The sequence below is a fragment of the Anolis carolinensis genome, chromosome 2 (assembly GCF_035594765.1).
Source record: "Anolis carolinensis isolate JA03-04 chromosome 2, rAnoCar3.1.pri, whole genome shotgun sequence".
NCBI lineage: Eukaryota > Metazoa > Chordata > Lepidosauria > Squamata > Dactyloidae > Anolis > Anolis carolinensis.
This window is the reverse complement of record NC_085842.1, coordinates 115,928,885-116,055,449: the sequence shown is the minus strand read 5'-3', so window position 1 is coordinate 116,055,449 and position 126,565 is coordinate 115,928,885. Positions and strand designations below refer to the sequence as shown.

At 41.4% G+C, this 126,565-nt stretch overlaps 3 protein-coding genes across 4 annotated transcripts; all 3 read left to right on the top strand.

Moving 5' to 3' along the window:
• The first annotated feature begins 5,060 nt into the window (after nucleotides 1–5,060).
• On the top strand, nucleotides 5,061–28,042 carry atp6v0e1 (ATPase H+ transporting V0 subunit e1). Of its 2 annotated transcripts, XM_003217343.4 has the most exons (4): nucleotides 5,103–5,320; nucleotides 13,493–13,540; nucleotides 26,237–26,363; nucleotides 27,682–28,042. In XM_003217343.4, the coding sequence occupies exons 1-3, from the start codon at nucleotides 5,217–5,219 to the stop codon at nucleotides 26,328–26,330; spliced, it is 246 nt and encodes an 81-aa protein (XP_003217391.1). In that variant the 5' UTR covers nucleotides 5,103–5,216; the 3' UTR covers nucleotides 26,331–26,363; nucleotides 27,682–28,042. The 2 variants fall into 2 exon arrangements, with proteins under 2 accessions (XP_062826499.1, XP_003217391.1); XM_062970429.1 differs by lacking the exons at nucleotides 26,237–26,363; nucleotides 27,682–28,042 and adding an exon at nucleotides 17,960–18,103 and having other exon boundaries at nucleotides 5,061–5,320.
• Nucleotides 28,043–32,270: 4,228 nt separating this feature from the next.
• Nucleotides 32,271–76,036, top strand: crebrf (CREB3 regulatory factor). Its single transcript, XM_062970428.1, has 9 exons — nucleotides 32,271–32,447; nucleotides 49,484–49,673; nucleotides 52,542–52,667; nucleotides 60,211–61,282; nucleotides 63,188–63,382; nucleotides 64,224–64,413; nucleotides 66,845–66,918; nucleotides 67,825–67,947; nucleotides 69,763–76,036. Exons 2-9 carry the CDS (start codon nucleotides 49,560–49,562, stop codon nucleotides 69,876–69,878), a joined length of 2,010 nt encoding a protein of 669 aa, XP_062826498.1. The 5' UTR covers nucleotides 32,271–32,447; nucleotides 49,484–49,559; the 3' UTR covers nucleotides 69,879–76,036.
• A 6,614-nt stretch (nucleotides 76,037–82,650) lies between these two features.
• On the top strand, nucleotides 82,651–95,709 carry bnip1 (BCL2 interacting protein 1). Its single transcript, XM_003217345.4, has 6 exons — nucleotides 82,651–83,130; nucleotides 86,167–86,259; nucleotides 86,845–86,936; nucleotides 90,050–90,151; nucleotides 91,287–91,405; nucleotides 95,181–95,709. Exons 1-6 carry the CDS (start codon nucleotides 83,047–83,049, stop codon nucleotides 95,375–95,377), a joined length of 687 nt encoding a protein of 228 aa, XP_003217393.1. The 5' UTR covers nucleotides 82,651–83,046; the 3' UTR covers nucleotides 95,378–95,709.
• Nucleotides 95,710–126,565: the final 30,856 nt, after the last annotated feature.

Genomic DNA, 126,565 nt, shown 5'->3' with positions numbered 1-126,565 from the left:
GATAAACCGGATTAAACGGGAGTTTAATCCGGGTTAAACCAAAAATGCTTACTTCAGCCTGGCTCTTAAAGCAAACAAAAACTGGTAAACTAAGATTCAATGAAACATAAATAACTGGCAGCAGATTACTCTCTGCTACTCAACAGCTGTGGTTGATTAACTAAGTTGTTACTCCTCCGTGCAGCAAGCAAACTCCGGGTCCAAACACATCAATCAGGGCAGAAGCAGTCAGCGGGGTCCCAATCCGGTCCAAGGTCGAAGGCCAGGTACAGACGTCTTGAGTTCACCAGTTCCACCGATAATCACAGAAGGGATAGTCCAAGGTCGTAGTCAGTCAGTCAGTCCAGCGTCAATCCAGAGTAGGCAATTAATGTCCGTCAAAAAGACGACGGAGGTCCAAGCTATTAAGATTAAACACAAGTTGCACAGGAAAAGCCCACACAGTTCCTCCCGCCGTCTATGCCCAGTGTCCTTGGTAACTTACGTATTCAGCAAACGAATTACACCCGTCTTCAGGAAATTCCCAACAAGAGCCCAAGCGTTCGTCCAGATTACCTTGCCCAACGCAATTAGCCCTGGATTCTAAACCCCATTTTATGCCAGTTACAACTCCTCATCGCTGTCAGCTGTTACCCTAATTCCAGGTGCCTCATCATCATCCTCCTCATCAGAACTAAAACACCTTTGACTACGCCCCACAGCATCCCCAGCTGTGGATCCCGTCCCATCCCTCCAGCTCGTCCACGGGTCTAATCCTGCAACCCCCCAGTCGCCTCCCATACTATCATTGCCGGTGGCACCCAAATCCTCCCTCACACGAGTCCATTCCATATCATCCTCTGAGCTAACCATCTCTTCCTCCATTCCCTCGGTAAAACCCTCAAAGGAGTCTTCGTCAGTTGGTTCTGCAAATAAGTCCCGCAGCCGTTTCCTTTCTCGCTCCTCAAGAGAGTCTGACTCCCGAGGAGTCTTACGACCACGTCTCCCAGTATCGGAGCCATAAGGCTCAACCATAACATCTGCACTGCAGAAAATATTTTAAGATGTTTGTAAATCAAATGAACCGGGCATTCGTTTTAGAGCTAATTGGCAAGTAAAATTTTAAGAATTTATACAATTAGATTCATATTTATTTAGTTAAGATGTACCGTATTTTGCTAAATACAACAAAGAAATAAGCACATAAGGCCCAATGGGTCAGTCTAGGCAGGGCCTAAAAAATTGAAGGCTTAGTAACCTAAAATCTCGCACAGCATTATTTGAGATTCGCTGCATTTTTAATAAAATCCTTGCTAATGAAGGTTCAGCATGCTTCTGCAGCAGGTGGGGCCTGTAACACTCCTAGAGTTAGAGAGTTTCCATCCAACAATATCTACAGGGCCACCAAGTATTAAAATCCTCTAAATAACAGTTATGCAATAATCGCACTTTTACTGATCTGTCCTAGCAGAAAACAGCAAAGATTTGAAGTCACTATTGAGGAAACTAAGAAGGAAATACAAAAGCAGAGATTACAGTTGAATACTAATAAAATAAAAAATGACTACAAGTGGATGATACATAGAATTTTTTAGTTTCCATACCTTGGCTCAGTTGAAGCCTGTCAATAAATTAAAAGATTTGGAAAGGCAGCTATGAGGGAGATAGCTAATCCTCAGATGTAAATTTATATCACTGAATACAAGAACTGAAGTCATTTGCTGTGTAGTATTTTCAGTGTTTGTGGGTTTGAAAGCTGGACTATGAAGAAAGTGACAAAAAGACCCAATAGAAAGTTCTACAGATACTGGGAATTGCTAAAAAGACATGGGTCAGAGAGGAAATAATACCTGAACTCAACTAGAATCTAAAATATGGAGTCCAGTCTACTTTGAACATCTCATGACATGACTCAGTTAAGAAGACAATAAAGTTATATGTCAAAATTTAACTTGATGGGACATAAGAAAAGTCGTTATAAAAAGAGAACACTAATTTAAAAAACAACCAATTGTCTTCCCCTGATAATAATAATAAAACTTTATTTATACCCCGCCACCATCTCTGCGTGCGGACTTGGGGCGGCTCACAACGTTACAAAAGTAACAGCACAAATACATTAAACAATATACACAGTTTAAAACCCAAGAAGATGATAAAACAGAAGTTAAAACAAAGGTTCATATAACAGTAATAATATCAAACAACCACCAATGCAAATCCGTCAACTTCAAAGGTGGGGAGGGGGACTATAGCAGCAATATAAGATAAAATCATTAGATTAAAATACCCCGATGAAAGGAGCCTGATGGCCTTTACTGGGACTTTTTCTCAATGTGTTCATGCATGGGCTGAAGTTGGAGTGAGTTGCAAATATAGGAAAGTTTGTACAAAGATGCTAATGAGTTCAATTAATAAAATTACCTGCCTTTATATTAGAGGGGAGAACATTATTATGCTTATATGTATGCATCTAACGTAAATACCCAAGTTAGAAACTTCACTAGCGTGAGGCTGAATAATAGCGCCCATTAGCTTCTATATATTTCCTTCCTGTGTCCATATTTCAAGCTTTGAAGCACAACACATTTTTGAAATTCTTATTTATTACCTATCCACCAAAAATGTACATTTTTTCTAACTTCCAATCTCATTTTATTGGAATCTATTTCTTCTCTGTTTGCTCAGATTTGGTTATGTAGAATAGGTACTTTTCTACTGCAAGTCTTTACTTCTGACTTCTGCTTTTACATCTCTCTGCTTGTGTGTTGGGAGAGATGTAGTGAATTGATATTTTCCCCTCTCTTTTGAACCCTAGAAAGAGATGGAGTTAGAATAGCTAGGACCCAGTTCATAACTATTAAGAAATTAGTAATTATTTTTTGTAAGTAGCCCATTTATTTATTTATTACATCACTTCTACCCCGTCCTTCTCACCCATCAGGGGACTCAGGGTGGCTTACAATGTAAACATATACAAAAAAAAACAATTTATATCAAATTTAAAAATCCAATTAAGATTAAAAATTACAATAAAATTAAGAGCATACATTAAAAATATACATAATTATACATTTAAATATACACTTAAGGCGCATTTCATGTCCAGGTGGGGTCTGTCAGTGAGTCATATATTAATATCTCATTTCTGCTGCTACTCATGCTCAAATGCCTGGTCCCATAACCACATTTTCGTTCTCTTTCAGAAAGACATGAGGGAGGGAGCCTGCCTAATTTCATTTGGGAGGGCGTTCCATAGGCCGGGGGGGGGGGGCACCACTGAGAAGGCCCTGTGAGACTGATGGGACGGAGAGCAGGGCCTCCCCGGAGGATCTTAGATTCCGTGATGGGTCATAGCGGGAGACACATTCGGACAGGTAAGCTGGGCCAGAACCGTTTAGCGCTTTATAGGCTAAAGCCAGCACTTTGAATTGTGCTCGGTAGCTGATCAGCAGCCAGTGGAGCTGACGTAACAGAAGGGTAGTACGCTCCCTGTACGTTGCTCCAGTTAACAACCTTGCAGCCTCCTGTTGGACTAGTTAAAGCTTCTGAACAGTCTTCAAAGGCAGCCCCATGTAGAGTGCATTGCAGTAGTCGAAACGGGATGTAACAAGAGTGTGGACCACCGTGGCCAAGTCTGGCTTCCCAAGGTATGTTCGCAGCTGGTGCACAAGTTTAAACTGTGCGAAGGCTCCCCTAGCCACCACTGAGACCTGGGGTTCCAGGCTCAACAATGAGTCTAGGATCACCCCCAGACTGCGCACCTGCGCCTTCAGGAGGAGTGTGACCCTATCCAGCACAGGCTGTAACCCTATACCCTGTTCAGCCTTGCGACTGACCAGGAGGACATCTGTCTTGTCTGGATTCAATTTCCATTCGTTGGCTCTCATCCAGACCGACAGAGCGGCCAAGCACCGGTTCAGGACCTGGACAACCTCCTTAGTGACAGGTGGAAAGGAGTGACAGAGCTGGACATCATCTGCATAGAGATGACACCGCACCCCAAAACTCCTGATGATCTCTCCCAGCGGCTTCATGTAGATGTTAAACAACAAGAGGGACAGTATAGACCCCTGCGGGACCTCACAAAACAAAGGTTGTGAGGCCGAGCAGATGTCCCCCAGTGACACCATCTGGGACCGAACCTCCAGGAATGAGTGGAGCCACTGTAAAACAGTACCTCCCAACCTCATCCCCGCAAGGCGTCACTGAAGGATACTGTGGTCAATTTAATTGTAATTTTCAAGATTGAACTCAGGATTCTTTGCCTCCTAAAATCTAAATTATTTACAGCCACATGGCACTTCATGCTCTGCTTTCTGTGAACTGAATGCTCAACCATAAATATCCTGCTGTTTTTTTAACATATATTTTTGGATGCTCTGCTGTATTTTGGGTAGTTTTCCCTAACACTAACAGAAAATCCTAACAATTTACCCCCATGTCACTTTTCTGTAGCTCAGATTCTCTGTGGATCCCAGCAAAAGCTCCAGATTCAATGCTTGCATTTCTCAGGATTGATGAGTACATGATGTTAAGTGTAGAGCAGGCCTGGGCAAACTGTGGCTCTCCAGGTGTTTTGGACTTCAACTCCCACAATTCCTAACAGCCTCAGGCCCTTTCCTTTCTCCCCTCAGCCGCTTAAGCCAAAAAAAAAGGAGGTTGTTAGGAATTGTGGAAGTTGAAGTCCAAAACACCTGGAGGGCCCAAATTTGCTCGTGCCTGTTGTAGAGCAAGGGAATATCAGAGGCAAAAACACCAGCCCTCCTCAATTTGAGGTGAGAGAGTGTGACCTGTCCAAGGATTAGGACAGCAAGGGTTAGGCCCCTGGTCTCCAGAGTCGCAATACAAGCCCCTTTTGTTATTTCAGTGAGGTATTCTTTCCTTCTGTCCTGTTATTCTACAAGGGAGAAGGAACAGCAGAAGGGCGAAGAGAGAAAAGTCCAAGCCTCCTCTGAATAGGAAGGGGGTGACGTAAGGCGGGCGCGGCCTGTCGGGAGCCAGGCCCTGCGCAAAGAGCGAATAAGGCGGAAGGCCGCTTGTACAGACTGCGCGTGCGCACTCCCCTGCGAATTCCCCCTCGAAAAGGCTGGGCGGGAGCCATCGGCTACGCGCATCCGCGGCGAGCGCTCTGATTGGCCGTGCTTCTCCCAGAGGGCGTGGCCGAGAGAAGGTGGCACCGCAACCTGCCGCTGCTTTCCTGGCCGGCGGCCGAGTCGTGCGCGCAGCAGGGAACCATGGCGTACGGGGGCCTCGCGGTGCCAATCATCGTCATGAGCGTGTTCTGGGGGGTGGTCGGCGGCGTCCTGCCGTGGCTGGTGCCCAAGGGGCCCAACCGGGGGTAAGTCGCGGGCGAGGAAGGGAGCAGTGTGGGGGCCCGCTTGCGGGAGGGGACGCCTCGTAGGCCCCGTTTCGCTCAGCGAAAATACACAGTGGGCCCCGCAATTGCGGCCTTGTGCGAGTGGCTGCTGTGCCAGGCCTGCTTTGCGCATTTCGTGGCCTATTGTTCCTCGCACGACACTTTCTCTGTGGAGAAGGCGCTGGAGGGGGTTGTAGTGAGCCCTGAAGTACTATAGTGCGCCCATAGCATCTACTGCGACATGATTCCAGGACCCCCTCCCCGTGGATGCCGAGATCCATGGGTGCTGAAGGCCCATTATACACAATGACGTAGTAAAATGGTGCCCCTTATATAAAATGGCACAGATTTTTGAAACATTTATTTAATTGTTTCTGTGCTTATACCCTGCCCTTGTCACCCCGAAGGGAGACTTAGGGTGTCTTACAACTGTGGCAATATTTCAATGCCAGATTCAGACGATAACAATAAAACTGTAGAAACATAAACCTTTCAATTATAAATAATCTTTCATATGATTAAAACATAAAATGTTTTTGAATATTTTCAAATCGTGGATACTGAACCTGTGGGTACGGGGCCTGTGTGTATGTGTTTCTATTTGCAACAGTCTGTGCAGCGTATAGCTCCCTTAAGAAGTGGGGCCTGCTAATCCTAGGGAGCAATCCTATTAAAGGGTGGCAGCTCCCTTGGTTTTGCCAAGCAAGGCACAGCTGCAAACCTGTTTCATAATCTTGGTGATGAAGTAACCACCAGGGCTAATTGAGCTTTCAGCCTCAGCTCCAGAAACACAGGGTTTATTTATTTATTTATTTTATTTATTTTCAACATTTATATCCTGCTCTTCTCACCCGAAGGGACTCAGGGCGGCGTACAAAATTGGCAACAATTCGATGCCTACACATAATTAAAACAGCAATGAAAATCCAATTAAAAATTGTTAAATGCTCAGCATTGTGTAGGGCAGGGGTCTCCAAGGTTATTGACTTCTCCCCCACCCTACACCTGCCCTAAATCTGAATTGACTTGAAGGAACACATCAGCAACAATCCCAATTAACTTGGCTATCTCATCAGCCAAAAGCAGGCTCACACTTCCCATTGAAATACTGGTAAGTTTATGTTGATTAAAATAGTTCTGCATGTTAAATACCGTATTGTTTCATGGTTTTTCTTTTTGCACTACAAATAAGACATGTGCAGTGTGCATAGGAATTCCTTCATGGCTTTTATTTCAAACTATAGTCCTCCCCCCCCCCCCCAAAAAAAAAAACACAACAACCTTGGAGTCTGTGAACTGGCCCTCTGCTTAAATAAATAAATAAAATTTATACCCCACCACCATCTCCCAGAGAGACTTGGGGCGGCTTACAAAGCACTCAAAGGTGCAAACATACAAAATACAAAAATTGCAGAAACAATAACATAAAACAATAACAGGCAAAATAAATATCCCACTTCACAAAAACTCCTGGTTAAAATCAGTAAAATACAGCAGTAGCTGCAGGTATAAAACAACAATAATCTCAGTCAGGTAAAGTCCTTGGTAAAAGTCCGAGTGCAGGTCCTAAATCAGAAATGTTTTGTTGTTGTGTTCCTTCAAGACATTTTGAACATAAGGCTAAGATTTCCTGGAGCTAAGAGTGTATGACTTCCCCAAGATCACCTAGTGGGTTTCTATGGCTGAGCAGGGATTCATACCCAGGTTTCCAGAGTCAGTCTTAATTCTGAAACAGTTACCCCTTTCAGATATTTCCTTCCTTTTAAGACAGGATAGATGAGACCAAGTCTTGTCACAGTCTTGTGACCATTTATCTTTTCTGTCTGTTGGATGTGTAACTACTTCCTCATAATCAGAAGGCTATGACATAGATAACGTAGATTGGCCTGTAACTATAACACAGCCCAGCCAAAAAAAAACCCATTTGGTCTCAGCATTTTAGGCCTGTTCATGGGGTTATAGATCATATCAGTTCTAGTTTCTTAGATATGGTTGAATTCATAGTGAAAAGTTTGTATCATAAATCTGCTTTTGGTATGAAATAAGTAGATTTTCAAGTATACGTTTCTTGTTTGATACGTTTCTTGTTTCCTACATGCACAAAATATATTAATTTAAACTACAATAAAATATCCTAATTTTTATGAGTGAGCAGAATAAAGAGTGATATATGGCACATGTTCTGTATCTGACAAACTAGACCTGATAGGGGGAAATTGGTGCGAGTCGAATATACACTGAAACAGGTCTAACATTTAAGGCACCAAATGTGTGTTAGCTAGTGTAATCTGTTAGGATAATAACTGGCATTTATAATAATTTTGTGGTTTTCTGTATGCTTTTATAATGCATCACTTCAGTTCTTATCATCTCTTGCTTACACATAATGTCATCTTCTGATATTTTATTCAACTTTTTCTAGTACTAAATGTCAAAATATTATTACTGGCAGGAGTAGTGTAAAATATTTTTATTTATTATATAAGCTGCCTTTCAGCAGTAATCCAAAGGTAGTATAATCATAAGGGTGGAAGATAATATTTTCCCCATCCTTTTCTTAATATTGGCACTTAACAATAAGCATTTCCCACATAAGTTTCATAGCAGCATTTTGTGTTAAGCCCCCCTCCCCCCCCCCCCCCACAAAAAGACACCCATTCCTCTGTGCTTTGCTCTTAAAGGGAAACTTTGCTTTTTTAACACTGATTTTTGTCAAGCAGGTGGCTGTGCAGCCCCTGACAAGTCTTACAGGGCAAACATTGTCCTATTGAAGTTGCCAGCTGCTGCAGCAAGATCTTATTGGCCATAAAGCCAAATAATGTTACACATTCAAGGACAGTTAATTAATCAACTCAAAGTCAATGTGGAATGAAAAGCAAAGAAGTCATGTCCCACTATGCAGTTTCAGAAAACTCTTTAAAGGCAGCACCAAATAAAATGTGTCAGTGAAGGTCTAAATGATAACATTGAAGAACACTAGATAGCAGTGAAAAAAATTGCCATTTTGATGAAAGGCCTTAGCTGATACATGTGTCGAAAGCTGTGCTAAGTCTCTCAGCCTCCTTGTTTGTGCATCAGCTTCCAAATCACCTGTCAACTTACGATGACCCTGAGAATTTCATAGTGTCCTGAGAGAAAGAATACTCAGAGATGGTTTTACCAGTTTCTTCCTCTGAACCTGGCATTCCTTGGCGGCCTTCCAACAAAATCCCAACCAGGGCTGGCCCTGCTTAGCTTCCAAGATTTGGGGAGGAGTTTGATGCCTTGAGGGTATTTAGGCTTTCTCAGCTCCTTATTCTACTTCAATTAGGAGTTGAATAAAATGCTTTTAAGCTTCTATTGGGCTTGATGAATCCAAGGCTGGAGTTAAAATTGCTGTAAGAAACATTAACAACTTTTATTTGTGTCAAGAGCGACTTGAGAAACTGCAAGTCGCTTCTGGTGTGAGAGAATTGGCCGTCTGCAAGGACGTTGCCCAGGGGGTGCCTGGATGTTTTGATGTTTTTATCATTCTTGTGGGAGGCTTCTCTCATGTCCGCGCATGGAGCTGGAGCTGATAGAGGGAGCTCATCCATGCTCTCCCCGGGTTGGATTCGAACCTGGCAGCCTTCAGGTCAGCAACCCAACCTTCAAGTCACAAGGTTTAATCCACTACACCACCAGGGGCTCCATTAACAACCTTAGATATGCAGATGATACCACTCTGATGGCTGAAAGCGAGGAGGAGCTGAGAAGCCCCATCACCAAGGTGAAAGAAGAAAGTGCAAAAGCTGGGTTGCAGTTCAACATCAAGAAAACCAAAATTATGACAACCAGACTGATTGATAACTGGAAAATAGAGGGAGAAAACGTGGAGGAAGTGACAGACTTTATATTTATAGGCGCGAAGATTACTGCAGACGCAGACTGCAGCCAGGAAATCAGAAGGTGTATATTTCTTGGGAAGAAAGCATTGACCAACCTCGATAAAATAGTGAAGAGTACAGACGTCACACTGGCAACGAAGGTCCGCATAGATAAAGCAATTGTATTCCCCATAGTAACCTATGGATGCAAGAACTGGACCATAAGGAATGCTGAGCGAAAGAAGATAGATGCTTTTGAACTGTGGTGTTGGAGGAAAATTCTGAGAGCGCCTTGGACCGCAAGAAGATCCAACCAGTCCATACTCCAGGAAATAATGCTCGGCTGCTCACTGAAAGGAATTATATTAGAGGCAAAGATGAAATACTTTGGCCACATAATGAGAAGACAGGAAAGCTTGGAGAAGAGAATGATACTGGGGAAAATGGAAGGAAAAAGGAATAGGGGCCGACCAAGTGCAAGGTGGATGGATGTTATCCTTGAAGTGACTGGCTTGATCTTGAAGGAGCTGGGTGTGGTGACGGCCGACAGGAACCTCTGGCATGGACTAGTCCATGAGGCCATGAAGAGTTGGAAGCAACTGAACAAGTAAACAACAAGAAGCTTCTATTGATTCCAGTTGCTTTATTCTTAACTGGCTTTTATTTTCTCTGAGCTCTTAAGACATTTATGTACATGTGATGTTCTGTCACTTGTCTTGGAGATCTGCTCATACATTGGAAGGTTTGTTGGCTAGGAATGCATGGTGTTGCTGAACTATTTTGTCAGCATATGATCTAAGCTGTATTACTATTAATATGGTGAAAATAAGACAGTAAACCTGAATACCACTTCTGTTCCCAGCACAGAAAAGATTGAAATTAACTTCCAAAACTGATGCTCATTACATTTACTGTCTTAAATGGGTCTACATGGTTTGGATAAATTTTTTGAAACTGTTTTCCTATTCTGTGCTTTATGCTTTTAAATAAAATAAGCATGTTCTCATACTTAAAGATCTGAAAGGTATTTCACTGCATTCTCTTTTTTTGCTAAATTGGTGATTTGATTATAGGACTTAGAGAAACGTGATCTTTATAGGTTGCAAGTCAATGTTACATGTTAAAATGATTGTATAAGTATCAGATAGATATCAGGTTAAACTATTTTTCTTAGTAAAGAAAGAGGTCAAAATTTGTGGTTCCTGAATATTTTTCTTAAAATATCCACATAATGTCAGCTTGATTACCATCTGATCTGAAGATAATTACTGATGTATCCCACTGTGATACAGCACAACAACAACAAAAACAACAACAACAACAATAATAATAATAATGTGTTGTCGAAGGCTTTCATGGCCAGAATCACAGGGTTGTTGTATGTCTTTCGGGCTGTGTGGCCATGTTCCAGAAGCATTCTCTCCTGACGTTTCGCCCACATCTATGGCAGGCATCCTCAGAGGTTGTGAGGTATGGTATCCATACCTCACAACCTCTGAGGATGCCTGCCATAGATGTGGGCGAAACGTCAGGAGAGAATGCTTCTGGAACATGGCCACACAGCCCGAAAGACATACAACAACCCAATAATAATAATAATAATAATAATAATAATAATAATAATAATAATAATGCTTTATTACTATGCTCCCCCCTCTCCCCAAGGGCACCCAGACCAGCTTACAACAGGAAAGACAATATAAATAATAAACACACGACAATTTGGGGAAAATTAAATCAACAGAAGTAAAAACAATCATAATACTTAGAAAAGAATAAATAACAGTAGACACATTAAATATAAGTAAAAAAATCACTCGTGACTATAAGACTAAATAATAATAATAATAATAAAACTTGTCAACATCAGAAGAGGAATTTTCCAGGGAGATTCATTGTCCCCTCTGCTTTTCATTATTGCCATGATCCCTCTGTCCACAATCTTACAAAAAACAAATCTCGGCTATCAAACATCTAAGAAATCTCACAAAATTTCACATCTGATGAACAATAAAGTGTCACCAGCCAGAGGCCTATAAATATCTGGGCATACTACAGCTGGACAACATCGAGCATGAACATGTGAAAACTGTGGTCAGCAAAGAATACACACAAAGGGTCAGAAAAATTCTCAAAAGCAAGCTCAATGGAGGCAACACCATCAAGGCCGAAAACACCTGGGCCATACCTGTCATAAGATATACTGCTGGCATTATAAATTGGACACAGGCAGAACTGGACAATTTGGACAGAAAAACAAGAAAACTCATGACCATTCATCATTCACTGCACCCTCGCAGTGATGTTGACCGGCTATATCTGCCTAGAAGATCAGGGGGTAGAGGACTCTTACAAGTAAAACAAGCAGTCAAAGAAGAAGAACATTCTCTGGCAGAATATGTAAAGCAAAGTGAAGAACCTGCTTTGATTGAAGTCAAAAATCAGAAACTCCTCAAAGCACAGCAGACAAAAAATCAGTACAAGAAAACCGCACTACAAACTAGAGCTGACAGCTGGCACAACAAAACATTGCATGGAAAGTTCCTTGACAAAATTGAAGGAAAAGCTGATAAGGAGAAGACCTGGCTCTGGCTCACGAATGGGACCCTGAAGAAGGAGACAGAAGGCCTGATCCTTGCAGCCCAGGAGCAAGCCATCAGAACAAATGCAATTAAGGCCAAGATTGAAAAATCAGCTGATGACCCAAAATGCAGACTGTGCAAGGAAACTGACAAAACCATTGATCATATCCTCAGCTGTTGTAAAAAAAATCGCACAGACAGACTACAAACAGAGGCACAACTATGTGGCCCAAATGATTCATTGGAACTTACGCCTCAAGTACCACCTCCCAGCAGCAAAGAACTGTTGGGATCACAAACCTGCAAAAGTATTGGAAAATGAGCACGCAAAGATACTGTGGGACTTCCGAATCCAGACTGACAAAGTTCTGGAACACAACACAACAGACATCACAGTTGTGGGGAAAAAAAGGTTTGGATCATTGATGTCGCCATCCCAGGTGACAGTTGCATTGACGAAAAACAACAGGAAAAACTCAGCCGCTATCAGGACCTCAAGATTGAACTTCAAAGACTTTGGCAGAAACCAGTGCAGGTGGTCCCGGTGGTGATCAGCACATTGGGTGCCGTGCCAAAAGATCTCAGCCCGCATTTGGAAACAACAGACATTGACAAAATCACGATCTGTCAACTGCAAAAGGCCACCCTACTGGGATCTGCACGCATCATCCGAAAATACATCACACAGTCCTAGACACTTGGGAAGTGTTCGACTTGTGATTTTGTGATACGAAATCCAGCATATCTATCTTGTTTGCTGTGTCATAATAAAATAAAACTTTATTCTTATATTTCGCCCCATCTCCCCAAGGGGACTCAGGGCGGCTTATATGGGGACCAAGCCCAGTAATACAGCAATAAAATATATCACCATAAAATACATTGAAATTACAATGAATCAAAACATAAAAGCATATAAGGTTTTATTAGGATATGTAAAATATTAACATCATAGAACCTGTTCTTGTTGATATGAGCAATAAGATCCAGTTAAAACTAGTCCTATTTAACACTCCAGATGTGAAATCTCTTTGTTTACTTACTAGATATCAAGTGAATTGTTTTTCATTTTGAGAAAATCTTGTTATGTTCAGCTTGCTGAAGCATAAACTTTGAGTGCCCCCTCCAACCACTTTTAAGCCAGTATCCAAAACTCAGGAAAAGTCATCCTCAGGTGGGATGTCCTATCTTTTGCCTGTTTTGATGAGATTTTTTCTAGCCTTGTTTCGTCCCTCATACATGCCCACAAGGTATCACATGTATAGTATTCCCAATCTTTATTTAGTTAGAATATGTGTTGGTTAGAGAAAGAGAAATGGTACTGTTGCTTAAGTGCAATTATGCTGAAAAATAGTGATTTACAATTTAGTTCTTGTGGAGCAAGCCTGTTTTACATCTGAAGCTGCATGGACAACATATGACCTGTGTAGATTCTATTGATTCTCCATAGTATTACATTTACAAAGACATTTCCACTTCCCATTGTCAAAATGTTGAGTGACAGCTGCATGGACCTGGACAGTAGCTCTAGCAGACTGAATTATGGTCCCTGGTCATATCTTGATCTCTTTTGTGCTTTACCAGCAGTACTAACCAACAACAGCGCTAAGTATTTCATGCTTTAAAAAGAGCCTCCGAAAGAAATGATTTCTATAAATTGTATGTTTTCTTATTTTTGGGCATTTTTTTCATTTTATCAGCCTTGTTTCTGTCTTTCTTTCCTTTAGTGTTATCAACACAATGCTGGTGACATGTGCTGTTTGCTGCTATCTCTTGTAAGTATCAATATTTCTTTTTTTGTCTAATTACAGATATATCTGTGAAGTCACAAGGCATTTTAATTTTGTAATCCAGATTAAGGAATCAAATAGAGAAAGATATAGTGGTTTATAAAAATAAGCGTGAATGAGTCCTGTGGACTGTAGGAGTAAATAATTTACAGTAAGCATGCACTTACTGTAAACTGTTTTTATTCATAAACTAAAATGCTTGGTGTAGTCTTAAACAAACGGAGCTGCGGTGGCACAGTGAGTTAAGTCCTTGTGCCAACTGGACTGGTGACTGAAGGTTGCCGGTTCGAATCTGAGAGATGGGGTGGCTCTCATCTGCCAGCTCTAGCTTGCGTGGATGTGAAAGAAGCCTCCCGGGCATCCCCTGGGCAATATCTGTGTAAATGGCCAATTCTCTCACACCAGAAGTGGCTTGCCAAGATGCTTCTGACACAATAAAAAAGGTCTATTTTTGGAATCCAAACCTCTTTCTTGCTTGCTGTTTTAGTGGTCATCTGTTATGATTGCTTTGAATTGCTGTATGAAGACTTTCTCATTTCTGTAATATAATTGATGATATGCGTTGTTTGTAATGCAGCTGTGGAAGTGTTTGCATTTCCTACATGTGGCATATCCTCTAATAATAGCAATAGTTTTAGTAAGTTGGGGTACACTTTTATATTGCCAATTTTTCTCTACTTTTTCCTGTATTCGAGTTTGGGGAGCCTGTGGCCCTCAAACTGATATTAAAATCTCAGTTCTTTCTAAATATAACTTGTGCTGATTGAGGCTGTTGGGAACTGGAGTCCAGTAGTACTGCCTGACCTGTCGCCTGTTCAAAGTCAGTTCTGAGCTTCTTGCATAGTTTACAGTCAGCATGCTTCAAACTAGATCTGCCTTGTTGTATCCTGGCCTGGACCACTACATGAGCCTGCTTGTTTTTAGTGTAGTGCCAGGATGAACAAGTTTTGTGCAAACTATCCTGCTTGTTTTGGGCTCAACAAACCCAAAGACTCATCAGTGTGAAGTTGTGACTTGGATGACATTTAAAATGCAGCAGATCAGGATGTCTGTTTTGCCCTTGGTTTTACTCAAAACAAAAACATTGCTGTGTGTTCTGCCAATTTAACATTCCAGGAAGATTTTATAGGCATGGGTGTTTTTTCTATATGGTTAACTAGTTAAAGAAAGTAAAGGCGCCGTTATGAGAGGACATTTGCTTCAACAAAAAGTGGAAAAAAACAGAAAGAAATACAAAGAAATAGAGGATATTATGAAAACAATAGGGGGGCTGGAAGAACAACTGAAAAAATATCCGCTTGATACGGATAAAACAAAAGAGTTAAATTTTTGGAAGAGTAAGAAAACAACATTGGAACTAGAGAATATGGCAAAACAACTAAAATATATAAAACAACACAATTTTGAAAATGCGAATAAACCAGGAACCTGGCTTGCAAGAAAACTAAGGAAAAAGAAACAACAACAATATATATCTAAGATAACTAGGGAAGGGAAAACATATGTAACGGATGAAGAAATATTAGAGGTGTCTAGAGAATTCTTTGAGGAATTGTATAAAAAAGAGGAGGTAGACCCAGACAAAATATCACAATATTTAGGAGAGTTGCAACTCCCCAAAATAACAGAGCAACAGAGAGAAAGTTTAAACAGAGAAATAACAATAGAAGAAATTAGGAAAACGTTAAAAACAATGAAACCGAATAAGGCACCGGGACCAGATGGCTTTCCAGTATGTTTTTATAAGACATTACAAGAGGAATCCATATTGCATCTACAAGGAATTATGAATAAGGTGTTAACAGAGGGGGCAATTCCGAAATCTTGGTCCCAAGCAGATATAGTTGCTATTCCAAAAGAAAATGGAACTTTAACTGACCTAAGAAATTTTAGACCAATTTCCCTACTCAACTCAGATTATAAGATCTTCACATCGGTACTCGCAAATAGATTCAAAGAATTCTTACAAAATTGGATAGGTCCTGAGCAAAAAGGTTTTCTACCAGGCAGAAACGCTAGTGAAAACCTAAGATGTATAGTTGACATCATCGAATATTATGAATGCCATCATGAGAAAGAAATGGCATTATTAGCTGTAGACGCGGAAAAAGCGTTCGATAATTTGAATTGGACTTTTTTTAAATTATTGTTGAAAGAGGTAGATATAGGATATCAATTTTCGAACGCTATTGAAGCAATCTATAATAAACAGGAAGCGAGTCTATTGATTAATGGACAACAGACAAAGCCTTTTAAGATAGAAAAGGGGACAAGACAAGGTTGCCCCCTGTCACCACTTATTTTTATCTTCGCATTGAACACCCTAATGATCAAGATTCGTGAAGATCACGACTTAAAAGGAACAAAAATAAGAGGTCAAGAGTATAAGATCCGCGCCTTCGCAGATGATATAATTTGTATAATTGAAGAACCAAAATATCAAATAAATAATTGGATTAACAAAATAGAGGAATTTGGAAAACTTGCAGGACTAAAAATAAATAAGTTAAAATCAAAAATTTTGACCAAGAACATTACTAAACAAAACCAAGAAAAATTACAAGAGTCTACTGGTATAAAGGTAACATCGAAACTTAAATACTTAGGTATTATATTAACAGCAAAGAATTCTCATTTGTTAAAGAACAATTATCAAGTAAAATGGAAGGAGATTCAAAAAGACTTGGAGAAGTGGAAATTTATGAATATCTCTTTATTAGGCCGAATAGCAGTCATCAAAATGAATGTTTTGCCAAAACTAATGTACCTATTTCAAAATTTACCAATTATCAGGAACATAAAAATCTTTACCGAATGGAATAGAGATATATCTAAATTTATATGGAAAAATAAAAGATCAAGGATCAGATATACGGTGTTGACAGATGCAAATAACAGAGGGGGCTTTGGAATGCCGAATTTAAAACTATATTATGAAGCGTGCGCCCTGAAATGGGTTAAAGATTGGATAAATCTGACAGATGAAAACATATTGACATTGGAAGGGTTTGACCTCCGCAGGGGCTGGCACGCTTATTTATGGCAAGACAAGAGACTAGTAGAAAAGAATTTCGGCAACCATTTTATCAGGGCCTCGTTAATAAAAATATGGGAAAGGTACAAAGAACGATGTTACAGTAAAACACCCCTGTGGGTTTCAACATTGGAAGCGAGTCAAAGATATATTCTAGGTTGGAAAGTCTGGCCAAGATACAAGGACATATTAAAAAAATCCGAAGGTGAATATATAATGAAAAATATAGAAGAATTGAGAATTAAGTTTAGGAATTTAACTTGGTTTCAGTATGCCCAAATTAAAGAACAATTTAAGAAAGATAATTATAGGGGATTTTGTGAAAAAGAAGAAATATGGGATAGGATACTACAAATTAGAAAGAATGAGATATCGAGGATTTATAACCTTTTACTGGAATGGTCTACAGAAACCGAATCAGTAAAGCAATGCATGATTAACTGGGCGAGGAATATTGGCCGTCCAATAAAATTTGATGAATGGGAATTAATTTGGAATAAGAAATTGAAATACACATATGCGTGGGATCTAAAGGAGAATTGGCTAAAAATCTTCCATAGGTGGTATATGACCCCTAAAAAACTGGCAACGATGTACAAAAATTATGGGAACAGATGCTGGAAGTGTAAGACACATGAAGGTTCTTTTTACCATCAATGGTGGTCCTGCGAAAAAGTTCAAAAATTTTGGAGAACAATTCATGAAGAGACTCAAATAATATTGGATAAAAAATTTCTTATAAAACCAGAGTTATATTTATTAGGTATTGTAGACACCTCAATAGGGTGGAACGCAAATGATGATAAACTATTTACATATATCTCAACAGCGGCTAGAATAACTCTAGCAAAACAATGGAAGTCTGAACAGATTCCAGAGGTGGAGCAATGGATAGAGAAGATAGATGAAATAAAGAACATGGACAAACTAACTTGGCATTTGAAAGAAACTAGAGGAAAACCAATAAAGAAGACAAACTGGGACAAAGTGGATATGTACTTTCAACAGAGATGTGTGCAGAAACGAACCGGGTTATTGAAAGAAAGTTAATCCAAAAGTTTAAAATTTAACGCCGATATAAGAGGGAAGAACGGAAGTTTTGTATCATAATAGCCCCCTCCCTCCCCTCCCTATCCCTTCCCTTCCCAACCCTGCCCCTTTTGGTTTTGTTCCCCCCCCCTCCCCAGCACTGCTTACCCTCACTGTAATTCCCCGTTTTTAACTTGTTTTGTATGTTTTCACTTTTTGCAAATTATTCAATAAAAATTATTTAAAAAAAAAAAAAAAAAAAAGAAAGTAAAGGCTTGTATTTGTGACTGTCCTTCAAAATCCTGTTAAATAGATGATATTTAAAGGTTTATTCACCACAGGCATCCAGAAATAGAATGCTTTGGAAAGCATGCGTCATATTGGTACTGTGTTGTCTTGGAAATAAATAAGAGAGGAGATTAATGATAAACCAGAAAAATAATTTGAAAGGAAAAATACTCTGGCCAGGTACACAAGTCCCTGACGTAAGTATCCCGTGTGGTCATTGTTGGTTGTCTTCAAGTCATACAACAGTCTTGGTAGGATTTGTTCAAAAGAGGCAGAAAAGTGTGACTTGCCAGGGCCATCTACTACTGTACAAGTTTCCACTCTGGATCCCTTTTGACCCGAGAAATTTTGATGTGACCCCAATTACATAAAGTAGTTATAAAAATCAAACACTGACTAATATAAATTGGTATTTGCAAGACTTGCTAAACAAGCTGATTTTCCTTTCTTTGAAGTACTGCTGAAGCATCTTCTGTAGAGTCCACTGAAAACACTGCACAACAGATTTGTGTAAATGTCTAAAACAGCCACTAGGTGTTGTTCAGGATAAAATGGAGCTTAAGGAGATTCCATTTGAGGTTGGGACCCACCATTTAAGAAACAGTGATCTAGAGGATTGTCATAACTAAGTATGGAAATGTGAACCCTGATCTCCTGTGACAGGACATAACAGGCATAACATCTTACCAGTTCCCAGTTTCTGTTACTACTTGAGGATTTTGGCAGCGGTGTCCCAATAACCACTAGCTTCCATAATCCTAACAAGTAGACATATCCTGAGCTGTGGCAATAAGACAGAAATAAAACAACTTTTCATAGCCAATTACAGTTGTCATGCTACTTTGAATATACTTGAATCATAGAATCGTAGAGTTGAAAGAGACCTCACAAGCCATCCAGTCCAACCCTCTGCAAGAAGCAGGAAAACCTCATTCAAAGCACCCCCGACAGATGGCCATCTAGCCTCTGCTTAAAAGCCTCCAAAGAAGGAGCCTCCACCACAGTCCGGGGCAGAGAGTTCCACTGCCGAACTGCTCTCATAGTGAGGAAGTTCTTCCTGATGTTCAGGTGGAATCTCCTTTCCTGTAGTTTGAAGCCACTGTTCCGCGTCCTAGTCTCCAGGGCAGCAGAAAACAAGCTTGCTCCCTCCTCCCTATGACTTCCCCTCACATATTTGTATATGGCTATCATGTCTCTTCTCAGCCTTCTCTTCTGCAGGCTAAACATTCCCAGCTCTTTAAGCCGCTCCTCATAGGGTTTGTTCTCCAGACCCTTGATCATTTTAGTTGCCCTCCTCTGGACATTTTCTAGCTTGTCAACATCTCCCTTCAATTGCAGTGCCCAGAATTGGACACAGTATTCCAGGTGTGGTCTGACAAAGGCAGAATAGAGGGGTAGCATGACTTCCCTGGATCTAGATGCTATACCCCTATTTATGTAGGCCAGAAGCCCGTTGGCTTTTTTCGCTGCCGCATCACATTGTAGGCTCATGTTTAACTTGTTGTCCACAAGGACTCCAAGATCTTTCTCACACATACTGCTGTCGAGCCAGGCGTCCCCTATTCTGTATCTTTGCATTCCATTTTTTCTTCCGAAGTGAAGTATCTTGCATTTATCCCTGTTGAACTTCATTTTGTTAGTTTCGGCCCATCTCTCTAATTTGTTAAGATCGTTTTGAATTCTGCTCCTGTCTTCTGGAGTGTTAGCTATCCCTCCCAGTTTGGTGTTGTCTGCAGACTTGATGATCGTGCCTTCTAACCCTTCGTCTAAGTCGTTAATAAAGATGTTGAACAGAACCGGGCCTAGGACGGAACCCTGCGGCACTCCACTTGTGACTTCTTTCCAAGATGAAGATGACGCATTGGTGAGCACCCTTTGGGTTCGTTCGCTTAACCAATTAAAGATCCACCTAACCGTAGTTTTACCTAGCCCACATTTGACTAACTTGTTTGCCAGAAGGTCATGGGGGACCTTGTTGAAGGCCTTACTGAAATCCAGGTATGCTACATCCACAGCGTTCCCCACATCTACCCAGCTTGTAACTTTATAAAAAAAAAAAGAGATCAGATTAGTCTGGCATGATTTGTTTTTGGTAAATCCGTGTTGACTATTAGCAATGACCGCATTTGTTTCTAAGTGTTTTCAGACCACTTCCTTAATTATCTTTTCCAGAATTTTGCCTGGTATCGACGTGAGGCTAACCGGACAGTAATTGTTTGGGTCGTCCTTTTTTCCCTTCTTGAAGATAGGGACCACATTTGCCCTCCTCCAGTCTGCTGGGACTTCTCCCGTTCTCCAAGAACTCTAAAAAATTATTGCTAGTGGTTCCGAAATAACTTCTGCTAGTTCCTTCAATACTCTTGGGTGTAGTTGATCTCATTTGATTTTAGAGCCTAAACATGGCCAGGCTAGGTGAATATTTTAATGTGAGACTCTCAAGGATTTCCAGGTAGGGCTAGGAAGGAATCCTCCCTGAAACTGTGGGAAGCTCCAATATAGGGCTGGGTCAACCAAGGGTTTGGGCTCAGTACTTATAAGCTTTCTGTATTCTATCAGTAATATGAGCTAAGGGAAGAGAAGCTTGATGTTTGACTATTTATATCATGTTAGCACATGATCCAGCTTGTCTGGCAGTTCCAGAAGGAAAAGGCTATGGGTTAAGACTGCAGGCTGTAACAAACTAAAAGATCCATCGTGAGGCAGGATTAAACTGGAGATTCTGGCTGAGTTGAATTTACTATAGAAACAATTAATTTGTTACATCTTAAATTTGACAGATATTTTCAAACATATCCATATTATGTATGTATTTATTTATTCTTCGAACTTATATGCCACCACTCCCCTAGGGCTCGGGGCAGCTTCCAAAACAGACTAAAATCTAAAATAATTTAAAAACAGCAATAACAGAAATCAAAAGCCTGCCGAAACAGGTGTGTCTTACATGCCCTGTGGAAAGCTGATATGTCCCACAAGGCACGAACTTCTGGTGGCAGGGTGTTCCAAAGTGATGGCGCCACTGCTGTAAAGGCTCTGCTTCTAGTTGCTGTTAGGCGCAAGATCTTAAAACTAGGAACTTCCAATAGGTCTTGGTCCTCAGAATGGAGGGATCTCTGGGGTTGGTAGGGGATGAGGCGGTCCCTCATGTACATTGGCCCCAGACCATGTAAGGCCTTGAAGGTAAGTACCATCACTTTGAAGGCGATCCAGTGCTCAGTTGGTAACCAGTGCAGCTGTAGTAAGATTGGTGTTATGTGGCATCTCGACGGGACTCCCACAAGAAACCGAGCCGCTGCAACTTGAGCTTCCGGATCACCGATAGAGGAAGGCCAATGTAGAGGGCGTTACAGTAGTCCAGTCTTGAGATGACCGTGGCCTGGATCACCGTGGCTAGGTCGTCTCTAGACAGATAGGGGGCCAGCCGTCTAGCCTGCCGTAGATGGAAAAAGGCGGTTCTGCTAACAGTGGAGACTTGGGCCTCCATCGTCAACAGAGGATCCAAAAGGACTCCCAGACTCTTTACCAGTGATGACGGGCGTAGTGCCTCACCATCAAGGGTAGGCAACTGGATATCCCCACTGCCCGGTCGGCCCAGACATAGGATCTCTGTCTTTGCTGGATTCACCCTCAGCCTGCTGGCACATAGCCATTCAGTAACGGCCTTGAGGCATTGATAAAAGTTATCGGGTACGGAGTTTGGTTGGCCTTCCATCTTCAACACAAGCTGAGTGTCATCAGCGTACTGGTAGCACTCAAGCCCGAAATCTCAAGCTAGCTGAGCAAGTGGTCGCATATAGATGTTAAACAACAGAGGGGAGAGAATGGCCCCCTGAGGAACCCCACAAAGTAGAGGGGAGCTTCCAGAGACCAGGCCTCCCCTCTCCACTCGCTGTCCACTGTTGTGAAGGAAGGAGGTCAGCCAATTTAAAGCTGTCCCCCTGACTCCAACAACGGCAAGGCGGTGGGTCAAGAGATTGTAATCGACTGTGTCAAATGCTGCTATGAGATCCAATAACACGAGCAGCGCCGACCCGCCCTGGTCAAGCTGGTATCGAAGATTATCTGTGATGGAGACCAACACAGTCTCAGTCCCATGCCCCACACAGAAGCTGGACTGGAAGGGATCTAGTCTGGCTGTGTCGTCTAGGAACTGCTGCAACTGCTCCACTACTGCCCTCTCAATCACCTTGCCCAGAAACAAAAGATTTGAAACTGGGCAGTAGCTGGATGAATTGTTAAATACATTGCACAACTTGCATAAGCAGCAGGCCAGTTTGTTTTAATTAGATCAGTAGAGCATAGTAAGCATCATGGTGTAGTGGTTTGAGCATTGAACTAGGACATTGGGAGATCAGGAGTTGAAACTGCACTAAGCATTGATAACCAACTTGGCAATCTTGTACAGATTGCTTTCTCTCCACCTCGAAGGGGCAAATTCCCTCTGTAAAAGTTGTGTAGAAAACCCCCGAAGATAGGGTCTCCATAATTCTGAAATTTCTTGAGGGTACACATAAACAATCTGAATTAAAAACATATCATACAAGGAATAAGAAATAAGGACGGATGGGAAGTGCTTCAGTAAAGTAGAATCTTTTTGTAGCTACTTTTCAAGCAAAATCAGTACATTACCTGCTTCACCTCTTCAGCTTGGTGTTTTTTTAATTTCCTATCCTGCTGCATTAGAGACTAGCAACAGATTTTGCGGTTAGGATAATTATATACACATTCCCCAGCACCATGAAATCATTCAATAAAAACAATTTCACTATCACTACACATTTATCTGTTCTAAACAATCCTTGTATCCTACTTCAGGTGAAAAGTATATTGCCCAAAATTTTTGAGTTTTATGAGATTACTAATGCTTTGCATTCTGAATATAATTGTGTTACTGCTACTCTGATATTTAATTATTGTACTGAATAATCTTTATGTGATGGTGCATGAAATTGTCAACCTGTTTTTAAAACACATAAATTTTAGATTGCCTCTATTCTGTGCTTGGTCTCTGGGGATTCAGACTAACATAGAAGTAGCCATGTTTGAACCTGATGCAGGTCTTTCTGTCAGCCTTTTTAGTTCTGTATTAAACATTATAGTGATAACTACTTTTGAAACTGATATAGCATTTATTTCATTGGTTCTCAACCTGGGGTCCCCAGATGTTTCAGGCTTTCAACTCTCAGAAATCCTAACAGCTGGTAAACTGGCTGGGATTTCTGGGAGTTGTAGACCAAAAACATCTGGGGACCCCAGGTTGATAATCACTGATTTATCTTGTACTGGCAGCAAAGTTGAGGGCAAATGAATAATGTCTTCAGAGATATGCTTTAACTGGTCTCAGCACTGTGTTCTGAAGAATAGGAGGAAAACACAAAAGTTTTGTGAGGACAGAGAAAACAAAAAGGCTATCTTCTTTTCTATTTAGGGAAATCAGGGTTTCTAAAAAGTTTGTCCAGAATGCTTGCTTCTGTTAACCTAGGGAGTTTATTATCACTACTGATGCTCTGACATATTTGACCAGTGGTGAGAATGTTACTTCAGTGTATTCTGGTGAGCTTAAAATACCCTAAAGCAGACATTCCTAAACTCTGGCCCTCCAGCCGTTTGGGCCTCCAACTCCCAGAAGCCCTAGCCAGCTTGTTCAGTGGTCAGTAATTCTGTTAGTTGGAGGCCGAAACAGCTGGAGGGCCTGCCCTAAAGGCACCAGATCCCACCTGATCTTGGAAGCTAATCAGGGTCAGCTCTGGTTCCTACTTTGATGGGAGAGTGGCAGGGAATACCAGGTGCTATATGCTATATTTCAGAGGGAATTGTCAAAGCCACCTATGAAATTCTTGTCTAAGGGAACTCATGGGGTTGACAGATGACTTGAAGGCATGTGCATACTCACCTAAGTGAGTTTACCTGCAGTTTGCAGGAGTTAGTGTTGACACTGATTAAAGCTACTCTAAGCTTGCTTGAAGAAGCAGGATTTGTGGTTTCTAGGTGCAAGTGGTTAACTTTGGAGTTTGGTATAAAAGAGTCACATAATGAGGGTTTCTTAGGCTCCATCTGGGATATTAAGGGTTTGTAGAATCACCAAGTTTATACTGCCGACAAGTTGACCTGTCTTAGAGTAAGCTCCTGTTTCATTGCATAATTTTGATAGAGTAGCCCTATAATTTGACCTCTTAGAAGAGTGATGGGAATCTTGCAGTGCTCCAGATGGTGTTAAAATGTTCCCCCAAATGGCACAACCAAATGATGAAAGGAATCCTGGAAGTCACAATCCTGTAACATTTGCATGATTCCTACTCCCATCTAAAGATGAGCTGTCCTCCTAGAAATAAACATCTGGTTTTCAAATAGACATGGGCATTTTGTACTGACTAAGCAAAATTAAACAGCAACCTAATTTGAAGAGACAAAATACTCAGCCCTGCAAGGCCCCATCATCCCTGCAAATCTAGACAAGTGAATCTGCTCCCATGTCTTCTTTCAGAGAACCCTTTCCATATTTTTGTGCCTGTCATAGTATTCTGCAGAGAACACATTCCATGTTTGGTTAAACAAAAGAACTGTAACTAGACAAATCAGTTGAGCTTTACCATTGCCCCTTGTGACCAGAGCCGGCTGTCATTCAAAAATCCCGGCAGCTGGTCATTTTAGAATAACAGGAAACATTTGAGAAAGTTTTCCTCACCTCATGGTTTCCAAGAAACCCTAGGAGATTAAAAAATGCTAGCACCAGGTACTGTTAGTAGCAGAGCAGGTAGACGTGAACATGTGAGGATGCCCTTTTGCTGTAGATGACGACAACACTAACACTTTACTAAGGTGCTGATCTGGAAAACAATGCTTTTGTAATTTACATTTTGGCAGTTTATTGTGATATTTGAAGAGTCATTCCAAGGAAAACTGTCCTTCAGTTTTAGAGGAATACCATCCTATATCTGTAGCAGTCTATGTTGAAAATGTTGGTTTTCAGTGAAAGATGTATAAATCTGCCATTAGGTAGAGACTTATACTTCTTTTGTTATAGCTATTACTTTCTTTAATTAATTATGAACAGTGTTGAATATTATTTGTCATAGTTAATTGTGACAGACAAAGTCTAAAAAGGATTAATCCTGTATCTCTTGTCTGTGATTGCTATGGCTTTTCTTTTTCCAGCTGACCTGCGTTTTATTATCTGGTCCAGGCATCCAGGTTTGTATGGAATTTTCCATGACTGCCTAAGCACAGTGCATTTGTAGCAGCTCCCATTACAAAGCCGCTTTGCTCTTTCTCCTCCTCCTTCCAAAGCATTCTAGAAATAGCTGTTAAATGTGCCTGTGTATTCACAAAATGTTTTGTATGCAGGGCATTTAACTCTGCTATGATTCCATAAAAATTAAAGGAATCAGAAGACTCTTTGTTTACAAACAGCGTTTCTAACTTCTAGATAAATATGTTGCATTTTCCTAAGTATATCCCATACTGTAAATGTATTTTATTCTAGCTGTAGCTTTGACTTCTTTAAGGACTTTTTGACAGGTATATATGTATATTCTGTCACATAGCCATTGCTAAAGCTTTCAATGATAATTCACGGTTCCTCTACACGAGGCTATCATTAAAAGCTACATCTGTAGCAATTTTCTCCTATGTTGTCAGTATCAGATTAGCATATGTACCCCTAAAAACAGGAAACATTAACTCAGCAAAAAGCAATAGTAAGACCAAGGTGGATTATGGGTTCAAACAAACAGGGTGGCCAAAATATTAATGTCTTTTACATGGCATTTTAAAAGTGTATTTCATATTGGAAGGAGCAAGGGGGATTGCAATAAAATGTTGCAGCACATAATGCTTCTGTTTACTGTTTACTGTTACAGTCAGTCATACTCTCCACCATGATATTATTTCATGTCCTGTTCTCCCCTGCCATCCATTTTCCATTATTTCTTTCCTGACAGTTAAGTCAGTATTTGTGGTTACTGAGCATGCTCAATTTCAGTTGAGCTGCAGGTTGTATTTTTATCAGTGTTATCTTAAAGTTTTTTCAGTAGTTCTACCAACTGGGTTCCCTTCCTGGCTGATATGATGTCAACACTTGGGAGAATATATTAAATGGAAAAGAGATGGCAATGAATAAGTATGGACATCACTTGAAATGAAATGGGACCGTTTCAAGTTGAGATGTGACTACTAAATGGGTGCTCAGTTTTTGTCACTTCTTTTAGTAGTGTTTTGTTCGGATATCAAATTTTTTAGTTGTGATTATTCTCCCACCTCCCTCAAATTCCTGTTGTGTATTAGCCATACATCCATTATAAAATCTTTAATATTTTCCTCTTTTCTTGCAGCTGGCTCATTGCAATCCTGGCTCAGTTGAACCCACTGTTTGGGCCGCAGTTAAAAAGTGATATAATATTATATCTAAAAGAGCACTGGCCATAATGATGCCTTCTTCTATTGTGCCTTGCGGACTAGGTAAATATAGTTGGCTTCTATTATTAATTACCTTTATTTTTCACATTTTTCAAAGGAGCTCAAAATTGTGGGCATGGTTTTTCGCTCTCGTTTTTATCTTCCCATAAAATCCTGTGGAAATTGCCCCACCCCTACACACACAATCGTAAGGTTGAAACTCTGAGATGGTCCTATATTAAAGTTGATTTGCTTTTCTGGAAATAATAAGCAATATTGTTTTTGCCTGTGATCATAGCTCTATGTAAACACAGGTAGGTCTCGAACTCATCCTGACCCCATCTTTAAGAATTTGGTTGTAGAACATTGGCTATTTACCCTAAATGCTGAAAAAGCTTGGGATTCTGTGACCACTAAGAGAGACTGTGGCAAATAGGCTGGAAGAAGGAGGGATGGAGTTGTAGGACAAGAGAAGGAGCAATCATAACCAGTGGAGTTAATATTTACTTCCTGCAAAACAGTATATCTGAACTAACTCAGCTGTGGATTTTGCTTTTAAATGCTTACTAGGGTTTGACAGGGTTTATTTAATAGAAATGCTTATTCGTCTTCAATGTGAGCTGAAATTGATTTTTTTTACTAGCCAAATGACTCCTCCAAGCATCCGATCTATAAATTTGGCTTCTGCAATGACAAATCTTAGTCAGTTTAGGTTCTCATTCACAGCTGTAATTTTTGCTGCAAGAAAAATCAGAACAACTAAGAACAAATGGTGATAAATGTGATTTTTAAGTGTATGCCACTTAGCTTCCTGAGACAAAGCTCCAATACTTATGATTAGGCTTGAAATGAATAGCAGGTAGTATCAGACTGCGGTGAGCATAAGAAGTTTATTTCCGTTTCTTTAGCAAGTTAGCTGTAATTCTGTGTTTTGCAAAGTGCTAGTCTTGGATGTGTATTTGCAGTAGTACACTGCTTCCTGTCAAGTAATAGTCTTGACTCAGAAGTGCCAGTGTGTATATACCAGGAGACTGGAAATAATTTATTGAAAAAATTATTAATTTTGTTAGACAAAAATTATAATTTGATTACAAAGTACTCAGTTCCCATTTCTCAGTTTTAAAATGAATATATAAATGCATCAAATGCATGTGGTCTCTAGTTTGTATTGATTTATTTAGTAGAGTTTGATCAGGTTTTATGATTGCTTAAAAGACCACAGCCATTGAAAACCCAAATGATATCTTGTAATGGTTAATTCAATCCTTTATCTAGAACAACTGTGATGCCTTTCATATTAACCCCAAGGATCAAATAGTTCAGTAGTTGACTTGTGAATTGAATGCCCCTGAGAGAAACTAAACTGCTTTTTACTTTACAGGATATGAAGAAATTTTCTCTATGGAACTTTCCATTGATCCAAAGATGCTCTTAACATACTTTGAATTCAAACATGTTTCCTGCAATGCCTTACTATTTTGTTTACCATGAGAATGGATGTCTAAAACATTTTCTGTGTTTGTTCTTACACTTTAAAGTGCCTGGTGGAGATACTGTGCCTCTTCAATATAACTTCCTTGCCACAGTGGCTGGATGGAACCAAGCACTGCTTATTTCTAAATATTTTTCCCTTACCAATTTTCATAGCAGTCTATTTTTTCAAGTATAACTTGAATGTTATCTGATAATTTAAATGAAGGTTAGAGTTTCTAACATCTGAAATAAAAGTCTTCTCTGTTTAATATTGTGTTTTTGGCTTTCATATAATGTGATATTTTGTGTGGAGTTGTTTGAATGTCTCTGCATGGGGCGGAGTTTGGTGACTCTTTGAAGAGATGTATCCTGAATTTACTTCCTTCTTGAAGTCTGTGTACTGTGAGATATAGCTAATACAGTACTGTGATTCTAACATCTCAACTTTGTTTTTCGTGCCTATTAATTTTATGAAGGAAAGTTGTTTGTGTTTATGTTCTTAAATGAGAGTATAGGAGCTTGCATAAGCCTGTTATATTTTATCTGTTTAAAAGTTAAATAGAACTAATAAAGCTATCCTAATTTTGTAGATTACATAATAAATGGGTAAGAAAATGCCGTTGTTGGGAATAAGTTTAAGTCTGCAGGAATCATTGAAATTACTTTAGTGTTTGAATGGTTTGTTTAAAATATTTTATTTTAATGCAAACTTTAAGAGATTTCCCTTCATATGAAAATGTTATATGGAGATTGTTACGTCTGCTGCATCTACACATGAACAGAATCTTAGGATTAGTTTATATGTGCATGTTGTTAAACTACTTTCTTACTAGCATCTGTCGGTAAAAATTGGCCCTGCAAAAAAGCATAAATTGGGCTGAAGTTTTGTTATGAAGGCTCATATGTACAGGCAAATCAAGTGATTCATACTAGTCTTTAGAGTGTTTCAGTGACTGCCATCGTACAGAAATCATGTAGGTGATGAATGTGTGCTGTTAACAAGTTTGCAACTTTTTAGGAGGAACAGCCCTTGTCTATGTAGGGAAATGAGAAACAGAAAATTATATGCTATAGTCATATATACATGCATATATACATACGTATGTGCAGTGTTCCCTCACTTATCGCGGGGGTTAGGTTCCAGGAACACCCGCAATAAGTGAAAATCCACGAAGTAGGGACTATATATATATATATATATATATATATATATATATATATAATTTATACATTATTTTAGTAGTTATACACTATTTTAAGTCTTTATCAGCCAATTGTGTGTTGATAAATCGCCTCCTCCTCCCATTGCCGCTTGGGCTCCTTTTCTCTCCCTTTGACTTCTCCTTCCTCTCTTCCTTAGGCTGTAAATTGTATTTTTTTATGATTTATAATAGTCTTTTAGAGTTTATTGAAAAACGGTGAAACAGCGAATCCACGAAAAGTGAACCGCGAAGTAGTGAGGGAACACTGTATAAGCATTCTAGCCAGCAAGGTGGAAATGCTTTCAATAGTCTGAATAGCAAAGTCCCTTGAAGAAAAACAAGTGCTAAATTAAGGGCAGGCAGAGTGGAGCCATGGAACTTCTTGTGGCCCTGACAGCTGTTTTTGTGGATCAGAATCCACCGGATCACTGTTTTTCTGGATCAAAAGCAGACTGTCTCTCCTGGACCATTCCAAGATGAGAAATTGTTCCCCTAAAGAAAGTAATAGCTCTCCTTCATAAACAAAATACCTATTTTTTCTAAGTCAGAAATGTAAGCTCCCCTACTTTATGGCAGACTTTGTGGTGTTGGACAAAAAAATTGCTCCTGGACATGGCAGTGTTGCTCATGACTGATCTAAACCTTCCAGCAGATGAGTGGTATGGGGCTTGTGCTCAGTGGTAGTATCACGGGGCCTTGCATCTCTGGTGAAACAAAAAACATCTGGAGGATGAGTGCTCAGGAGCATCTTTTTGCCTGTGAACATTTCTGCACTTGGGTGATGTATCAATAAATTCTGTACACTCTGTGGTGACCTCTAACGAACTAAACAAGCCTGCCTGGTTAAGCAGAGTTTGAGTACTTCTTATATGAAATGCTTGGGAACCAGGTGTGTTTTCTTGGATTTTTGGATACCTATGAGCATATATGTACATAATGTGATATCTTGGAGATGAAATTTGTCTGAACATAAAATTCATTTATGTTACATATACACTTTGCCAGAAAGTAATTTTATGCACAATCTTTTTCATTTCTTCACAAAACAAAGTTTGTGTACACCGAACTCTCATAAAGGAAAAGTGTCACTACAGTAGAGTCTCACTTATCCAACACTCACTTATCCAACGTTCTGGATTATCCAACACATTTTTGTAGTCGATGTTTTCAATATATCATGATATTTTGGTGCTAAATTCATAAATACAGTAATTACTACATAGCATTACTGCGTATTGAACTACTTTTTCTGCCAAATTTGTTGTCTAACATGATGTTTTGGTGCTTCATTTATAAAATCATAACCTAATTTGATGTTTAACAGGCTTTTCCTTAATGCCTCTTTATTATCCAACATATTCGCTTATCCAACATTCTGCCAGCCCGTTTATGTTGGATAAGTGAGACTCTACTGTATTTCAGGCCCCCATGTGCACAATTTTGGGGATCTTTGAATCCAATTTGGTGTTGATTTAACTACCAGGGCTCCATGCCACAAAGTCCCAGAAGCTGTAGGTCTCTGCTGGTGCCTCACCAAATCCCAGGATCCCATAGCATCCCATGGCAGCAGTTAAGAGTGTCGTCAAACTGCAGTAATTCTATAGCGTAGCTACATCCTGTGTTGCAGGCGTTCTTAAACCTTTTCAGCCGTAAAGCCCTTTTTAAAGCAGAAGTTTCTCGTGGAGCGTCAAGGAATGTTTAGATGTCATATATAATGGATATATATCGGGCATGGGAAAACTTTTGAAGAACAATTTTAACCAACATAAACTTAATGGTATTTCAGTGGAAGACCCCAGAGGTCATCCAGTCCAACCCCCTTCTGCCATGTAGGAAAAGCACAATCAAAGGACTCCCTGAGGGGTGGGAGGGAAATAGGGTTTTGGAAGCAAGGAAAACAAAGGGGGAAGGATGTGGGTGGTGAGGAAGGTGAAGGGAAAGACTTTTGGGGGCTAGGGAGGTGTCTGAGGGAGGAGCAGGAAAGAGGAGGAAGAGGGAAGCGCAGAGCCCCACAGGATGTTTTGTGGAGTCCCAAGGGCTCCGCAGAGCACACTTTGAGAACCATTTTTGTGTTGGAATCCCGGACAAAGGATGCCCAACCTTGCATATGGCAAGGCCATTCAGAAAAGCGAACTTTGTGAGGGCCAGGTATGAGGGTTCAGCCTTCCTCCTGATGGGGTACCTATGGCTTTGGAGGCGGGGGCTGCCTTCGCTTTCCACCTCGCTCCAGTTTCCTGTGTTGTCAAAGGCTTTCATGGCCAGAACCACTGGGTTGTTGTGATTTTTCCAGGCTGTATGGCCTTGTTCCAGAAGCATTCTTGCCTGATGTTTCACCCACATCTATGGTAAGCATCCAACAGACCTCACAAGCACAACCTCTACCTCTCCCTGATTGTAACTGACACTACTTGTACTTTCTTTGGCCCAGTTTTTTGAAGCCAACCCAGGATTTTATCATAGTATATTTATCGTATGTGACCTCATTTGTTTTGACTTGTTTTATTGTTGTGTTTTTGATATTGTCTGTTGCCTGGGCTTGCCCCCATGTAAGCCGCCCCAAGTCCCCTTGGGGAAATGGGGTGGGGTATAAAAATAAAATTATTATTATTATTACTCTGAGGATTCCTGCCATAAATGTGGGCGAAACGACGGAAGAGAATGCTTCTGGAACACGGCCATACAGCCCGGAAAACTCACAGCAAGCCAAAGTAAGATCTGTTTCAAAGAAGCCTATGTTTCTTCGAAGTGTGATGGAGTCCGCTTCCCTGGAGATTTTTAAGCAGAGACTGATGGGGTTGTTATGGCCATGTTCAAGAAGTATTTTCTCCTGACGTTTCGTCCACATCTGTGGCAGGCATCCTCAGAGGTTGTGAAGTATATGAGAGACTGATGGCCATCTGTCGGGAGTACCTTGATCCTGTATTCCTGCATGGCAGAAGTGGAGTTGGACTGGATGGTCCTTGTGTTCTCTTCCACCTTTTGTTTTTATACTTTAGCTGAGCATCCTGAATAGGTGGTTGGGCTGGATCGGGCCCTTGGGGTCTCTTTCAACTGTGACTCCCTTCCTGACTTCCCTCCCTCCCTCCGCGTTGAATTCCCACTGCCGCCTCCTTCCCAACCGGCAGAGAACGGTACATTTCCTTCCTCCTCCCCATCCCCGCCGGCGGTCACGTGAGAAGGGAAAGCCAGCTCCCGCGGCCGCCGATTGGCCGTCCTTCCCGCCTTGGGATTGGCCACTCTGTTCTCCTCGCGGCCCGCCCCCTCCCTCCCCCTCTCCGGCCCTACCCCGCCTTTGAAGCCCACGTGATGGGGGCGAGTCACGCGATTTCCGGGAACCCGTCAGGAAGGGACATAAACAAAACAAACCCCAGAGCGGCATGGAGGGGCCGGGCCGGGGCTGCAGCCTCAGCGAGAGAGGGCCTCCAAACTGAGGGCGCCCGCCCGTCGACCCCCCGCTGGGCAGGGGCCTCAGGTAAGCGCCAGGAGGGGGGCGGCCGGGTGGAGAGGGGGACTCTTCGGGAGAGAGAGCCTAAGTCCCGGCAGCGCCTGGAGAAGATGGCGGGGGCCGCACTGGGCTTCTCCTGGCAGCAGCTCTGAGCTCCAGGGAAAAGTCTGAGGCCACGGGTCGAGCCGTGAGGGGCCGAGGCGCTTGCTACCCCTCGGAGACGAAGGGGGCGTGGAGGCGGCCGCCTGGTTTGCTTGGGGAAGTCTGGGAGGGAGCAGGGCTGCAGACCTGAGGAAGCATCTCCTTTTGCATGGATCTTGGAGGAAAGGGGCGTGTGCTGGCGTGCCTCTCTGCCCCAGGAGCTCGCCTGCCTCTTGGCTGCAGAGGAGCCCGCCCTAACTGCCTGGGAGGCGGCGGGGAAGCCCCTGAAAAGAGCTCGCTTGGCCCGGGAACTCAGAGGAAGGTCGAGGGGGAAGAAGAAGCAGGTCCCCGCTCCGCTTGTTGCAGGCGAGGCGAGTTTTGTTTTCCGAGGGATGGAAACCAGGGATGTTGTGGGACTTCTGCGGCCAGATCTTTATTTTCTGTCTCTTCTTTACGGAGGAGAGTCTTGCCGGGCGCTCCTCTGGGTGAGAAATGGCTGTTCAGCCGCTGGAAAGAACTTCCGAAGAGCCTTGTTCATGCCCAGATTTCATTTCACTGCTTTGCTCGCCTCCTGCCTGGCAGAATGGGGTTGGGCTGGATGGCCCTTGGGGTCTCCCCCAACCCTTCCACGACCAATGAAGGCTCTGGATGAGGCTCCTCGAGGCCTTGACCCAGCCCAGCCCGGGGGAATGAGGGCGGGTTTTGGAGGGCAACTGGGAAGAGGCTGTGTGGTTCCCAGGCAGGGCGGGGAGAAAGGGGTCTCTTCAGCCTTGCGATTCCTGCGGTGCGAAAGCGAGTGGGGCCCAAGGCAGGTTTCTGCCCCCAAGCCCTGCCTTTCCTCATTGCTGGTCTTTCCGACCCCGCGTTCCTGCTTTCCTTCCTCGCCTTCCCGCCCACAGGGGCAGCTGGCCACCGCTTTCTCTCCTCCCTCGCCCCTCAATTGATTTTACAAAGGAGAAGTAAATTCGTGTGTTGAAACCGCCACCGTCCCTTCCGCCGTTCTCGCCTTGGGCTCGGGCGGTGGGCGTGGGCCGCCGCTCTCCCGATCACTTCTTCGCCGCCAGAAAGTGATTTGTTTACATGGCGCCTCAATCTAGCTTGAGAGGGGCCGCTGAGCGGGCAGAGTGGCAGCCTGGAGGCCCAATCGTGGGAAGGCTTGTTCGGGATGGGCCAATGAGATTAGGGAGGGGGTGGGGTTTCGGTTCAACTGGTTCGGTTGCCTTTCAGCGCTTTTGGTGTGTCGGCCATGTTGGATGGGAGATGTGTTAGTGGGTCAGTTTAGTCGAGGGGGGTTAACGGTGGTCTGTGGGATGGGATGATTCTTTGAAATAGTCAATAGTGGCGCTTAGGGGCTTGGTAGCACAGTAGGAGCCACCAAACTCCTACTACTTTTCGTCCCCGGGAAAACCTAACGCCTTTAAGTTTAGGAGTGGAGAAAACTACAATCCAGCGCTGCTTTTCTCTATGGCTTCAATCATAGCAACTCGGTTGTTATGTCCAAGTTTGGAAAGGCAGACAAGAAACGGGGGGCATGCAGCTTAAGCTGAGCACCTTCATTATTCCCTCCCACTCTATTAATGTTATTGCTGCTGTTGCTATTACTAATATGAGTAATAATAACAACTTTTTTATAGGCTGCCCTATCTTCCCAGGGGGACTCAGGGCAGCTTCCAGGCAAAAAGGCAAACATTCAAAACCTTGGTGATAAACAACACATAAATCAAATCAGGGCAAGGTAAACATTATAAGCTCATAAATTGCTAAACAATAACATAAAAGTAATAATTTGCTAAGCATAATTATCTAAACAAACACATAAGCTCCATAAAAATCAACAATACCAAAATGCATAATATAAATGAAATGATTTAAAATGAGTACCCTGCTTTTCTCCCAGTACTACGTAAGACTCAAAAGTGGCTATCACAGTCCAAATACAAGATCTGTCTCCTATCTTATGCTATTCACTCAAGATTGATTCTTTTTCAAGTGAAAGTTCGTAGTATTCACATTAGTTACATAAACTATCCATTTTAATTTCTTGTAATCATGATACTCCTATTTTCATTTCTTGCCAGTTGTATTTTTATTCACTGTCTTCTCTGTTTGGCCTGAATTTGTCGTCCTTGCATATCTCACTATTTGGGTTTGTGGGGATCTTTGCAATAGTATGACAGTATTCACATCCACTTGAGAGTAGTGCTTCTGCACAAAGAAAAAGTTGGAAGTGCAGGCAGCTTGCTGAAGTGATGGAGCTTTATGTTATTCTTAGTATTACTGTTTGAAGGGATTTATGAGAAGGATTGATTCACAACCAAATTGTGGCAGTCCTTTCCAGAGGAAGTGAAGTTCTCTCATTCATTAATATATTTTAGAAAACTTCCAAGTTTCTAATAAGGAGTGTCATTTTTCTTGCTCTATAATGTTAATTTTAATTATAGCCGATTGTAGATTGTACTCCTGTGTTATCAGTTTACAGATCATTATTGCACGTGGAACTATAATTTCTAAATCAAAAATAAATGGTTGAAACCTTCTTGTGGTCATAGGAGCAAGTGAAAGATTGTTTGATAAGGTGGATTCATTATGTTGGCCGCAACATATCAATGGAGTAGTGGGAGAAAATGTAGTCAAAGGGGTTGAAATTTACTGTATTTCACTGCATAATAGTCACACTTTTGCCCATATGAAGGGGGGTGCGACTATGTGGTGGAAAAATTGCAGCCACAGGACTTCCCTTGGTGACCAGCAGAGGGAAGTTCTGTATCTGGAAAGCTGTTTACCTGCTAACAATATTATGAGGCCTCCTCCGTAGCTCTTGTGCCTTCACCCCCCCTTGGCTGGGAATTTCTATAGCTCCAAGAGGCAGACACACAGGAAGGGATGTGTGACTATTATGTGAGGAGGACATTTTTACCAATTTTGGCACCCCAAAAATGGGGGTGTGATTTATATGTGATGGTGACTATTACGCAGTGAAATATGGTACATTGTGTTTTGATCTTAAATTTTTATCACATGATGTATCATCAGTATATGACTCCAGACAGCTATTTAAAATGTAAAAAGGGACTGCTATGTTTGTTGGAAGCATAAGCAGCAAATAGTGATGTTTTATCATATGTGGTGAAAGTTTTAAAAAAATAGAGTCAGATTCATAATCTGGTTCAGAAAATAAAAATTCAGCTAAAACCAGAGCTTTTTATTGAGACATGATTTTTACTGCCAAATTGTTATATGCACAGAAATAGAAGGACATGATAATTCCGACACAAGATGATTGGTTAAAGAAATTCTATGATTTTACTGAAATTGATGGGTTAACTATTTTAAAGAGAAAGGTCAGTGAGTAGTTTTATGAAAGAGTGGGAACTAGTAATTTTCTTTTTGTAGGAACAGAGGGGAAATTATTAAGAGTGATATTTGAAAATTAGTATAAATAAATAAGTGGTGAAAATACAGCAATAACATGTTATGTAATAGAGGAAATAAAATATATATGCCCATAGGTTGGACAATTTGAAGCCATTATAGATAGTTCTTGAGTTAAACATCTGTCTTACCTCTGAGTCCTAGTTATAAATTCGAATGAGACAACAGGAAGCGAGAGGAAATTTACCTCTAGGAAGGGAAATTCACTCTAGGAAGAGCTACCATGGGAAAAAGGTATCTCCACTAAAGCTTTATTACCAATCATTGTTTCCATTACAACCTAAAATCTTCAAAATCCAATTGTCACAGGGACAGAAAGTGAGGTGAAATCCTCTGAACAGGGGCACAGACTGCAAAACAAATGTTACAGAGATGTTAACCCTTCCCTATACTATCCAAAACTAAAAGAAATACATTTTTGGCTGAAGTTACATTTAAAAAGTGAACCATTTCTTACTTGCATACAAATTCAATATAAGAACAAACCTACAGAACCTATCTTGTCCCCTACCCAGGGACTGCTGGTACTCTGTTATCTTTTTTCTGTCTGCCTAATTTTATTTTTTTATATTTGCAACTGACATTTTGTCAAGTCACATAGAACGCCATTTGTTCTTTTTTGTTCTCATTTTCTTGCTGTGCAACTAGGGTTATTAATCATCTCTATTGTAGTCCCCTCACACAAGCAATATGATCAATAACAGTTTTAGCTTGACATCTGAAGCCTTTTAATTGGGATAGTCATGTGATCATTGGTTAGAAACAGTTTGGGCATCAAACAAATTTAGGATTATTTTTCCAATAATTAGGCTAAAAAACTTGCAATCTGCTAGTGCATACATAACTCACCAGTCATGCATTGACCTGATAGCTCCTCTCTAGTCCCACATTTTTGTTTGTTAGGACTATACATGTGTTATAAGTAAGAAGCTGTACTGGCCTGCAATATATATTTCAGCACAATTTATGTAATTTGTATCCTTCCTTTCTCCCAGTACAGAACCCAAAGAACTGAAATAGAGGAAAGTTAGAGGCTTACATAGAGCCAGAGGAGTGCAGTCTCCTAAACAGATAAATTTGCAATTAATCTGGATTCTCTTGTACTATGGGCATTATAAGAAGAAGGGACTTTTCCATAGAAATTGCGGTATCAAATTATTATAGCTATAAAGATCCATCTCTTTTGGCTTTCATTTTTGACTAGTCATAACAAACCACACTATTCATGATTTGGGAAAGGGACAACTGCATATTTGAGGTAATATAGTTGAAAACTACATTGTGCTGTTGTCTGGGACTGTAGTTTTCGGATAGTGAAAGACTTGGATTTCCAAGATATGGATTCACTGAAGAATTAATCTAATTTGTTTAGAAACATTGAGCAAAGATTTTCCTGTATCTCCCCTCTTATAGTTCTTATTTGTTCAAATGGTTTTAAGTATAATATTTATAATGATGGAACTAAGATGTGTTTCTCTGTTCAAGGAATTTCTTCTGATATTAGATATTGTACTGTAGCATGTCTTTCACCTATTTTAGCATGGATGCTTTGCAGTCACATGAAGGTAAATATGATTATGACAGAACGACTAATTTCCCCCTCAAAACTTGTAATACCGCATGCATTCTCCATTATTGTTAATAATGTTCTCATTTTATCTTGGAAGGGATTGGCATGGTTTTATTTTTACTTTTTTTGGTTCCTCTCATTGAAGTTGCAGCAGAGTCTTGCACTTTTTATAAAACTGTATTTTCAAAAGCATTCCTTTTGCATCTGCTTTCTCTGTGAAGTCTTTACATCATGCATTAGTAATTTCTCATATTGGTTCTTGCCTTCTTTTGACTGGTCTTCCATTATCTCATCCTAGCCCTCTGGTTTCCATTTAACATTCTGCTGGGATTATTTTCTTGACTTGTTGTTTGATAATGTTACTTCATTTATTTAACACAACCTTCAATACGAGTGCTACATCACCTACCATAACTCCCCTGTCTTTCGGCCTATTACCAGTCTATGAAGAATCAGTATTCTAGAATTTCTGTATTTCCTCAGTCCCCAAAAAAGGATTTCTTTGCTTCCTTTTTCGCTTGCTGATCCATAACTTTGGAATTGCCTTCCTGAACATCTGAAAACTGCTCCTCCTTCATTGTTTCTCAATTTAAAACCTTCCTTTTTTACTAAAGCTTTGATGATGGCTATAAGCTGGGAAAACTAGAGTCTGCTTTACACTATAGCTAATCATTTCATTGGTGTCGGTGCAGCTATATATATCCACCAATACTCTATAGACAAGAGTTTTCCCACATATCCAAATTTGAGTGCACTTATCATAGCTATATTGGGAAAGAGATTAGAGCCATTGGAGTTTGAAAATCCTCTTAACATGATGAGATTCTATGACATTGGGTGGGAAAAGGCTCTTATTGGACTAAAAGAGTTGTTTGGGGATACAATACCTTTAAAAGTTTTTAAAAATGAAGTGAAACCTGCCACAGAATAGCACTTCTGTACTAAACTGAATGCTTATGCTATAACATTCCTACAGGACTTACTTCCACTGTTTTCTCCTAAAAATATGGAAAAACATTCATTCCGCTGTTTCACTATAGTGCGGAGAAGATTATCTCTATAGACATTAGAAAGATGTTGCAGATTTAGTAGAAAGGCAGATTAGTTCAGATTTCATGACAGTTTCAGAAAACATTCCCAACTATCCTATTTCAAGAGTTAGGTTTACTTCAGCTGATAGTTTTTGAATGGTATTTAAATTAATAATAGTAATAGTAATAATAATAATAATAATAACAACTTTATTTATGCCCTGCTACCATCTTCAAGAAGGACCCAGGGCAGCTTACAGAAATACATACACTACCATAACACATAAAAATAAGAGGTAAAATTACATCACATATTAAACAATGATATCCATAGTTAAGATAAAAATGACATATTACAAAAAGTCCAATTTAAAAATCAATAAAACACAGTACAAATTGCCATAAAATGAATAATAGATCATCCAGCCCAATTCGGCCATTAAAGTGCTAGTGGCAATATTAGATTGGTCCTTAGATTAGCAGAAGAAGATGTAACTATGTTGAATTATGCCTGTATAATGCTGTGTTGCATCAGTGATAGAACAACTGTGTAATAAAAGAGCATAATCTACAGTAGAGTCTCACTTATCCAACATACATGGGCTGGCAGAACATTGGATAAGCAAATATGTTGGATAATAAGAAAAGATTAAGGAGAAGCCTATTAAACATCAAATTAGGTTATGATTTTACAAATTAAGCACCTAAACATCATGTTATACAACAAATTTGACAAAATGCAGTAATGCTATGCAGTAATGACTGTATTTACGAATTTAGCACCAAAATATCATGATGTATTGAAAACATTGACTACAAAAATGCGTTGGATAATCCAGAATGTTGGATAAGTGAGACTCTACTGTATTTCAAAATGCTTGTTATTCTCCAATCCAAATATTCACAGGTAACTTCACAAATCAGAACAAAAACAAGGACAACAATAATGAAATTTAAGTTCTACACAATAGACTCATCACTTCTTTGTTTTTCCTCCCAACATAGCCAACTTTCCTGTGTGTGTGTGTGTGTGTGTGTGTGTGTGCGCGCGCAACTATGCCCAGCTTTCTTCAGTATAATGAAACCCACAAGGATACAGGGACTTCTTCCCAAGGTTCTCACTACTTTCATACTGCTGACTGGTTCTTCCCAGTTAATGGGATTTGGATCAAAGATCGTTAATTCCCTTTTCCTTTCTACCTTCTGGAAAGTGTAGTTGTCAAAAAGTTGTCAAAAAGGCAAGTAAAGATTTGTTGGATTTTACATTCTTGCTAGAATTTGATTGTAGGTGTGAGAACAGTTGAAGTCTCTTATTATATTGGTTCTTCTTTTTTATGTTAAGAGATCTCCATTTCTCATTGTTAGTTCAACCACCTCACTAAAGTGATCATCCATAATCAAGTGATGGCTTTTATGAGGCATTGAACAGCAACATCTTCAGATCCCAGGGGTGTGTGTGCTCATCAGCTTGGGTTTAGATGGGGAAATGAGTGAGCAATAGGCAGACAAGCAAGGAATGTTTGGCTTCTCATCACTTGTCACACACAGTCAAACCCTCTCATTTTATTTCTTGCTTTGTATAGTATCAGGAATGGGGCACCCAATTTTCCAGACTAATGTTTCTTTTACATCATGACTAATCCAACAACAGCAGATGAAAGCAGTTAAAATGCAAGTTTTGAAAAATAGCAAAACTAAAGAACAAACTGAAATCAACTTGATTACGAATGTTTACGTCTTTCAAGAGTATATCTTGCTTAGGTTTATCCAGATTCTCTCCAGCCTTATTTCTAAGTTTTGTTGCACTTACACAGTAGTTTAGTTGTTTCACTTTCATTTTTGTTAAGTTTTCAAGAATTTTGAAAAAACAGAAATGCCCAAGTTTCCTGTCAGAGCAGGCACACATTAAAAGATGAATGTGTTAAATGTGTTTCAGTAGTTTTACTTCTACAGTGTTTCTGCTGCTCGGAATGCTATACAGCAATTTTTGTGGCAGTAAACACATGCTCTCTGTGTTGCTAGGGAAGTTATTGTTCTATACTGAAAATAGTCTTAATAAATTTTGTCTCGCCTTAAAAGGGAAGGCTAATAAATATCAATATCTTTGAAAGAGCTTGAAAGTGTTTATATCATCACACTCTCCTTAAGGCAGGGGTCCTCAAACTTTTTAAACAGGGGGCCAGTTCACGATCCTTTGGACTGTTGGAGGGCCGGACTATAGTTGGCCACCGAGCAATAATAAATAAATAAATAAATAAATGAGGATTGGAAGAGATCCCTTGAGCCATTGAGTCTAATCCCCTTCTGCCTTAGTGCACAAAAGGAACAAGCAAAGCACCCCTGACAGATGGCCTCCCAGCCTCAAAGTTAATAATAATAATAATAATAATAATAATAATAGACCCCTGGGGCATTGAGTCCAATCCCCTTCTGCCTTTATGCACTGAAAGAACAAGCAAAGCACCCCTGACGGATGGCCTCCCAGCCTCAATGCCAATAATAATAATAATAACTGCAAAAGGCCACCCTACTGGGATCTGCGCGCATCATCCGAAAATATATCACACAGTCCTAGACCCTTGGGAAGTGTTTGACTTGTGATTTTGTGAAACGAAATCCAGCATATCTACATTGTTTGCTTTGTCATACAATAAAATAATAATAATAATAATAATAATAATAATAATAATAATAATAGACCCTTGGGCCATTGAGTCCAACCCCCTTCTGCCTTTGTGCACTGAAAGAACAAGCAAAGCACCCCTGACAGATGGCCTCCCAGCCTCAATGTTAATAATAACAACAACAACAACAACAATAGACCCTTGGGCCATTGAGTCCAACCCCCTTCTGCCTCTGTGCACCAAAAGCACAAGCAAAGAACCCCTGACAGATGGCCTCCCAGCCTCAATATTAATATTAAGGGTTGTAAGAGAAGAAGAGACCCCTTGGGTCATTTAGCCCAACCCCCTTCTGCCCTTGTGCCGTGGGGGCCGGATTAATGGCTTCGATGGGCCGCATCCGGCCCCCGGGCCTTAGTTTGGGGACCCCTGCCTTAAGGCATCAAACATTTTTAACTTCACAATAAGATCGTAAAAGGGGTGATGACATACTACTCTAGAAATCCATGGTCATCTGTTGTGAGAATTGCAATCTCTATTTGTGTTCATTCCTGATTTGTACCCACACCAGAATATTCTTAAATCCAGAGTACCAGACACTGGTACAGCTATACATGGCTGAAATGAACATAGGAATATTCATGTGAATTGAGGAGTGCATTGTTTTATGTAAACTGTAAGTGTAGTCCCCTGAACCTTGCTTAGAGAAAACTTTTTTTGTATCTATGAAAAAGAATATTAGGAAACTCTTCAAAAAAATTGAGGTGGGAGGTTTTGAGGCAATTTTGAGGAAGTGTTTAAGATCTTGAAATAGGAGACTGATGAGAAATGATAAAGGCATAAGAACTGAAATAAAAGAGCCATCTAAAGCACTGCTTCAACAATAACAGCCTTTATTAGTAGTCAACAGACCATGAGATACTGCTTCTTATGTATGGAATTTGGGGGGATGGCAATTTTTTTCCCCAGTACCATATTTCTGCCCATTGGCTGCAACTGCTACTTAATTGGAAACTCTAGAGATCAGAAGCAAAGGCATCATGGATCAGCACCTGTCTATGGACCTCATCTTTGATGATTACTAATCTAGAGAAAATGGGAGGGTGGAACTGCAGCTGATGCTCTTAACACAACTTTCATCCAACAGGCACAAATCAATCAATAGGCATAAATCCAAAATTCTACATTTTAGCCACAAAAACCAGGGGTACGTAGCATAGTAGCAGGGCAGGATCTTGGGATTATTTTGGATCATAAGTTAAACATGAGTCAGAAGTGTGATGCTGCAGCAAAGAAGGCAAAATATTTTGCCTGCATTAATAGAATCTTAGTTTCCAAGATAAGGGAAGCAGTATTCCCAATATTCTGCAGTTGTCAAGCCTCATCTAACGTTTGTGTTCAGTTCTGGGTATCTCATTTTAAGAAAGTTATAGACAAGTTGGAGCAACTACATGCTGAGGATTCTGTGGCTGAATTTCCTACATTGTTCATCAAGTTGGACGGCATGGCCTGTGGGGTCCCTTATACCTTTATGATTCCATGTTATACTTCAGATATTTTAGACAATTCTCACTATTGCTGACTATTGGGCGTCTTGGCTGGGGCTGATGGACATGAAGACTTTCTTTACAACAGGGCTTCTTAAACTTTTTCCGCTCATTACTCCTTTCCACCTGAGAAAATTTTATGTATATGGGTATATAACATACCTATTTTGTATACATATGTACCTGGGATCACATAAAAATCAAACATTTATTAAAATAAATCAACACGGCTTGCTAAACAGGCTGATTTCTCTTTTTGTGGAGTAAAACTGAAGCATTTTCTGCAGAATCCACTGTAAATACTGCAGGTTGGTGCTAGCAGGTTTGTGTAAATTTCTAGGTGGCATTCAGAAACTTTTTACTATTTGAAATTTTTTCATGACCCCAACATTGAGCTAAGGGGGCTCCATTTGGGATTGAGACCCACAGTTCAAAAACTTTACAGTAATTTTGTAATGAAAGTAGAGAACCAAAGTACACTGGATAACTACTGGCCAGTCTCCCAATATTCCTTTGTTGGGTAAGGTTATAGTGTTCTCCCATCTCAGTCTCACTTCAGGTCTGGTTAGGTGGCAGAGACAGGTTTGGTCACATTGGCGAATGGATTATTTAGGGAAGTGAATAGTGAGAGATCCTATTGATCTTACAGACCTTTCAGTGGCTTTCGATACTATCAGCCATGGGATCCTCTGAGCCACCTATCTGAGATGGGATTGAAAGCACTGTTCTGCAACGGTACTAGTCCTTGGAGAGCTTGATTCAGAAGGTGGTGCTGGAGGATTCCTGCTTGATTCCATCATCATTGGCTTGGGACTCAGTTTTATCCCTTATGCTATTTAAGATTTACATGAAATCACTGGGAAAGGTTGTGTGGAGTTTTGATGTTACATATCCCTAATATGCTGAAGACACTCAATTCTGGACCTATTTACACTGGCCGCTGGAATCGCTACGCATTGTGGTGAATCCGGTGACTGTTGTCAGGGGGCATGGGGAACCAGCAGGATGATCCCATGGGAGGAAGTGTTGATTGTCTGGCTTCCCCCATTGATCCAAGGCAATATGGGAAGCCTCCACTTCGTCACCCTTTTAAGCACGGAGCCCTGCTGGAAGTAGTAGTGTGTCGTGTAATGGGAGCCAGTGGGCTCCATGCTTAAAGGGGCGATGAAGTGGAACATTTGCCAATTCTTCCCCTGTTTTATGAGGTCTTCTGTCCATCCTGTTCCAAAGAAATATCCTCTGTTACTAAATATCTACTGTTGGATGAGAGCAAGCAAATTGAAACTTTATGCAGACAAAAGAGAGGTGCTCACAGTTGACCGAAAGGCAGATCATGGAATAGAAATGCATCTTGTATTACGTGCAGGTTGAGCATAACTCCATACAAGTTCGTAACTTGGGCATGCTCCTGGAATCAGATCTGAACCTGGTGGCCCAGATTTCAGAGGTGGCCAAGGATCTGTTTGCACAGATTAAACATGTGTGAGTTGCACCCATTCCTTGAAATGTCAAATCTTGCTACAGTGATACTTGGATTACTGTAATGTGCTCTATGTGGAATTGTTTTTGCAAACTGGAAACTTCATTTGGTCCAAAATGGTGAAGCCTGGTTGCAGGGAACATATACCTGCTGAAATAATTCCACTGGCTGCTGAGCCATTTCTGTGCAAAATTCAATGTGCTGGGTCCAAGCTGTTTGAAAAACCATATCTCCCTATCTGACCTTGTTTAAGATCTCCTACAACCATCTCAGGCACCACTTCCAACTTGTGGAGGTCCCTTCCCTAGGAACTGGCCTTCTGCCTTTGGGTTTTCCAACAGCAGGCAAAGGGTTAAGGAGGTATGTAGTGGTGGCAGATAGTTTTAGTGGGTGGATGTGTAATATTTTAATTTGTTATGACTTAAATGGGGTTTATGTGCTATTTTAACTTGGGGTTTTAAATCAAAGTTCAATTGTATTTTAACTTTGCATTGTATTAAGAATTTTTTAAAATGAACAGTATTATTTTTTTTAAGATGTTATATGACACCTTGGTTCCCATACTAGGTGGTAGAATATAAATTAAATAAATACAAAAACAAACATTAGAAATGATATGGGGAAAATAACAATTACATATCCATTGTTGGTTCTGGTAACTGTAGAATTAGACAATGGGATATCTGGTTTTCATTATTGTTGTTATTAATGTTTATTTATACTCCAAAAGAAGACACAAGGCAGCTAAATAACCTTATTAAAGGTAACTGGCAATGTTTTGGGCCAGCATGCTTATGTAATGTGTGGAAGCTAGGTCTAACTGTGTGACCACTGAGTTGTTTGACATACATTCTTGAATAAGGAGACACGTTCATAATGTGAAGCAGTTTTCATAATCTGGCACCATGGAATTGAATGCCAAAGTTGTTTGTCAAAGCTATTAATAGAGCAGATGATTCTTTTGTGCATTTGAAGTCTGCCTTGACTCCAAAGTGTTCTGCACACCAGGCAGCAAGCAGGAAAAGAGATCTTTCACAGACATTGACCACAGTGTTTGGAAGTTGCTTGGTCCGTTAAAACTTCTGTAGTTTTGAGCAACACAATCTTATCATCCTCTGTGTCTTCAGAAAGAAGAAAAAAGAAATATTCCAAGAATAAATCAGCTTAGTGCAATTTGTGGTTGTTGCTAGTTTTTCAAGATAGAAAGGGAATAGGGAAATTGAGGAGTTGCCAGATTAAGGTGCTGCTGCTCTTGTTCACCTGTTGAGTCTATTGAAGCGGATTGAGCATTCAAAGCAAAGGGAGGTAACATGTTGTTTAAGGTGGAATCTATATTGTTTAAACGGAGATGAATTTGCAAGAAAATGTGGATTTGTACTGTGGTCAGTTAAAATGGACAGATGCAAAGGAGAACAAACCATCTGAATTTTTCATAATTGTGCAGATGAGTTTTCAACCTTTCCAGTTCTCACCTACCTACATGACAAAATTTGGTCTCTGGAAGTGCCTTCCCCAGGCATACAATTACTTCTTCCAGAAATAGTGCACTCCCATCTATCAACCTGTTTTAGGTGAAAGAGGTTTGTGTGATTTGACATATGCATAGATTGTATGAAAAAAATTGTTAGTAGAATTATTCATGAATAAATTTGTATAAATATATCAAAGGTTCATCAAGGTTTGTCAGACTTGACATCAAACAAATCTGTGGTCCAGCCACACTCAGGCTGATAAGAAGTAAAAACATCTCAAAAAGGTACAGACAATGTTAGGGAGAAATCAAGTTATCGGCAAAAAAAATGAGATGTTTAGTTTGCCTAGGAAAGGTGGGTTTTTAAAAATTAAAAAAAAACACACATACTTCACTTTTAATGCCTCTTTTAAGGGATTAAATTATGCATGTTTCTTCTGGACAATGTAAGAGAATATCTGCCTGGTAATTTACATACTTTCATATGCATATAACCACTATGTGGAATAGGCAAATTGTGCACCATTTGACTTCATTTTGGCATTAAATTTACAAATGGTATTTGCAATTTAATGCAGCTTTTGACATCTTTGAGGACCAAACAAACATGTAGTTTACAGTGAATGCAATTAATGTGTATCATTTTGTAAATTGCTTCTTCAAGTATACCAGGACTTGTAAGTATCTAAAAGAATGTGTGTGTCTTAATTGCATTCAGCAACCAGCATTTCATGTGATTTAGCCTTGATGGCATTCTTGAAAACATTAATGGCCATGCTTAGTCCTATATATTTTGGGCTTTGTAAATTTGCAAAAGGAAAGTTAATTTCTTGATATTCTTAGTCCCTATTTCTCTTTCAGATACACTCTTGTTTTCTTTTTGGCTTTATTCATAGCAAATAGACTAGGGGTGATATACATGCTTGAAACACATCTTCTGTTTTCCCCATCCTTAGAAAAAGGTTGAAAATAATAAACCCTGTTGATGCTGAGAAATAGGCTGTAGTTGGTTGCCTCTTAACAGATTTGCAGCTATAGGCTATGAAAACCATGGGGAATAACACATGTACATTACTCATCTTGAAAAAATTCCCTTCGTCAAATGAGTGGGCAAAATTATTTCTAGTATATCTTTTTGTGTGGTCCTTCTCTGAAGGCAAGTTATCACTAGGTCTAACGTGATTGGTGGAATATACAGAGCAGTAGTCTGAGTCTGCCACTCGAATTACATGCTGTGAGAGAACAATAATACTGGTGTCCTAGGAACTGATGCTCTGTGACTTAAAAGTATAATTAATTGCCGTGATATCCTTAAAAATACCACTTCCGAAAACAAAGTACTACTGAATTCAGTCATTTGCAGGTAGTCTTCCCTCCACATTTGTGATTTTGATTATTATTTTGATTTGCTGGAGGACCTAAAATTTTTTAGAAATCTAATGTGATTCTGTGTTCAGCTTCCAGTAGACATTGACCTAGGGCCCTTCCACACAGCCATATAACCCAGAATATCAAGGCAGATAATCCACAATATCTGCTTTGAACTGTGTTATCTGAGTCAACACTGTCATATAACTCAGTTCAAAGCAGATAATGTGGGATTTTAATGTGTGGAAGAGGCCCTAGTAGTCATGCTATAAGACTTAGAAATTCATAGAGCGGTGTTTTCTCAGTTAAATAATACAGTAAAGTCTCACTTATCCAAGCTAAACGGGCCGGCAGAAGCTTGGATAAGCGAATATCTTGGATTATAAGGACTGATCAAGGAAAAGCCTATTAAACATCAAATTAGGTTATGATTTTACAAATTAAGCACCAAAACTTCATGTTATACAACAAATTTGACAGAAAAAGTAGTTCAATACGCAGTAATGTTACTGTATTTGCGAATTTAGCACCAAAATATCACGATATATTGGAAACATTGACTACAAAAATGGCTTGGATTATCCAGAGGCTTGGATAAGCGAGGCTTGGATAAGTGAGACTCTACTGTATAGCAATTCCTTTATTCATGGTTTTTCACATTCATGGGAATCCTGTGCCCTTTGCCCCAACAAATGTGGAAGGCTGACGTTAGTTTATTTTCAACTCTTGTGATGATTAAGAATTGTGGTAAAATTTGGTTGCTGCACAGCAGTGTGGCATTTCCCCGTGTTTCTAGTAGAAAGAATTTAACTTTAGGGTTCTCTATAGTTTCGTTCAAAATGGTTGCAAAAACAACTATTCTTGGTCTGCACAAATTCTGGATTTCACAATGAAAATATAAGTCTCAGCCAGAGTTCTGCTTCTTGTGCCTTCAAATTACTGCATCATGCTAAGTATTCTGCATAGGCAGGCATGTCCTCAAGACCTAAGCCTGAAGCAGTGTTGCTTAACATGATGAAAGTTTACTGTTGTTGATATTTTTATTTCTATCCCACTTTATCTCTAAAAGGGGATGCAAAGCAGCTAGTACTTAAACAATACCATGTATAATTTACCATATAAAAATACAAGCATTACAATATAATTTGAAACATTGAAAGTATTAAAAATAATAGCTTACTGAAAATCAACACCTAACCACATACCTAAAACTTCGTAACTTTTCCAAAGGAGACAGCAGAACAACTGCTATTTTTCAAATTCGGTTTGCATAAGTTTATATGATTAATAGATTTAAATTTGTTTATAATCTTGTGGTTAATAATAATCATAATAATCTTTATTTATATCCCGCCCTATCTCCCCGATAAGCCCCCATTGACACAGTGGTTTAAACTGCTGAGCTGCTGAATTTGCTGACCGAAAGGTTGGCGGTTCAAATCTGGGGAGCAGAGTGAGCTCCCGCTATCAGCTCCGGCTTCTGCCAACCTTAGCAGTTCATGTAAATGTGAGTAGATCAATAGGTTCTGCTCTGGTGGGAAGTTAACATGCAGTCATGCCAGCCACATGACCTTGGAGTTGTCTATGGACAATGCCAGTTCGTTGGTTTAGAAATGGAGATGAGCACAAAGCCCCAGAGTCGGACCCAACTGGACTTAATGTCAGGGGAAACCTTTACCTTTACCTATCTCCCCAAGGGAGATAGTAGTGCATGGTAATATATGGATAAAAAGCTAGAAATTCTAGCTCAAATTCTCTCTGATTAATAGATTTAAATTTGTTTATGGTCTTGTGGTTTGGGATCACAGAAAGGGTCTCTGTGTGCCTACCTTCTGTGCCATGAGTTATACACAGCTTTTGTGTCCAAATGTAACTCCCAGTGCTGTCAGATAAGCTCTCAATTTGATTTGCAGAATCCTTTAGCTTTGATATTCCCTTTTACCCTTTAAAAAAAAAACAGGCTTAGAAAGTGATGTAAAGTAAATGGAAACAGAGGATTGAATCTAAATGTTAGTGTTGTGGATTCCCTGAATCAGTGCAGTGTCTAATGTCAACATGTAGTCCCAATGATTGCTTCTAATGCAATCATTAGTTTACATATATAATTATGGTAACTTTAATAACGTGTAACTGAAATACGTATCCTTCCATACTTTGCCCCCAATTTTTCCACTATTTCTCATTTTTTCCTGTCTTCCCACTTTGATTGTATATGATAAGCTACTTAAGGCCATATAAATGATACATCTACAGAACAGTACTTTATTTAAGACTTATCTTCTTGTGTTGTTTCAGCATTAATTATATTGGCATTAAGTGACAAAAAGTTGCTTTCTTCGAAAATCCTCAAGCAAGGAATAGTTATTTCAAAAACATGTACAGTTTGGTTTGTTTTCTTGCAGAAAGTCTCCAAAGCAAGAAGAGTTCTATGTAGTTAAAGTGAAGCTTTTTCTAGAAAAAAAACTGACACGCCATTGCATGAGTTATATGCTCCCTGTACACTCTGAAGAAAAGCTGGAACAGAATTTGCAAGGAAACAGAACAAAGCATTTGGACTTGGACTTGGTGGATCTGGGCCTGGAAATGCCTCAAGTAGGTACCAACTATTCCTATAGCAAGAACTTGGTAAATTTTTAGTAGAGGTCGGTTTGAGTGAGTTCAAATTTATTTATTTATCGTATCAGAAGCGAACCGAGTGTACAGTTGTAATGTATTTTAAAACAGAGTTTAAAACTTGACATTATACTAAATGTCTTTTGACCAGTAGTTGGTCACTTGGAGTGTCTCTGGTGTTGCTATAAGAAGTTCTCCATTGTGCATGTGGCAGGGCCCAGACTGCATTGTAATAGGTGGTCTGTGGTTTGCTCTTCTCCACACTCACATGTCATGAACTGCACTTTGTGGCTCCCTTTCTTGAGGTTGACTCTGCATCTCGTGGTGCCAGAGCTCAATCTGTTCAGAACCTTTCAAGTCTCCCAGTCTTCTGTGTGCCCAGGAGGGAGTCTTATTCAGTATCAGCCATGGCTGGAGGTTCCAGGTTTTAGCCTGCCACTTTTGAACTCTTGCTTACTGAGATGTTCTTGCAAGTATCTCTGTAGATCTTAGAAACTATTTCTTGATCTAAGATGTTGACATGCTGGCTGATATCCAAACGGGATGGGCCAGAGATGTCACTGCCTTGGTCATTTCATTATTGGCTGCTACTTCCCAGCGGATGTCAGTAATGAAAGGACCAAGGCAGTGGTGCAATACCGTCTAAATAGTATAATTTATCCAGTGGTAATTTATCCAAGTGAGTTCCATCTGAACTCACTTGCAGCCGTGGGTTCAGATGGAAATGATAGAATTCATTAAAAATATGCTGCTTTTTAGTGAAACTTCTTGTTTAGTAGTGAAATGCAATTCACATTTAAGCATTTGTACTAGAGAGTAGTAGCTATCAGAGAAATTCAGAATGTCAGGAAAAGTGCAACAGTGGTAGAAATATTGAAAACATTAAATGTGGTCCTCCATACTAATGTCTCCAGAATATTGCTTAATAAAGAGAGATTAAGAAAAGCAGAGTCAAAGAGTCAAAGTAGGCATTAAAGATAATGCATATTCCCAACAATTGGCATGTTTTTAAAGTGGGATTTCCTTACGCATGTGTATCACAGTAATCAGATTCAGCAGTTCAACCCACGTTTACATTCTGATAATACATAACCCAACAAAGTGCAGAAAAATGCAAGATACAGAGGTGGCAAGAGAGCACATACAAGGGCAAACAGTCATTTATCCACCATTTCCAGAGTTCACTTCTAAATACATACTAAATTCATCATCTAGTTTGACCTGGCATGGAGAAAAGAATTAAATTCTTTTCTCCATATTTCAGAAGAACTGGGTAATGCATTCAGGTCCACCTATATCTTTTAGCCAAACAGAAGCGATTAATAAACTACATTTTTTATGAGAAATAATGCAACTATTGAGAGCAGCAGTTGCAGAAGACATTCAGGAGTAGGTAGTTCATAATGTGCTGGTGTGGTGACTGGATAGAGTGCAGAATTTAAGTTAATTGAGAGTCTGCAACAGTATTTACAGTTGGCAGATACTGTTTTTGAGGGGTGGGAGGAGAATCTTTTTCAGCTTAAGGACTGAAATCCAATTTGTGACTGAAGCAAAGTAGTCAAGGCCAGGTGTAAATCTTAACACTTTGCTCCAGTGCAATAACTTTTTGGCATAAAAAACCACAGTTGAATTTTATGCATGTCTTCTTCCATGCAATAGGTTTTTTTAAGCATCTAATTTTTAAAAGAACAAACAAAGTGTGATAAATTTACAGAAAGCTTGCTCTTTATGATGGATGATCTTTTTAGACTTTGTACTTCCAAAACTTGGGCTCCTAGATTGTAATTCTTGGATTGCAATTCCAAAAATTTCTTTGACTGTTTGCACTGCTGACTTCTGAGAGCTGAAATCCCTCAACAATTGGGCACCTACATTTGGGAACCACTGCTATTATTATTATTATTATTATTATTATTATTATTATTATTATTATTATTATTATTATTATTATTACAGGTAGATTTTCTAAACTATCTCTTAATTTCAGCCCAATTTTCTAGATTATCAAAGCAGAGAAAATAAATTAGTGGTAGTTTAAAGTTTACAACCATTATAGTTGCCTTGCATAGCCACTTGCATCCTATAATCCATCCAATTCTTTTAATGATCCAAGCTGAAGAAAAGGAGAAATAGGTGTTTGGGGCAACACATTTGGTTCTGTCCTGAGGGAAAAGTAGTATAGCCTTCAAAATCCTGTGAAGCAGTTGCAGCCCTTCAGCTGTACAAGAGTTTAGCGCCAGAGTTTTCCATAAAATGATAGAAAAACATTTTCCCTGCGGCTTTTAAACAATGTTTCTATATTTTTTTAAAATATTGGATAAGTTAAATGGATTTTGTTTGGGATATGTTTTGCTAGAGAAATTTCTGGGATAAATTATAGTAATATAGGATGTGGTTTCCTTTATTTTTCCTTACCCATGAAATCAGCTAACATCTTCACCATAACTTGATCAAGCTTTAGTCGCCATGCCACAGGCTAGATCACTTTTGCTTGTATATAACATAAAACTTACTCTTTTAAAAATTATCAAATACAGGTAGAACATTCAGACACTATTTTATTTATTGTGTCAGAAACGAATTGGGTGCAGTTATAATGTATTTAAAAACACAAAGTTAAAAACTTGGCATTATGCTAAATGTCCTTTGACCAGAAGCTGGCCACTTTGAGTGCCTCTAGTGTTGCTGTGAGTCTTCAGACACTGAGTTTCAGTTGGATTACTATGTACCATTTAGAGGAAAGTAATGTGAATTTAATATTAGAAGGAAGTATTATCCTTGATATTTTTGTTTTGAAAAAAACTGTTGTTGTTTGTATTACAAACCCTTTTAATCATTTTGCTTTAGCCTAGTGTGAGTGGAATGGACCCTCCTTTTGGAGATGCCTTTCGAAGCCACATGTTTTCAGAACAGACTCTGATGAGCACAGATCTCTTGGCCAACAGTTCTGACCCAGATTTCATGTATGAATTGGTAAGCTACTTTTACTTTCTTTTTATCGTATACAGCATAGCTTTCACTTTCTCAAGATCCAGCATAGTGTACTTTATTTCTGTTCAATTTAATCGCTGGTTGGGCCTCTCAACAATGAAAAATTGACAGAACTGATAAAAAAGGATCTTTGATATACCTTCTAGTAAGGACCTGCTGATCAGATTTCATACTGTTTAGCTAGAGTTGGGGGCGGGGCTTACTGCCTTATATGTACGAAGGCTATCCAGAAAGTAGATTACGTTTTTGTGATGACTCATGGGCCATGTAGTCCCGTTCCTAGTGCTGTTGTGACAGATGAAGAGGAAAACTTGGGTTTTCCACCATTTCAGCCAGAAAGGGAACTTTCCCAGCCAGAATTGGAGCCCTTGCACCTGCAGGAGGTTTGTCTTCCAGAAATCTGCCAAACAAGCCCTGAGTCAAAATCTCCCCCATTTTCTCGCCGTAATTATTATCAACAACAAAAAGGAGTTCAGCAGGCTAATCGCAGAAGCCTGAGAATCGCAGCAAAGCATTCAGATGATTAAGCCAGCTTCCATGAGAAATTTTAGGGAGTCATACATCTGGACACAGAGATTGACTTTCGTTTCTGGTTCCCCAGAGAAGTGTTCTTTGTGGGAAAACGAGACCCTATTTAGGTTCCTTGCCCCTTTAGGAATCTTGCGGAGTCAATTCGTCAGCTACTGGAGTAGTGTGTGTGGACAGCGCTACTCCCGCTTCCAAGCCTTGTTCCTGTTTCCAAGCTTCCGCTCCCAGCCTTGTTTACTCCCCGGATCTTGCCTTGCTTCCCGGACCTTGCCAAGAATTTACCACGGATATTGTTCCTGCTCCTCGTTCCTTGTTGCCTTGTTTCAAGCCTTGTGTTCCAAGTATCAAGTTATTTCCTAGCCTTGCTCAAGTTATATGGATTAAAGGACCTTGTCATCTCCCCTCACTTTGCTTGGCAAAGTGAGTGTTTCGGTTATTGGATTACAACTTTGGACCTTAATATTTCATATTGGACATTGTTTCTTTGGACTAATTTTGACCTTCCCTGAAAGGTCTGTTTCTGAACTATTTCCTACACTTGCTTTTATTAACTTTATATATTTCCTTAATAAAGATATTAGATAGATTCTGGCCTCTGTGTATGGTTATTGGTGCTCTGCAGCCTGGGTCGTGACAGTTTGACTCCGCCACCCTAAGCACCAATTAACCTAGGCCAGAATGTCTACCGGAGCCGGACCGGGGGGCCAGCCACTCAGCTACACCATCGACAAGGACGAAGTGGACCGCATCCGTGATAAGCTCAATGCGCAGGATGGTGAAATAAGGGGTTTGAAGGAGCGCGGAATCCGTCTCCCGGCCATGGCGTTGCCAACCAAGTTTTCTGGAGAAGCTTCTAAGGTTCATGTTTTCCGTCGCCAATGCCAGGCTTATCTAGAGGCCCGTGCTGCCGAGTTTCCCCAAGAAGATATCAAGGTGGCGTGGATTTACAGTCTCCTAGACGGGCCAGCGGCCAACTGGGCGACGGCACTGTTCGACCAAGTCTCCCCACATCTAAGATCAGCGCAACACTTCTTGGACCACCTTAAGGCGACCTGGGGGATCGAGGACAATTTGGAGGCAGCCGGCCACAAACTCCGGCGCCTCTCCCAAGGGGACAGACCCTTGTCCCAGTACATAGCCGAGTTCCGAGTGCTGGCCCATAACACCGGGTGGAACGATGTAGCCCTCAGAGGACAATTTCGGGAGGGTCTCAACATCGAGATGCTGGAGGAAATCTCCAAGGTGGATCCTCCACACTCTCTTGAAGCACTCATTGATCAATGTTTACGAGCTGAAGTCATGCTTGCCAACAGAAGGCAATGGATCCGAGGCCAGAGCGGTAGGACCGGAGCGAAACCTCCCGCTCCCACCGGCGTCCAGCCGCGTCCAGTGTGGAGACCCCCGCCACCAGCCCCATACCCCAGAGGAAGCGAGGAGGTGCCGATGCAGTTGGGCAATGTGCGTCCCAGATTAGATGCCGCCGAGAAGGCCCGCCGCCAACGCCTGAATCTCTGTTGGTACTGCGGAAACGGGGGCCACTTTGCCAGAGAGTGTCCAGCCAAAGGGAAGCCCGCCGCTCGTCTGGCGGCGGCGTCCTCCACGGAGACGAAGACGTCTGAGGCGGCTGGCGCACAGCCGGCGGGGGAAGCCAGCGACCGGGCGTAGAGAGGCTCGCCAACCCGGTCAAAAACCCCACTCAAGAGCCGCCAACCGGGGTCCTATTTCTTCTAGTGGTCACCTTGTGGTCAGTGAAAAAAGGACCCGTCATGGTCCATGCCATGATAGACTCAGGAGCCACAAACAATTTCATTGATAGAGAGTATGCCGACTCTCTGGGATTGCAATATCATGACTTCAAGAACGCCCGTGTGGTGCAAGCCATCGATGGCCGCCCCCTCAAGACAGGTCCAGTAAGCCAGTGGTCGGAACCCACCAGAATGTGGATAAGGGAACACATGGAAGAGATTTCCTTCTTTGTTACCGAGGTTCCCCACTTCCCTGTGATTTTGGGAATCCCATGGCTGACACTCCACGACCCAAGCATCTCCTGGTCCAACAGAGAACTGCAGTTTGCTTCAAAATATTGCCAAAACCATTGTCTTGTAGCCAAGGTCTGCCAAGCCACAGACGCTGAACCCATCATCACCTTGCCCAAGAAGTACTCGGAATATTGGGATGTATTCAATGAAAAAGAAGCCGAGAGACTACCCCCACATAGACCTTATGACTGTGCCATTGACTTGGTGGAGGGGGCCCCGATCCCGCGAGGACACCTCTACTCCCTGACTGAACCGGAGCAAGAAGCTCTCAGGGAGTTTTTAGAGACAAACCTCCGCAAGGGGTTTATTAGACCCTCTCAATCCCCAGCCGCTTCCCCAGTGATGTTTGTAAAAAAGAAGTCAGGGGACCTACGCTTGGTGGTGGACTATAGAGCATTGAACAATATCACTAAGCGAAACCGGTATCCCCTGCCCTTGATCTCGGACCTCTTAGACCGGCTTCGAGGGGCTAAGGTTTACACCAAACTAGACCTTCGAGGAGCTTATAATCTAGTTCGCATCAGGGAAGGGGACGAATGGAAGACTGCCTTCCAGACTAAATTCGGTTTATTCGAAACCCTGGTCATGAATTTCGGTTTATGTGGAGCTCCCGCAACGTTTCAACATTTTGTCAACGATATCTTTCAGGATTATCTAGACCGGTTCTTGATTATCTACCTGGACGATTTTTTGGTGTTTTCTAGATCACAATCAGAACATGAGAACCACGTTAGAATGGTGTTACAACGATTGCGGGATCATGGACTTTATGCCAAGCTGGAAAAATGCGCTTTTGATCTACAAGAGGTAGATTTCCTGGGATATCGTGTCTCGCCACTAGGGCTCACCATGGACCCGGCAAAGGTTGCAGCAGTATTGGAATGGCGGGCGCCAACCAACAAGAAAGAGGTGCAACGCTTCTTGGGGTTCGCGAACTACTACCGCAAGTTCATTCCAGACTTTGCCCGCTGGTCTGATCCAATCACCAGCTGCATCCGTGGGAAGCAGCCTTTCCGCTGGACGGAGCAAGCTGAGAAAGGATTCCAACAACTAAAGAAATTATTCACGTCACAGCCAATCCTTCAGCACCCAGACCTTGAAACCCCTTTTGTCGTACAGGCGGACGCCTCCGATGTGGCAATTGGGGCTGTACTCTTACAACCAGTGGGAGATCATCTTCACCCTTGTGCCTTTTACTCCCGTCAACTGACCGCACCAGAGAGAAATTACACTATTTGGGAAAAGGAACTTTTGGCCATAAAGGCAGCCTTTGAAACTTGGAGACATTGGTTAGAAGGGGCCAAATTTCCCATTGAGGTCCATACTGATCATCGGAATCTAGAGCATCTAAGAACTGCCCGCAAGCTAAATCAGAGGCAACAACGCTGGGCTTTATTCTTTGAGCGTTTCAACTTCCAAATCCACTATGTAACCCCAGCCCAGACCAAGCAAGCAGATGCTCTGTCACGGAAACCGGAATATGCTGCAGGGCGCAAAGAGACCTTTGAATCCCAACTGCTGCAGCCCGAGAACTTTGCCACGCTCACTGTGGGGAATACCAAATCCACTCCAATTGATTCAGCTCCCTCTACTCCAGGGCCCCTTTGTGCTCAGGAAATCAGGGCCAGTCAACAAGCAGATGCTTGGGCTCAGGACCAACTTCGCCAAGGACTACAGTTTCCCTTCTCGCTTAAGGATAGGTTACTATGCTATAGAAACCATGTCTACATTCCTCCAGGACCGGGCAGGGAAAAGGCACTTCGTCTGTGTCACGACTGCAAACCAGCAGGGCATTTTGGACTATTTAAAACCATGCATTTGATCCTAAGAGATTTCTGGTGGCCCAAGATCCGCAAGGATGTGGAAAAATATGTCAATTCCTGCCCAGTATGCCAGCGCTCCAAGACAAGAAGAGAGAAGCCCTCAGGGCTTCTGCAACCCCTTCCTACCCCATCTCGCCCATGGGAAATAATCTCTGCGGATTTTATCACTGATCTACCACCTTCCTGTGGATTCACCACGATCCTAGTGGTGGTGGACCTTTTTACCAAGCTCGCCCATTTCATTCCCTGCGATGGCCTCCCCACGGCCAAGGAGACTGCAGATTTATTCTTTCAGCATGTTTTCAGATTGCATGGTTTGCCCAAAAGTTTGGTCACAGACCGTGGGTCTCAATTCACCTCTCGTTTCTGGAAAGCACTACAAAAACTATTGGGCATAGACTCTCGTTTATCTTCGGCTCACCATCCCCAAACGGATGGGCAAACTGAGCGCACCAATGCCACTCTGGAACAATACCTTCGCTGTTATGTAAACTACCAGCAGGACAATTGGGCTTCCCTGTTACCGCTGTCGGAGTTTGCCTATAACAATGGTGTCCAGGCTTCAACTAAAGAAACCCCGTTCTTTGCAAACTACGGCTTCCATCCACGGTTCTTTCCTATTGTTGAAACCTCAGAAGTTCCCGCAGCAGAGGACTGGCTGCAGGAACTCACAGCGGTGCAACAACTTTTGCTCCAGCAACTAGACCAAGCCAAGGAGGACTATAAACGCCACGCTGACAAACATCGCCAGCCGGGCCCCGAAATCAAGGTAGGAGACCGGGTTCTTCTGTCCACTCGCTTTTTGCCCTCCCATCGCCCTTGCCGGAAGTTAGATGCCCGTTTCATTGGTCCCTATCCGGTGGTGGCGCAACTTAACCCTGTGACTTTCAAACTCCAACTTCCGCGCTCTATGCGCATTCATCCAGTGTTCCATCGCTCCCTGCTCCTTCCGGCGGATGGTGTGCGCCCTGATGCAGACCGGCCGGCCCCCCCTCCTGTTTTGGTGGATGGGGAGGAGGAGTTCGAGGTTCAGGACATTTTGGATTCTCGCTTTCACCGCCGCCGCCTGCAATATCTCATTGACTGGGTGGGTTTTGGCCCCGAGGAACGCTCATGGGAAGACGCTTCCACAGTCCATGCTCCCGATTTAACCCATCAGACCTACCCCACCAAGCTGCGGCCTCGCGCCTCGGGGAGAGAGCCCTATTTTGAGAGGGGGCTTGAGGAGGGGGATAGTGTGATGACTCATGGGCCATGTAGTCCCGTTCCTAGCGCTGTTGTGACAGATGAAGAGGAAAACTTGGGTTTTCCACCATTTCAGCCAGAAAGGGAACTTTCCCAGCCAGAATTGGAGCCCTTGCACCTGCAGGAGGTTTGTCTTCCAGAAATCTGCCAAACAAGCCCTGAGTCAAAATCTCCCCCATTTTCTCGCCGTAATTATTATCAACAACAAAAAGGAGTTCAGCAGGCTAATCGCAGAAGCCTGAGAATCGCAGCAAAGCATTCAGATGATTAAGCCAGCTTCCATGAGAAATTTTAGGGAGTCATACATCTGGACACAGAGATTGACTTTCGTTTCTGGTTCCCCAGAGAAGTGTTCTTTGTGGGAAAACGAGACCCTATTTAGGTTCCTTGCCCCTTTAGGAATCTTGCGGAGTCAATTCGTCAGCTACTGGAGTAGTGTGTGTGGACAGCGCTACTCCCGCTTCCAAGTCTTGTTCCTGTTTCCAAGCCTCCGCTCCCAGCCTTGTTTACTCCCCGGATCTTGCCTTGCTTCCCGGACCTTGCCAAGAATTTACCACATATATTGTTCCTGCTCCTCGTTCCTTGTTGCCTTGTTTCAAGCCTTGTGTTCCAAGTATCAAGTTATTTCCTAGCCTTGCTCAAGTTATATGGACTAAAGGACCTTGTCATCTCCCCTCACTTTGCTTGGCAAAGTGAGTGTTTCGGTTATTGGATTACAACTTTGGACCTTAATATTTCATATTGGACATTGTTTCTTTGGACTAATTTTGACCTTCCCTGAAAGGTCTGTTTCTGAACTATTTCCTACACTTGCTTTTATTAACTTTATATATTTCCTTAATAAAGATATTAGATAGATTCTGGCCTCTGTGTATGGTTATTGGTGCTCTGCAGCCTGGGTCGTGACAGTTTTGGAATTAAAAATGAACAAAGTATAGGAGAAAACATTTACCATATGCAGTTGAAAGCCACATCCAAATACCACTTCTCAACATAGTCGCCATTCAAATCTAGGCAGTTATCATAGCAATGAATGAGCTTGGATAACAGGCGGCGTGGAGGAGGTGCGCAGGACAGAGGGGAGGGAGGGATCGCTCCAACCGCGCACCTCCTCCATGCCGTCTGTTCTTTGCCTCGGATGGACCTGGCTGCCTGGCGCCCTTCCTCCCGCCGTCGCTGTGTGTGGCTCCTCTGACAAAGAACAGTCAGCGTGGAGGAGGCATGCAGGATGGAGGGGCTGGAGGGATCGCCCCAACCAAATGGACCTTCTTCTCCCTTGGACTGCGCCAGGACTGGAAAGGCGAGTGGCAGGCCCTGGAGGGAGGGGCCCCACGTGGGGATCGGCCTCTGAGGGTGCAAGGCCTCGGCCTCTTCTGAGCTTTGCACCTCTTCTCATCTCAGCCCTGTCCCCCAGTAATCAAGTTCTTTTTGGGAAGTGGCGTGGCTTTTCTGGGCTAATGGTAGCATCCTCAACCAAGCGGCAATGCAGCATTTTGGCGACGCTGCGGGAAGGGGTTGAGGACACAAGCGGGAAAGTTTTGTGGGTGAATACTTTCCAAGCTCATTCATTGCTATGACAACTACCTAGATTTGAATGGCGACTATGTTGAGAAGTGGTATTTGGATGTGGCTTTCAACTGCATATGGTAAATGTTTTCTCCTATACTTTGTTCATTTTTAATTCCAAAACGTAATCTACTTTCTGGATAGTCGTCATATTTTTATTACTACCTTTGTACTGTTTCTCCTGCTAGATAATTACAGGTTCTGAAGATAAGTGTGATCCATTTTACTGATAAATTAACCTTGGAAAAATGCAGCTAGGGCTGGAAGGTAGTGGGATAAATTAAGTGTGCCGCTGTGTAACTGCCTTCTTTAATGTGACTACAGGACAGAGGAATGGATTACCAGCCAAGTTCCAGGGACAACCTCTTTTCTGTGGAAGACTGCAAAGATCTTGAAAACTTGGAGTCTTTCACAGATATCTTGGACACTGAACCATCTTTCCCTGCAAACTGGGAACAGTGGGACACTTACTCTGAGGATTTGACAAAGTATACCAAGTTAACTAGCTGTGGCATTTGGGGAACAAAAGAGGTGGACTATTTGGGCCTTGATGATTTTTCAAGCCCATATCAGGATGAAGAAGTGATAAGTAAAACTCCAACCCTGGCACAGCTCAACAGTGAGGACTCACAGCCGGTCTCAGATCCACTCTGCTACCCGGAATTGCTGTTCAGCGTAAAACAAACTCAGTTGACTTCTTTGCCAATGAAGAAAATCGCAACCAGAGCAGCAGCTCCAGTTTGTTCAGCAAAGACTACACAAGCTGAGACACCTTTATCAGAATTTCCCCAAAAAGCAAGCAAACCCAACCCAAGCACACAAATCATGGTGAAGACCAATGTGTACAGTAATGAGAAGGTGAACATTCATGTTGAATGTAAAGACTATGTGAAAAAGGCAAAAGTAAAAATAAACCCAGTACACCAGATCAGGTCTTCCATGAGCCAGGCCAATTCTGATGCTGCAAAAGAAAACACTTGCTACTGTGGAGCTGTAGCAAAGAAGCAAGAGCGGAAAGTGAACGACTCCCTTCAGACTCCCACTACTCCTGTGTTGCCTTTTAAAGAGACTCAAGCTTTACTTCTCACTCCACCTCAAGAAACTCCAGAACATGTTGCAGAGGACAGCATCCTCTCTGCCAGTACATCTGTTTCAGATCCTTCACAGAAGAAAGAAGAACACAACTATTCCCTCTTTGTCAATGATGGTTTGGGTGAACAAGCTTGCAAAGCTGAGGCTGAAGAAGAGGAAGAGGAAGAGGAAGAAGAGGATGTAGATGATGAAGACCACGATGAAGGCTTTGGAAGCGAGCATGAACTGTCTGAAAATGATGAAGAGGAGGATGATTATGAAGATGATAAAGATGATGACATCAGTGATACTTTCTCAGAACCAGGTAATTAGTCTTCTTGGGAGCATGAGTGCCTTTTGGATTGGTATGTTGGCAGAGATGGTGCTCTGCATTGTTTGTAGAAGAGTTTAAAATAGCTGCAGTTATAATGGTACACTGAATACTATACTCATAGAATATCTGATTTTCAGCTAAATATGATTGTTTTTATCCCAATCTAAAGTGACTGGAAGAAGTAGAGCCTGGAACTCGCTGTCTGCTCTTCTATATTTAGTATCTTACCTAGGGTGAACTAGGATGCTCTCACTTGGTACAATGTGCAGTAATTAGTTCTTCTGGAAAGACGGTTCTTGCGCATTGTGAAGTTTGGTCTATCCTAGTAATAGAACATGTCACAGAATATATAATTAACATTGTCCTGAATAGAGGGATGAATAGTTCATGATAAAACTTCTCCAGGTAACTGGCAGGAGATTGCATTTTGCTAAAGGGCAATGCAACATAATTCTTCAAGAAAATGTTGCCTCTTGTTATGTCTAAATGCCATTGCCTTTTCTTGGAGGTTGAGGCCAACTGATTTGTTAACATTTAAAATAGTTGATCCGTTTCTTTGCACCAGAACTGTGATGCCATCGTTCATGAGTCCTCTGACAAAAAATTATGTATCTCATTTAATTTTATTTTGTATGATTGGTGCTGATCACAAATGCATTCTATACAAAAGTTATTTTCTATGAAGCATTTCAGTATGAAACTAGTAAATGAGAGTTTTAGGATGCTTCAGAAATAGTAAGTTGGGAGTTTAGTTTTTCAAGCCTGAATACCACAGTAATTTCTATAGTATGGAAATCAAAGGAAAAATCATTAAACGATCTACACCAGGCATGGGCAAACTTTTTTACCTGGGGGCTGCATTGTGGGCCTGACTGAGATGGCCGGGTCAGGAGGGGAGCAGGGCCGGCCGGAGATATTTTTGAATGTGAAGCGGGGGTGCTGAAAAGCGCCCCCGCCCAGCGTGCCCTGGCCCCGCCTCCCACGCTGCGTGGGAGGCGGGGCCAGGGCGAATAGTGAGGGAGGCGGGGCCAGAGTTGGCCCCGCCCCCCGCCCAGCGTGGGAGGCGGGGCCAGGGCACGCTGGGCGGGGCCAGAGCTGGCCCCGCCTCCCACGCTACTCCCGCTCGCCCGTCTGGCCTTTTCTAGCTGGCCAGACTGCAGCGGAGGTCCCTCCAGGCCGCGATTGCAGCTCTGGCCCCCCCGCCCAGCGTGCCCTGGCCCCGCCTCCCACGCTGGGCGGCTGGGCGGGGGGCGGGGCGGGACCAAGACTTGCTGAGTCTGAGAGCGCTCCAGAGGGCTCTCAGCTTCTGCGCGCCATCCTCCCTTGCCCTTTCTACATAAGGATGCGGTGGGCCAACATGTCCTTATGCTGAGGACAAGAAAAAATTAGGAGGGCCTGAGGTAAGTTCCCAGGGGGCCACATCCAGCCCCCAGGCCTTAGTTTGCCCATGCCTGATCTACACTGTGATTCTACTACATACTTTTGTTCATGCCTGTATGTGAACTGCATGTCTTGCCCTAAATACAGACATTTGCTTCTTCTAAAACAGAAGAAGTAGCAATCTCACTAAAGTGAGTACTAGTTGAAACAAGCAGAAAAGGCAGGGAAGTGAAGTTGGCTCCAGACTCCACTGAAGAAGTGGGCTGAGAGTGGTTCTTGAAAAGGCCTCCCCTGACTTTGCATCTGGAAGCAGGTTGCCAAATAAAAGCTCTGACATTTCTCCAGCAGCAGTGAGCTTGAAGAAGGGTTGGCAATTTCTTCCACTGTTCAAAGTCCCATTCTCCCTTTATTCTTGTCTCTATTTTGTATCCCTTCTGCTAAGTGTAGCCTTTTCCCTCCAGGCCTGGTATTCTTGCTTTGAAAAAATACAGCTAAAATTATATTATTTTTTTTTAGGTTATGAAAATGATTCTGTAGAGGACTTGAAAGAAATGACTGCAATATCTTGTCGAAAAAGAGGCAAGCGGAGATACTTCTGGGAATACAGTGAGCAGCTGACGCCATCACAACAAGAGAAAATGCTGAGGCCGTCAGAATGGAATCGAGATACATTGCCAAGTAATATGTATCAGAAGAATGGGCTACATCATGGTAAGGAACAATTTGCTGGTAGAATCTGTGTACTCTTTCTAAAGCTTGTATGAACTGTTTTGATTTGTTTGAACTGCTTGTGGAACATCTTCCTTGGTCTTCCTCTGTCTCAAGTTGGTGTATATCATACAGTCAAGAGGAAAATAATGTGGGCTGTCTTTAAAGGGAAATGGAGCCATTAAGAAATCTATTCTCTGCAGCTATCCTTAGTATTTGAAAACATTTTTTTTTACATTGTACCTGTTTTACATCTTGGCCATTTATTAATGGTGTGGGGTTACTGGTTGTCAGAAAAATCCACAATGGTTCATACTATTTGTGGCAAATGATCAATATATTTCTTGTTTCTGTGCTGCAGGCATGGGCAAATGTCAGCTCTCTAGGTCTTTTGGACTTCAATTCCCACAATTCCTAACAACCAGTAGGCCGAGGTTTGCCCATGCCTGCTCTACTGTATGCTGACAGTTGCTAATAGTCTGTATTTCTGATTTTGATGGAGATACAGGCCAATCATTTTATGTTTCTTTTTATATATTTCTGTTATTTTAGTGGTCATTTTTAGTTGTAAATAGCTGTCTTTTCAGAGAATAAGAGCAACATCACATAATGTATGTGGGTGTATCAATAATTTTGTCTGACTTTCCCTCTTGTGCCCAAAACATTCTGTTTTTATTTTCTGTTTTGCACCTGGTGCTTCTGCAATCTGTAGACAACCCTCTTAGACAAATCAGGTTCTGTATTGTACTGGGAAAGTAGCACATGTAGACCAAAAAGTATTTATATAGTTTGAATATATCCTTGTGACCTATTACATAACCTGCATGTGTTTGTATTTTAAAAGGCAAGTATGCTGTAAAGAAGTCACGGAGGACTGATGTGGAAGATCTGACACCTAATCCTAAAAAACTACTACAGATTGGGAATGAACTGAGGAAGTTAAATAAAGTCATCAGTGACTTGACCCCAGTCAGCGAACTTCCATTAACAGCTAGACCACGGTCAAGGAAAGAAAAAAACAAGTTAGCTTCCAGGTAACAAGGCAGTAAAAATAAATAATGAAATGGCTCCCCATGTAAGCTGCCCCGAGTCCCCTCGGGGATATGGGGTGGGGTATAAAAATAAAATAATAATAATAATAATAATACTAAGATTATACCCTCTCCAAGGGAAAGCCTTGACTTGCCTTTTCAGGCTGATGTAGCAGGAAGAAATCAATGCATCTAATTTATCCATCATACTAGTCTGATCTTTGCTCCTGAGATGGACCTAAATAGAATTGTATATATGGTTGTCAGTTTTTTTCTCTCCTGACACCTTGTCAAATTTCATACTCAGTCAATTTTCTCAGTTTATGCTGATGTGGTTTGTGCAGTCTGTCCGAAATATTTTAGTAATGTAACAATGCATTTCTATAGTTTGAGTAAAACTCAGTGATAGCATGTTTGCCATAAATACTAGGCTTGATCGATCCACGAAAAATTTGATTCTAAACTCGTTGCAAAAGTAGAGGGGGGCAGCGTTTCGTTTTTGAAGGTATTTCCGAATTTTGCCCCCAAAAAATTTCGAAATTAACGAAAATTCGTTATTTTCTAAATTAATTCGTTAATGGCGGACGCGCATGCGCAATTCCCAAAAACAGCACAGAGGGAGAGGACTTTACAGGACTCTCCCACCCTCATTTTTTGAGTGATCTTCCAACTTGGTACAGTGGTAGAACACATTTAACACTGATAGCTCACCAAAATTTGGAACGTTTCCCTTATCCTCTGATTTTTGGCGAATTTTCCTAGCTTTTATAATAAACCATTTTTTAATAATTGCAGAAATCTGTTCCTGGTTTGAAAGTCTTATTTCCTGTTAAATTGGGTTGTCTTTACTGTGAAAGTCATTGTTCTACTTCAGAAACTTTGTTTTTGTGGCTGAAACTTTGTTAAATTGGTGTGTGTGTGATATATACTGTGTATATAGTCCCTGCATAATGTGTGTGTGTGTGTGTATATATAGGTAAAGGTAAAGGTATCCCTTGACGTTAAGTTCAGTCATGTCTGACTCTGGGGGTTGGTGCTCATCTCCATTTCTAAGCCCAAGAGCCAGTGTTGTCCATAGACACCTCCAAGGTCATGTGGCCGGCATGACTACATGGAGTGCCATTACCTTCCCGCCAGAGCGGTACCTATTGATCTACTCACATTGGCATGTTTTCAAGCTGCTAGGTTAGCAGAAGCTGGAGCTAACAGCGGGCACTCACTCTGCTCCTGGGATTTGAACCTGGGACCTTTCGGTCTGCAAGTTCAGCAGCTCAGTGCTTTAACACACTTCGCCATCGGGGCTCATGTATATATAATATACATACACATACACACAATGTGGAGAATATGTGGAAAGGTAGATAGATAAGTTGGGAGCCACAGCGAAGGCACCTTCCTGGGAGCAAGGTCTAATAATAATAATAATAATAATAATAATAATAATAATAAAAAATCCCTTACAATATCCAAGATGGGTACCATTATTGGCAGAGAAAGCCAAGCTGTAGGAGTTGAAATCCAATCATTTATCCTCCCTATAGAATCAATTTTATATGCATTTTTAGCTACAGAAAAGCTAAAATCAGGACAGTAAAAGAACAACACCCAGAAAATGGGAATTCCAGACAGGAAACAATCAGGGCCAGCTAATACCTCCCAACAAAGGATTCCCCCAGGTAGGAAGCAGCCAGGCTTTGAAGCTGCAAGGCTATTCAATGCTAATCAAGGTGACCAATTGCAACATTCACACTTGCCTCCCACAGACAAGAGTTCTTTCTCCCACCCTGGACCTTCCACAGATATATAAACCCCACTTGCCTAGCTTCGCACAGATGTCAAAACCTCACCGCCGGGCCCCTCTCTGTCTCTCTCGGTCTCTCCATTCCCAGCTCCATCCGCCGCCTTCCCGCCTCACAGAGAGACACCAGGCCTGAGCTGAGGCGAGGCGGCGGCGGCCATTTCCCCCCTCCGTCTTCCTCCTCCTCCTCGGCCTCCTTCCCCCTCGCCCCCTCCCATTGGCTGAGCCCGTGACGCCCCTTTTGCTGAGGGGCAAAAGGAAAGGGCCTGAATGGTTTGGGTGATTTGCAAAAGCTTTTTTTTCCTAACGAAGAAAACGACGACATAACGAAAAACGGCCTCTCGCGATTCGAAACCGCGATATCCAGACGTGTGGCAACCAATGCTTCAAAATTGCTTCAAAACAAACGAAAATAACGAATTAATAACGGTTAACGGGGAAAACGAATTATTTGAGCAAGCCTAATAAATACTTGTGGATGTGTGCTAATTTTGTCATAAAAAACAAATATTACAAGCAAAATATGGGTTATTTTACAGTGCCTTGGCTGCTATATAATTGCAGTCATGACTTCTAGGTTCTGTAACAACTAGATGGATATCTTCACTTGCCTTTTTCTGTTTAACAACCTCATAGGGCTTGCCGGCTAAAGAAGAAAGCACAATATGAAGCTAACAAAGTAAAACTATGGGGTCTCAATACTGAATATGGTAAGTTTTTGAACAAGGAAAACCCCTCATTTCCAATCCTGTTTCCTGAACCATATGAGGTTTCTTGTCAGTTAAATAATATTCTGAAGCCTGGTTGTTTTCTGTAAACATGCTGTTTTGTCACAGTGAGCCATCAAGATTTACTGTTGATTTAGGTCACCTTCTTAAATGCTTAATTGACAGGTTAATCTGTCTACAGAAGATAGCATGGGTTTAATTGTGATCAAAGACTTTTGCTATCACTCCTACAAAAAGGCAATATGGACAATGTGTGAGAGGGTCTTCTAAGTCAAGGTTTTAAACTTTTCCCACCTGTAGCCCCTTTCCGCCTGATAATCTTTTACATGACCTCATGTATATGCATATATATAATAGGTATAGAAACCAAACATTTACTGATAGTAAATCAGCATTTCCAAGACTGCTAAATAGGCTGGTGTTTCTTTTTGTGGAATACAGCTGAAACAATTTCTGCAGAGCCCACTATAATGTTGTTGGTCATAGGTGTGTGTAAATGTTTTGGTGGCATTCAGAAACCTTTTGCTGTTGCCAAATTTTTCATGGCCCCAGCATTGTACTAAGGGGAGCACATTTGGGCCCAGGTCCCACAGTTTAAGAAGCAGTGGTCTAAGTTATGGGCGCCTCTTTTGTGGAACCTTCTTCACAAGGAATCTCACCTGGTTCCTGTATAAACGTCTTCTAGATGCCAAGCAAAAACTCTTTTGGATTTGTAGGACATGTCATATGTTTCCTGTTCTGGTTATTTTAGCTCTTCTTTTGCATTTTTGCTATGTTATTTGCTACTGTGAGTTGCTCTGGACATTTTGAATTGAAACGCAGTAAGTTCTCTTTCCCAAAGGTGTTGCATTGTGGTAGGTTTACACAGTTGCTTTATCTCTTCTGTAGATAACTTATTGTTTGTGATAAACTCTATCAAGCAAGAAATTGTGAATAGAGTTCAGAGTCCTAAAGATGACAGAGTATCCAATATGGGTCAGAAGCTTGATGTCCTTATTAAAGACACTCTTGGTAAGTAATTAAATGTACTATTCATGAGCAGCAAATGAGAAGACTCCTTTCATTTTTGCATTTTCAAATAATGCTAGTTCATATCACATGACTTTAAACAAACCTTTCTGTTCTTCATATACACAGGAATTAGAGCAGAAGGATCTAATTCAAACCCCCATTTCTGACTGACACCTGTCCAGTCTCAACTTAATAACTTTAAAGGAAATATCAAAGAGCCTCAGGAGAAAGCTTGCTCCTATAGTTTATTTTTTCTGTTACTGTGTCTACATTTTTCTGTGGTGTTGCTGAACTCTTATTCATTTTATTGCACATCCTATTGGAAATAACCACCCAGTCTCTGGGTACATATCCTTTTTGCAAATGTGAATCTCCATGAATATGTGGAGACTATTCATGCAAAGGCACACAGGTAACTCAGCTGTTAAACTGAAGGACCATGTATTTAAACTGCCACTGATAAAGACATGCCACTACATAAATATATATTTGGTTAGCAGAGGATAGTTGTTTCTTTGAAGTTGCATTTATGCAAAAGATATACACCTTTGTAACCTCTTAATTAAAAATATGCAGTCAGTGATAAAAAAATAATCTTCTTTGAAAAATAACATATCTTGTTTACTCACAACTATCTTGTATTAATTCATCATACAGGCACATTTCTTATTAAAGTTCGGTTATAGATAGGATGTCGTTTCTCTGTGTTGAGTACACAGGATATCATTCTTAATCAATAGTCCATAGTCTTTAAGTATATTTGTACTCACTGAAGCCCATAAGCATACTTTTATATTGAAGTCCAAACAGCAAGTACATGCATCCACCTCCACTGAGGTCTGATGCAAAAATGAATACAAAATGGAATCTTGAATCTGAACATGCTCAGTACAGTCACATGTCTATAACCCCTCCCACACCAAAGAGGCAAGTCAAACTGGAAAATCAACATACACATAGAATACAGGTTAGCAAATATATACATTAACAAATAAATAGAGGCTTGGGAGGTTGCTATTTTCAACAATTTTGTCTTTCTCTTACCTTCAGCACCTAAAATAATTATTTGCTACTTCATTAATTTAGAAATTTCACATTTCCCTCTATGTGATCCTCTTTTCTCCAAAGCATACTTCATGCTTTCTACATTATTTTATGTCTCCCCTGATTATTTCCCAGTTGGTCAACACCCTGTTTATTTGTCCTTTAGCTATCCTAATATTGTGCACAGTGCCCCAAATGATTTTTTGTTTTTTAAAATCTCTTACCTTTTAAAACACATCTTAATATCAAAGCTACAAAAGGGCTTTTCCAAATGTCTTCTGCTTGTAATTCTAGCTCCTTCCATCTTTTCTTTCTGTTCAACAAGAAAAGATAAGCAGCCCCCGATGGCCAATGGGTTAAACCCCTTGAGCCGGCAGGACTGCTGACTTGAAGGTTAGGTTGCTGATCTGATGGTTGCTGGTTCGAATCCAGGGAGAGCACAGATTAGCTTCCTCTGTCAGCTCCAGCTCCCTATGCGGGGACATGAGAGAAGCCTCCCACAGGGATGGTAAAACATCAAACATTCGGATGTCCCCCTGTGCAATGTCTTTGCAGACGGCCAGTTCTCTCACACCAGAAGTGACTTGAAGTTTCTCAAGTCACTCCTGACACAAAAGAAAAAGAAAGAAAAGATGAAATAGTTGCATAAAGTCTTTTGATTGGTGTCTCTTGGTAGTCCTTTATCTAGAAAGCACTCGAGACCCTGTATGCCAAATGGAGCCATATGTTCTAAGTATGGTTCTGAGGATAATTCTTTGTTCAATCTTCCAGGTCCACCAGTGTCTGGAAAAACGTCAGAATTTGTGAATCAGGTCTTAGAAAAAACCGCAGAAGGAGATCCTACAGGAGGTCTTGTAGGACTACGAATACCAACATCAAAAGTTTAGTAGACATCACTTTATCCATTCACTTTGGACAGCACTCTGCCTGTGTTATGTACTACATTGTAAAATTAATTCAGGTCTGCATGCAAATTTAGCATTCTGTAAACATTTTTAAGTTCCATCATTTTCCTTCTTTTAATAACAATGTAGTAAAATAGATGAAGGCATGATGTAAAATGCTTAATGCGTTTTGGAGCATAAACCTTGTAGTTTTAAGCCTGCTTCTGGCATAAATGTGTGATGGCTACATATTCATTTCAAACTTAAGTTTATCTAGGACCAGACTGTATAACTTACGTACAAGCAAAACATATTTTTGCAAACAAAAATCTCACAAAATGCCAAACATTAAGGCAGGTTTATGCTCCAAATAAATTAAAAGTGTAAACTCATGTTGTTTTTCCAAGAATTATTGCTCTTTTGTTCTAAATTAAAACAGTAAGTTTACTTTGCAACCATAATTTGTACATAGCACACCTGGCATAAAGCTAGTGTGCCATATTAAAAAAAAACATAATTTTCTGAGCTTGATACGGTATTTAAATGTCTGTGCAAGTAAGAAAAAAATGTATACTCTTTGTGCCTTGTAATGGGGGGGAGGGGGGGACAAGTATAACCGTAAAATGGGAAATATTTTGTATGATGAGAAACCCTTATTGGGATAGAAGATGTACAGATGGTCTCAAGGATTTTAATGTATTTGTTCCAGCTGTTACAAATGTTTGAATGTATATAGGAATATGTTGAAAATGTAGATATGCCACAGAGTCTATGTATTGTATAAAAAGATGGCTCTAGAAAACTCATTTTCGGTACTTGGCCGGAAGAAAACAAATACTTGCACATTAATGCGATTGTTTATTTTTGTACCAAAGACAAATGCAACTGATATGGCAAACTGCCAGTTTAAGTAAAGTTTTGCACAGCTTACATGATACTGTACTGAATGTATAAAAAGAAAAAAAAACTTAAAGGTCAGGGTTAGGGATCTTACTGAACTGTGAATTTTTCTTTCTCTTTGGGTCCAATTATCTACAGAAGGAGCATTCATACATAAATATTATTTTGCTGTTCCTCTAGTTGGCTTCATAGTAGATAAGATGGGCATCTAGAAGTCTGTAAATCTTTGTTTTCTGCACTTACAGTAGAAATTTTAATATATTTGGATTTTAGTAAGCTACTGGTAAAACAGAGTTTAACTTTGGGAATTAAAATTTAGCTTGTACTATACTTCCACCAAACAACCAAAATAAAATATTTTTATTATAATGTGTATATATGTAAAGAACGAAAAGCTGCAAATACCTAATTCCTTAGTTGCCACTTTCCCAGTTGTTGTATTATTGTGCATGTGATGTTTCCAAGGATCAACACAGGCTTAAAAAGAATTTATAGATTTTATATTTTTGTACAGATATTTCAACTAGCTTCTTCAAACTTCTATGTGACTTATTGTTAACTTGTAGTTTCTATGATTGGGTGAATACAAATGTGTGTGAAGTTTGACTCATGAGAGTCTGCTTTTAGTCAGTGTTAAAGTACCAATGAAAAGCTTTATCTCTCAATGAGAAAGTTGTTTATGTCAAGACAGGATCATTATCTGGTTTCATGAATGCCTTTCTTCCCCTTTTGCTTGACACATAGATGACTCTATGACACTGTTTACTAAGCATACCAAATAATTTAGATGTAGCTTGTGAAGGTTTTCCCTCAATTCTTTAAAGACATGTAGTGTGATTCCTTACACCTAAATGGAAATGTGGAATCTGTGCCATTGCTGTGGAGCATTAGCAATGTTTCAGGGAAGGCCAATATACCACTACAGAGTTCTATCACCCACACCTTTCCCCCCTCTCTTTCATACTGCTGCTTACTTTTATCTTTTTAAACAAAATATCACAGATGTTTGCAAAATGTCAGCCGAAGCTTGCCTGTCAGTGTGGCATAAAGATCTTTGAGGAATGTAATAATGTGTCTGCAAGCCTGAAATAATGTTGGCGTATCAAGAGCTGTAATCTGGCTTCAAGTTGTAGAATTATGCCTTCTGACTATTTCACATACACCTCCTAAGTTTGGCATAGTGTTGCATTTCACTGTAAAAGGTATCTAAATACTGTTCATAGCTGTGATCCTGACACTAGGTCAGAACAGCATGGAAAGGATGCTCCCTAAAACTTGATACCGCTATTTGGCGATCTGAACATGTGTGTCAAGCTAAACTGACAGTCAAATATTATGTCCCTTTTATGGTAGTTCAAGCTCCTCCAAGCTAAAATTGCTTTTGCAGCTTTTTTGTGTCTGTGCATGTCTGAAAACCAGAATATGATTTTGATCTAGCATTGATAAACAGACCTTGAATCTTTAGTGGATTCCATACCTTTGCATTTCAGTGTTTTCTATGTATTAAGTTATAGTCAAAAAGCTTTTAAATAGTTGAGCTTTTTAATGGTGACACTTTATTTTGTATCTATTTATATATGTGTGTATATCTTAGAAAAGCACTTTGTTTAAAAAAGAAAAAAATATATTGCATTTTATATGATTCCTGCCATTTGCTGCTAACTCTGGGCTGGTCAGAATGCTGCAGTGATACTTGATCTAAATAAAACCTGGCAGTAAAATGTAGAGTAAAAATAAGACCTTTGCTGGTTTAACCTTATTGTAAAGATGACATAGGCAAGCTGTGCAGCTTTACATTTTAACCAGGGGACTCTGTGGCATTTAAAACAGTCTAGAAATGGTTGTACTTTTAATGCCAGTAACAATCTGCTTCCTCTAGTGTCATTGAATATACGTTTAGTGTATAATTATCACAAAGATATTTTTTTTTAAAAAAAACCCAAATGTTCATGTTTTGTTTGGAAAATTGTGGCATGCATTTTTGGATGATTATCTTTAGAGGAATTCTCTAAAGGTTTTCAGTGTTCATACATGGTATGTGGATCTTATTGAAGTCTTTGGTCACTTTTTGAGTGTAGGCATTGTGAATATCCTAATGTCATCCAAAAGCATTATACACTTTATTTTTTAAAAAAAGTACTAAACTCTTTCATACACTGGATTCTTTAGAGTTTGTTTCCATATTATAGCATGCTCTTGCTAAAAAAAAGTTGATCTGAAACTGAGTGCCACACTTCTATTTTTGAACAGATATGATGAACTATTTACTCTGTACCATGTATAGTTCTTGTCCTTTGCCCATTTTCTCCATTGACAGATTATGATGTGGCTTTATATTGTGCCTTACTTGTATATTAGAACCAAGTTTATTTTTCATTCCCCAGGACTCCTTAAGCCCTTGAACCCTTTTGGAAGCAAAGTACAATAAAGCATCATGAAGGAACTTCAAATAGATCTGATTTAAAGTTGTATTGATAGTTTGTACTGGCATAGGGTGACCAATTTTTCAGTGGTCTTGGAAAACAGGATTTTTTATAGTAATTCCACTACATTTTACAAAAGCTTTTCTGCCTTTTCTTGAATTTATCAAGCACATCTTAATATTTAACTTTCTGGGGCTCATTAGTACTAGTCTTCTGGCTAGTTCAGGACTGGCTCTTTCCACGCTTGTCCAGCATCAATGCAAACAGTGACACTCTTGTAGGAATTAGGTATAACAAGTTCATTGGTTTGGTCAGTAATTTGTTTTTAACTTAAACTGAAGTGTAGTGGGAAAGAGCAAAAACTATTTCTATAACTGATTAACGGTCTCTTGAATAATCTTAAAGCAACAGACATTTCTCAAATACCGTACTGTCAGTGTGGGTTTCACTTAAGTCTGTACCATTTTTCTGATGTTTGCCTTTATTAATAAATCTGCTTGTTTATTCACAAATGTCAATAACTGATATATTGTTTCTCTTATGTAAGTCTTTTAAATATAGCTAGTTTTAAAATGGTAATAGCTTCCTATCTGTTTTTGATGGGTTTTCTTACAAGTTGCCTTCAGCAGAATAGCATAGCCAGTCTGTTCCTTGACTTATTTTAGCAGTCTTCCTGGAATTCTAGGTTGAGGCACAGTCAAAGTACATAATAACAGAAGTTCAGGCCGTCAGACCTGAATTTTACTCATGTCTAATCAAAAAAATTTTTTTTAAAAAAAATAAGCTTCTAGTTATGGAATCATCTAATTTAATCTGCTACCAGTGGAAGCCTACATTTTGGTGTAGCTGAATCTTTCACATATATGTGCAGGGTGTGTTTGTTTGTTTGCTTCTATTTTGTTTTACCTGAGGGATTGTGCAAAACACATTTCAATCAAGAACTAATCTAAAAGCTGATTCCTTTAAAAATTCATTTCAGGGCATTACCACATTGAGAGAACAATACTTAGGGATATTTCCAGTGTAAATTGAATGATTTGTCTACATTGCAGAAATGGCACTTTAGCATACACTTCCTTCACAGAATTCTAAACTTCATTGGATCTCATCAATAATAGTGTTCTCATTATCTCCATTTCCCCCAATTGGGTTTAGTGTAGTAAATGGGTGCTCATACAGCCTTTAGGTTTTCAAAAACTTTCACAAGGGCATTCTGATTTCTCCTCCAATCCTAAACACACTTTTTAAAAAGCAAGCCAATTTTATCTAGTTGGGTCTTACTTCCATGTTAAATATATCCATGATTGTAGCCTCAGTACCTTTAGAAAAGCAGTAAGTTAAAGCTCGACCTCAGTAATCATTGTCTTCAAGAGCTAACCAGATACTTCTGGTAATAAGTCGGTAATGGATATTCCCTGTTTATTGCAGTGTTTTAATATCCTTCTGAACACAGAGGCTTTTGCTAACTGCTCCAGTTAATAGCCATTGCTGTCAGCACTTATATACATCTCCTAGATTCAATGGACCTATTCTAATTAGAAGTAGCCATTGGATTTAGACTTTTAGGCATGCATTTTAAACATATTTCTTTTAAGCACAGCATATGTGCAATAACTTAAATAAATCAGGTTTGACTATATATTATTTAAAGAGTTAAATTCATAGACAAAGCTATGTTAGTTTGAAATATCTGTATGCAAAGGGATTTTGCAGCACTTTACAGGCTGAGAATGATGTTGGTGGCGTGAACGTGTACAGAAAAGCTTGCATCAGAGGAAGTAGCTTAGTATGTGGAAACTTACGTTAACAATTTCATTCTCTCAATTATTCTGTAGGGTGCTTCAAAATTATTTTGCATAATAAAGAAGTCTTGCTTTAACAAGTTAGTATCAATGGTTCTACAGTAAGCATGCAAGTCTGGATCCCACTCACATAAGCATGAGTGTTAGCCACTCAAATAAAAATTAAGTAAAGTAGGTCCTTTTATCCACAGAGGATATGTTTCAAGACCCCATGGATAACTGGATAACCCTATATGTTGACTATACATGGGCTGGTAGCGTACCATGGAATCATGCGTGAGTATCCAAGAGGCCCACAAACATTTCAGGGAATGAGAGTAATATTTCTGGAGTGTGGATAAGTGAAACCGTGACTATTAAATCCATGGATAAGAGGGTTGTAAGGTAATCAAGCTAGTTTGAACTTAAAATGAAAGCAGCTTAATTCCCTCTGTGAAATGAAGAATAAGTAATGTCTAGTCATTGTTACTGGAATCTATTCCACACATTTGAATTTTCAACATCTTGCCCTGCCTTAAATAGACTGAAAATGCATTTTGATATATTTGTGTTTTCAAAGTGAACTATGGCTACAATCCTAAGTATACTTATCTGGAAGTGGTACCCACTAAATGTGATATGCTTTAAAATGAGGGGTTTAGGATTGGGATGTAAGGCTGATAGCACTTACAAAACACAGCAACATTTTAAAAGGCAAAGAAAAACAATATTAACAGCTATGGTGAAGCTTATATGCTTGGGATCATGTTTGTAATGCTGTTAACATTCTGTAGTCCATTTCCAACTGGAGCTCAGAGAAATGTACTGAAGATCTTGTCTTGTTTAGAAAAAAATCTTGTTTAAAAGCATGATCTGTTTGCAACTTTTATAATGTTGAATGTTGTGTAAATTTCCCTTTTTTAAAAAAGGCACAATTCAAATAATTGTTTACTCTGTCACCGTTGAGCCCAAGCACTTCTATTCAGATACAAACTCATCAATGTATGCAACATCCTTTGTAATTGAAAATAAATTGTGAAGAGAAGTTCTGACATTATGGTGACTTACGTGTGTTTTCTGTCTGAAATACTTAGATTATAAGTTGTAAAGTAAATGCATTTGTTACCAAAAAAAATAGAAGCAACAGAAGTGTTAACCCTGATTATTAAAATGCATCATTCTTTCATTAAGAAGTATAGGCCATATTCTTCAACTGGGACTTCTAATCATTAGCTAACAAGAAATGCTTGATATAAAAGTGCTTTGTTTCCTTGAATCTAAATATGATACAAATAAGAATGTGAAAACTAACAAACAGTCTGGTTTATAACACATAGCTATGCAAAAATTGCTATTATGCCTTTGATTTCTTTTTCTACAACAATGGCTTTTGCCATATATGGAGCAAGAAATGCCAGCTGTCCCAAGCAGGATTCAGGAAAAGAAAATATAGTAGGCATTGTATTGCAAACATAAGTTGGATAATGTAAAGCACCAAAGAATTTCAAACGAAAATCAGCCCCCACTTTATAGATTACATCATAGATTAAGAAAAAAAACCATGGGTTGCTCTTAAAAAATGGGTATGCCACAGCATTTAATTGTCCTGACACATTGTCCTGTATGGACAGAATATGGAAAAAAATGAGTGGTTTCCCATTAGAAAAGGGTCAGGCAGATCTGCATTGCATGATGCTATCTGTTTAACTTTTACGCTGAACATACGTAAAGTAGCATTAGGTTCAGAGTAAGGCATGAAAATTCAAGGAAGGGACATCAATTTAAGATGTGCAGAGGACACCATAACACTAGCAGGAAATAAAGGGTGATTGACAATTATTACATATGATTATTAAATATGAGTGTGTTGTCGAAGGCTTTCATGGCCGGGATCACAGGGTTGTTGTATGTCTTTCGGGCTGTGTGGCCATGTTCCAGAAGCATTCTCTCCTGACGTTTCGCCCACATCTATGGCAGGCATCCTCAGAGGTTGTGAGGTATGGAGAAAACTAAGCAAAGAGGTTAATATATATCTGTGGAAAGTCTAGGGTGAGAGAGGTCAGTGTGAATGTGTAGTTAATCACTTAAATTAGCATTGAAAAGCTTATCTGCTGTCTTCTTCCTGCCTCTGGGGCATCCTTTGTTTAGAGTCGTTAACTGCCCTTGGTTGATTCATGTCTGGAAACCCTCTGTTTTTCGAGTATTGCTTTTTATTTACTGTTCTGATTTTTGAGTTTTGTAATACTGGTAGCCAGATTTTGTTCATTTTCATGGTTTCTTCCTTTCTGTTGAAGTTGTCCACATGCTTGTGGATTTCAATGGCTTCTCTGTGTAGTCTGACATGATAGTTGTTAGAATGGTCCAGCATTTTTGTGTTCTCAAATAGTATTCTGTGTCCAGGCTGGTTCATCAAATGCTCTGCTATGGCTGATTTCTCTGGTTGAATTAGTCTGCAGTGCCTTTCATGTTCTTTGACTCTTGTTTGGGCGCTGCGTTTGGTGGTCCCTATGTAGACTTGTCCACAGCTGCATGGTATCCGGTAGACTCCTGCAGAAGAGAGAGGATCCCTCTTGTCCTTCGCTGACCGTAGCATTTGTTGGATTTTCTTCGTGGGTCTGTAGATAGTTTGTAGGTTGTGCTTCTTCATCAGCTTCCCTATGCGGTCAGTAGTTCCCTTGATGTATGGTAAGAACACCTTTCCTCTGGGTGGATCTTTGTCTTGACTCTCCTGGCTTGTTCTTGGCCTTGCAGCTCTTCTGATGTCTGTGGTGGAGTATCCATTGGCCTGTAGAGCCCAGTTTAGGTGGTTGAGTTCACCTTGGAGGAGGTGAGGTTCGCAGATTCTTTGTGCACGGTCTGTCAGGGCTTTGATTGTGCTCCTTTTTTGACTTGGGTGATGGTTGGAGTTTTTATGAAGGTATCTATCTGTGTGTGTAGGTTTTCTGTAAACTGTGTGGCCCAATTGTTGATTGGGTTTGCGGATGACCAGAACATCTAGAAATGGCAGTTTTCCTTCCTTTTCTTTTTCCATGGTGAATTGGATGTTTGGGTGGATGCTGTTAAGATGGTCCAGGAACTTGCTGAGTTCTTCCTCTCCATGGCTCCAAATTGTGAAGGTGTCATCTACGTATCTGAACCAAACAGTTGGCTTTTTTGGTGCTGTTTCTAGGGCCTGTTTTTCAAAGTATTCCATATAGAAATTTGCTACTACTGGGCTGAGAGGGCTCCCCATGGCCACTCCATCCTTCTGTTCATAGAATCCAGTGTCCCACTGAAAGTAGCTAGTGGTGAGGCAATGGTGAAACAGGGCTGTGATGTCTTCTGGGAAGTTTTGTTTGATTAGTGTGAGGGTGTCAGCTACTGGGACTTTGGTAAAAAGGGACACCACATCAAAGCTGATCAGGATGTCCTTGGTGCTTAGATTGAGGTTGCTGATCTTTTCTATAAAGTGTGTAGAGTCCTTGATATAATGTGCAGTGAGCCCAATGTGGGTTTGTAGCTGTGTAGCCAGAAATTTTGCCAGGTTGTAAGTCGGCGATCCAATGGCACTTACAATGGGTCTGAGTGGGATGGAGTCCTTGTGGATTTTGGGGAGTCCGTAAAGCCTGGGTGGGAGGGCTTCTGATTTGCACAGCTGTTGGCGTATGTCAAACGTATTACAAAACTCAAAAATCAGAACAGTAAATAAAAAGCAATACTCGAAAAACAGAGGGTTTCCAGACATGAATCAACCAAGGGCAGTTAACGACTCTAAACAAAGGATGCCCCAGAGGCAGGAAGAAGACAGCAGATAAGCTTTTCAATGCTAATTTAAGTGATTAACTACACATTCACACTGACCTCTCTCACCCTAGACTTTCCACAGATATATATTAACCTCTTTGCTTAGTTTTCTCCATACCTCACAACCTCTGAGGATGCCTGCCATAGATGTGGGCGAAACGTCAGGAGAGAATGCTTCTGGAACATGGCCACACAGCCCGAAAGACAAATATGAGTGTGTTCAGAGGTGTGCCTTTTAGAAGAAAAATTAGGGTTTTGTCATCAACATATTTGTCATGATAGAAGCATACCTTTTTTCAAAGAGGCTTGTGAATATGCCTATTGCTATCTTTAATTAATTATTTACAGTATTTATATTCCGCCCTTCTCACCCCAAAAGGGACTCAGGGCGGATTACAATTAACATATATATGGCAAACATTCAATGCCATCAGACAAACAACATACAGTATAGACACACACACACAGAGGCATTTAACATTTCCAGCTTCACGATTTAATTACCTGGCATCTTGGCTGCTGTCATAAGACAGAAAAAACAGGTTAGTATATGATAAACATTACCTCTCCAGGAATCCTGCCCCTATCTTTTGGAAAACTACTTAATAGGTCATGGAGAAATCAAATTAAATTCTATTAAAATTACAACTTGGTACATGACGGGAATGCTGTGGATGTTGCATATATTGGTTTCAGTAAGGCCTTTGACAAGGTTCTCCATGCTATTCTCACAAAAAAAGCTAGGCAATGCTACTTTTCAATTGATTTGTAATTGGTTAAACAACCCAAAGGGTGCTCACCAATAGTTCTTCCTGCTTCATCCTGGAGAGAAGTGATCAGAGAGGTGCCACAGGGGTCTGTTCATGGCCCAGTGCCATTTAACATCTTTTCCAATTACTTAATGATGGAATAGAAGGTGTGCTTATCAATTTTGCAGACGACGCCAAATTGAGAGGGATCGCTAATATCCCAGAGGACAGGATCAGAATCCAAAAATACTAGACAGATTAGAGAGCTGAGCTAAAACTAACATGAATTTCAACAGGGAGAAATGTAAGGTACTACATTTAGGCAGAAAAAATGAAATGTACAGATATAGGATGGGTGACATTTGGCTTGATAACAGTTCATGTGAAAGGGATTTAGAAGTCTTACTAAACCATAAGCTAAACATGCAGCAGCTAAAAGGGCCAATGTAATTTTATGCTACATCAATAGGATGTGTCAAAATTCAGGGAAGTCAAAGTCCCAATCTATTCTACTTTAACCAGACTTCACCTGGAATCCTATGTGCAATTCTGGGCATCACAATTTAAAAGAGATAATGACAAGCTGGAACATATCCTGAGGAGAGCGGAACTGTTCAACGGTCTGGAAGCCTAGCCCTATGAATAGTGGCTTGAGCAGTTGGGTACGTTTAAGAGTGAAATGATAGCCATGTTTAAATATTTGAAAAGATGTCATATTGAAGAGAAAGCAGGCTTGTTTTCTGCTATTCTAGAAAACGTGAGATAATGGATTCAAACTGTAGGAAAAGAGATTCCACCTAAACATTAGGGGGAAAATTCCTTAAAGTAAATGCTGTTGACAGGGGAATTTCCTGCTTTGGGGCTTTTAAATGAAGGCTGGACAGCCATCTGTTAGGAGTGCTCTGAGTGTAATTTCCTTATGGTAAGAGGCTGGAATGCATGGTCCTTGGGGGTCTCTTCCAACTCTGGTTCTATGTAATGTTACCAACCTGAAGTCTGTACTGACTAGTTTTAGTATTTTGACACCTATATGGTTCTATCTGTAGATTACAACTTAAACCTGTAAGGCAAGATGGGGAACTCTATATACATTTTTAAATTCCTAAAGAAATATGTCACTTGGATCACCAGCTAAAAAGTCCCTCTGTAACAAAGTAACAGAGCAAAAGATTTTAATTCAAACTCTGAATGAAGCCAACAGAAATGTAGCCATCTGCTGCTGATGAAGTCCAAGAATATCATTTCTTTTATAATCTATCTTGGGTCCCTCTCCGGAAGAAAAGCAGCATATACATGAAATAAATAATAAGAAAAAAAAATCCCCTGACTATAAATACAAAGGAAGCTAGTGGTTGTTTGATCATCCCCTTATTTGATTTAGGGTTTTTTTTCGTTGTCAGAAGCAACTTGAGAAACGGCAAAGTTGCTTCTGGTATAAGAGAATTGGCCGTCTGCAAGGACTTTGCTCAGGCGACACCTGGATGTTTGATGTTTTACCATCCAGTGGGAGGCTTCTCTCATGTCCCTGCATGGGGAGCTAGAGTTGACAGACGGGAGCTCACTCCGCTCCCCGTATTCGAACCGCCAACCTTTCAGTCAGAAGTCCTGCTTGCACAAGGTTTTAATCCATTGTGCCACCAGGGGCTCTGAATTTGATTCAGTACTATCAGGTGTCACACAGGACAGAGTACTGGGTAAAGCTACATATATTCATCTCTCTTCTCCTATCCTTGTTTCAGCTGTTTGGAAAAGGATGAAACATCAGATTAAGGCAGACTCATGGAAAACACACATACCTGTTTATTCCCCTTTACGCTGTGTGCAGGAAAGAGAGTTTTGTGTAAAGAACCACATCCTAACAGGATGTGACATTGTTTACATGAAAAACATCAACAGGGTGTGAGAGATTGCTTGTCTGCTTTACTCTTAGGAGACAACAAAAATGCCCTGTAATTACTGATTAGTTTCAGAATACTCAATACATGCCTGTACAAAACAAAGGTTTCACTATCACAACTTTTCTGTTATGAATTGACACTTGGAAATATAGTTCTCTGTTACCAATATGACATCTTTCCAAACATTTACATTAATAAAATCAGGCCAGAAATGGAAAAGAAAAGCACAGGTTCATATATTTTGGCAAATGGTAGATTTGCATGGAGTTCAAAGGAGTAGTTTGATGACAAATTGGATAGGATAGGACAAGTTATGGAAAATTGGGGGGGGGGGGGAGAGAGAATTAGATAAATTCTAGCAAAATGTCACTGTCTCGAGTTTACTGCTGATAGTAAAAACATGGAACATGCAATCATGTTTGACATAAATGCAGTAGAAATGTCACTCCTCATTGTAAATAATTCTAAAAGGGTAAAATTTAATTATTTTTCAGTTAATCAAACTGAGCATTTAACGCAATTCCAAAAAAGTGGTTTCACTGTGCAGATGATGACACAGGAAATTCTGAAACCAGTTTGAAGCCCAGATGGCAGAGAGCAAGCAGATGTGCGAGCATTTTCTTTATCCTGTCTTTGTGGGAGTTTCTCATCTAGATGCTGTAATCTGAAACCAACTTTGAACTGCATTAAATGATCAGTGTAGATGGGGCACTGCGATAAGTAAGGGAGCAGAGCAATATTGGGCTATTGGATTCTGACCTGTTAGGATCATAACCTATTGGGTAGCAGAGATTCAGAGGTGCTCCTTTAGTTTATTGGGTAATTCATGATCACAGGGCACATCAATATCTTGTTTCTATTCCATGGTCTCAGCAGACAAAGATTGAAGTAGACTTCTTTAAAATAATGTGTTTGTTTTAGTCATAACTTCATGTATTTAAATATACAGGTATGTTTCTTGTCAGGTTAAACTTTAAAACGTTTCCGTTTGTGTCTTTAACTTATTGTCTTTAACAGTCTCTTCAAAAACTATATTGCTTTGTACAGCTCTCTTTAGTAAGTCCACTTCCAAGGAAACTCAAGTCTCAACTGACTTCTAACTTCTAGCATTGGCTTCTGTACTTAAACAGACTCAAGCCTCAACTGTCATTTCTTCTCACTGAACCAGTCACGTGGCCTGCAACCCCTCCCACTGTGTTGAGTATATAGAGCTAAGAAACTGCAAGCCAAATAAGACATACACTTCAGGAAGCTAACGGACGCATTCTAAACGGACAAACATCAAATAGAGGAGGCTTAAGAAGGTTGCTATCTCCAACAAGCAACGCTAGGAACCACAAATTTCCTGGAGCTGGCGACAAACTCTTCCATTTTCCCAGCTTCCAAGCCAGTTCCCCTCTTGCCCTATACGGACCGGCCAAGGCCTAGTAGAGAAAGAACACTCTGACCCAACAGGCGTCTCCTAGGCGTGTGAAGCACGTAGCGGACGCCCAGGCGAAGGCAGGGGGGCCGTGGCCTCTCCCCTGTCAATCACGCAGCCTTGGAGACACCGCCTCCTCCTGGTGCCGCCTTCAAGAGAGAAAGCGCGTTTCGAAACACCGCCGTGCTCCCTTTCGCCTTCCGTAGTTTGTCCCAAGATGGCAGCTGCCGCTGACGTGCCGGTCCGCGTCTGCAACCAGGAGATTGTCAAATTCGACCTGGAGATTAAAGCGGCGGTGCAGGTAAAGTCTTCCCCCACCTCTCACAGATCGAGGGAGTTTCGTATCTTGTGCCTGTCATTCATCGGAAGAGCTCTGATGAGGGCAGTTTCTCCTGACAATACTTTCCTTTCAAGGAAATGACACCGTGTTTGAAAGACGCCGCGCCCGTTGTATGCTGTTATGCCTCTCCAAGCCGTTTCTGATGTCTGTCATGCCCTGTTGTTGCTGTACACATCAGTACCCCTTTTTTCCCCTCAGGACAGAGACCCAGAGCAGCTCACAGCCCTAAAATTTCACTTTCAGAAGTCACTTTTTGAGGAATGTTTTTAGAATCATATTGATCAAAATTTTTGAGAATCCTAAAAATGTGTTGTCGAGGGCTTTCATGGCCAGAATCACTGGGTTGCTGTGAGTTTTCTGGGCTGTACGGCCATGTTCCGAGAGCATTCTCAGACCTCACAACTTCTGAGGATGCCTGCCATAGAAGTGAGCAAAACGTCAGGAGAGAATGCTTCTGGAACATGGCCATACAGCCCGCAAAACTCACAGCAACCCAGTGATTCTGGCCATGAAAGCCTTCCACAACACATTCTCAAGGAACATGAAAAGCACTACAGACTAGCTCAACCAGAGAAGTCAGTCATAGCAGAGCACTTGATGAACCAACCTGAACACAGCATATTAGTTTAGAGCACAGAAATGCTGGACCACTCTCACAACCAGCATGTCAGGCTGCAAAAAGAAGCCACTGAAATCCACAAGCATGTGGACAATTTCAACAGAAAGGAGGAAACCATGAAAATGAACAAAATCAGGGTACCAGTATTGGAAAAAACTCTAAAATCAGAACAGTAAATAAAGAACAACATTCTAACAATGGGAATTCCAGACAGGAAACAATCAGGGCCAGCTAAACCTCCCAAAAAAGGATCCCCCAGGCAAGAAACAGCCAGTCTTTGAAGCTGCAAGGCTGTTCAATGCTAATGCCTCAGGCAGACAAGAGTTCTTTCACTCACTCTGGACATTCCACAGATATAAACCCCACTTCCCTGGTTTCGAACAGACCTCCCAACCTCTGAGAAAGTCTGCCGTAGATGTAGCCAAAACATCAGGAGAGAATGCTTCTGGAACATGGCCATACAGCCCAGAAAACTCACATCAACCCAATCATAAAAATTGTTTTCCTCCTCAAAAAGCATCAGCCAGCAATATAATGAGTGTTTTTATTTGTTGTTAAAAGAACGAGTTAAAAGCTTTCAAAATAGAAATATTAAAGTAGAAATAAATATTATAATTATTAAAACTATTAAGTTAAAATCTTATTCAAGCAAATTAATGAGACTTTGCCTTTGCCTTCCTTTGAGGCTGAGAGAATGTGACTGGCCCAAAGTTACCCAATGGGTTTTTACGGCTGAGTGGGCATTCGAACTCTGGTCTCCAGAGGCCAAGCCAATCCTCAAACCTCTGTGTCAGACTGGCTTTGGACTGTGCCCCTGCCAAAGGTCCATCTCTCTGCTTGCGCCTCTGATGGTAAGAGGCCTCTGCAGAGATCATTAGAGACAGGGCAGTCAGTAATAGGATTCCAGTTCGCCACTTTCTGTGCAATTACCATTCTTGCTTAAGGCAAGATTTTTTTCATTCATTTCCATGGCTAGCAAACAAGAACACAAGGTTGCCATTGTGCCTTTGCAGTGTAGGAATTGGACGAGTCTTAGTGTTAATGGTCCTGCATCCATGAGTCCACATACTACTAATCGTAGTTCGTTATGCCTTTCCAAGTTAAATACAGCAATTTACCTTGTGTTTCTGTGAAAGGGGTTTCTTAACATTTAGGACGTAATTTTCACCAAGTCTGTGGAAGACGTGGATCTGATTTCACTTTGCAATTGATTTGAGGTTGCTAACTTTAAAAATATAAATAAATAGTTTATATTTGTTATTCAGTTAACTCATTACTTTTTAAACATCCCACTGGTTTAATGCCTCCATTCCCTGATATGCCTGTAGCATTTTAAATGCCAGTATATTAGAACAGACATGATTGAGGGACTGAGCATCCCTTGCCACTTCTCAGTTAATTCTACATTATGTCTGGGGTCCCATTATCAACAGTGTTCACCATCATGTCCAAATCATGCTGATGGTTCAGCCAGAAGACTGAATCAACATCTGCATGCCAAGTATTCTCTTGGAGTTTTTGTTGTTGTTGTTTATTCATTCATTTGCTTCTGACTCTTCGTGACCTCATGCACCAGCCCACTCCAGAGTTCCCTGCCAGCCGTCTCCACCCCCAGCTTCTTCAAGGTCAAGCCAGTCACTTCAAGGATACCATCCATCCATCCATCTTGCCCTTGGTCGGCCCTTCTTCCTTTTTCCTTCCATTTTCCCCAGCATCAGTATCTTCTCCAAGCTTTCCTGTCTTCTCATTATGTGGCCAAAGTACTTCAGCTTTGCCTCTAATATCCTTCCCTCCAGTGAGCAGTCAGGCATTATTTCCTGGAGTATGGACTGGTTGGATCTTCTTGCAGTCCAAGGCACTCTCAGAATTTTCCTCCAACACCACAGTTGTAAAGCGTCTATCTTCCTTTGCTCAGCCTTCCTTATGGTCAGTTCTTGCATCCATGGAGTTTTAAGATGTTTATATGGGAATCAAGCAGGATAGTAGTCTTTTGGGCTATTTATTATATGCATTCATATATATATCTCTGTGTGCATGTGTGTACATATATGTGTGTATATTCACACAAACACACACATACCTTAGGGCAGTGGTTCTCAACCTGAGGTGCCCAGATGTTTTTGGCCTACAACTCCTAGAAATCCCAGCCAGTCTACCAGCTGTTAGGATTTCTGGGAGTTGAAGGCGAAAAACATCTTGGGACCCCAGGTTGAGAGCCACTGCCTTAGGGAGAAACACAGAAATGACATTGCCTAAGTGCTTAGCTGCAGTATATAACATTTCATTGCTCATAAGGCATTATTATATTACAGCTTATAACCATATATTAGAAGCAAGTGAATATATGACTTTTCTTTACATCGACTTGTTTCTTTTAGGATATCCGAGATTGCATGGGACCTATAAGTACACTTACGGAACTCAATTCCAAAGTGAAGGAAAAATTTCACCATTTACGACTTCGAATCCAGGTGAAGAATGGTGACAAATCACGGGCAATGTATAAATAAGGCTTGTAAGCTCATTGTAGTTTTTACCAGCCTTTTAGAGGCTGTGAAAGGAGGACAAAGTGTCTAGCACTTCTGAAACAGCTTTCTGCATTTTTATGCAGGGCACGGAGGATGAGCTTTTCATTGGGATCTCCTAAACTTGCTCATATTTAGAAATAACACCATAGTATGCAGTTATGTTATATAGTGGCATAGTTGTTTGGGTTCTAGATCCTATTAGCTTGCTAAAGATAGCTGGTTCATCAAGGAAAGGAAACCAGGAGCCCTGCCTGCCCAGACTACATTAATAATTTAAGATTCTAGGATTCTACCATTCATAAGATGAATGTTTTTGGTTTTTTAGGGAGAATATTTTTACATGTTTTTGGTCTTTTGGGGGGAATTTCCACAACACCTCAAGTCAGTTACGAATCCCAGAATTCTGCAGGAGGCAGCCACAGGATTGAATGTGGGCGCAAACACTTTACCTACTCTTTAAAATGCTATCTCTATTTAAAAACCACAGATGAATCAATGATCAAAGTTATTTTTTGTGGGTCTGCCTAGGAGCTTGAACAGATGGCTAAGGAACAAGATAAAGAGTCAGAAAAGCAAGTTTTACTCCAAGAAGTAGAGAACCATAAGAAGCAAATGCTCAGGTTAGTAAGACTATAAACATATATAGCGCTGTGTTTCAGATAAATGTTTATGTAACTCTTTTTCACCCGAAAGCCATTCATAATAGCAGGTAAACAAGTCAGTCTCAAAAGGGTTTGGTCTCCAATAATGCTGGTATTCATGCAAGCTAGTGTCAAAATTAGATCTGTAGTCCAGCATTCAGTTTATAGCTCTGCCCACCCCAAAACGCCTACATTTGAGTAGAAATTCTGATCACAATACCTTTTTGATCTATTAGTATTTTTTAAAAAATCTCAAGCTGTTGAGAGCAAACAAACTGAGTTTCAAGAATGCTGCTCTTCCTTAGTATATGTTTTTTGGGGTTGGCTATCATATCTGTATTTCCTGCAGGCTGCTGTAGCTTCTTTTCAATGCCGAGCAGTAATTTTAATTTGTGTACACATCATAGGCATAATTTTTAGTTTGGTTTTTTTTCCTTTTTAAAAAATTTATTTGATACATCCTAACAATTCACATTTTTGTCATACATGACTTATTTCAGTATACATTATTCCAAAAGTAACTATTCCTTAAATGACAATTTAAATGATCCATTAAAATGTATCCTCCACGACCCCCACCCTCCCCCCATTCCCCCCACCCCACGGAACAGCAATTCAAAATTTTGTCATTGCATCAGTTTAACCGTGTGGAACGCCTGGTTCAAAGTTCTGTATCTTTCGTCTCTGCCTATTTTGTCTGTTTGCACTGACCATTTCCTGAACCAGTCTTGTTCTTTTGGGCTGTTTGTTTTTTTCCCCCTTTGATTGATGAAGTCATTAATTATATATTCTGATACGTAAGCCCACCAGGTTTCTACATCCCATTTTGTATCATCCATCCATCCTCAGGCTATAGTGGCTTGCATTGCGGCTGTCATATGTTTTAGTATCTCTGTCCATTTATTGTTACCTTCCTTTACCACTATTGTAAAAGACATGTATCTAGCTTTGTCCCATATTAATTCTTTCCCTATTATTTCTTACATTATTTTTTTATTTTACTATAAAAGTTCTGAATTTTTCTGCAATCCCACCACATGTGGTAGAATGAAGGCATAAATTTTAGTGATGAAGATTGTACAAAGTATCTGATCTGCACAGTGGTTAAATACAGTTGCAAGTGCAGCATTCAGAATGCTTGGTGTAAATTGCCCTATTCCTAAAGTGAACATTGCTTGTAAGAAGATGATGGAGGACTTTTGCTGCATTATGTTTTCAAAGAATTATATATATATCCTTCATTTTCTCTGATTGCAGTGTGTGAGAGACTTAAAAACACTTGACATCACATGAATGATGTCCTGTTTGTTTAGCAGAAGACTCTCCAGTGAATCTCAAAAAAGGAATTTCATAAAGAATAATTGGACATGCTTTCATAGAATCATAGAATCATAGAATAGTAGAGTTGGAAGAGACCACATGGGCCATCTAGTCCAACCCCCTGCTAAGAAGCAGGAAATCGCATTCAAAGCACCCCCGACAGATGGCCATCCAGCCTCTGCTTAAAAGCCTCCAAGGAAGGAGCCTCCACCACGGCCCCGGGGAGAGAGTTCCACTGTCGAACAGCTCTCACAGTGAGGAAGTTCTTCCTGATGTTCAGGTGGAATCTCCTTTCCTGTAGTTTGAAGCCATTGTTCCGTGTCCTAGTCTGCAGGGCAGCAGAAAACAAGCTTGCTCCCTCTTCCCTATGACTTCCCTTCACGTATTTGTACATGGCTATCATGTCTCCTCTCAGCCTTCTCTTCTGCAGGCTAAACATGCCCAGCTCTTTAAGCCGCTCCTCATAGGGCTTGTTCTCCAGACCCTTAATCATTTTAGTCGCCCTCCTCTGGACGCTTTCCAGCTTGTCAACATCTCCCTTCAACTGTGGTGCCCAAAATTGGACGCAGTATTCCAGGTGTGGTCTGACCAAGGCAGAATAGAGGGGGAGCATAACTTCCCTGGATCTAGACGCTATTCCCCTATTGATGCAGGCCAGAATCCCATTGGCTTTTTTAGCAGCCGCATCACATTGTTGGCTCATGTTTAACTTGTTGTCCACGAGGACTCCAAGGTCTTTTTCGCACACACTGCTGTCAAGCCAGGCGTCCCCCATTCTGTATCTTTGATTTCCATTTTTTCTGCCGAAGTGAAGTATCTTGCATTTGTCCCTGTTGAACTTCATTTTGTTAGTTTTGGCCCATCTCTCTAGTCTGTCAAGATCGTTTTGAATTCTGCTCCTGTCTTCTGGAGTGTTAGCTATCCCTCCCAGTTTTGTGTCGTCTGCAAACTTGATGATCGTGCCTTCTAACCCTTCGTCTAAGTCGTTAATAAAGATGTTGAACAGAACCGGGCCCAGGACGGAGCCCTGCGGCACTCCACTTGTCACTTCTTTCCATGATGAAGACGACGCATTGGTGAGCACCCTTTGGGTTCGTTCGCTTAGCCAATTACAGATCCACCTAACCGTAGTTTTGTCTAGCCCACATTTTACTAGTTTGTTTGCCAGAAGGTCGTGGGGGACTTTGTCGAAGGCCTTACTGAAATCCAGGTACGCTACATCCACAGCATTCCCTGTATCGACCCAACTCGTAACTCTATCGAAAAAAGAGATCAGATTAGTCTGGCATGACTTGTTTTTGGTAAATCCGTGTTGACTATTAGCAATGACCGCATTTGTTTCTAAGTGTTCGCAGACCACTTCCTTAATGATCTTTTCCAGAATTTTGCCTGGTATTTCACAAGTTAATGAGAACTGAAGGTGAATAATATCTAGAAAGTTTTAGATACCATATTCCTATTTTAATGGATGGAACTGGCTATGACTGTTTCCTCTCAAGCCTTTTTGTTGCTAAATGGACAATTGCATAAGAAACATAATTTTGTTGTGAAAGTAGGATAATATATAGAAAGAACTCACATTCTTTGGCTGTCAATGAACAATCGATATGGTCTCTGTTAAGGATCATTGCTTATTATGGAGAGGAATGAAGCACGATAATGTTATGTATTTTGTTCTCTTAATTGTTTTGTATATGATACATTGAGAGGTATTTCTGTCCTTGTCATCACAGCCGCCATTATTCTAAATGTCAATATATTAAAAATTTCAGCAATCAGGCGGCTTGGAGGAAGGCAAACCTAGCTTGCAAAATTGCTATTGACAATGCTGAGAAAGATGAACTGCTGCGAGGGGGAGATCCCTTACGACAAAGGTAGAGAATTGTTCTATAATGTTTAATCACAAAGCTGCTTCTGTTAAGTTTTATTTCAAAAAGTTGCTTTTCAGGCCAAGCTAGCCTACACTGCTCCTTTTGAACTTAACCAGTTAAATTCTTCCCATCATCCTTTACAGCACACTTTGATAAGTATTAGGTTACTGGTTCCCAAACTTTGGTCCTGTGGGTGTTTTGGACTTCAACTCCCAGGAGTCTTCAGTGTTGGTCAAGTTGGATAAGGCTTCTGGAAGTTTAAAATATCCAGAAGACCAAAGTTTGGGAACTGAACTCTTCTTACTGCTTCTAGGCACTCATTATTCTATCTTTTCCCTGGTATTGTATACTGAGAGGGGTTGTTGATCTACCTTAGGAAGTATTTTTGTTGTTGTTGTGTGCCTTCAAGTCTTTTCTGACTTATGGTGACTCTAGGATGAACCCGTCAGAGGATTTGCTTGGCAGGATTTCTTCAGAGTGTTTTTTTTTCCTTCCTCTGAGGTTGTGAGAATGTCACTTGCCTTAGATCAACCAGAAGGTTTCCATCTCCAAACAGACATTCAAACTCTAGTCTCCAGAGCCATAGTGAATACTCAAGCCATTGTATTTATTATTTATTTAAAGCATTTATCTTCCTCCCTTCTCACCCCAAAGAGGACTCAGGGTGGCGCACAACATATATATGGCAAGCATTCCATGCCGGATCATAAAATAATTATAAATATACACAAACATTTAAAACATTAAAACATTAAACATTAAATCATTGGCTTTCTTTGAGAAGTGTATCTAGTAATATAGACCTTTATGTGGATTGCATTTTTTGGAATAATCTTTAAAGGTGTAATCCTAAGCTTGTTTCTTGAAATGTAGCTCTCACTTTAAGTTGCGACTTCTTCCTAATAAATTGCTATATAGAGCTGCAGCATTAAAAAGTTGTCCTTGGTAACTTCCTATATTGTATTACATTGTGCCCAGTTCATAATAAACTTTTGAATATTAAATGTTTCATGTATAATGTTGAGAATAGCAAGAAGTTAGATCCCCCCTATTTTAGTATGAATGCTGCTCTGCTTGATACCATCTTCCACCTCTATAAATTGCATTTGTATACTCATGTTCTTTTCTCTTTTTAAAGGAAAACTACTAAGGAAAGCTTGGCAGAGGGAGCGAGTAACATTACAGAAAGCCTGATGGGAATTAGCAGAATGATGTCTCAGCAGGTCCGGCAAAGTGAAGAAACTATGCAAACCTTGGGTAAGTAAATAACAAAATTAGATCCATAGATAAAAAGTAGATCTTGGTGCATAATATGTTTTCACTGACATCTTCATTATGATGTCTTCTCATGACCATCACCTTACCTATTACTTGGGGATTGACGACACCTCCCCTCCCTGAAAGAATTTGGCAAGGCTGCCTTAAGAAAGAAGACAAGGTTTTTCCTCTCAGTCAACCGAGATATCTGTGGGACATACAGTGCTTTGTATGTAATTACTGTGTGTGTGTGTGTGTGTATTCCTAGGAAATCAGTCTAATACAGAACCAGTATGGTGTAGTGATTTGACTATTGGACAAGGACTTTGAGAGACCAGGGTTTGAATCCCCGCATAAATTCAGTCATGCATGAGGAGATGAAGAATTCTAGCCCTACTTTGTCATTATTTCTATGCTTTATGAACACCAGAGCCTTTGCGTGTAGAACAATAAAAATATTGGGAAATCAGTTTCCCATCATGTAAGAAGCCTGACTGCATAGATGAGGCTCTCTTCTTCAGACAAGCATCTTCCAATCGTAAGGGAAAGATAAATATGTGTTTACCTTATTTGTCAAGTGTGACACACTCACGCATTTGCCTTACTCAGGATTTAGAACACATGAAATTTGGTTTAGCAGATTATTGCTGTGATTTATGTATGTTTTTCCTGAACTAGAACCACATCTAGGTATGAATTTTAAATTGAAATACAATTTAGCTAAATAAACCATCTCAGACTTTAAGAGCCATTTACCAATTATCTTGCTTGTAACCAACGCTGCTGTGTAGAGGATTCTGGAACTCTATTCCCAGGGAACGTGCTCTCCAGGCTTGTGGGGCCTCATCATACTAAGCCTGAAAATGCACTGAGAGCACACTACAGTTTGTACAAGAACTGCCAGTATGACTGGGTAAGGTACTGCTTTACCTTTTCTTCCCATTGGGGATTTCCTGCTGAGCTTCCTTTTCTGTAGTATAATCTGCAAAATTTTGATACAAAGGAGTGAGAAGTTGTTTTCAAAGGAGCAGTTGGTTGTTTGTAAAATCTACTTTGAAAACATAAATATCTCATTGATTAGGCTCTTGATGGGTTTGTACAACTGCTACATTCTATCTTTTTTTAAGTTAGAAAGTACTTCTCAGACTATCTGAAGTAAGGGGACTGGCAGGGATTTTTCCTCCTAATATCCAAGAGAATTTTATTTGTGCTCCCTGGCTATAGTGGTTTTCTTCTTTCATTGAAAAAATCCTGAGGATTGAGGACAGATTGCTTGTGGACCAGTTGCCAATTGGGTTATACTGGTAAAGAACAATGTAAAATATGAGTTTCAAATATGTTTTTATGAGTTAGTATCAGACCAAAACAACAAACCCAGCTATGTAATTTTTGTGCATATGTCTCTCTGACAGCATTATGAATAGCAAACCAGAAGATTCATCCCCCGCGAATGGTATTTTATTGTTATTTTATTGCATTTATTTTTAAGTTGCCCAGTCATAGAAGTGTTGTGGTGGTAAAAATGTATTACACTAACTCATGTCAGAACTCCACTCCAAATAAGTTCTCAAAGTATTTCTAAAAGCTTCTTGGGCTTTAGATGAGAAAATTAGAAATTGGCCTGACTTTCTTGTAGCCTGTTCACTTTTGCCTTTAAAACTACATCAGAACTGTGGTCAAATTGCAGAACATTTTGAAATTTGAGCCTTCTGCCTTTGCTTTTCTGGAGAGATGGATGGGATGACTTAAATGCAGTTTTTTCGTCCTCCTCTCCTTTCCTGCAGTTAATCAGTGTGTGCTTCCTCTCCCACTAAGTGACTGCTTTGGCAATGACTCTGTCACCCAACATCTGGATAAAGAGTCTCTGCTATTTATCTGGGACAGAGCTCACAAAGGTCACTTGTATGAAAAAGCCAACTGTGCTTAATCTGCCATTTAAATGTTGCGCCAGAAAAAGCAGATATGTATTTGTTTTCTAATTTACTTTCGAGATCTGAAACTGAAGCCTTCAAGGTAGTTAATTTTAGGGCTACTTTTCACAAGATATTTTGTGTTCAGTACAGATAAGTGAAGGTAAAGATTTTCCTCTGACATTAAGTCTAGTCGTGTCTGACTGGGGGTTGGTGCTCCTCTTCATTTCTAAACCGAAGAACTGGCGTTGTCCGTAGACACCTCTAAGGTCATGTGGCCAGCATGACTGCATGGAGCGCTGTTACCTTCCCGCTGGATTGGTACCTAGTGATCTACTCATATTTGCATATTTTTGAACTGCTAAGTTGACAGAAGCTGAGGCTACCAGCGGGAGCTCACTCCGCTCCCCGGATTCAAACTGTTGACCTTTCGGTCAGCAAGTTCAGCAGCTCAGCGGTTTAATCCGCTGTGCTACCGGGGGCTTCAGTACAGATACTGGAGTACAAATAGCATAGTGATTGTTGGTCATTTTACTTCAGTATTCATATAGGTGCCTTGGTTTCTTTTGCCAGGTGACTTTCATATATTAATATTTTTAAAAAACTTTGATTTATATGCTAATTTTATTTCCCAAGTTTGCTCGCAAATGGGTCTAGATTGTAATACAGAAACCTGGATTTATTTGTATATTTTTGATCTGCATGCATTTGACTCTGTACTAAAATAAAAATGAATGACAAGATGATAACCATCACATTACAATGTCCCACTGAGCTTATTAATTGAGTCTTGTACTCCTGACCCTAGCTCTGTATTTGCTCCTGTAGCAAATTGTGTTTTCTCTAATTTTGCAATTGGTATCTTTCCATCTGGCTCTGTTGGGTTCGAGTCAGTAGGCTCCCTGATTTGGCAGAACTGCTTCATTCAGTAAAACTGTAAGCAGCACATGTCTTCATTCTCCTGACAGTCTGCCCCATGTGCTTTCAAGGTCTGTCCTAAATAGTGGGGAACTTTCCAGAACTGTTTTTTGGGGGCTGCTAGGACAGATAGGAAAAGTAGCTATACTAGTGAATGTTTAGTCTGAGGTTAGATTAGTTCCTTGACTCTTTTTCTATTTTAAATGCGTCTTAAAGCTCAGTATGTTTCAATGTACTTTGAATACCTTTAGCTAAAACATATATTTAAAAAAATGCTGTGGGTTTTATATGTGTTTTTATTATGTATGAATTTCCCTGATAGTACTGCTCACCCAAAAGTGTTAATTGATTTTATCAGGGCTACAGAGTTGATATGCCAAACTTTTAATTCCATTGTTTTTCAGCTTTCCAACCCTACAAATGTACATCTGTGGTTAATAACTAATGTACTGTAGTGAAATGGTAGCACACGCAATTTCATCACGTGAATCATCAGGCTACTTATATTGAGAGAACATATATTTAAAATTTCTGAACAAAAATAAATTGTTATGGAAGTAAATACAGAACAATTTACTAAGAATTTAATATCATAGGGTGGGTTTTTTGGAGGCCAGGGTCGGAGTCAGCATTTTTCTACCTAATTCCATCTCCATCCATAATTTCTTTCTACTCCAGCTCCATGACTGACCCCCAACTACACCGCTGTGAATGGGACTTCACAAGAAAGCCAATGCCATGTGGGTTCTCAGATGACAGCAAATATTTTCTCTTCCTATCTTGTCTTTAGTTTCCCCTCAGATTGAAAAATTATACAGTCTGCTACTGGGACTTAGAGACAACTTTGTATATTGTGTGCTGTATCTTTTTTTTTGAGGACTCAAGTAGAATGCCCATCATATTTATAAGTTTGCTAGAAGCCCTAAAATATTTTTTTTTTATTCCAGTCAATTCTTCACGGACCATTGTGGATGCTAATGAAGAATTCAAATCCATGTCTGGGACGATACAGTTAGGACGAAAGCTCATCACGAAGTACAACCGTAGGGAGCTGACTGATAAACTGCTCATCTTCCTTGCCCTTGCCTTATTTTTGGCCACTGTGCTTTACATCCTGAAGAAGAGACTGTTTCCTTTTTTGTAAAATTACCCAATGAAGAGAAGGAGCACCACTGTGAGGAAAGAGAAATGGAGACCAAAAGAGTGTAGCTGTCGGTGAAGTGAGCTACTGCTAAATAATCTAAGTGAACTGTAAGAACAGACAAGGAATGATGGAATTGACAGAGAAAAATACCACCCTTTCCTTTAAAAAATAGCAGGTTTTGAACTTGACATTGTGAGACATATTCAACTGTCTCCCATCTGTGACATGACGCTTCTTTTATCAGATGAATTCAGCAGATGTCATGAGAGGAGCAGGTAGATGCAATGGAAAACATTTCGATACATTCCTTTAATAAAGTGTATTTGATATTGCAGGGGCTTTATTTATTATATATGTCCAATAAATATGTGTTATGGTTGAGCCTTCTGGCTCCAGTGCTAGGAGACGGGGTCGTAAGACTCCTCGAGAGTCAGACTCTTTTGAGGAGCGTGAAAGGAAACGGCTCCGGGACTTATTTGCAGAACCAACAGATGAAGACTCATTTGAGGGTTTTACAGAGGGAATGGAGGAAGAGATGGTTAGCTCAGAGGAGGATGACATGGAGTGGACTCGTGTGAGGGAGGATTTGGGTGTCACCGGCAATGATAGCATGGGAGGCGATTGGCGGGTTGCAGGATCAGACCCATGGACGGGCTGGAGGGATGGAGCGGGATCCACAGCTGGGGATGCTGTGGGGCGTAGTCAAAGGTGTTTTACCTCTGATGAGGATGATGATGAGGAGGCACCTGGAATTAGGATAGCAGCTGACAGCGATGAGGAGTTATGAACTGGGATAAAATGGGGTTTAGGATCAATGGCTAATTGCGTTGGGCAAGGTAATCTGGACGAACGCTTGGGCTCTTGTTGGGGAACTTCCTGAAGACGGGTGTGATTCGTTGCTGGATACGTAAGTTACCAAGGACACTGGACATAGACGGCGGGAGGAACTGTGTAGGGTTTTTCTGTGCAACTTGTGTTTAATCTTGATAGCTTGGACCTCCGTCGTCTTTTTGACGGACATTAATTACCTACTCCGGATTGACGCTGGACTGACTGACTGACTACGACCTTGGACTATCCCTTCTGTGGCTATCGGTGGAACTCGTGGATCTTTAGACGTCTGCTCTTGGCTTTCGACCTTGGACCGGATTGGGACCCTGCTGACCGCCGTTACCCTGATGGATGTGCCTGGACCCGGATTTCGCTCGTTGCACGGAGGAGTAAACAGCCTGAGTTACTCATCTGTAGCTTTTTGAGTAGCAGAGAGGAATCTGCTGCCAGTTTTTGTGTTCATTTTGACCTCTGTTTACCAACTTTTGTTTGTTTAAATTGTCAGGCTGAAGTAAGCACTTTTGCTTTAATCCGGATTAAACTCCTGTTTAATCCGGTTTATTCTTTCGAACCGTTTTTATTCAAACGGAGCTGTTTCTGTTACTTTTCACACTGAAGACAAGTGTTTGCCTAGTCCTTTGCTTCCTACGGGCATTTTTTAGTTCTGTAACTTTAATAAACTGTGTTGCACTCTATTTGGTGGCGTTCTGTCTATGACAATATGTGTAACATATTTTAGTGTTTGTCCTTGTTATCCTTTCTTTTTGAGTTATAAAAATGACTTTTACTTCCATTATTTCCAGAGGAGAGAAGGGCAATAAAATAAATTCCAATATCATCTTCTTTGTCACTATTGCAATTTTTGGTGTGTTTTGGTTCAGATAGGTTTCTTTTCTTCATTTCATCTGTAGACCTAATGCATCTTCACATTAAAAAAATGGTTTATCAGGTGTTGAGACCTTCCCATTTGTATTATGTTGCGTATTTAATGCCAATGATATAGAGACATATTGTAAGATTACAAGCTAGTTGGCACAAGCCATTTTTTCCTGTGGTCCAACAGCAGTTCAATATGGAGAATTCCTAATAAGGCACTATATGGAGCCTGCCTCCCATCTCTTCCGCGATTGGCTCAGAACAGAGTTATGCACATTGCCATTATCTAGAGGGGAAGATATGCATGCAAGCTAATCAGAGAACATGGGTCATTTGCACACTGTTGTCTGCACAGGGTAGGCCAAATAACTCCTATGGCTAGTGAAAGAGGTACTTCAGGTACTGGCTTCAGAACAAATCCTCCTGAAAGTGTGTCTAAGGGCTGCTACAAGAACAGAATTGGGGAAAGCATCTGTAATGTTTCATGATGCCCCTTCCACAGGCACAACTTTGTACCCCTGAATTGTGATTACATTGCAGGATTATTGCTGGCAACAACAAAGGAAAGTATGAAAAATAGTGACATGTGATTTTTTTTTCAAAAGTTGAAGAATTTTCATTCTAACTTTCATCCCAGCAATGCTTCTTACATATATTGTCTTAGAATCCAATCTCTTGAGGCCTACTACAAATTGGTCCTTGATGCCTTCCTAAATGATGATGTTTTTGTCTGGCACTGAAATATTAAGATTACATATTTTGAATTAAGTAAACATGCCAAGTTACATAGCAGTCCTTTGCATATGATAATTGCAGGACTGTTAAGATTCTCATTATTTTCCATGTGACAGGTTTTGAGGGAAGAAATTGTATCAGTGGTTTCTTCTTGAAAGAATAATTTAGCTCCCTTTGAGAGGGGTTTTTTTTTTTGCTCAAAATAGTGTTGGTCAGTGTACAACAGAATTTCTCAGTACAAGTTCCCTGGAACTCCAGGGTTCCATAAGACGTCATGAGAAGTTCTGCAAAAATCACAATTGAAAATAACAATTTTAAACTATAGATGTAATAATTCTAGGAGCCAGTGAGGTGTACTGGTTTGAACACTGGACTATTATCTTTTAGGACTAGAGTCCAAAGCCCCTCTTGGACATATAAACCGATTGGGCTGCTTTGTACATGTCTCACTCTCTCATCCTGAAGGGAAGGGAAATCCAAACCCCCTTTGGACAAAAGTTAAAGCAAAGTTAAGAGTTGTTTTAACTTTGGCAGCAACTTGGGAGACAGAGAGATTATGCAGGGAGAGAGTGTTGAGATTTTCCCCATGATGTCATCCTTTCACCTAACAATAATGCCTTCATAGGAAACTTGATCATTTTTGCCAGTGAATATTGCACAACATTATAAAGATTACTGTAAGTGTGTGTGTGTGTGTGTGTGTGTGTGTGTACGTACGTGTACCTTCAAATAACCTGTCAAATTATTGGTGACCCCATGCATTCCATGGAGTTTTCTTAGGTAATGAAGGCTCAGAGCTAGTATGTTTGTTTATTTATTTACTGTATTTCTACCCCTTTCTATCTCACTCCAGAGGGGACTCAGAGCGACTTCCAGTAAATGAAGGATGTGTCAAATCAAAAGAAATGTATTGTGAAGTATCTCCATATGAAAGTCTAAAACTGGCGTGGGATGTGCAGGTCTCCAGAAATCTGTAGATGGCAATTCCCATTAGTACCAACACCATAGCTACTAGAGGGTGATGATGAGATCTGTAGTTGGGATCACATGGTTCTCAATCTATATTTAAGGTAATATGATGGAGAAAATGTCAAACACATGTATTTAGTTTTATTTGTAATGTTCTTCCAGCCACAAATGCTCCCTGAGTGATTTCCAAGCAGCTGTGATACACCAGTCACTTAGTATGAACTAGCTGTGCCCGGCCACGTGTTGCTGTGGCTTATGGGAATCATTTGTTGGCCAGGTAGAATAGTAGTGAATAGCCTTGCAGCCTCAAGGCCGTTTTCTTCTTATGGGAATCCTTGTTTGGTGAGCTGGAATACAATGGAATAGGCTTGCTGATTGGAAGACTGGGTATTTGTGTTCTAGGGGAATGGTTTTTTGGGCTACTAGAATTGCAATGAATAGCCTCGCTGCTTCAAAGCCTGGCTGCCTGCTACCTAGGGGAATCTTTGGTTGGTCAGCTTCAATACTACAGAGTAGTATTGCTGCTTCAAAGTCTAGCTGCCTTCTACCAAGGCTAATCCCTTGTTGGTCTGGTTGAATTGCACTAAATAGCCTTGCAGCTTCAATGCCTGGCTGTGTTATAACTCGGGGAATTCATGTTTGGCGAGCTGGAGTAACACCCTCAATCAAAGAGCTGCTTTGAAGCCTGGCTACTTGCTTTGTAGGGGAATCCTTGTTTGGCCAGCTTGAATTGCATTGAATAGTCTTGCAGCTTAAAAGCCTGGATGATTTCTACATAGGGCATCCTTGCTAGGCCAGGTTGAATGGGACGGAGTAGCCTCATGGCTTCAAAGCCTGGGGGTTTCTATCTAGGGGAAATCTTGGTTGGCCAGGATGAACAGCACTGAATAGCCTTGCTGCTTGCAAGTCTGGCCACTTTCTACTTTGTGGAATTCTTGGTTGAACAGGTTGAATGGCAATGATTAGTCTCGGTGTGGCAAGTATGAATGCTGCAATTAGTCACCTTGATTAGCATTTAATGGCTTTGCAGCTTCAAAGCCTGGCTTCTTCCTGCCTGGAGGAATTCTTTGTTGGGAGGCGTTAGCTGGCCCTGGTTGTTTCCTGTCTGGAATTCCCATTTTCGGAGTGTTGTTCTTTATTTACTGTCCTGATTTTAGAGATTATATTGTTCTGTTTTATTATAGCACAGTACTTTTTAATATTATATTTATAACATGATATTATTTGCTTTGAACTGGATTATATGAGGCCCCTTCTACACAACTGTATAAAATCGACACTGAATTGGATTATATGCCAGTGTGGACTCAAGATAACCCAGTTCAAAGCAGATACTGTGGATTATCTGCCTTGACATTCTGTGTTATATAGTTGTGTGGAAGGGCCTTGAGTCTACGCAGTCATACCCTGTTTCCCCTAAAATAAGACATACCCAGAAAATAAGACCTAGTAGAGGTTTTGCTGAATTGCTAAATATAAGGCCTCCCCCGAAAGTAAGACCTAGCAAAGTTTTTGTTTGGAAGCATGCCCGCCGAACAGAACACCAGAACATGAAGGATCGGTAAATGTACGTACCATAAAGTGTTGTACATGGAAATATTGGTAGTAACAAGAAATTCTTGATAGGATTCACAGTTTGTCTGGTTATGCTGGTTTGTGATGACAACTACAGTATAGTATATAATAAATGTTCAATTTTTGTTCAACAATAAATGTGAATTCTTCTTCATGGAAAAATAAGACATCCCCTGAAAGTAAGACCTAGCACATCTTTTGGAGCAAAAATTAATATAAGACACTGTCTTATTTTTGGGGAAACACGGTATCATCCAGTTCAAATCAGATAATCTGCATTTTATAGACAGTATGGAAGAGGCCTAAGTGAGGCCTAACTCTGCCTGTGCCCAGGCCACTGTGGCTGAGTGGGTTGCTGGGAGACAACAAAAATAAAATAAAAATAAAATCCTAATTAGAGGGAAAGGAATAATTGTTTTTATCCAGTTAGAAGTCTAAGCTCTGCCCACTTGGTCTCTTAGCAACCTACACAGCCCAGGGGACAGGCAGACTTAGGCCTCAGGCCTCTTCCACAGATTATCTAATTTGCACTGGATTATATGGCAGTGTAAACTCAAGGCCCTTCCACCAGGGCCGGTCCAAAGCTATACGTGGACTACATGGCCGCAGAGGGCGCCATTAGTCCAGGGTGCCATTGAGGCGTCCCTGCGTGCACACGCGCGCACGCGCGCCCCCGCCTCCTCCTTTCAGAGTTGTTGGGATATTGGACGGACGTGTGGGAAGGAGAGGAGAGGGGGAGGAAGCCCCAAAGCAGAAACAGTCAGTGGCTGCAACAGGTGAGCATCGTGGGAGAGGAGGAGGCGTGGGGGTGGGGGTGCGTGCGCACATTCATCCTTCCGAGGGATGCATGCACACTCATTCCCCTGCCGCCTCCTCCTCCTCCCAGTCCCAGGATCACGCGATCCTGGCAGGAGAAGCGCAGGGGGCGTGCGTGCGCAATCATCCCTTTGGAGGGATGCATGTGCACGCACACAAACCTCCCCACGCCTCCTCCTCTCCCGCGATGCTCACCTGTTGCAGCCACTGACTGTTTCCGTTTTGGGGCTTCCTCCCCCTCTCCTCTCCTTCCCACACGTCCGTGTGCAGTGGGCACTCAAGCAGACTGGTAAGCCCTCAGCTGGTAAGGAGGCCGGGGGGGGGGGGGGGGAGGAAGGTCCCAGATGGTGGGTCCTGGAGGGTCGGTCCCAGATGGTGTCATTGGGGGACACCTGCTCGGCCCCACAACCATTGACTTGTGGGGTCCCGCAGGGTTCAGTACTGTCCCCCATGTTGTTCAACATCTACATGAAGCCACTGGGAGAGATCATCCGGAGTTTCGGGGTCCGGTGTCATCTGTACGCAGATGATGTCCAGCTCTGTCACTCCTTCCCACCTGTCACTAAGGAGGCTGTCCAGGTCCTGAACCGGTGTCTGGCTGCTGTGTCGGACTGGATGAGGGTGAACAAATTGAAACTGAATCCAGACAAGACAGAGGTCCTCCTGGTCAGTCGTAGGGCCGAACAGGGAATAGGGTTACAGCCTGTGCTGGACGGGGTCGCACTCCCCCTGAAGACACAGGTTCGCAGTCTGGGGGTCCTCCTGGACTCATCGCTGAGCCTGGAGCCCCAGGTCTCGGCGGTGGCCAGGGGAGCCTTCGCACAACTAAGACTTGTGCGTCAGCTGCGCCCGTTCCTTGGGAGGTCTGACTTGGCCACGGTGGTCCACGCTCTGGTTACAGCTCGTTTGGACTACTGCAACGCTCTCTACGTGGGGTTGCCTTTGAAGACGGCCCGGAAGCTCCAACTAGTACAATGGGCGGCAGCCAGATTAATAACTGGGGCAGCTTACAGGGAGCATACCACCCCCTTGTTAAGCCAGCTCCACTGGCTGCCGATATGCTACCGAGCCCAATTCAAAGTGCTGGTCTTGACCTATAAAGCCCTAAACGGTTCTGGCCCAATCTACTTGTCCGAACGTATCTCCTCCTATGAGCCAGGAAGATCACTAAGGTCATCTGGAGAGGCCCTGCTCTCAGTCCCGCCTGCCTCACAGGCACGGCTGGTGGGGACGAGGGACAGGGCCTTCTCGGTGGTGGCTCCCCAGCTGTGGAACACCCTCCCCAGAGAAATACGGCACGCCCCAACCCTTCTGAGTTTTAGAAAAGCCCTGAAAACATGGCTATGTGCCCAGGCTTTCAAAGATTAAATGATAAAAGACGACCCTGGACTGATTTACGGCTACAGCACGAGGATTTTGGAGGAATGGATTTTAATCATATGTTTTATATTTTTCTATTGTTTAATTGTTTTATTGGATTTTCATTGCTGTTTTAATTATGTGCAGGCATTGAATTGTTGCCAATTTGTACGCCGCCCTGAGTCCCTTCGGGTGAGAAGGGCGGGATATAAATGTTGTAAATAAATAAATAAATAAATAAAATAATAAGGTCTGCCCCTGAGTTATTCCTGGCTAACCACTCGGAACAAAGGATTCCCCCAGGCCAGGAGGTGAGGCTGGGAAGGCATTTTAGTGCTCACAAAGGTTATTACATCAATCACACTGGCCTACAACAGACAAGAGTTTTCCCCCCACCCAGGAACTTCCACATAAACATTCCTTGCTTAGTTTCTTCATATACCTCACAACCTCTGAGGATGCCTGTCATAGATGTGTGCGAAATGTCAGGAGGGAATGCTTTAGGAACATGCAACAACCCCATAATAATGCAGTTTGACTCTAGCCTTTGAAAGACAGGGGGTTGGACTAGATGGCATTTGGGGGACCCCTTCTAACTCTGATTATGGCCCCATCAACACTGGCATATGTTATATGGTCAGTGTAGATATATTATATGACCACTGCAGGCTCATATTATTCAGCTGGTGCAGAATCATAAAAATGCAATTCGGCTTCTAGACTTTGAAAGGCAGAAGGTTAAACTAGATGGCGCTTGGCAGGGACAACAACGATGAATCTTTGCAAAGACAGATTGAGATCTGGGGCCTTCACTTCAGTTGTGAGCTTGTTCTGTGCTTCTTCTTCCCCAACATCTAAACCCCTTAAAAGCCCAGCTTAAATCCGCAGGATCTGGGGTTTGCAAGTAAAGGCAGGTGAAGCTTAAAGCCGGCTTCTCTTTGTGGTTTTTCTTGCAGCAAAAGAAAAAACAAGGAGCCAATGAATAGGATTCCCATCACACTGAGACATGGGTAGATACATGTCGTTAATGCCTTCCTTTATTGCAATATGCGGTTGGACTAGATGACCTTTGGGTCCCCCCAATTATAATGGAATAGAGACTGCCTCGGAGTCTTCTTCTTTGGAGGTCTTTAAGCAGGCACTGGTTGGCCGTCTGTCTGGAGGGATTGAATGGTGTGTCTCTCTATTGCAGAAGGGAGGTTGGACTGAATGGACTAGATGACCTTAAGGGTTCCCTTCCAACTCTTGTAATTCTATGATTGATTGATTCATGCCTGTCCTGGCCCAGCAGAAAAGGGCTGGGATAGATGACCCTTGGGGTTCCCATTCAAGTCTAATGGAATTATTAAGCAGAGGCTAGATGGTCATTTGTCTGGAGGGATTGAATGGTGCCTTCCTCTTTTGCACCACAGGGTCTGTCCGAATAGCTTTTGGGGTTCCCTTCCGTTCCAAGTCTAATTGAATTATAGACTGTATGGTGGACTTTCTTTCTCTGGAGGTCTTCTGTTGGGCTTCTGGAGGCTGGATGGTCATCTGTTGAGAGGGATTGAATGGTGCCACTTCCTCACCCTCGCCTCATCTCCTCCCCACATGTGTGGGCACCCACAGCCTGGTGGTAATCTCCCGGCTGGGAAGAAGGGTGGGTGGGGGAGGGAGGCATGCTCGTGCACGTGATTAGCATGGAAAATCCTTGCAGCTTCAAAACCTGGCTGATTCCTGCCTGTGGGAATCCTTTTGTTGGGAGGTGTTTCTCCTTCAACAGAAAGGAGGAAACCATGAGAAAGAACAAAATCTGGCTACCAGTATTTAAAAACTCTAGAATCAGGACAGTAAATAAAGAACAACACTAAAAAACAAGGGAGTTCAAGACATGAAACAATCAGGGCCAGCTAACACCTCCCAACAGAGGATTACCCCAGGCATGAAGCAGCCAGGCTTTGAAGGTACAAGGCCATTCAATGCTAATCAGTGTGGCCAATGGCAACATTCACACTTACCTCCAACAGATAAGAGTTCTTTCTTCCACCCTGGACATTATATAGATATATAATGTACAGAGACACACAGCATTTGCCAAAAACCAGTTTATCCATCCCTTTGACATAGAGCTATGCCTCTTTTTTCTTTCTCTCTCTTTTTGGGGACATCTGCACTGTAGGATTAATGCAGTTTGACCCCATTTTAACTGCCGTGGCTCAATGCTATGGAATCAAGGGAGCTGTAGTTTGATGAGATCCCAGCACTCTTTGGCAGAAAATAACAATAATAATAATAATAATAATAATAATAATAATAATAATAATAATAATAATGTGTTGTCAAAGGCTTTCATGGCCAGAATCACTGGGTTGCTGTGAGTTTTCCGAGCTGTATGGCCATGTTCCAGAAGCATTCTCTACTGACATTTCACCCACATCTATGGCAGACATCTTCAGAGGTTGAGGTCTGTTGGAGACTGGGGAAGAACCTACAGCCCGAAAAACCTACAGCAATCCAAACAATACAATGCTTTCTCAGAATATTAATTCCCCCATTTTGGGGGGGGGGGGGCAAAATTCTGTTCGCTTACACTTGAAAATTACCTTGGGCTGGCTCTGTCTTCCACACAGCTATATAACCCATTTATAATCTTATATTATCTGCTTTGCACTGGATTATCTTGACTTCACACTACCATATAATCCACGTCAGTGTGCATTTTATACAGCTGTGAAGAAGGGGCCTTATATAATCCAGTTCTAAGCAGATAATATAAGATTATCAATATACAGTAGAGTCTCACTTATCCAACATAAACAGGCTGGCAGGATAAGTGAATATGTTGGATAATAAGAAGGGATTCAGGAAAAGCCGATTAAACATCAAATTAGGTAATCGTTATACAAATTAAGCACCAAAACATCATATTATACAACAAATTTGACAGAAAAAGTAGTTCCATGTGCAGTAATGCTATGTAGTAATCTGAAAGCAGGGAAATTGGAAATTCCACAAAGGAAACAATCAGGGCCAGCTAACACCTCCCAAGAAAGGATTCTTCCAGAAAGGAAGCTGAGAAGGGAGTGAAGCACTGTGTATTACCAAAGTCATTATTATTACTATCATTATTACTATCATTATTATTATTGTGTTCCTGTGAACTGTGAAAATGAATACAATCTGGCTCCAAGTATTCAAAAACACTAAAATCAGAATATATAAAAATTAATGTGGTATAATAAAACAAAACAATACAATCTCTAAAATCAGAACACTATATAAAGAACAACACTCTGAAAACAGGGGAATTCCACACAGGAAACAATCAGGGCCAGCTAACACCTCCCAACAAAGTATTCCCATCATCAAAGTCTGGCAAATCCTCTGTTTTCTCAGGGCCACAGACAGTAGAAGCACATAAAATATCGCAAACAACACCACTTTGAAAACAAGGGAATTCCAGACAGGAAACAATCAGGGCCAGCTAACACCTCCCAACAAAAAAATCACTCAGGGAGGAAACAGCCAGGCTTTAAAGCTGCAAGGCCATTACATCCTAATCATTTTCCCTAATTGCAGCATTCATACTTGCCTCCAACAGACAAAAAAAACCCAATCAGAAATATTGTATATTCACAACCTTTAGGAAATAATATCCCCTGATGGCGCAGCGTGTTAAAGCGCTGAGCTGCTGAACTTCTGGACCGAAAGGCCACAGGTCTGAATTGGGGGACCAGAGTGAGCCCTCACTGTTTGCCCCAGCTTCTGCCAACCCAGAAGTTCGAAAACATGCAAATGTGAGTGCATCAATAGGTACTGCTCTGGCGGGAAGGTAACGCCGCTCCATGCAGTCATCCCACATGACCTTGGAGGAGTCTACGGACAACGCCGGCTCTTCGGCTTAGAAATGGAGATGAGCACCAACCCCCAGAGTCGGACAGGACTGGACTCAACGTCAGGGGAAAACCTTTACCCTTTACCTTAACTACCACCAGTTCCTCAATACTTTATTTCCCATACCACCATACTTCGCCACAGCAACGCGTGGCCGGGCACAGCTAGTTTTTATATATAGATAGATTTCACTGAACTGAAAGAATGTAAAGTGTATTTTTTTTTCTTCAGTTTCACTGTTAAATGGATTTAGCAGAGATGTCAATGTATTAGGGTCTATGTAGAGGAAAGGGTAAAAATAACCTCGATAAAATAGTGAAGAGTAGAGACATCACACTAGCACTGAAGGTCCACATAGTTAAAACAATGGCATTCCCCATAGTAACCTATGGATGCGTCAGCTGGACCATAAAGAAGGCTGAGCGAAGGAAGATAGACACATTTAAAATGTAGTGTTGGAGGAACATTTTGAGAGTGCCTTGGACCACAAGAAGATCCAACCAATCCATACTCCAGGAAATAATGCCCGACTGCTCACTGGAGGGAAGGATATTAAAGGCAAAGATGAAGCACATAATGAGAAGACAGGAAAGCTTGGAGAAGATAATGATGCTGGCAAAAATGGAAGGAAAAAGGAAGAGGAGCCGACCGAGGGCAAGGTGGATGGATGTTATCCTTGAAGTGAATGGCTTGGCCTTGAAGGAGCTGGGGGTGACGACAGCCGACAGGGAGCTCTGGCGTGGGCTGGTCGATGAGGTCACGAAGACTCAGAAGCGACTGAACTAGTAGACAACAACACTTCAATTCTGTTCTGGTTAGTACTTGAATGGGAGACTGACTATGAATACCACGTGGTGTAGCCTGTATTTCAAAGGAAGGGACTGTCAAAGTCACCACTGATGATGCCTTACCTAAGAAAATCCTATGAAATGCATGGGCCTGCAGTAGTCAGGATAGGCAACTGGAAGACACACACATTCACCCAAAGAATGTATGAGGAAGGTTGCCTAATCCTGACCTGGAGCCCAAGAGTGTGATTTGGTATGTATTCCACAAGGTAGCAGTGTAGTATCAACATTTTTTCCAGCTGCTGAGCAAGTTTGTTAGTCATATCTCAACAATTGAAAGCAACTGAGTATGCCATAAAATGAAATATTTCTATGGGGCAAACCTCATTGCAGCTACGAATTTTTAAAATGTTATCTATCCAGTACTTTTGTACCAAGTTAGACTGTTTAGCATATTAATCTAATATTATTTTGTTAAAGTGGCATTTGCTAGCCATAGGGATGGGAACTGAGGCCAACAGCTTCTTAAAGAGTAATGTGTAATATCATTCAGAATTGACTAATTAGTTTTCAGGTATTTGTAAGAGCCCAATTGTTGGATCCAAGCTCTTTGAGATAATATCTAGTCAGGAGCTTGCCTGAGAAGGGCCTTTTCCTGGCATGCTACCCTAACAGATAGATATTATGAAGATACCAAAGAAGACTTTTCTATTGGCTATTCTCTGTAAAACTGGAGAAACTCGATTTATTATCTCTTTTTATCTTTCTATTAGTAGACAACCATTTTATTCATTTCTGGCATAGTTTTCTTAGGTGAAAAAAGGTTTTTAGTAGGGGTGTTTGTGTGTTATACTTTCTGTTTAAAATTCCTTTCAATTTAACCGTCTTTTAATTGAGCTGTGATTTAATATTCTAAATGCTTGTATCTAGTTTTTAATCTTGTAAGTCACTCTGGTTTTTTTTTCTGGAAAAGCTACTATGCTGTATAGCAATTGAATATCAGCTGTAGATGGAAGTGACTTAGAGCAAAACAATTGCTCCAAGTCAACTGCATTTGCTATATAGTCCTGAGCATTTCTTGGGGTTACCAGTACAGCAAATGCATCAATAATGGGTAATGCCTACAAGGTTTTTTTTTGTTTTGTTTTTGTTTTTTAAACTCTTAAGGTACATGTATGGGGATTTCAGAAGTTAGAGCAATTCCTTTATCATAAGTACATTGTGGTGTTAATGCACTGGTACTCACAGAAGTCCTCATTTAGCTCAGGTTCATTCCTTTTATTGGAATCATTTATGCTGGTGTCTTAACAGTTCCTGACACAAATGACTGAATGCAGACTCTTGATAACGGTGCAAAATTTTACTGCACATCTGCTGCTTGATCCTATTTCTCAAGCAACAAAGAACACTCAGTTCTCTGTACCAGCAGTGAAAATAGTATGGCTCTCTGGATGTTGCAGAACTGCAAATACAAGAATTCCCTGTAATTGATTGTGTTCACTAGTATTGTTGGGAGTTGTTGTTCATAAACAACAGCATCTGGAGGACACATAATTTATGTTTCTGCTTTGTGCAAATCAGTTGTTATCCACCCACAGGGCCGGCCCTAGGAAATTTTCAAGTGTAAGCAATAATAATAATAATAATAAAACTTTATTTATAACCCGCCACCATCTCCCCAATGGGGACTCGGGGCGGCTTACATGGGGCCATGCCCAGACACGATACAATATAACAAAATAAAACAATATATCATAACACAATATAATAGTACAAAAATAATCATATACATTACAACGCAAATCAGAGCAGACAGGGCGGGCCACATGAACATTTAATTAAAAACTCGGGAGAGAGAGGCATATAAATAAAGAGAACAGGGGTATAAGACGGAACAGTCCAAACAGTCCAAAGGATAGAATCCCAGGGGAGTAATCAAGAGGTATATAACATTTACTCCCCGAAGGCACATCGAAAAAGCCACGTTTTTAGATCTTTCTTAAAAGCCAATAAGGTGGGGGCTTGCCTGATCTCAGAGGGCAATGAATTCCACAGTCGGGGGGCCACAGCAGAAAAGGCCCTCTCTCTCGTTCCCACTAGACGGGCCTGGGATAGAGGCAGTGGCGAAAGAAGGGCCTCCCCGGATGAGCGGAGGGATCGAATAGGTTTATAATAGGAGATACGGTCACGAAGGTAGGTGGGTCCCAAACCGTTTAGGGCCTTATAAATGATGGTATTCACCTTGAATTGGGACCGGAAGGTGAACGGCAGCCAGTGGAGCTCTTTGAACAGGGGAGTAGATCTCTCCCTGTAGCTCGCCCCTGTAATTAATCTGGCCGCCGAGCGCTGAACCAATTGTAGTTTCCGGGCCGTCTTCAAGGGAAGCCCCACGTAGAGCGCATTACAGTAGTCCAGTCTAGAGGTAACTAAGGCATGCACCACCGTGGTCAAGTCAGACTTCACGAGGTATGGTCGCAGTTGGCGCACAAGTTTGAGTTGTGCGAAGGCCCTCCCGGCCACCGCCGACACCTGAGCCTCAAGCGTCAGCGCTGAGTCCAGAAGGACCCCCAAACTGCGGACCTGTGATTTCAGGGGGAGTGCAACCCCGTCCAGGACAGGTTGCCACCCAATACCCCGATCCGACGCGCGACTGACCAGGAGGGCCTCTGTCTTGTCAGGATTGATCCTCAGCTTGTTCCTCCTCATCCAGTCCGCCACAGCGGCCAGGCACTGGTTCAGCACCCGAGGGGCTTCCTTGGAGTCAGGTGGGAACGAGTAGTGGATTTGCGTGTCATCTGCGTAGAGATGGCAACGCCCTCCAAAACTCCGGATGACCTCTCCCAGCGGTTTCATGTAGATGTTGAATAGCATGGGGGATAGAATAGACCCCTGCGGGACCCCACAGGTCAATGGCCAGGGGTCCGAGCAGGAGTCCCCCAGCTTCACCATCTGGGAACGACCCCCCAAGAAGGACCGGAGCCACTGCAGCACAGTGCCACCAAGCCCCATCCCAGAGAGCCTCCCCAGAAGGATACCATGGTCGATGGTATCGAAAGCCGCTGAGATGTCCAAGAGAACCAGCAGGGTCACACTCCCCCTGTCCAGCTCTCTGCGGAGGTCATCCACCAAGGCGACCAAAGCCGTCTCGGTACTGTACCCAGGCCTGAAGCCAGACTGCGAGCGGTCCAGAAAATCAGTGTCATCGAGAAACTCCTGGAGCTGCTTGGCAACCACCCGCTCCAGCACCTTGCCCAAAAATGGGAGGTTGGAGATTGGTCTGTAGTTGTTACAAATAGATGGATCAAGCGAAGGCTTTTTTAATAGTGGTTTTACTACCGCCTGCTTAAAGCAGGATGGAACTGACCCCTGAACCAAAGAGGCATTTATTATGGTCACAAACCAATCCAACAACCCATCTTTGGCCAGCTTGACCAACCAGGAGGGGCAAGGATCCAGAGCGCAGGTGGTCGCCCTCACAGACCCGAGAATCCCCTCCACGTCATCAGGAAGAACAAGCCGGAAAGAATCCCATAAGATCGAACAGACAGGTACCTCGGTTACCTCCTCTGGAGCTACAATTAAACTGGAGTCTAGCTCAAGGCGTATCTGAGCAACTTTGCCTGCAAAATGGTGAGCGAAATCGCTGCACCTAGTTGCCGAGTCATCGGGAAGCCCCTGTGCCTCAGGAGGCCATAGGAGCTCCCCAACAACTCGGAACAACTCCGATGGCCTATTGGCCGCAGACGCTATGCGGGCAGTCGTGAAAGCTTTCCTGGCTGCTCGCAAAGCCACGGAGTAAGCCCTAATAGCGGCTTTAGCCCGTGCTTGGTCAGACACATCCCGAGATTTCCTCCAGATGCACTCTAGTCCCCTCCGCTCACGCTTCATCACGGCCAGCTCCTCAGTGAACCAAGGAGTCGACGTGGCTCTACGTAGCGAGAGGGGACGTTCGGGAGCGATCGTGTCCAGTGCCCTTGCCAACTCCCTGTTATAGCGATCAGCCAGGGCATCGACAGGATCGCCAGTCTCCAAGACAGGAAGATCCCCAAGAGACCTCAGAAGTCCATCCGGATCCATCAGTCTCCTGGGGCGGACCATCTTAATGGGTCCACCACCCCTGCGGAGGTTAGAAGAAACGGCGATACTTAAACAGATCAGATGATGGTCAGACCATGACAATGGAAGAATATTTTGCTCTTCCACTCTGACTGTCCCACCGTCCACAACAAAAACAAGGTCCAAGGTGTGTCCTGCCTGATGTGTGGGCCCAGATATAATTTGAGACAGCCCCATGGTTGTCATGGCAGCCATGAAATCCTGAGCTGCTCCTGTCAATGTGGTCTCAGCATGAATGTTAAAGTCTCCCAACACTATCAGTTGTTGGGAGACAAGAGCCGCATTAGAGACCACTTCTGCTAGCTCAGACAGAGAGACTGCTGGGTCGCGGGGTGGACGGTACACCAGCAGAATCCCCAAGCTGTCTCGGGCTCCCACCTTCAGGAAAACACACTCGAACCTCGGGGATTGCGGAACGGCGCATCTGATCAGGGCGATGGACTGCCTAAAGATCACCGCAGCTCCTCCTCCCCGCCCCCCAACCCTGGCCTGTTGATGCACCCCGAAACCTGGAGGACACAGCTGGGTGAGATTCACACCTCCCAGCTCATCCAGCCACGTCTCGGTGATGCATGCCAGATCCGCCCCCTCATCCAGGACCAAATCCTGGATGATAGCTGTTTTATCGTTGACGGATCTGGCGTTCAAAAGCAGGACCTTGAGGTTGGGGGGTCTGTCCTGAAGACTACCGCACCTAGACCTCTCCAGGGTCGCAAAAACTCTGTTGCGCTTCTCCCCGGGTCGATAGTGACCGTGCTTTCTCCTCCCCCATATCACCTCAATGGGGCCACCACCATGAAAGCCTTCTTCCCCCTGAGCAAGCAGTAATTTTGCCCCCCCCCCCGACAAACCAATCACTGAAAAATAAAAGGTAGAAGGTAGAGGTGAATAGAAAACACACACGGCACATATGGTCCCTGCATATGTGTTTGTATGTGTGTGTGTATGTATCTTATATATACATACACATACACACAATGTGGAAAATATGTGGCAAGGTAGATAGATAGGTAGGGAGCCACGGCAGAAGAACCCTCCCTGGAGCAAGGCCTAATAATAATAATATTAATAAATCATCCCAACAAAGGATTCCCCCAGGCAGGAAGCAGCCAAGCAACTGAAACATTTATACCTGCCTCCAACAGACAAGAGTATCTTTCTCCCATCCTGGACATTCTGCAGATATATAAACCCCACTTAATTAGTTTCCAACCTCTAAGGATGCCTGCCATAGATGCAGACGAAATGTCAGGAGAGAATGCTTCTGGAACATGGCCATACAGCCCAAAAAGCTCACAGCAACCCACTTGTCTTTACTGTATTACACAAATGTAATGTGCACCTCACTTTTGGAATAGTCGTTTAGGCAAAAAAGGTGTGGCTGAGATTGATGTAATATGGTAATTTTGGCCTTCTTACTCTGATAGAAGCTTCAATAGGGCTACAGTAACTAGGGTTTGGCATTTTAGAGAATATACTCAGCATGATAACTATGGTGCTTATCCTCTGCTGAGCATGAGAATGATGAGCAGACATTCTTTTCAACCTCTGACAACTCTGATGGCAAAGCTGGGGTGATTTACTTTAAGTGGGGACAAACTTAGTAGATGTGGGCGAAACGTCAGTATTTTAAAAACTCTAAAATCAGGACAGTAAATAAAGAACACCACTCAGAAAACAAAGGAAACAATCAGCGCCAGCTAACACCGCCCAACAAAAGATTACCACAGGCAGAAAGCAGCCAGGCTTTGAAGCTGCAAGACTATGTAATGCTAATCAAGGTACCTCAGACAACAGTTCTTTTTCCAACCCTGAACATTCCACAGATATATAAACCCTGTTTGCCTAGTTTCCAAGAGACCTCACAACCACTGAGAGAAGAAGGAGGGAGAGAGGGAGGGAGGAAGAAGAGGGGGATCCTCAATCAGGGCAAGCTAACACCTCCCAACAAAGGATTACCCCAGGCAAAAAAGCAGCCAGGTTTTGAAGCTGCAAGGCTATTTAATGCTAATAACGGTGGCCATTTGCAACATTCACATGTGCCTCAGACAAGAGTTCTTTCCCCCACCCTGAACATTCCACAGATATATAAACCCCACCTGCTTTGTTTCCCACAGACCTCACAACCACTGAGAGTGCCTGCCATAGATGCAGGCAAAATGTCAGGAGAGAATCTTTCTGGATCATTGCCAGATAGCCCATGAGCCGCCATCTTGATTGGGCCAAGCGCGGGCTAAGGAGGGGGCGGGGCCAAAGGGCACTTCCAAGGCACTCCTTTGGAAGCAGGGGGCGTGGTCTCCTGGGAGGGGCGTGCCCTCCGTGCCCTTAGGCCCCAGCCCTGCCCCCTCCGCAGCCTCAAAGCCTGGCTGCAAGGCAGAAGGGGAGAGCAGGTAAAAGAGGAAGGAGGGAGGGAAAAGAGGGAGAAGAGGGAGGGCGCTTTTGGGCAATGGTGCTGTGCGTGCACGTTGGTGCACGCACAGAATTAGGCCTCAACAGCGCCCCCTTCCACGTGCGCCCGAAGCCGCGGCTTCATCCGCGTCAACGTTGGACCGGTCCTGTCCACCCAATTAACAGGCTCTTGGCAGATCATTTCTGCGGACACTAGTCCAAAAAAAAAAAAAAAGTAATTTTTCTCAAGCTCTGGATAGAATAGTGTACAACTACCATTCTATTGGGTCTGCAAATGACAGGAGATTAGAGACTTGCCTACAGACAACTGAGAAAAGACTTAACACAGATAATGAGAACTGCTAAAGTTTACTGCAGTTATTATTGTGGTCGTTGTGTGTCTTCAAGTAGTTTCTGATTTATTTCAACCCTATCATGGTTGCGTGGGGGAGGTGAGAGTGTGTAACTTGCCCATAATCAGCCAGTGGATTTTCACGGCCAAGCAGGGAGTTGAACCCTAATCTCCAGAGTCATAGTTCTATACTAAAACCACTAAATCACACTGGATCTCTATAGGGGTATCTTAACTCTTCATAAAAGATCTCTGTTGACTCCATTTTATATATGGCAGTAAGATGGTGGGAAGTGACTCCATTGTACCCTAAGCAGTGCCATCCTCAGAACAGAGGTTTTAAGAAAATGCAAAGTTATGCATGCTGAGAATAAAGAATATAACAACACTGAAAATGGGTTGGAGGAGGCAGGGAAAGAATGCACTTGATGGAGAGACATGTTTTCCACATGAAGGACTCCCTCAGAACAGGCGGATGAGTTCATCACTGTGGCGTTTCTAAAAATGCCACCATCCATCATCAGATGCATGGGGAAGCTGTCGCCTGCCAAAGTGGCCCAGGCGTGCCAGCCAGGGAGAGGCTTGGGCACGGGTGGCTGGAATCCATCGAGGGGCTGAGAATAGCTGAGCTGCAGCTGCAAGCTTGCCTGCTAAGTATGCAGAGCTTGTCTTGAAAACAGCAAGGAAGCCAGGTGGGCCACCCAATTGGCTCTGCTATTTCCATTCCCTCTCATCACCACATCCAAAGTCAAGTAGAGGCAGAGGGGCATATCCCCTGGAGGCATGCCCAAAGTGTAATGCATGCCTTGGCAGTGGCAGCATTACATGGTTACATTTGGCCAGGGTTTGCCCCAGGAAACCATAGCTATGGTCAATGGCCTGCTGCCAGGACAGCAGCTCTATGTGTATGCAAATAGAGAAAGATGCTTGTTTTTCAACTGATTTTCAATCTATTATTATTATTATTATTATTATTATTATTATTATTATTATCCCGATTTATTTCCCCCCAAAGGGGACTCAAAGCAGCTTAACATAAAAGTACCAGCATAACCATTTCAAATATACAAATATACAAACATTAAAACAGTATTAAATGTAAACAGCATTTAAAAATTCCTAGTTAAAAACCATTAAAACATATTCAAAGTTCAAAACCACAGCAGCCCCTGACATGATCTGAAAAGCCGCCTTCTTTAAAAGCCTGTCTGAATAAAAAGGCTTTAGACTGATACCCCCGCCCCCAAGTTCAACAGGGGAGGGTCATTGTGGTTTCCCTGGGAAGAAGGGAGTTCCAGAGTGGAGGGGCAGCCACCAAGACAGTACTTAGCTAATTACAATAGCCTGCTCATGGATACAATTGATGTATCTCAATATTGTTGTTCATTTTGTTGCGGAACCATGCTTTTATGGTGTATTTCTTCATAAAGGTTTGGATTGTCACATTCTTTGGACGATACCTTCCAGAGCAATGTTTTTAACTTCTGCTTTTGAACTAGTTCTTGCCTTTGGGGTTGAAATGGTGCCATATTAAGGCTTTAGCATTTGTTATGTTTCATCTGTTTTGCAACTTCATCTCTGCATGCTGATTTGGAAGGAAGTCCACGATAACCAAACCAGATTCAAGCCTAAGTATAAATCTACAAACCAACAAAACAAAGAAAGGCAGGAAAGCAACAGTGTAACTAATAAACAGTATTTACAAATAAAGGATAAAAACAACATAAATCAGCATAAATCCCAATGGCATTTCCATAGATTTGAACAGCTAGATATGTATACCTACTATCCCAAGATTTACCTGGTCCATGTTGCCACATAAGACATAAATATTTTGTAGGTTTTGACCAGCTGTGTATAATTTGCCTTTCTCCAAGCCAGAGTTAACAAAGAGAACATACAAGCATCTCATAAATCTAAAATAGCTTTTCAGTAATTACTGCAAATATAAAACATCTGTATCAGTAGGTGTTATGGACAGCTTCAAACTTACTGGGGGCCATACTGGAGAGTTGGGGGAGGGGGGTTGAGTTTGCCTCTCATCCTATCATTGCTGAATTGGTATAAATTGCCACTTTTCACAATATAAGCAAAGCACAGAAGAGCCTTCAGTGCCCACCCCCACGTCCCCCTAAATTTAGATAAATATACTGTCACCATACAGCAACTATGGATTTAACCTGATGTTTTAATTCTGCGTTGTGTTTTTTAACTTATTGTGTATATTTGTTATTGGTTTTTGTTTTTGTCCTGATGTTTTATATTTTATCATTGTTTGTATTTTGATTTTGCTGTAAGCCGCTCCGAGTCCCCTTCGGGGGAGATGGAGGCGGGATACAAATAAACTTCTTCTTCTTCTTCTTCTTCTTCTTCTTCTTATTATTATTATTATTATTATTGGCAATCATGCCACTTCTTTACATACACATTGTCTCAATGGTACAAAGAGGCAATGTTATTGTAATCAGTTTGGGAAAGCAGGGGCCAAGGGAAAAAAGGGATTTTTACATCTCTGCTTTAGAAAATGATGGAGTAAATACATACTTAACAAATAAACAGAATGCTGCATTGATTTCCATGAAAGAAAAAAGTGCTGATCAGTGAAATCATTAGGACTTCAAAATACTTACCTTTGGCTGATTTGTGCCATAAGGAGATTAATGTGAGAAGCTATTTCTGTTTCTGGAACTAATCTGCCAAATGATAGGACAAATTGGTTCACCTCCTCCTCTTCCATTTGAGTAGGTGTCATACAGGCTTGATCATGGTTCATTTTAATGCTTGTTAAGATAAGAGATACGTAACAGCTGTTGTTTTAGTTTTAAAGATAATTTGTGGGCTCAGTCCATAGATCTATTGGTTCAGTGGTAGGCTTTTTAAAGCCTGATGCATAAAAAACTCTGCTTTGCATAGTAACTCACATTGGCATGTTTTCGAACTGCTAGGTTGGCAGGAGCTGGAGCTAACAGCGGCTGCTCACGCCGCTCCCGGGGCTTGATTTGCCACCGGGGCTCCCTATATGTTCTGTATCAGAAGCTAAATCTGATGTGGTCTATCTAATGCAATTTTCTGAATCAGCACCCCAAATAACCAAACCGAATCTAAAGTTAACCAAAAATTGATTCGTAACCCTGTTAGTACTAATGTTGGAGAGTGGTCCCTGGTCAAAAAAAGGTTGGGAACTACTGCTCTAGAGAAAACCAAGCCTGAACTTTCACTAGAAGGCAAGATGATTAAACTGAAGCTGTTATGTTTTTTATATACCATGAGAAGCTGTGACAAATTGATAAATATGCTAGCATTTGGTAAAGCAGAATGCATTAGGAAAAGAGGGAGGCCATATTATAAGTGGATTGATTCAATCAAGAAGCCATGGTTGCCCTGAGTGAGCAGGGCATTCGAAGGCTGGGACTCCTGAAGGTCACCTGTTCATAGGATCACCATAAGTCAAAGTTGATATGACAGCAAAAAACCACAACAAATGTATTTTACTGTATTAAATATTTGGGAAAAAATTAATAAAGATGTCAAATTAAGGTAGTTCCATAGAAGCTGTATTTAAAGCAAAGATACAATAGTAATACACACACAAACAAATACGACACAATGTGTGCTTGCATGTGTGCCTGGTTAAAAGCAGCTTCCAGAAGACCGTACTAGAATAAACATTTCATTTAAAATACACAAGGAATGTTTCACCCTAAGTTAAAGGCTTATTGTGAAGCTTGAGCCTTTCAATAATTCAGATAATTTTTCATCATAGAGTACAAATCTTAGATTTGTCAAGTCTAAATCTCAGAATTGTGACCCTTTGAATTCATTATGAGATGTGCACACTTCTGTTAAAAAAGCAAAGGAAGAATTTTGATAATGTAACTAAAAATTCTAAACCAATACTTCACTCAAGTCTATTGACCCCTGACTTCACATTAGATTCAAAAAAAAATTCATGCTTCCAAACCATCAGCCTGTTTGTTTAACAACTAAAGGGCAATATTATAAAACAAAGTGCTTGTTTTCTGGCTTTCATCCATGCTTTTTCCTATCCACAACCATTTCTCAAGGAAACTAACAGGATACAGTTAATGGAAAAACATCTACATATATTTATGCAAACTGGAAAAACTAATTTAGAACTGACTTTTTCTTCTAAATTTCCATAAACATTTCTGCTCTCTTAATAGTTGTGGAAAATGAGAGTTCCATTCAAATTGCTGGTGGAAGCAAATTTCAGTTTGTGTTCTTTCTAGGATAGTGGTTCTCAACCTGTGGGTCCCCAGGTGTTTTGGTCTCCAACTCCCAGAAATTCTAACAGTTGGTAAACTGGCTGGGATTTCTGGGAGTTGTAGGCCAAAACACCTGGGGACCCACAGGTTGAGAACCACTGTTCTAGTAGCTCATTTAAGCTGCAGAACTTGTCAAAGTGAATATCAGATGAAGATTGTGTTTTTAAATTCATATATCTATATATACAATTTACTCCTGTGTAGTACATAAGAAAGGGAACCTAGCAACCAGTACAATTTATCCAGATGTTGCAAAAGCCAATAATGACACGTGAATAAATAAAACTGCATAAGTCTGTCTTCTCTAGCACCAATATAAGCAACCTTTTAAGATGACCAGGAAATGCAGCTGTTACAGTTCTGATTACTTTTAGCTAAAATGAGCCACATTACAGACTATCTTAATGAATTACATTGACTGTGTGTTTGTTACCAAGCCAGATTCAATGTGATGATGCCTAATTTCAAATCACAAGCAGCTTGATATCTGAATACCTGATGGAGCACCTGCCATCATTGGGTGAAGTAGGAGATCTGTGGTGGTGCAATCGCTTAAACCCTTGTGCCAGCTGAACTGCTGACCTAAAGGTTGACAATTCGAATCCAAATCCATGAGACAGGGTGAGTTTCCATCTGTCAGCTCTAGCTTGCGGGGACATGAGAGAAGCCTCCCAATTAACACATCCGGGATTCCCCTGAGCAACATCTCTGTAGACAGCCAAATCTCTCACACCAGAAGCAACATGCAGTATGTTCTCAAGTTGCTTCTGACACAATAAAAAAATGGATGAAGTGTACAAAGGAACATATTGAAGGCTGCCTTATAGTGAATCAGACTCCTAGTCTATATAGCCCAGCATTTTCAACTCTAACCTGCAGCTGCTCTCCAGACCTTCAAGCAGTATTATTTTCATAGGATGGAGATCTCTGGAATTGCCCAATAGTCTTTCATCAAAACAGAAACAAGGCCCGATCCTTCTTAGCTTCCAAAACCATACAAGGCTGTACTCAGAATGGCATGATCATATGTTAGGAGAGAGTGTTACTATATAATAAACACAGGTAATTTCATTTGTAGTTGCGTTTCCCCATCTGTGACTGTGTAGCTTGACTGGGCAGTAGCCCAAGTATACATTGAAGAATACAAAGGCGGTTTTTAATGTAGCAGGTATTAATGCTGGTTGATCATGACCTGTTGTTTTGGTTGACTTTTTTTGTATTTAGCATGTGTCATGTATTTTGAATTTGATGTTGTTTTATGTCGACTGGCATCAAATAGTTGCTGACTGTTAACCACTCTGAGTCTCTCAATGAGGAAGCGAGAGCGGGATGTAGGACTAGGAGGCTAGGATGTTGAACAATGGCTTCAAACTACAGGAAAGGAGATTTCACCTGAACATTAGGAAGAACTTCCTCACTGTGAAAGCTGTTCAGCAGTGGAACTCTCTGCCCCGGAGTGTGGTGGAGGCTCCTTCTTTGGAGGCTTTTAAACAGAGGCTGGATGGTCATCTATGCGATTGAATGCGATTTTCCTGCTTCTTGGCAGGAGATTGGAATAGTTGGCCCATGGGGTCTCTTCCAACTCTATGATTCTATGATTCTACAATATAAAATAAATAAATTGAAGAACACTTTTATTGCAAGAACCACTGTTAACTGAGAAAATCAGGGATACTTTCTGTCCAAGCCAAGTGCTAGCATTTCAATAAAAATAAATGCCCAACACACAACACACAGTTTGTATAGTCAGCATCCAGTATCTCTATTTTCTAGACCAAATTAAAATGAATTTGTTGCAGAATATTTCTGATATTTTCAGAAGCTGGATCACTACTTGTTTCTTGTTACCACAGAGGACTGGAGTAGAACTGGCCGCAGCGGCGGAGGGATTGTCTCCTGGAAGTAGACTACAATTTTAGTAGTAGAACAAGCCCATTTAAAATCCCAGCTATTCAACAGTGGTAAAACAGACAGCCTTGGGAGAAGGGGCTCTCATTTACATAGAGGATGGACATCCATCTCCCAGGTATGCTGTAGCTGGGTATATCCCATGCAGGGCTTGACACTGGGACATACTCTGATCGGCTGCAGTGCATCAGTGCATCTCAGCAGACAGGTTAAGGGGAAAACCCCCACATTTTCTGGAGGCTATCTAGCAGCATATACTGAGGTTCCTGGATTCAGTTTCAATCAGCAATAAGTGGATACTGTGGCCACCATCCCAGCCTTGAACCAGTTCCTCAGGTGTTTGTGCAGGTGCTACACAGCAAAAGCAGTTTGTTTTACCACTTCCAAATTGGGTTATAGTGTCTGTGTAGAACCGCTCTCTATGATCAGCTTCCACTAGAAGGACTTAATTCAAGCCAGAGCTTCACACTGGAAGATCTAACGATTTATATGGCAGTGTAGACTCAGATATCCCAGTTCAAAGCAGATACTGTGGGATTTTCTGCCTTGATAGTCTGGCTGTGTGGAAGGACCTCATACTCATCAAATCTGTGAATACTCAAATCTGCTAAAGTTAAACCCACAAATGTGTGACTATATATATTGAGGTTAATAGCATCTCTGGAGCCAAATTAAGAGACTGTACTATGTCATACTGTGGTAGTAGTGACACATTTCTTAGAGGAGGACCTGCCACAGGAGAGCCCCACAGAAGGAAAATGTTGGCTAGAATAAATATAAGCAGCAATTGGTGTCTGAATGAGGTTAGCAATAGCTGTATTTGTGAGGGTAGATTTGTTAGGGTGGATTTGAAGGTTTGCTCAATGCTGTAATTCCTTCTTTCTCATAGCAATGATATGGAAATTCAGAGATAATCTCTGCTCTCCCTTTGTAAACTAATGGAAAAGCTGAAGATAGACATTTTAATCTGTGAGACTCAATCAAAACCTAGAATCCATAGATAGACAACATTTATTAGGGACCAGTTAAGAGCCCATACAAGACAGATCCAGTTTTGGGTTCTTCAGAATTGCTTATGAGGCTAGGCAAGAAGAAGGAGAAGAAGAAGGGGAAGGAGGAGGAGGAGGAGGAGGAGGAGGAGGAGGAGGAGGAGGAGGAGGAGGAGGAGGAGGAGGAGGAGGAGAAGAAGAAGAAGAAGAAGAAGAAGAAGAAGAAGAAGAAGAAGAAGAAGAAGACGACGACGACTGGGTGGGGGAAGCTCAGCAAACTGAGCATTTGATCAGATATCACAATTATTAAATCTGTTCTTGAACTCCAGGTCCCATCACCTTGCCCCTGCAGGGTCAGGGTGACTAGGCTGATGGAGCTGCAGTCCTCATATGTCTTGAGGGTGCCTGGTTGTAGAAGGCTGAGTGTACTTCAAGAATGAACTTGACAACTGACAGATAAGACACCATATCTCCATATCCAAATCATAACTTTTGCATTTGTATATTTTGCTTTCAATCTTCTTCGGATGGGATGCACAGAAAAAAGTGAGCAGTAGCTGCTCCACTTGTTCCCATGGAATATATTGTCTTTATCTCTTGTTTGAACAATATGTTGGGAAGATCTGCTGTTGAGATAGGCAAGGAGAGTGGCCTGTGTGGGGTGATCCAGACCTTCCTTGGAAATGCAGGTGTGCTGTTTCCTGTCTCTGACTCCGAGCTCTTCTAAGTCTCTTTCTTTATTTTTAGAGGCAGGATTTGATACTGATCAAGCTGGACTCTTGTCTGCTTTTCTAATGGCACACTGAAGCCCATTTTCATCCTGGTTATCTCTACCTTTTAAGCCCTAGCCAGACCATCTTGTCGGGCTGGGAGTGTGTCATTTTGCTTTGCCTTCGGTGTCACTTTCGGCTTGAAAGGGAAAAGGCTGTCCTGAGCCTTTCAAGGTGATAATGCTGTGTGTGTCCCCCAGTTCCTGTGATAAGTGTACAGAGGGCAAGCAGAAAAGGAGACAGGCCCTGCAGGGATCAGAGCACACCCGCCCCCACAGATAGCCCCTTGGAGAATATATCTATATAGACTGAGATCAAAGCAGTTCAAACTCCCCTTTAGAGCTGTGCCACAAACAAGCATGTTTTAACCTGATCCTTTGAAGGTGCCTTTTTGTGCCCTAAACTCTACTGCCCCACAGGCTAATCCTGACTGAGAGAACCATGAAAATGGAACCGATGTGTGACAACTGGATTTAGGGCTTCTTTTACACCACACAATTATTACACGTTGACACTACTTCAAGTGCTATGGTTGCATCCTGTGGAATCCTAGAAGTTGTTGTGTGATGAGACACACTAGAGCTCTCCAGTAGAGCATTCAAAATGCCTCACAATGCTGCAAATCCCAAGGTGCCTCAGGAGGGAGTCACAGCAGTTAAAGTGGTATTGAAGTGTTATACATTTATAATGTGAAGGGGACCCTTGATCACAATATTTATAAAATGTTATCATCAATTAACAGCACACGTGTTAGCTAATTCAGAGCTTGGAAGAGTTGCTTGTTTGCATGGCAATTCCCAGAATCATACCACCCAGTATGACTAGTGGCAATAGGTAATATACTCTCCCACTCTTCACTTTAACATTGAGTCTCAAGGCAGACTTTTGCATCAGCAATGCTAACCTAGATATCCTCCAGACTGGTCAATTATAGTACAGTAGAGTCTCATTTATCCAACATAAACGGGCCAGCAGAATGTTGGATAAGCGAATATGTTGGATAATAAGGAGAGATTAAAAAAAGCCTATTAAACATCAAAATAGGTTATGATTTTACAAATTAAGCACCAAAACATCATGTTATACAACAAATTTAACAGAAAAAGTAGTTCATTACACATTAATGCTATGTAGTAATTACTGTATTTACGGATTTAGCACCAAAATATTATGATATATTGAAAACATTGACTACAAAAATGTGTTGGATAATCCAGAACGTTGGATAAGCGAGTGTTGGATAAGTGAGACTCTACTGTATTAAGATTCCACTTTACCTTCCATGGCTGCATCATGTGGAATCCTTGGATTTGTATTTGGCGAAGCTCTAAAGCTCTCTGAAATTACAATGAGACTAAGTCATGGCATTTAAAGTGGCAGCAAAGTGCTATAAGTGTGTATTATGAAAGAGTTCCAGAAACAACAAAGACTCATTTGGCATCTTGTAGGCTTAATAAATTTATTACGTCAGAGGCTTTCACAGACACAGACTGTACCATCATGTTGAACTCCAGCTCCCACACAGCATCTAATACAACCAATTTATTCAACATTTCAAATAGGACAAAATAGAATCATTTGATCAGCTGATATGTTACTTCCTTTACAATTAAAATGGAAAAATACTAAAGAAGTGGGGTGACAAATTAGTGAATAATAACATCCCTCTGCACATTGAGATGTGCTTGAAAAGGCAGTATTGTACTGTACTGATGTTATGATTAACATAGTTATATGAAGGGAGACCAAACACTATGGAATCCATTGTAGCAATTTTGTTGTCAGAGACGGTAAATGAAAATGCTTACAGAGAAAGTTGGGAGGAGGATTTCCCTCCCAGATTTTCCCATTTGAAGGCTTTTGAAGTATTTTGTATTCATAAGTGTACCTCCCAGAGGCTAAGATAAATAAATATGGGTCTCTCAAGCATAAGCAAGATAAATCAGAGATAGCTTAGAAGATGACAGTGCTCATGCTTACCCTCGCAGAAGGGAGTTTAAAATATAAATGCCTTGAACAGCAGCCTTTGCTAAGGTGGGATCCAAGCAAAGAGGAAAGCCTAGCACAAGATAAGCTGCCTCTCATTCTTTTGCCTCTTACCCCATCTATCCTCTCAAGCAAACTCTGAACTGTTTGGAGACTTTTAGGAAAGAGGGTCAGCATTAGGCCTCTTTGTCCAAGTGGGATTGGCTAGCTGGAAATGGGGCTGATAGGGTGAGTGGATTTCCTACCACTTCAGATCCCATTGTAAGGATGACACCAGCCACATATTTGTATCTACTGTATCCATCATTGTTTGGGAGAGTCATAGACCTTAATGCTTTGGATTGTCATCTTTTTGTGACAAATGAGTGTCGTCCAGGCACAGCTTCAACTAGACAAGCATGAAGCCAAAGATCCTGTGCAGAATTAGAGTACAGGCAGTCCCCAAGTTATGAAAGAGATAGGTGCTATGTTTGTTCTTAAGCTGAATTTGTATATACTGTAAGTCAGAACAGGTACATTTCTTAAGTGTGTGTGTGTGTGTGTGTGTGTGTGTGTATAGGTAAAGGTAAAGGTTTTCCCCTGACGTTAAATCCAGTCGTGACCGACACTGGGACAACGCTGAAGAGCCGGCGTTGTCTGCAGACACCTCCAAGGTCATGTGGCCGGCATGACTGCATGGAGTGCCGTTACCTTCCTGCCGGAACGGTACCTATTGATCTACTCACATTTGCATGTTTTCAAACTGCTAGGTTGGCAGGAGCTGCAGCTAACAGTGGGTGCTCATTCCGCTTCTGGGATTTGAACCTGGCACCTTTCGGTCTGCAAGTTCAGCAGCTCAGCGCTTTAACACACTGTGCCACCACCAGGGGCCTATATATATATATATATATATATATATATATATATATATATATAGTGTGTGTATGAACATATCTATATCTATATATCTCTTTGGAGAGCATAGGGAAGAGTTGACACCCCTGCCAGTGCTGACAGGCAGAAATACTCTTAGGAAGGCCCATTGTCTAGTGGTGTTTGTTTTACTGTCTGTGTCCCTATTCAGAAGATTTCATCTCCCTTTCTGTTCCTGAGATAATTGGATTTTGAAAAATTGGCTTGTTGTGAAAACAAGAACTGGTGATAAAGCTTCAGTGGAGATACCCCCCCCCCCAAATGATAACTCTTTAGGAGTGAATTTCCCTTCCTGGGAGTAGACTTCCTCTCACTTCCTGTTATCTCGCCCCCGTACTTAACTATGATTCATTTGTAAGTCAGATGTTTGTAACTCAGGCACTTGTTGTTGTCAAGTCATCACTATTGAATCCCCAAAGTTGGCATGCTATGTGGTTTCTAATGATCCTGATACAAGGTGTTTTGCTTTTAGTAACTGTGGGCAAGCAGAAGTACCTTCTTCAAGAGCATTTCATCAGAAACAATAGTGAAACCAAATGCCAAAATCTCCCAGTCAAATATGAAGTTTTAAATGAATTTCTGCCACTGTTGAGGCAAAAGAAAGTGACATACCTATTTCCCTCCTTTTCTTTTGCAGACAAAAGCCGGCAGACATTAACAATCCTTTCTCCATCAACCCACAATCTTACATCCTGACGTATTGGTTATTTTTCAAGTGTCATTGTAACAATAACCAGACGTGTTTATTGCTCATTGAAATATTGGAATGTGGCTCCTCCTCGGAGATACCTTGTCTAGGACTCAGAAGGGGAAGAAAGTGCCTCTAAATAAACAGAGCTGCTTTACATTTGGCACAACCGCTGGGCTATCCAGACACACTATGCTCGATTCCATTTGTGGCTTGCCTGGGCTCCAAATGTCTGGCTGTTTGGCAGCAAGGAGTCGTGTGTGTTTGTGTGCATGCCCCTTAATTCAGAGCAGCAATGAAAATGTTATACTTATGTGGCCACTGGCTGGTAAACATTTAAAGCTGAAACGGGGACTCTGCAGCACATCAAGCTGGGGGTCTCTATGTAGGCCCAAGCTAGGAATATTCCCTAGAAAGCCAAGCCCCTCCAGTGTCCATGTCAATATTGGTTTCCTGGCGTACATACTTAGGAGGGCAGCTCCAGCTTTCTAAACAAAGGGCTCGTCTCAAAAAGTAGGGCCCATTCACACAACATAGTTCAGGAATATAGAATCATAGAGTTGAAAGAGACCTCAAGGACATCCAGTCCAACCCCCTGCCACACAAGAACACCCAATCAAAGCACCCCTGACAGATGATCATCCAGCTTCTTCTAAAAAACCTCCACAGAAGGAGATTCCACCATTCTTTGAGGCACATATTCTATTGTTAAGGCATTCCCCCAAAGAGTATGTTCAGGGTTCCATGGGATGAAATTGACGTAATGGGAGGGAGTGGAATCCATATTTTCTATTCCTATGTTTAGTCACTTTGCTGGTGGAGATGAATATTAGTTCTTTTAACCTTTTTCTGTATTGTATGCCTTGGGTCACTTGCCTGATCTATCTGACATGATGTTTGAAAATATCCGTGTAGGCAAGCAGTTCAGAGTCTGCTTGTGGCTAAGTATGCTTTGAATGATAAACGACAAA

Bases quoted from the DNA above. Each gene is read 5' to 3' on its own strand.
- atp6v0e1 (XM_003217343.4), top strand. From the start codon at position 5,217: ATGGCGTACGGGGGCCTCGCGGTGCCAATCATCGTCATGAGCGTGTTC. The intron at 5,321-13,492 runs GTAAGTCGCGGG...TCTTTCCTTTAG, and splicing joins CCCAAGGGGCCCAACCGGGG to TGTTATCAACACAATGCTGG. The intron at 13,541-26,236 runs GTAAGTATCAAT...CTTTTCTTGCAG, and splicing joins GCTGTTTGCTGCTATCTCTT to CTGGCTCATTGCAATCCTGG.
- crebrf (XM_062970428.1), top strand. From the start codon at position 49,560: ATGAGTTATATGCTCCCTGTACACTCTGAAGAAAAGCTGGAACAGAAT. The intron at 63,383-64,223 runs GTAAGGAACAAT...GTATTTTAAAAG, and splicing joins GAAGAATGGGCTACATCATG to GCAAGTATGCTGTAAAGAAG. The intron at 66,919-67,824 runs GTAAGTTTTTGA...TCTCTTCTGTAG, and splicing joins GGGTCTCAATACTGAATATG to ATAACTTATTGTTTGTGATA.
- bnip1 (XM_003217345.4), top strand. From the start codon at position 83,047: ATGGCAGCTGCCGCTGACGTGCCGGTCCGCGTCTGCAACCAGGAGATT. The intron at 83,131-86,166 runs GTAAAGTCTTCC...TGTTTCTTTTAG, and splicing joins AGATTAAAGCGGCGGTGCAG to GATATCCGAGATTGCATGGG. The intron at 90,152-91,286 runs GTAGAGAATTGT...CTCTTTTTAAAG, and splicing joins GGAGATCCCTTACGACAAAG to GAAAACTACTAAGGAAAGCT.